Genomic DNA, 113,403 nt, shown 5'->3' with positions numbered 1-113,403 from the left:
GCCACGTGTCCTAGGCCATTACGAGCTCGCGCGGTTCTTGGTCTCGGGAATCAAGGGCCGGCAGAGCGCCAGCCGTCCCTCTACGGGTTTTATTAATCTAGGAACGAGCACAAGGAAGTGGATCGTACGCACGTCCAAGTGGGCTCCAACTGTTTCTTCATCGTCGTGAGTCAATTTTATCAATCAATTTCCATCGAGAAGCAAGGGCCGTGTTTGGCAATTTCAGTTTCTATTCCTTAGAATACAAATTTTTGTTCTTTTGTTTCAGGAAACAAAGAAAAGAATAGAAATGCGTTTGTTTACACTTTTGCTCCCAGGAACAGATTTGGAAAAGAAATAAAAGTAAAAAAAAACTTATTTTTTATTCCCGAGAACAATTATAAGAAACACTTAGGGCGCGTTTATTTATGTTTACGTTCAAAATTGTTTTAAAACAAAAATAGAAAAACTATTTCGTTTCAAGAAACAATTTTTATCGAAAGACGCGTTTGGTAAACTGTTCTAAAATAAAAAATAAATAGAAACACGTTTGGTAAATTTATATTATTTTTTTTCTTTTAATTTTTTAATATTTGTATTTAATTTTTCCTTTTTTTTTTCTTTTTTTTTTTTTCTTCTTTTGGCTGGTCACCGGCCTCGGCCATGGCCCAGGCGACTAGTCGACGAGGGCCGAGGCCTCGCTAGATCCGGCGAGCCCGAGCTCGCCCAAGGTGAGCCCGAGCCTCGCCGTGGCTAGGCGAGGCCGCTGCCCTCGTCGGCGGTCGCCGCCATGGCCGAGGCCTGGCCGACCGACCAAAAGAAGAAAAAAAGAAAAAAAGAAAAAAGAAAGAGAAGAAAAGAGATGAGAGAGAAAATATGTTCTTCAAAAGTGTTTATGGAACAATTTTTTATTTTTTTATTTCTGTTCTAATTTTGTTCCCTAACAAAAAAATAGGTTTTGAACAAAACACAAATAAATGCGTTCCTATTCTTTTTTTTGCTCCCGAGAACAAAAAAAAAAGAAAATTTGTTCATGAACAAAAAAAGAAATACAAACATGCAGGCCCTTATTTTTTTCTCCTTTTTCTTTGGTTAGTCACTAGCCTCGGCCAAGGCCAGCGACCAGCCAAAAGGAATAAAGAAAAAAATTAAAAAAATTAAAAAATTAAAAGAAACAAAAAATTATACAAGTTTACTAAACGCGTGTTTTGTTTTTTTCTATTTAAGAAACATAAATTTTGTGCAATTACCAAACACATTCTTTTGTTTAAAAATTGTTCCTAAGAACAAAAATTTATATTCTTAGGAACAATTTTTGAATAGAAACGTCACCAAACGCGCCCTAGATATAATAAAAACGTTATGAAAATCAATGCCCTATGGATGGTGCTGGGACGCAGGAAAATCTGTACGTCGTAGTGTCGGCACACCCCCTCAAACATGATAGATATTCTTTGCCAGGACAAGAGGTTGGGATCAGGGATGGGCAAAGGTTAGGTGGGGTTAGAATTAGCCTTAGCTCGTTTCGTTTTGTATTATGTTATGGTAAATAAAATTCTATTTCTCTTATTTATTTATTTATTTTGCAATAAAGATATGAAAAAAAAACCTAAAAACCAACAATTTCTTCTGATAAGAAACTAGGTGCAAGTGTAATTCTTACTTTTACAAGAGATGCAAGCTTGAAAAGTTCTCTAGCTAAGCAAGATAAAACAATTGTTTTCGATGTGTTTTATCTGCATATTGTCCCCTGTCAACCCATGGGAGAATATTAAGTTTACTGGAGGCCACTATCACACACACTCCCCTTCCATAAGATCTTTTCGCATGGTATCTCTTGACCGGGGGTATTAGGTGGACAAGTCGGCAATTAAAAAGTTCGTTAGTTAAGCAATATAGAATTATTGTTTTCAATGTGTATTATCTTCAATATTGTTCCTCGTCAACTCATTGGATGAGATTAAGTTTATTTGACTTCATAAACATGAGGCCCCTATTACATACACCCCTTCCATAAGACCTTTTTGCATAGTGTCTCTCGACCAGGGTATTAAGCTGACAAGTCGGCATTTGAACAGTTCTTTGGGTAAGCAATAGAACAATTGTTTCCAATGTATTTTATCTTCATATTGTCGTCCCACGTCAACTCATTGGGGAAGTTGACTCCATGAACATGAGGCCACCATAATTCACACCCCCTCCATAAGACATTTTCTCCTTACACATAATAAAAACACATTGTTATAATAATGTGATGAAATAAATAAATAAATAAAAGAATCGCCAAATAACAATAAGAGAAAGTGGTATCGAAACTTTTTTGGTCAAAAAATTGTGCAAGTAGGAAGGTGGCTCGCGATACATTATTGCCAAGACAAAATCGGCTCATGAAGCGATGGTAGGGTAAATCACATGTTAAGAGCACAAAAATCCAACATTTTTATCAAGGAAAATTATTAAGGGGAAACTCAAATCTGAGCCGATCAACATATCATGTTAATCCCACATTCACTTATAATCATAACCAAACAAATCATGAGCTAATTAAAAAATATTAACATGTTTCACACAATATATTTGACGTGAGACTTTTTAACACAATTTAGATGTAAATCTCATCAATGGCCACTCTTCCAACATGGAAGGGAGAGGTGGGGGTTCGAATCCCTACATTCTCAAGGAGGGTTGGGATGATGATGAATTAGTTTTAAGTGTTAGTTTCGACTCCCATGCCTTATAAGGAGGTAAGGTAAAAGTTTGAGAGCGAGAGTTAGAATATGAGTAGAGTAGTACCGATAAAAAAGAAAAGTGATGTAAATCTCATCAACTCGTTTTGTGCAAGTCATGCCCATTTGTACAAACGTATTCTTCACATGACATGCACGACTAATTGAATCTATCTTTAAAATTAACTTTCAATTTTTCATAAGATTTATAGAACATACCCTTTGCCTCTTAAAAAACTAAAGTATCCAAAATATCTGGAAAAAAGAATTTAATATCGACGTGTAAGAATTCCTATAATTTTCCTACTCAATAATACTATTTTTTAAAAAATTCTGAAGTAGAAAAACCGCAAGATACAGACGTGTAAGATCTTACAATATTTTATGATTATCTTGCGTGTATCGCACTTCTCGGGTACCCAAAACACGTACCGTACAACATAAGATAATACCTTTGTAAAAATCATTCCATGATTAGTAATAATTATAAGTGCTCGTCGCCTTTCCTTTTTTAATTTTTTTTTATTTTCTCTCCACCCTTTGAGTTTTATCGTCGTTGAATTAAATGCGGTCCGTCGTCAAAAGTGGGAGGGCGCCTAAACATGGTACGGCTTGTCGCATCGGGAGCGACGCGCCTGTCCGCGCGCGTGGGCGGGAGTTGCCGTCGTACGAAAGGCAGAGTCAGTGTCATCTTTTTCTTTTCCTTTGACGGAATGCGCGCACGACACGCCGTTTTGTACACGTCCTTTTCTATCCCCTTCTTTTTAATTTTTTTTAATTTTTTTAATTTTATTTCCTGTTATTTTCGTGAGTTTTTCTTTCCCACAATGTGGGCCCAATGGAAAGGACGAAGATTCGGGCCGGGTTCTGGGTTTGGACCGGACCGCCCGTTTTCTTCGACGCGGAACGACGTGGTTACCTTCCTTGACGGGTGCCGTGAGATGGCGACGCTTGGCGCACGGGGATTGGATGGGTAGGCTCCAAAGTCAGCGATGAAAATCTGTCCGTCTTTCTCCATCCATCGCACGTCGCGGAATGCTCGTGTGAAAACTCGTTCTGCATCGTCTGAAAACGCGGGATGCGTTTGGGAATGTCTCGTGAAGTTCCGGCGCTTTTGTTCTGTGAAGATCTTTCCGAGTTCTTACTTTATTATTTTGAGTAGAAGTCTGGATTGATAAAGCCCAAAGGTCGACTTGGGTACCCTTTGTCAATGAAAGATAATTTGTGTCATTGAAGAGTCGTTTTTTTTATATTGAGGCACGTGCCCTCATTTACAATTCGAAAGCAAGCACATGTTGTAATTGCATGTTATGCCATTTATAATTACATCCGTGATCAGGACAAGATGGATAAGAATTTTCCTTATATGAGATCCGCAGATCTTTTATCCGAACCTATACGGAATGAATTTCGAAACGATATATTGACCGAGGAGAAAAACCAAATAAATATATTTATGAAAACCATCACCAATAAAACGGTAAGGGATAATAATATGCCGAAAGTTTCATAAAATTTGTATTTTCAACTTTTGTAATATATTAGTATTATTTCAACTTGTATTTGAGAATTTCCTATGTTGTTATCTAATCAATTTCTATTTATAGAATTAGAAATTTTATTTTGTTATCATACGGATTTCTATTCCATAAATAGAAATTATGAGTCGTTATTAAACGGGTTTCTTTACTCATAAACTTGTCCAGGGAATAAAAATTGAGAAATCAATTTCTGGAACAGAAATTTTGTCATGCGCGCTATTAAGGATTTGATTGTTTTTTGTTTTTTGTTTTTTGGGGGGAGTGGGTCGGCTTCGTCGAGAGGTCAAGCAATGCCAATAAAGCTTTGCCAAGGGTCGACACTGGCGATGTTTTGTTGAGGGCCGCGCGACCGTTCTAGGTGAGGACACCAACGAGTTGCACTTGCAATACCTGAGCAAGGGACTCTTTTGAGTTGAAGAACGCAAACAACCTGCTAGCAATATTTGGCCGTGGGACGACAGATGCGGGGGGAAGGGATAGGAGAGGTAGATCTCCAGGGGGCCATGCGACCCTAGTCTCGCATTCCCATGGTAGCACGGTCGCAACAAGATTTGGCCTCCGACTAGCACTATACTAGGGTCACGTCACCAAAGATCGCATGACCTCAACATCGAGCTGCCCAAAATCGTGCGGCGAGTGCACCATTTGCGCTTCGCCAATCCATCGGCACTTCTCTATCTCTCTTTTATAATTTTATTTTCTATTTCACAGAGCCTAGTTTCTAATGTGTGTTGTGCATTGTGATCATGAAAAGCGCTATTTGGTTTGAGTGGAAATCGTTTGAGTCGGATCCTCTGCCTAAATGTAAGAGTCACTTTAGCTTAAAGAGTTGCCAAACTCAGCCTTAGTCATGATTTCTTGGCCATTTTACAAGGAAGTCGCCTACGGGAAGCCAAAAATCCGAGCTATAATTGGAAAATTTAAGTAGGTAATATCAAAAAAAAAAATCATTACAATTAGAAATTAAATCTTAGATGTTTGGTATTATAGGACAAGTATCCTCACCCTGATACGCTTTTACCGTCACCATATTTGATTGTCCATTTCAACGTCTTCATACAAAACATGAAGTTTTTGAAATAGGGGAAAATTCCAAACATCCCTTTGAATTCAGGCCAGTTTTTCAAGTATACTAGAGGTGACATTGGTTCATATTAATTCCGTAGAGGGCAACTTTGTTCCAAGTGACTCCTGGCCGTTGCGGCCAAAATGTTGATCGAACGGCAAACACGCCACACAGCTACATGTACATTTTGTGTCCATTCCAAGGGCATTTTAGTCCGAAAAATATGAGATTCGACACTGCAATCACGTGCAATTAGCCCAAACTCCCTAGTAAATAATAAGAAAAATTCTAAATTTGAAATGCCATTATTTTCTCAAATAATAGTCTAGAGTAGTTATATTAATTTCAAATAAGAATTTGAAGTAGTCAAGAAAGTTTCAATTTAGGATTTGACTCTCACGGTCGGCTAAGGGCATTTTTATTCAATCTAATTTGTATTTTTAAAATTTTATTTAAATGATATTAAAAATTAATTAATTAGAAAAAGAAACACACACAAAAGGAATCAAGCAAGGGCTAAGCCCTTGCCCTTGCCGCCCCCTTAAAAAATCGCTGAGAAGGGTTGGCGAGGTCACTGACCCTTGCCCACATATGGTTGAGAATTGTCATTCGCGGTTGACTCTTGCCCAATTTGAGTGAGGGCCGCCACCCTTTCTGACCCTTGGCTAGCCATTCCCCACCATCACCGACCCTTCGATGATGGTGGGGTAGTGGTGGCGGGGCTTGCAGAGCCTTCGTTAATTTCCTTGCCTTTCATTTTTCTTAAAACTTATTTTAAAATTAATATAGAAAAAGAAAAAAAATGTAAATGAAGAAAATGCCCTTATTAGTTTGTGAGTTAGACTATTATTTGAGACTCGATATTGCCACTTCAAATATTTATTTGAAAAAAGATTCACTTCAGACCTTATTTGCGAACACGAGAGCATTTCAAGTCTTTATTTGAGATAAAATATATTTTAGGTTATTTTTTTAGAAAATGAATGCACTTTAAACTCTTATTTAGAATTTTTCCTAAATAATACATCAAAAGAGGAAAGAAGCGGAAGAGTTTCTCATTCTAAGATTTCTACCTTTATCCAATGACAATTGATGTATGCATGGAAAGGGATGTGTCGAAAATATGCGACATTGCCCAAAAAGTAATATTACATTTGTGCTAGTATAATTATAAATATTTTAATTGCTAATCGAGTTTAAACATTTTTATATTTTGTTAATTGAGTCAATCCGAATAATTTTTGACTGAAAATTGTAATAATTATTTTACATGACATGATCGGTTTTGATATGAACATTTAAAAATAATATTTTTATAATATTTTGAAATTTTTAATAATTTTTTTCAAGCTTTTCTTTTTCTTTTCACATTTTTTTACCGAGGGCTAGCAAAGGTCACTAACCAACCCTTACCAACCGCAAATGAGGGTTGGGATGTCCTCATTGGATTAAGGCAAGGCCTACAATGCCATTGCTTTACCAAGTGACCTTTGTTGGCCCTTGGTAAAAAAAAGCACATTAAATAAAAAAGAAAAGAAAAAGAAATTATAAAAAGTTCGAAATTAATTTGATCGATTTAGTTCGTGAAATGTAAAAGTATTTATGATTTAATTGGCATAATTAAAAAATTTAAAGCTGAATCGATACATATGCAATACATTTATGACTTTTTTGGTATTGTCCCGTTGAAAAAATCACGAAGCGATGCAAACTTGACACGACCACGCTTTGTTGTGTGATTCACAAGTAATTGGGTCAAATCTCATAATTTCTCGCTCTTAAGAAGCCACGAGAATCCAGTCAAAATGCGCATGCGACTTGCCCTTACTTGCCGTCTCACCAATGTTCTCGTCATTGAATAGGAGGATCACGTGGAACAAAGTGGTGTGCTAAGAAAATTATTTGGAACGAGGTCTAACTCTACTCGATGTCTCGAGAATTTGAAGCCAATTCAAGGGGGATTTTTCGAAATTTCAGCCGATTTCAAATGATGAACTTTCGAATGGTCAAAAAGAGTTACCCCGTTCGGAAAGAAGAGCGAATTAATTTATTCGTCGAGCGGGCGTCATCGTCGACGTGCGCTCATCTACGGGCGTCATCATCGGTGTCACGTTCGATGCGACGTCTTGACCGACCGAGCCGGCAATGCTGAACGGCCTAAAAGGGGGTTTCGTTTTTCGGATGCATTCGCAAATCCGCTGCTGCTTCCTCCGTTCGGTCTCGTTCAACATGTAATGCGCGATCGCCAATCATGATTTGGACAAGACACGAGGTTTAAATGTGACTCACCTTTCGCTGATTTCGACGAAGTTGCTCGACCACGCATTTCCCTCGTAAATTCAATTGTAGGTGCGCGAACATACGGTGCATTTGGAATGACAAGTCCGTTAGTTCGTGATTCTTTTATGAGCTTCTAGAGACATAGGAAAAAGGGCAATCTCTGGTTACTTTACGAAGTAAAATCGCGTGTTGTAGGATTGGAGAAAATTAACTTAAATTCAGTATTTACGGAGATTTATGCAATGACCAAATTATCATAAAGTTTGAAGTTGGAAGTATTTCGGGATATATTTCACAATATAGATAGATAATACGTACAAAAGTAGATTCCATTCTTAATTCGTGCCATTTCAAATGGATATATTCTACCGATTAGCAATGCTCATCAATTTAAGCACCTAAAAAAAATAAAAAATAAAAAAAAAACGCAAGAGGAATCTCACAAGACATTAAACTTTTCGAAGGGGAAACTGCGTGTTAATGTATTATTAATTCATCTAATCAAGTCATTCTGATGCCATATGCTACAAAATTCAACTAATAAGGTTGTGAGACACATTGTAGTGCAATGAGAACGACCTTTTTTCTAACTAGATGTTCTATATTAACTAAATTTTATCCGCATCACGCATCCATATAGTTTATATTGCTCGAACCAATGTCCAAGTGCGCATCCACATATTTTATCCGCATTAGCCTTTGGTCCTATTCAATGGCCACATCGATTGAATATGGACAAATTCGATGTCGGACAAGCTTTGACCAAACACACGAAAAGCGAGGGGGGATACTTTCTTAATAGCATCGTCTTCCCCGTGGTGAGATTCAGACAGATGTCGCTCTTACCTTCGCGATGCGCGGCGAGCGTGTGTACGGGAGACAACGAAGTCAATTGCGGCAAAAAAAAAAAAAAAAAAAGCCTCGTCAAGACCTTGGTAAAAGCTCGCCTCTTTCGCGACCGCAACTGGTCTTTCGATCTTTTCCTCTGTTCCGCAAGCCTTAAATTCTCCCGATTGGACAATTACTTGGACTTTACCAAAAGGATAAAGACGAAACAGAAGTCTCATTATGAGGAGGACACCCGTTTCTTCCCCTCTTTGTTTTATTGTCTTCCGGTGCCAAGAATTTTCGTGTTTGGATCGAAGTGCGAACCCTTTCATTCGCTTTCATTCTTATCCCTAGCGGACATTCACCACGCAAAGGACAAAGCGAGGCACTTCATTTCTATTTTGATTGTGCGATCTGGGGCTAGTCAAAGTTTGAAGTATCTCATTCTCGCTGGAGAGGACTAGTCGAGTTGCGACAGATTACACCGAATCGTCTTTGTTCATTCGGCCCGTTTTGATGCCGAACATTAGAAGTGAGAACAAGATGAGGTTGGCGACAACAGCCATCTGGGGGTCTCCTGTCTCGCATGTCAGATTATTAATGACTGATTATAGAGCGACGAGGATGATTACCGAGCCGAAAGATCGGCATCGCATATACGCCTTATAGGGAGTGTGGTCCTGGAAAATGTTGAAATGGGATCGAGAAAGTGGGAAACCGGATGCTGGGTACGCAGGTTGAGGTGATGTTTCGGTCGGGGGATTGTGGAACGATGCGAGCTTATATCCTGGGCCCATGTACTAACAATCTTTGCGGATTCTCTCTAAATTATTATCCCGTCACGGTACTCCTCCACCGACAGGAGCTTCTCGATTGACTAGACGATGAGGGAATGGTGGAATCAGAACATAGTACAAGAGCGTGGCTGTTTTCCATTGCTTCCACAGTGGCGCCGCACTAAGGACATTTCAAACAGTATCTGGAAGTCTTACCCTAGGAAAAACGTAGGTAAACGATGCCTATAGGGCGTGACAGTCAGCGAAACGTCGATCCCTTAGGGATGTGGTCGAATGTGGACGCCGCGTGGCGTGGGAATCACAGCCTAGACTGTCATATCGCTGCTGAAACATTCAAGCACTAACATGGTTTCCCATGTGTTGCATGTGACCTGCATATTCAGTTGGACCGCGGATGAAGACCGAAACGCGCACAGAACTTTAAGTCGGACATCTACCTGTTTCAACGTTGCCTGGGATAACCTCGCACCATTCTAATATGCAACGACATATAAAGAAGATATCGGGATTTGCATGGGGTAAGAGAAACTCACATTTACCGGATTGCTCTACCTAGGAAAAATCTAAAGCAATTTCTTGCCTAAGATATCGCCATCTCCTCCATCAGCAACTTCGATGACTCAGTGCTCACAATAGCCACAAAGAGAGAACAAACTTTTACTCGGTAGCATGAGTAAAATTGAAAACCTCATCTCGTCATTTCTATACATGAGGCGGTAGATAATAACCTCATACCATCTCGAGATAGATACATGTTTGGACTAATGCTTTATATCCATTTAAGCACCGAGAAAAGATTGTTGTGTAATGGATCTGAGATATGCTCGAGTAAGTTCTGTATGGGGCCTTTACCTGTCAAAGCTGCTTGGACGTAAAACCCTAACCAGGCAACCATAGCCAAGCGCCCGTTCTTTATTTCTTTCACCTTCAGCTCCTCAAAAGTCGCAGGGTCCTTGGACAAATTCAAGGGGTCAAAAAGGGCTCCCCCAGGATAATTAATATCGCCTGGCAAGTAAATTCCAAGAGGCTCCAAAGCTTCAATGCCACAATACCTCGCATATTCTGGTCCAACCTATGAAGACAAGCAGTAGGAGCCTTCAAAATGTAAAAGCTTTGAATTCTTCACATAGTTCGATGAGTCTTAAAATACAAAAAAAATGACTTGAGTTAACGATTCTAACAAAGAAGGTACAAATGCTACCCCACAAACTCATATTAGAATATCTCTAACTGTTTAAGATTATTGTATACACTGATAAATATGCAAAACAGTTGACGTCTAATAGTTATGAGTTCCTTGAAGCCCTACAAATATGGCACAGATTGTTAGATTGTAAGCCGAAGATTGGCAATGAATGCTTATAAGATCAAGTTACATGTTGCTTTACCTCCCCGTTCCAAACCCCCATCTCACACACACACACATGCCCTGAAAGAAAAGAATGCTTTAGGCTGGACAAGGATGCAACAAAGAATCTCCTCAGTTGAGTGAAAGAAATTTATTCTACCATAAAGTAGCAACTTTCCTACAAAGGCATAACCAATCTTTTTTCTTTCCTTTTAACAGAAATGCATGGAAAAGGTATTTTTATATGTCGGATGTACCACAGGAGAGTACATAAAGGCACCAAATAGGATGAGATTCATAGCACGCAGGTAATGGTGATTAGTTGGTTACGCCGTGTCGTCACTTCCATGTAGTATATCCATCACATAAGATACTTCCTCAAAGTGCGTGACAAAATTTGACTCTTCAATTTATCCAACTAAGGCTTGTTATGCCAGATGACTGTATAAAGAATATATGCAGAAGAAATACACATAAGAATTGCAAGATGAGAAGAAAAGTACTAGGGTAAGAGAACAACTTGCAGCTAAAAAAGAAAAGGCTAGATATGGTTCTTACCATTAAAAGGGCCTGGCATATAGCTATCACTATCACCCCCTGGCTTCCAGCTAAATGGAGTCCAGGTATCCCCAAGTAGTCCAGTGTATCGCCCTGTTATAATGAAAATGTGAGGATCTATGTAAGTCATAAGCTGCAAGCAGATATTATTAGAGAGAAATGAAGATAAGCTTATAGGAGAATGACTATGTTCCACTTATTTGCAAGAAAATCTATGACACATTGATTACGGCGATCTATAAATTAGATTGAGACAATATAATAAACCAAAGCATTGTACCATGGACATTACAGCAATAAACATGTACAAAACTACTAAGCTTACTGAAATAAGTGAAAAGGATTCAGAAGTCTTTCCATCTTAAGTTTCTATCATGAGGTTTATATAGGGTACGTTTGATTCAGCTTTTCCAAGGGATTTTTAGCCTCCAAAGTCCCTTGGAGAAATGCTGAAGTGCAAGCATTTTGAAATAGCTTTCAGTCAAATGCTAGCATTGGAAAATGTTGAAAGAATGCTACTCCCAACCAACCTTGCGAAGTAGCATTTGCGAAAGCTGAAACTAGGATCAAATTTTTTTTTCTTGCAAAGCTACTCTTACTAATTTTTTGGTTTTCTGGTTTTGCCCCTCCTAGCAACTGTTCATCTTGTTCGTGCGAGGGCGGTCAGCGAAGTGCCAACAAGGCTAGATCTGGCTGGCAAAGGGTCAGCAAGTGCCTGACAAATGGGTGGTGAGGGTCACGTGACCCATGCAACTCTGCTAGGGGTCGCATGATCTCGGGTGACCACCGCTTGGGTCTCATGACCTCGGGTGAGGGTGGCCCAGGTCTCGCGCGACCCTTGCAACCTAGGTAGCAGTCACCAAGGTGGCGCGTCCCTTGCTGAGGGTCACCTGACCTCTCAAGCAACCTTGGCCGATAGTTGCCAATGCCAATCTAGCTCGCCAATGGCCCTAGCCCTTCCCCAGCTTCAATGAAGGGTTTGGGTCCCTATTTAATAAAAGAAACATAATAAATACCCCAAAGCCATTACATAAGTTTTTTTTTTTTTCCAAAAATTAATTGGACTCAAAGACCATGTGTAAAGAGTTTTTACTAAACACAATTGGCATTTCCCCAAAGAGTTTGGCTTTCGGCATTTGCATTACACCCAAAATCCATTTGCAAAGTTGAACCAAACTCACCCATAGTATGCTTCTAGGGAGACAGAAGATAAGTCTTAGGTAATGCAAGGAAAAGCAGGGAAGATTCTCAAGCTATCAAAGTGGAGCAGCAGTTATTTGCAATAGCATAATGACTTTTACTGACACATTACATCATCTTTTCTGTCAATGCCAGCAAATAAAGATAAATAAAACAAGAACCTAAACACGTAACTAGCCTTTCATATATTATACCATTCTCACTCATAGCCCAAAAAAAAAACCGAGAGGTAGGAATCTCCACAGATTCTAAACAAGGGAAAGTAAATTGTTCCCAATCATATCCCACAGACTAGGGGCTGGGGATTGCAGAACTTCAAACAAAGAAGTAAGAATTCAGCTTAGCTTCATTTGCATTAGAGAAGAGCTGGGGGCAGGTGGGGAGGGTAGTTCATACTTTTATTTATCTTAATGGAAAAAATGGTCAGTGGAGCTCTATCCAGAGTCAGCAGGCCATCAAAATAAGACACTAATTTTTCATTAAGCTTCTACCAAGCAAGAATATAGGTGGGAGCTAAGTCCATGAACTTAGCAGCAAAAATATGGATAGATTATAGACAGGAGAAATATGCCAAGAGAAGATGCAGACCTTCAGCTTTGAGTAGCCAACTCGCCACCAGACAGGTTCTACAAAGTGAAAAGCTCCCACCATATCTAATACTTCAGGAACAAGAGCACCAAGTGCTGCAAGCATAGCCCAGCGTGCATGCAGTATCTCGAAGCTGCATACAAAATAACGCATCACTAGAGGAATAACAAATCCAAATGATATCTTAAAACCATCCATCTCATTTGGGCATGATGGATGACAAGATAGCATGCTTTATCTTGAGCTCTGAAATTGCAGTCATGGGGTGCAAAGAAGCTAACAAAAAAAATCACACTTCATACATTTGAGATAATTGATTGACCTTGCGAAGATACTGTAAGCACTACTCACGAGATAATGGCCTGTGTTTTCCACAGTACAGAGATAGCAAGGTTGCTTTTCAAAAGTGAAGTCTAGATATACTATAAGTACCACCTGACAGACATGAGAAATACTGATGAAGAGGCATCAGAGAAGAAAGACACAGAAATATCACGTAACATACTTGAAGTACTTCTCAAAAGCAGTGGGATCCCTGGCAAGACCTGCGATGTCAAACCCATAATCGCCAGGATATTCACCAGTAAGATATGCTGGATAATCATATGGGATTGGCCCAAGCCACTGAGGACGATCTTCTCCGTACCATGAACTGTTGCATAGAAAAAGAATATACTCTGACTTAGTTTGCACAAACAGAAACTAGTAGAATGTAATCTATTAGTTTGCACAAACAGAAACTAGTAGAGTGTAATCTGTCCATTTTGACTTATAAGCAAGTTCAGGGTAGAGATTCAAAAGTCACAGCTCATATTAATACTCATTTCAATCAACTTTAAGTCAGCAAATGAAATAGAAAAATGTAAGCCCAGAAAAGTTGCCTCAGACTAAGAAGGTTTATTTTATGACAACAATGTACAAAACAACACCACTATTACCCGATGTTTCTGTAAATGCACCTCATTCACAAATTCCAAATAGGCAAGTGGAGAAGGGAAGCTATGAAACGAACCCAAAACTCTTAGATCTGGCCAAGGATAAACCAATTGGAAGATGCATACAAGAATAACCTCAAAGCACCAAGTATGACAAGTGATCTTTCTGAACTGTAATGTAGGTCTTACAGTCATGGAGAAAGAATTGCATGTTTAAACGTAATTAAGAACATAAGGAAGGTTGAGAATTCTTTTCAAGATGTAATTAGCCCTAGCCCGCTCAAATAATCACATAGTTGCACGCTTGCTTTGACTTTCTCTGATTGCCTTCTATAATGAAGTCCTTTTTCACTGGCCGAAATTTAGAAATACAAAGAACACATAAGAAAGCGATGAAGCTCATGCTTACTACATGACCGCCAGCTTGAATAAAGTAAAATGGTATCGCCTTTAGGCAATTAAACGAGTTGCACAGGAAAAGGCTTAATAAAGATACCACATGTGAAACATCCAAAATAACAATCGACAATCTGATAATTCTGTGCTATTACTGATATTTCTCCAATCATTTTACATAGGAAAGCTGGATGAATACAAGCTTTCTCTCACATGCATCAATTATCAACCACAAAAAGCTTAATCCCATAGAAGCAAGTCTTCGAGATGTGTACTAAATCATATTTTGAACTGTGCCAAGAGATGCATTTGTTGTGGGAGGAGCACAGCAGGAGCTATATTACAGTAGGGGGAAGCATTAACTCCTCTATGATTTCAGCAAACTATAATATCGCAGCTTCCTCGTTCTGATGATTTCCTTGGTCTATTTGCCAGGTAATGGGATCCATAAAAGGGAGGAATTGCTCTTAAATTGTTCTAGCGGTTGATTCTAAAGATGTAAGAAAGCAAACAACCCGAGCTCAACATGCCAGCTCCAAAACACGAAAGACAGTTGAACTGTAGAGCCATCGAAATTGCTAAGCACGTGTTTCAAGATGTTTCTCTACTGCTCATGCTTTCCATTTTCATGGAAGGATACTTATCTACGAGCTTGATGCTAACTGGTTCACTTTCTATCGTTGGTGAAGTCCAAAACCGGATGCCAATATTAAATGCAACCATGTAAAGAAATCGACAGCTCGAAAATTTCCATCGACAGTTCCAACATCTCCATAGTCAATCAAATCCGGCCAAAATCGAGGACAAAGATCTCCGCATCTACATGGCAAGCTTCCACGAAAACAACTGAAAACAGGGGAAATCACCGGCTTACCGTGGTGGATTACCTCTCTTTTCTCGCCTTCTCAGCGAGCGCCCGGAACCTCGACGAGTTCTCGACCGCGAACTTCTTCCTCTCCTCCATCCGCCTCTGCAGCGACTCTCCCAACGGACTGTTGGCGATCGCCTTCACCGCCGTGAACGGGATCGCCGAGAACACCAGAACGCCGGCGAGCTTCGACAACCGGCGTCGCCGACGGACAAGAAAAGGTGAGCGATCGACGCCATTTCCGTCCCCTTTCCAAAAAATCACGAGATCAGGTAAATTACCTCTTGCCACGACGCTTTGCAGACGGAAGCGGACTTGGGGAGCCGCCTCCGGCGCCGCCTCGGAGGAGCTAGACGCGCCGGCAGTCGGCGCAGAGGCGATGCGAGGGCGAAGGAGGAAGACGGCGAAGACGGCGAAACAGGGGATGGAAGCATGGCCATGGAGGTTCGTCGGCGATCGATGCTTCGCTTCGATGTTGCGCGAGAAGGATTTTGCTGGTGGTATTTTGTGGTGTGGAAGAGCACGACGCAAACGCGCTAGAGCTCACTGGCTCCCGATTTTGATTTTGCGACAATTTGAAAGTGGTCATCATACTTTTATGTAATGTTCAGTTTAGTCCCCTTTAACTTTTATTTTGCTGAATTTCGTCCTCCCACTTTTTTTTTTTTTTTGATCAAGTCCAATTTGATCCCTAAACTATTGTAGTGCAGTTTTGGTCTCCGTCAGTTTGGTCATTTTGTCAATTTGGTCAGTTGGTCGTGTCAGCACTGGTGTTCCTTTCATGTGGCAATTCCTCTAATTCATGTGGGGATGAGTTCGCTGCGTCAATCCTATGCATTAGTTTTGTATTTTTCTCCCATCAAATCAAGAGGAACAGTTATTATAGCTTATTTTCCAATCGATAAAATAGGGAAAAGTTCTAAATAAGAGTCTAAAGTGTCATTATTTTCTTAAATAAATGCATGAAATAAATCTCATTCAAATAAGAGTTTGAAGTGCTTTCATGTACTCAAATAAGAGCAAAGAATAGCTTGCCTTTCTAGTTAGTCAAGGGCATTTTCGTCTCTTGCCTTTTTAAGTTTTTTCTTCCTTTTTTTTTGGCCACCAATGATTTCTAGAGAGGTCGGGTGAGGGTTGTGTCACCCATGGTTGGTGAGGGCTTGGGCAAGGCGACCCTCGCCAATGCTTGCTGGAAAGAAAAGAGAAAAGAGAAAAAAATTAAATTAAATTAAATTAAATTAAATTAAAATTGTTTTTTGACAAATATGCTCTTGACCAATCGGAATATTTAGTCTACTGGCAATTGATGTGTTCTAGCCCTCATTTAAAATTGTGATGATCATTTCAAGCCTTTATTTTATATAATGTCTATTTCATGCCTTTATTTTAAAAAATGATGACATTTTAGGCTTTCATTTGGAAATTTTTCATAAAATAATTATAAGGTCATTTATTTATGGTTTTGGAGATTTTAGAACACTGATTTTTCCTTGATGGCACAAAATAAAATTTGACGATGAAATCTGTTAAATAGTTATTGTAATTAATCTATTTAAGGATTACTTGTTAAGTAAACAATTAAGAAATTTTCAATAACTATACTTGTTTATATGTAATTAACGTTTCGTTCTATTCCACATTTATCATATGTTAAATATAGCTAAAGTTGGAATTGAGAGAACATTCCTTCGTACGCTCGCCACAAGGCACTTTACTTTTTTTGCTCTCGTTGCATTCTCCTGTCATCTCCAGATTTCTATTTTGTATAAACGATATAATGATGTCTCAAGGGTACTCATTAACATTTTATTTATATATATTTTTTCAATTAAGAAAGATTAATCTAATTTTATCGTCCAAGATGTATATCATTAGCTTTTAATTGTAAATTGATATGGTTGAAGGTTGTGATTTTTTTGTGTGGCTAAAATTGTAACATGATTTACGTAATTAAGAGTGTGTTTGTTTCACTTAAAACTTCAGGATAAAAGAAATGTTTTCCATGAAAATTATTTTCAAGGAAAATGGTTAATTTTTCATTTGTTTGGTGGTTTAAGAAAAATAATTTTCTTCTTGCATCCTTTAAAAATTTGAGTCCATGGAAAATGGTTTCGGTAAATTGATTAGTTTTCATTCATTCAAGTGCCGAAAAGTCAGAAAATAATTTCCCGAATACAATTTTTCTTCAAGCAAACGAATTCTAAGACCCTTGTGATTTACCTGATTAAGCACCCTGACATATATTTTAACCACAGCAAAAAATGAGAAAGACAAGAAGAAAAATAGAAATTTTTCCCATAAAGATGTCTAACATGATTCGTTTAGCAAAAGAATACATATCAAATTCAATAAGAAAAGGTCGGTTCACATGGGCCAGATGATATATATATATATTCTAAAATAAACCTCGAGATTATTTAAACTCAAGAGTTCTTAAACGAGAAGCTTGATGCAGGGACGTCTAGACATAACAAGTCCCGTAGAGACGCTAGAGGACGGGCTAACCAAAAAGATGAAAAGGTATTCAAACGTTGGGCCTCTGTGACCCATTCTGCTACTTGGTTTGCGAAACGACAATAATGGGTCAAGAAAAAGATTTGCCAATGGTCCAAAAGGAGCTGGGCCTCTTCTATGAAGATTTCTAGCTCCCAACGCACGTGTGCCTTCCTTCGCACCGTGTCTAGTAACTCTACACAGTCCACAACTCCATCACCATCTTGCTCTCTCCTCGACTGAAATCACTTCAAAGCTTCGGTCAAAGCCAAAGTCTCCGTCTGAAGCGTCGACAAAACTGGAACTTTCATTAGCAAATTCATCTAGCAGAGCTCCATTTCCTTTCAGGGGACCCTCGAAATAGCTCCTTCAGTTGTGCCTTCGAGAAAAGCTCCATCTATGTTGATTTTGAAGGTGAGGGTTTTCGGTGGATCCGATTCTTTGTTTATTCAGTTGTTTCTTTGCCAAGTTTCAAACATTGATTGTTCCTCTTGTTGAAGTTTCTGAGCATTGTCTAAATGCTTGGCTAATGATTGTTTTGTTTACTTGGTGATCAAGTCCTTTACTTGGTGATCAAGCTGGAATTCTTGTTTTAGCCCAATATAGGCCAAGGTCTTCTTTCAATATCGACTATCCAAAAAATGAAGACTCATTTGTGCGCAAAATATGAAAAATAATTGCAATAAGGAAAGGGAAAACAAATGCGATTTGAGTTAGTTTTAGGAAATGAATTTCCAATGGATATTAGACTTAATCACATACTATACAAAATTATTTAGTTATGTTTAGTAAAAGGGGAGCAGGTAATATGGGAAAGCACAAATATCGTGTTAACAAAGATGTAATTTACTGTTGAGAAAGAGAGTAAAAAACTATTGTTATATTGTTTTTAATCCCAAATTGAAATGACTATACAAATTAAATTAGAGATGGAAACCACTAACATGAATCTTGTGCAATCATTATAATAAAAAAAGAAAGAAAGAAAATAGACTGAAGGCACTTCTTGATTATAAGGACGTGAATGGTAACTACTTTTTTAGATGAGTTTCTAAGCGAAAATGTGTGTTTGATAACGATACAAAATTTTTCTCTTTTGAGCAATAGTGGGGGTAGAAGCTAGTAGCAAAGGCAGGTGGGGTGTGGGTGATTGGCTAATAATAAGGGTGAGCGATAAATAGAGTTTTTATTTATTGTTTTTGTTCAAAATATAAAAAGTAAAAAATATTTATTTCTCATTTCTTTCCAAATATTTTTGAACTAAATTTTTTTTCAAAAAATAGAAAAAGAAATTACATTACCAAATAGATTTATATTCCAGACTTATTCCTCAAAATAGAAAAATAAAAAAAGTAGAGAAATAGAATGGTTATAGAAAGAGAAATTAAAGGAAAAATAGGTAAACGGAAAAAAGAAAGACCGGTCTAATAAAGCTCGAACGCACGGCTCGGTAATAGACCGATCCGGTCCGGTCCACGAAGACAATTAGGCCGGAGCGACGGAAAAAGACCGCCTTGCTTTTAGGCCCTCTTCCGGAGCCCTCGTTCCCCTCTTCAGGTTTCAGTGCAGTGAGCAATGGCGGTGCTGCGTCGTTATTATTTCGCCGGCGCCCGCGTATAAATCCAGCCTCTCTCCACTTTCAGAAACTCATTCCCATCTCGTCGATTTTCCCGTTCTCTCGCCGACGGGGATTCGCCGGAAGAAAGAGCGAGCTCTCCCTCTCGGTCTGCAGCTCGAAATCGACATTCATTTCTGGTGAGTACTTCCTCGTTCCTGCAATCTCCATGGCGTTTCCGTATTGAATCGCGTTCAGTCGAAACCCTAGGGGGTGGCGGGTTTCCGTTGATTGGGGGGAGTTTCGTTTATCGGTCGTTCCTGAGGACCTGAAAGCTCACTCTGTTGTCCGTGGAACTAGGGTTTTTGGAGGGGGCGGCTGATTGTTTTCCCCGAGCCGTTTTGAGCCATGGCGCATCTGGGAGGAGGTGCCGAGGCGCACGCCCGGTTCAAGCAGTACGAGTACAGGGCCAACTCGAGCCTGGTCCTGACGACCGACACGCGGCCCCGCGACACCCACGAGCCCACCGGCGAGCCCGAGTCCCTGTGGGGGAAGATCGACCCGAGGAGCTTCGGCGACCGGGCGTACCGGGGCAGGCCCCAGGAGCTCGACGAGAAGCTCCAGAAGGCGAAGAGGAAGAAGAAGGAGCGGGACTTGGTCGCGGAGACCGCCCCTAGGCAGGCCAAGAGGCGCCGGCTCCGGGAGGAGAGCGTGTTGACGTCCACGGAGGAAGGGGTTTACCAGCCCAAGACGAAGGAGACCAGGGCTGCGTACGAGGCGATGCTCAGTGTTATTCAGCAGCAGTTGGGCGGGCAGCCGTTGAATATAGTTAGCGGCGCGGCGGATGAAATTTTGGCTGTGTTGAAGAACGACACGTTCAAGAATCCTGATAAGAAGAAGGAGATTGAGAAGTTGTTGAACCCTATTCCAAACCCTGTTTTTGATCAGCTTGTTTCAATTGGGAGGCTTATTACTGATTTCCAAGATGCGAGTGATGTGGCTGGGTCTGCTGTGGCTAATGGGGATGAGGCACTTGATGATGATGTGGGTGTTGCAGTTGAGTTTGAAGAGAATGAAGATGACGAGGAGGAGAGTGATCTTGATATGGTCCAGGAGGATGAAGAGGAGGATGAAGATATTGCAGAACCAAACAGCTCTTCAGCTATGCAGATGGGTGCCGGGATAGATGATGATGATATGCGGGAAGCTAGCGAGGGCATGAGCTTGAATGTTCAGGACATTGATGCTTATTGGCTTCAAAGAAAGATCTCTCAGGCTTATGAACAGCAGATTGATGCCCAGCAGTGTCAGAAGCTTGCAGAGGAGGTGCTGAAGATACTTGCTGAAGGGGATGCTAGGGAGGTTGAGACTAAGCTATTGTTGCATCTTCAGTTTGATAAGTTCAGCCTCATTAAGTTCTTATTGCGGAATAGGTTGAAGATCGTCTGGTGCACTCGTTTGGCTAGGGCTGAAGACCAAGATGACCGGAAGAAGATTGAAGAAGAAATGATGGGTTTGGGACCGGAGCTGGCTTCAATAGTGGAACAGTTGCATGCCACAAGAGCGACTGCAAAAGAGAGGCAAAAGAATTTGGAGAAGAGTATTAGGGAAGAGGCTCGTCGTTTGAAGGATGAGAGTGCTGGAGATGAAGATACAGGTCGGAGAGGCGTGGTTGATAGGGATGCGGAAGGTAGTTGGTTAAAGGGACAGCGCCAGTTGCTTGATCTTGAGAGCCTCGCTTTTGAGCAAGGTGGCCTTTTAATGGCAAATAGAAGGACTGATCTTCCTGTTGGCTCCTTCAAGCATCTCAGCAAAGGATATGAGGAAGTTCATGTGCCAGTTTTAAAAACTAAACCAGATCCCAATGAGAAGCTTGTTAAAATATCTTCCTTGCCCGATTGGGCACAACCTGCTTTCAAAGGGATGCAACAGCTGAACCGTGTTCAAAGCAAAGTTTATGAGACTGCTCTTTTTAGTGCAGAGAACATCCTCTTGTGTGCTCCTACTGGAGCTGGGAAAACTAATGTAGCTGTGCTGACCATGCTTCAGCAAATTGCTTTGAACAGGGATGCAGATGGATCATTTAACCACAGCAACTACAAGATTGTATATGTGGCACCTATGAAGGCACTTGTTGCTGAAATTGTTGGTAATCTGTCCAACCGTTTGCAAGAGTACGATGTCAAGGTGAGGGAGTTGAGTGGTGACCAGTCATTGACCCGTCAGCAAATCGAAGAGACTCAAATCATCGTCACAACCCCCGAGAAGTGGGATATTATTACCCGAAAATCAGGAGATCGTACCTACACGCAGCTTGTGAAGCTTCTGATCATTGATGAGATTCATCTCCTCCATGATAATAGAGGACCCGTACTTGAGAGCATTGTTGCTAGAACTGTTAGACAAATTGAAACCACGAAAGAGCACATTCGATTGGTGGGATTGTCAGCTACATTGCCCAATTATGAGGATGTTGCGTTGTTCTTGCACGTAGATGTTAACAAGGGACTATTTTATTTTGATAATAGTTACAGACCTGTCCCTCTTTCGCAGCAGTATATCGGAATAACAGTCAGAAAGCCACTGCAGAGGTTTCAGTTGATGAATGATGTGTGCTACGAAAAGGTAGTAGCTGCGGCAGGAAAGCATCAAGTTCTTATTTTTGTCCACTCTAGGAAGGAAACAGCCAAAACCGCTCGAGCTATAAGAGATTCTGCCCTTGCTAATGATACTCTTGGTAGATTCTTGAAAGAGGATGGTGTGAGCCGTGAAATTCTACAAAGTCACACTGACATTGTCAAGAGCAATGATCTTAAGGACCTCCTGCCTTACGGTTTTGCTATTCATCATGCTGGCATGGCGAGGGCAGATAGGCAACTTGTTGAGGATCTCTTCGCTGATGGTCATGTGCAGGTCTTGGTTTCAACAGCAACTCTTGCTTGGGGTGTCAACTTACCTGCGCACACTGTGATCATCAAGGGAACACAGATATACAATCCAGAAAAGGGAGCATGGACTGAATTGAGTCCCCTGGATGTTATGCAGATGCTGGGTCGAGCAGGACGACCTCAGTACGATACCTGCGGTGAAGGAATAATCATCACTGGCCATAGTGAACTACAATACTATTTGTCTTTGATGAATCAGCAGCTACCTATAGAAAGTCAGTTTGTCTCGAAGTTGGCCGATCAGTTGAATGCTGAAATTGTTCTTGGGACTGTTCAGAATGCTAGAGAAGCATGCAACTGGATTGGCTACACATACTTGTATATCCGTATGCTACGGAATCCTACACTATATGGTCTAGCACCAGATGTTCTCACTAATGATATTACGCTGGAGGAGAGAAGGGCTGATTTGGTAAGTATCATCATGATTTCAATGTTTGAGATTATCTAATATGGATACATTCTCAAATATAGTAGACATCGTGTCTTTTCCACTTCTTATTTCATTGTATAACAAACTTTCGAGTTTTAGATGTTCGTCCTTTCTGGTATTTTTTTTTTCTTTTTATCTTGTGTGAGCTCTTTTCTCATTCAGTTTAATTATGCTAGTGCTTTTTGTGTTGGTTTTGCAATAGTTCACAACAACATAGAATGTGCTGTCAGATGTCTTTAGGACAAAAAACTGTTTGATCTGGTTGTTTTCTTTCAGTTCTCACTCTTTCTTCTGTTAGATGAAAAGTTTATTTGATGAAATACATGTGAATAGAAGGAATAGTGGCTCTAATGGAGAATTGACTATCATGTGAAGAGGAAGATGGAATGATGGGGGAATCTCTCCAGTTTTATCTTTTCTGCTCCACTTTTCTTCAGGAACGAAAAGTTTTTTCAGGGTAGACTATGTGTTTTGAGTGAATGAAGCCAGATCTCATTTTACTGTGAATACTTGATAATATTAATTTAGTGTCACTTCAATGACATGCTATGGAACTGCGTATAAATTTTGGAATACCACTTATCATTCAATCTGCATGGGCTTGCTGGAACTCTGATTCTTTCTGCTTGGATATTGGGGTATCCATAAAGAGGTGATCTGTAGCGTCAAGTGAGGTTAATGGTTCTAAAGTGGCGTATAGTGGGGATTGGTACTCCTGTTTTGCTTACAATGAATCAGGGTGGTACATATGCTTCTATATATCTGTGCATAGATCGAGAACTTGATTTGTTAGAATGTGCCTCTCCTGTGTGGCATCTGATTTTCCATTTTACTGGTTTTTCTGTTCTTTTCTCTCTTTGTTCATTGTAAGCCAGATATGCTGTTTATTTATGTTTTTGGGGAGGTGTGGCGAACATGGACATTTAGTCTCTCGTTTCACTTATACATATTGTATTTTCTGTTTGTTGTGCAGATTCATACTGCTGCTAGCATCCTGGATAAGAATAATTTGGTTAAGTATGACAGGAAAAGCGGATATTTCCAGGTTACTGACTTGGGTCGCATAGCTAGTTACTATTACATAACGCATGGGACAATATCCACATACAATGAACACTTGAAGCCGACAATGGGGGATATCGAGTTATGTCGGTTGTTCTCACTGAGTGAAGAATTTAAGTATGTGACAGTGAGACAAGATGAGAAGATGGAGCTGGCGAAGCTTTTGGATCGAGTTCCCATACCTGTGAAAGAAAGTCTGGAGGAGCCTAGTGCCAAGATCAATGTCTTGCTTCAAGCATATATTTCTCAGCTAAAGCTTGAAGGGCTTTCATTAACTTCAGATATGGTTTTCATAACTCAGGTACATTTTCCTTTAATTTCCATCATCTTGATTATATCTTGCGTACTGTACATCATTTGAATCTTAACTAATTTATTTATTTATTTATTTTTGGTTAGAGTGCTGGACGTCTTATGCGAGCTCTTTTTGAGATTGTCCTTAAAAGGGGATGGGCACAGTTGGCTGAGAAGGCTCTGAACCTCTGCAAAATGGTCAACAGGAGGATGTGGAGTGTCCAAACACCTCTTCGTCAATTTACTGGGATTCCTAATGAAATTCTTTCAAAGTTGGAGAAGAAGGATTTAGCTTGGGAAAGGTACTACGACCTCTCTTCACAGGAGTTAGGAGAGCTAATTCGTGCACCAAAGCAGGGAAGAATGTTGCATAAGTTCATCCACCAATTCCCAAAATTGAACCTTGCAGCACATGTTCTGCCAATTACTCGATCTGTCTTGAGGGTTGAACTCACAATTACACCAGACTTTCAGTGGGAGGACAAAGTTCATGGGTATGTGGAACCATTTTGGGTGATTGTGGAGGACAACGATGGCGAATACATTCTTCATCATGAATACTTTATGCTGAAGAAGCAGTACATTGATGAAGACCACACCCTGAATTTCACTGTTCCAATCTATGAACCATTGCCTCCTCAGTACTTCATTCGTGTTGTGTCAGATAGGTGGCTTGGGTCACAAACTGTTTTGCCTGTTTCCTTCCGGCATCTTATTTTACCAGAAAAGTATCCTCCACCAACAGAGTTACTTGACTTGCAACCACTGCCTGTGACTGCTTTAAGAAACCCGTCGTATGAAGCCTTGTATAAGGACTTCAAGAATTTCAATCCTGTTCAAACTCAGGTCTTCACCGTGCTCTACAACACAGATGACAATGTCCTTGTTGCTGCTCCAACTGGGAGTGGAAAGACCATCTGTGCAGAGTTTGCTATCTTAAGAAATCACCAGAAAGGACCTGATAGTATCATGCGTGTTGTTTATATTGCTCCCATGGAAGCTCTGGCCAAGGAACGCTTCCGAGATTGGAATAGGAAGTTTGGGAGGGAGGGTCTTGGGATGAAAGTGGTTGAACTGTCTGGGGAAACTGCAACAGACTTGAAATTGCTTGAGAAGGGCCAGATTATCATCAGCACTCCGGAGAAGTGGGATGCCTTATCTCGTAGATGGAAGCAGCGGAAGCAGGTTCAACAGGTTAGTCTTTTTATAATTGACGAACTCCACTTGATTGGTGGTCAAGGTGGTCCAGTATTGGAAGTGGTTGTCTCCAGGATGAGATATATAGCAAGTGAGGTGGAGAACAAGATTCGGATTGTGGCTTTGTCTACTTCACTTGCGAATGCAAAGGATCTTGGTGAATGGATTGGTGCCACTTCCCATGGTCTTTTCAACTTCCCGCCCAATGTCCGCCCTGCTCCCTTGGAGATTCACATACAAGGAGTGGACATTGCTAATTTTGAGGCAAGGATGCAAGCAATGACGAAACCGACATACACAGCAATTGTACAGCATGCTAAGAATGGGAAGCCTGCTCTTGTGTTTGTTCCCACGAGAAAGCATGTCCGACTTACTGCAGTGGACTTAATGACTTATTCGGGTGCAGATGGTGGGGAGAATCCTGCATTTTTACTAAGCTCCTTTGAAGATGTGGAGACTTTTATTGACAACGTTAGTGAAGAAACGTTGAGGACCACCTTGCGACATGGAGTTGGCTATTTGCATGAGGGGTTGTCTAGTCTTGACCAACAGGTGGTCACACAGCTCTTTGAAGCTGGTCGTATTCAGGTCTGTGTCATGAGCAGTTCCATGTGTTGGGGGGTGCCCTTGTCAGCATACTTGGTAGTTGTCATGGGAACACAATACTATGATGGGCGGGAGAATGCGCACACAGATTACCCTGTCACAGATCTTTTGCAGATGATGGGTCGTGCTAGCCGGCCATTGATAGATAATTCTGGAAAATGTGTTATCCTTTGCCATGCGCCTCGCAAGGAGTACTACAAGAAATTCTTGTATGAGGCTTTCCCTGTGGAGAGCCATTTGCAGCACTTCCTGCATGATAATCTGAACGCAGAAATTGTTGCTGGAATTATTGAGAACAAGCAGGATGCCGTGGATTACCTGACTTGGACTTTCATGTACAGGAGGCTGACACAAAACCCAAATTACTACAATCTCCAGGGGGTGAGCCATAGGCATCTGTCCGATCACCTCTCCGAGCTTGTGGAGAATACTTTGAGCGACCTGGAAGCTAGTAAATGTGTCCTTGTTGAGGATGATATGGACCTTTCTCCTTTAAATCTTGGTATGATTGCATCATACTACTATATCAGTTATACTACTATAGAGCGGTTCAGTACTTCCTTGACTTCTAAAACAAAGATGAAGGGTCTTCTGGAGATTCTTTCATCTGCTTCAGAATATGCACAGCTTCCCATTCGACCGGGAGAGGAGGATGCTGTTCGGAGGCTTATTAACCACCAGAGGTTTTCCTTTGAAAATCCCAAAGCCACGGACCCGCATGTGAAGGCCAATGCTTTGCTTCAGGCTCACTTCTCGAGGCAGCCCGTGGGTGGCAATTTGGCATTGGATCAACGGGAGGTCCTCCTTTCTGCTAGCAGGTTGCTTCAGGCGATGGTGGATGTTATATCAAGTAGCGGGTGGCTGAGCCTTGCGCTTCTTGCTATGGAAGTAAGCCAGATGGTGACACAGGGCATGTGGGAGCGTGATTCGATGCTTCTACAGCTCCCGCATTTCACCAAGGATCTGGCCAAGAAATGCCTGGAGAACCCTGGGAAGAGTGTAGAGACCGTGTTTGATCTGCTGGAAATGGAGGATGGGGAGAGGCAAGAGCTACTGCAGATGTCGGACTCTCAGCTGCTGGACATTGCAAGGTTTTGCAACCGTTTCCCCAACATTGACCTCACCTATGAGGTACTCAATAACGAGAGCGTCAGCGCCGGGGACGACATGACGCTACAAGTGATGCTCGAAAGGGATATGGAGGGGAGAACTGAGGTGGGCCCGGTTGACGCCCCTAGGTATCCCAAGGCCAAGGAAGAAGGGTGGTGGCTTGTCGTCGGCGACACGAAGACCAACCAGTTGCTTGCCATCAAGAGGGTGTCTCTTCAAAGGAAGTCCAAGGTCAAGCTCGAATTCAGTGCTCCTTCAGAAGCCGGGAAGAAGACGTACAGCCTCTACTTCATGTGCGACTCGTACCTGGGTTGTGACCAAGAGTACAATTTTACCGTCAACGTAGGCGAAGCTATGGCCGATGAAGAGTGAAAAGACCAAATAGAACAGAGTAGAAAGATGATACACTGCACTGATCCATTATTATTTTCCTTTTGGGTCCTTGAACTTTTTTGTTTCAGCGTCATGATTTCCCGCATCTCAGTTAAGATCGTTGGCATGTATTGTATTTTATCGTAGTTGCATCTGTTAACGTATGGATAATTTTGATCAGCCGGTCCTGTACATTCTAAGGTTTCAGCGCGTCGGATTTTCTTTGGGATTAATTGGCTATGGAATTCCCTTACGGGGGAGGAACAATGTTCGAAAGTTGCTATTTATCATTAGGCAATGTTTCTCAGATGCATGAACAACACCTGTTTGGACACAAAAGCTGTCGGAGCTTATTCCTACCGGAATGCATACAATCAAAAGAACTACACATCGCCGGCGCGACGCATCCATGTACAGTTCTCGGAGCAGCGAAGCGATCGTCGAAGAAGCAGGAGACGCCGGTTCGATCTTCCGATCCTTCAGTCGAAGTGGACGCGGCACTCGTCGGTGTCGGGATTCTGCTCGCAGAACGACTCGAGCGGGTCCTGCTGCTTCTCCAGCCGGAGCCTGAGATCGGCCTTCGCCTGGCTCACCTCCTCCACCTCGTCCCACGCCACCTTGCACCCGTCGGACCTCGCGTCCCCTTCGCACACCTCCCTCGCCTCCCTCACCTTCTCCTCTATCATCTCCGCCAGCCGCTTCTCCCTCATGTGCGTGCCCTTGTACTTCGCTTTCGCCGGCGCCATCGCCCTCACCGCGAGCGCCCCGGCCTTCCCGCCGCCGCCGCCCCCCCGCGCGGCGGCGGGAAGCGACACGACGCGCGGGCAAGAGGAGCGGCCGGATCCCAGCGAGCGCGACGGTGGCGGCGGCGGCGGCGACGGGATCGCGTCCCTTGCTGGCCCGCCGACAGCGAACACAGAAGCGAAAGACGCCATTACGACTTGTCTCAGATCGGTCTACCGGTTTGGCCTTCTCGACCAATTTCATTTCAGTCGGGCGCTGCATTATGTCAGATATCAGCAACTCAATCTTAGCCCTCCAAAAGTTGTGGGGCTTACGTATTGAGTGGCTGAGATTAAGTGAGCTCGTGAACATCCGTTGCAGCCAATTATCTCTCCTTCATATGAGAAAAATATTAACTTGTCAAAATACCGGTCCATTCACTAGGCGACACGTATTGTCCGAGCCCACCGCGCCATAATCCTTCTCCTCCCACGCTGTCTTACCTCTCTCTTCCTTCTTTCCTTTCACTCACTCTCCGACCTCAATCTCAAGCATGATCTTAGATCAGCCACTGCCGCCTCCGGCATCTTTGCCTCCATCTTCGCCTGCTCCTTCTTCGACCTCTAGTGCTGCCGTCTTCTGTCCAACTCTTCCTACGCCTGCATCGCCAGGAGGTTAACGCCCCCGCCACCTCCACGTCTGCCTCGTTTGTTGCCTAAGCCAACCCTGGTAAGCTCGAATTAACTCCAAGTCGAGGTCGAGCTGAGCTCTAGATTACAAGTTTGAGGCTCGCTCGACTTTTTAATCCAAAATCGGAGGCCTAAGTTTGCCAGCTGAGCTTCAGCTTGACAACAGAGGATTGAAACAACGGCAAGGTGTTGGACTGAGACAATGATGAGGCGGTGGTGATGGAAGGGGACGAACTTTGTTATTGTCCCGTCGGAGTGAAAGGGAAGAAGAAGAAAAGGTAAAATGGAAGGGGATTTTGACACGTTCGAATTAAAGCTTTTACCCAATATTTTCTCCGTTCGGATAGGTCGTGAATATTTCATTCAGGCTGGTTGGGTGGTTTTCAAGCCCATGATGCTTGGGTTCAAGTTTGCCGGGACTGGCTCGAAAATGTGTAAAACTAAACAATAAAGATCATACTTGAAAATAGAAAAAGAAAATCTTAATTTCAAGGGTGATTCATTTTATTTTAATTAACCTTAATGTATTCATAAGTATATGAAATTAACTATCATACTTCAAATATGTGCCATAGAGAATTATGCCATGTTAAAGTTGAGATGAGCAAAATTTGTTTCTCGTAAAGAAATTCAACTAAATTAATGTTAAAGTTATGAGATATGATAATGAATAATAATCTTTTTTCCAAAAAAAGAAAAAAAAGGAGGCTAAAGCTTGAATCAGTCTAGGCTGAATGGAATAATTTTGATTAAAGCCTTTTCTTTTTTTGGGCCAAGCTTACATCAGTTCTAAAAGATTTTTTTTTTTCTCCTTCTAAAATGTATTTGTTTTACGAAAAATGAATGATTTGGAAAATATTTTTCTAAGATAATTGTTGGTATTGTTTATAAAAATGAATGAACGAAAAATATTTTCATTGTTCGCAAAAATGTTAAAACATAAATTGCTATTGGTAATAAAGACAATTTCAATAATTGATTATTTCAAAAATATAAGCAATCACTTTTAGAAATTTGTTAATTTAAATTATTCATTTTTTGCGAAACAAATGGGGTCTTAGGATTAGTCTTTTGGGCTTGGCAATCTCCTAACCATTGAATTGGCTTATGCTTAAAACTAGGGAAGATGGAGTCAGTTTTCTGCCAGTATGCCTTTCCACAATAGGCAAACTCTTTATGCTAAGGACAACCTTTTAGTAACAAATTACTTAGAATTTTAGTTTAGAGTATAGAAATACTAAGTGGTGTTAAATGGTAACATTTCCAACTATCCGAGTTGTATTTCTCAAAGGATCCAAAAAATGTGTTCTCACTTTATTTGAGGGGACTCTTTCCAACACATTACATCATTTTTGTCTTTTATAGGCATTAAAATGTCACAAATAAATAAAGACCAAGCTCACAGGTCCGAAAACAAACCGAGACTTTGGATAATCCGATCGGGAATTATTCTTGGTGATATGAACAGTGATTGTGAACCATTGATTTCCTTAAACCCATTGCTACATTACTTTGTTACGGTGATTTTGCTACAGTGACCCTGCAAGAAGATATTCTTCGTATTTCTATTCAAGTTCTGCAAGTCTGGGGCTTTGGGCGACTTATGCATTTTACATATATACGTCGCGTGATGAGGATGCTTCTTCATAAGTCTTAGAGGATCCTGGAGTGTCGTAGGCAAATTTGGCCGAGGCCAATTTGATGGTTGAGCATAGTAAGATGTGTCTAGTCCAAGGGATAAAGATAAAGGTCATTGATCATAGGGATTTTGAGAAATACAATAGTGTGGATTTTTGGGTCTAGTCGGACAGTTCTCAATTTTTGTTGTAAGAGGTGCATCTAATAAGTGGGGGATAACCAGTTGAGAACAGTCAGGAGGTTCTTATCATTTTCTTTTTCAATGTTTCGGCCTAGTATGAATATCCAAGAAAATATTCAGTGCTTTTAAATCGACACGTGAGTTGCTAACATAGGGTGCATTTTTTAGTCTTATCCAATAATAAGATGACAGTTGGAATATAAAAATATAAAAGACCAAATTCTCCCTTCTTCCTCCGCCGTTTGTTCTCCTCCATTCTAGCCCGATGATAGAAAAACTCAGGTAGTGCTGATGAGAGATTTGCAATTCCAACGAAGTAAAGAAGCTTCCATTGTTGACATCGTTCGTCCATGGATGAGATTTGGAGTCCGTCTTCAAAACTCACGACCATGGACAATCTGTGATTGCTGGATCTGTGGATGAGGCTCCTCGCGAGCCATGGAAAAGCAAAGCTTTCAGCCATGGATGACGGAGGACCCTTTCCGGCGTTGCTCGCAGTCGGTCCTCTCCTCCCCTCCAACTTCATCTTTTTCTATTTTTTTTTCCAACCTCCAGATTTGGCTCGTGTCCTCGTCCATGGTCATCACCACCTTCGTCGACGTTGGGCAAACACATTTAGATTTGGCCATCCATGGCCAAACACGTTCAGGCATCGTGTCGCTAGTCCGTGGCTGTCGTCGGCATCAAGCAATGCTGGAAAAGGTCGATCTAGAAATTCGGCTAGATCTAGAGCCATGGCTGCGAGTGACGACGGTTCATTTGGCCATGGACAAGGGATGCCGACGAAGGTGACGAGGGTCATGGATGAGGGACGTCCATGCTTGTCAAAGGTTGCCTTCCTATTGCTCGAAAGATGGAGGAAGAAGAATAGAGAATTTGGTCTTGTACTTTTTATTCCAACTTAGTAGACACATGTCTTGAACCTAGACATGTTTTTAAACTGTCTTGTTTATCGGAGTCAACCCTAAATGTAAAATGGGATAATAATAAACCTCTAGGAATCATGGATGAGGATGGTCGTCAAAGGTCGCCTTCCTATTGCTCGAAAGATGGAGGAAGAAAGATGGAGGAAGAAGAATGGAGAATTTGGTCTTGTACTTTTTTATTCCAACTTACCGACTTAGTAGACACATGTCTTGTTATTGGATGTGATATATAAATGCATGCAACGTCAATAATTGATGTGACGGTTTGAAACCTCTAAATAATTTCTCCCCATTTGCACCCTTTTGTAACATAAAGATCCTAATAATATTAAATGCAATAATTTTCCTTGCTAATGTGTAATTTAACATGAGCTAACACGACAAAAGACTACAAATTAGTTTATCTGAGATAAATCTCAAATTAATTTTTTATCATAAAAACCCCAAATTAGTTGATCTATGACACCAAACACTCGAAACCGGTATATTTTTAACAAATTTATCCCGTAGGTTTTCATTCACGAAAAACTACAAATTAGACATGTTATTCAACTCGACAATTTGATAATAAAATTTAACGGAAACTAATATATGATATTTTCACCATAGGTATACTAATTTGAAGTTTTAGAATAAATTTATCACATATTTATCAATTTTGAATTTTTAAGAATATTAATCTTTTAATATTTTAGGTGTAACCTCTTGCCTAACTTGTGGAGCATAACGGCAGGGTACATAAACTTAGTTGCTGCACCTCCAACAAGGGAATATCTTCCAACTTTTTATTTTATATGTATAATTGTATAAATGTATGTGTAAAGATTTTCTTTTAAGTCGATCTTGAGCAGAAATTTTGATACTCATCAAGTTCAAATTCGATTTGAAGTCTTGAATTTGCCCAGTTGAGTTGAGCTTCAACTTGACATTGCATTGCGTTGACTCGGTTAGAATCGATTATACTCTCACCTCCAACTTATTAAGTTGCGATTTACATTGTATTCCACAATTTGGAAGTGTATAAATTGGAGTATAGATTTCGGGACAAGACGGTAGTAATTTCCGATGGGTAGGATAATTAGAAAAAAGAAATTTAATTCATATATACAATATAAAGAGATTTAGAGCGGACCGATTCTCCAAATTATATAAATTAAAAGCGTCAAGTCCCAAAACTTAATGAGGAAGGAAATTGCACACTCCCCAAAAGAGTCCTCGAAAGCAGCAAGGAAATTTCCGCGAAGCGGAAGGGGGCAGAGATTCTCCTGACGTGGCGGGAGCCGAGTCGACGACTTTCCACGCGTCGAGACCTCATTGGTCCGATGATGGCATCGCAGTCCCAAGGGATTCGAATTTCGAAACAGTCGGGTTCCTAAGATATATAAGAACTCTCTCTCCGTCTTTTCTCCTCTGTGGCGTTCGATCGTCTTCCTTCCGATCAATCCAAATTCCGCCTGAAAAACCCTAAATTCCCTCAATTCAGATGCTTTTGTAGAGATCTCCCATCGTCTCCTTCATCTTCTTTTTCCCTTCTTTTTTTTTTTTTGGTTTTTTTGTTGTTCTTTTTTTTTTTTTTTCCCTAGTGTTCTGATGGAGGATCTGGAGTTGCATATGGAGGACGACGACGTGATGGCTCACATCGACCTCGACGGCTTCTTCGGCGACATCCCGGAGGCCGGCGACGTCATCGGCGCTTGCTCCTCGGCGAACGGGTCGTCGTCGTCTCCGGACTCGGGGCTCTCGTGGTTCGACGAGATCGAGAACATCCTGATGAAGGACGACGAGGACGGCGGAGTTGTCGGTGGCGGGATTAGGGCTGATTCGAGCCAGGAGTTCTGCGATAGGTTCCTCGCCGACGTGCTCGTTGACTCCCCCGGAGATGGGTCGGCGGTGATAGCCGGCGACGGGTCCGGCGACAAGGAGGAGCCTGGATCGTCGGATGACGGCGGGGTCGAGGCTGCGAAGGTTGATGGGGCTGACGGTGGCGGTGAAGCCTATGATCCTGCTTCTAAGAAGATCAAGAGGTACGTTGATTGATCGGTGCTGCCGAATTTTTGGATTGGTAGCGTTATGTCGAATTCTGCGGGATCTTTGTTAATTCGTCTTTCTGGAGAAGAAGCAGGTTGAATTTTAGGATTTATGGGTGTGATTTTTGCACATGGAATTAGTCGCGAGAGAGTTTTGCCATCGAAGTCAACATTTGGAATTTCGTGAAATATTGTATTTTATGTTGGTGGTATTGAATCTAAATAGGGATGTTTGCTCACGGAATTGTGGGCATCGAGGCCTTGCCGGGGTGGAGTGCTTCATAATTTCTTTCAATCGATTTAGGCGTATGGTCGCCTCCTGTTCAGTGGAGTGATCGTCGGTATATTGCTTAAACGCTTCCATGTGATTTCCGAATTGTGAATAGGACCGTCGGAGAATTTCTGTGAGGGATGAATATGTAGGGACAGAAATTGCTAATTTGTATATTAGTCAGCATGTATGATATTATCGAAGCCGTCCCAACGGAAGGTCGTTTGATGTATTTCAGGCAGCTGAGGAACAGGGATGCTGCTGTTAGGTCGAGAGAGAGGAAGAAAGCGTTTGTCAAAGATCTGGAGGTGAAGAGCAAATACCTTGAGGGGGAATGTAGGAGACTTGGGAGGTTACTTCAGTGCGTTATGGCTGAAAACCAAGCTCTGCGTTTTAATTCGCAGAATAGTGCGTGTGGTGCTAGTGTGTCCAAGCAGGAGTCTGCCGTGCTTTCGGGTATGTGTCTTGAACCTTGAAATTAGTGACTGAGCTTTTCAATCTCAAGGTTTTGTCAAATATGTTTTTATAAGATGGTTTATTTGATTTCGGCTGAACTAAGTACTGATGATATCTTACTGTGCATCCTTATAGCCCTGTTTTGCAAAGTGAATGAACTGTTTTAAAGAGTAAACTAAAGGTTACTAGCAGTGCATTCTGCTTGTATGGTGTTCTTCGCTTATGTTGACCACATGTCTGTTGTAAGTAGATGATAGATGATTGATGTGTTATAACTTTAGGAGCCTCTCCTTCATGTTATGCACCAACACGTTTGTTTTGAATTAGGAAGATTTTGTGCTGGAGGTCATTAAATCTTTGAAGTCATTTTGAGCAGTTTCGAGATTTTGGTTCTTTCGTTTGTCAAGTAGCATAGTCTTGGTCGGTTATAGATTTTCTGTGAACTCCAAAATAGACGCCTGCTGTTCATCAGTTCCTAGAAATTTCCTCTCCTCCTTCATGGAAGGGAAATTGAAGAGAAATTTATGATAAAAATTAGTATAAGTTTCTGCTGCTGCCTTCTTTTTGCATGTCGGCTGATACCAATTTTAACTGTTGTGTTGCAGAACCCCTGCCGCTGGGTTCCCTGTTTTGGTTCCTATGCATCACATGCCTATTTACCCTGCCCCCGCCGCTCCTGTTGGCACTGGAAGCAGTGTTGCGGGAAAACGCAGGAAGGGGAAATCTGAAACCTCTGGCAGCTCCAAGAGGAGCAAGAAGTGAGATGTTTGGATCCTGTGGGGTACAAACCCTTGACAAGAGCAGGAGATACAAAGCATTAAGGACGAAGATGAAGGCGGGATTTTTGCTGCCCCGAGTTTTGGCATAGGCCGATTTTCTTCTTTGTGACTCTCGGCTGATTTCTCGCATCAGGGTTTGCCTTTGTTTCTCGTTCCGTGGTCTAAAATGGTGTAAGCTACTGGAATAATTAGCTAGGAGATGAGGACTTTTGAGTAGATCCAAGCTTTTTATGTAAATCCCCCAGAACCACACCCGTGATTAGCCCGTATGATTATAGCAGTTGCTTTGCCTAAGCGGGTTCGTGATTTGGTTCAGCACCTTCTTGTGTGTCCTTTAACATTTGCTTGTCATATGGCTGCTCGAGGACATCCGAACTTAGATTTGAGGCTTCTGCAGGTGGGAAGGATCATCATATTTTGTTGCTACAATGATATCTAACTATGACGTTGTTTTAGTTATTGGGTGGCCATCTCTCTCACTCTCTGTCTCTCCATCTCTCGCCTGAACGGTGTGCGGTGGTCGCCTTTGTATCTCTCATGAGTGCGCGTGAGATGGAGAATGAACTACGAAACATATCAATTGGTAGAACCTTTGATAAAAGAAAGAGATGCTGTGTATGAACCGTTCACATATTCTTCTAAATTATATGTATCCGTGAGATTAATTTCGATATTAATTTGGAAATTCAGTAGTAGTTATAAATAGATAGTGCTCTTATAGAAAACAAATAAAACTTTTTTGTCTTTGCCTTCAGATGAATTATTTATAACCAAAAAAAGGAATTCAAACAAAATTAAAAAAAAGTTCATATTTTTTTTTTCTTTTTATTCATCTTAAGTGACCATTGCGATGGAGACGACTGCCTCCATGGGGGTCGTTGTGGTGTTGGTGTTGCCCACCATCGAGGAGGGCGTCCCTGTTGTCTTTGAGTTTCGGGGGCAATCACCTCATGGGTTTGGGTTTTCTTTTTGTTTATTTGATTTCTTTTCTAATCCTAGTATTTTATATTGTAATTTTTCAGTAATTTATACTAGAAAGCATCCATAGTATGATTATATATGAAATGAGTTGATGGATAAGTGATTTGATATAAAGAAGTTTAAGGATTGTAATTTTCAATCCGTCATTTTGTTCCATCTAACTCTATGCCGTCTTCTAGTCAAACACAGGTTGATCCTATTTTAGAATGGAGAGATCTCAATCTCAAATTGCCGACTCTGTTTGGTTCGGACAGAGAAAGGATTAAAAAAGACTTGATGATGACAACGTAAGAAGAAAACAAAAGAAGACCTATTTGATTTTCCTTAGATATTCACCCGAAGAAAAAGAAAGAAAAATTGAAGGGAATCGGTCAGCTTTGTATTTGATTTGAGCAGAGAAAAAGAAAAACAGTTCTGGGCTAAGTTAAAGAAATAGGAAAAACTCAAATGATTTTATGTCCCCTCGGCAGTCCTTCCTATCCAACGGGAGACCAAACCATCGCTGAACTTGGAGGCGTGCCACCGTCGCCGCCCGTGGCGGTGGTAGGTGGCAACCGCTGGTAGAGAGGGGCCGAAATGCGGCGACGTCCCGCGCTTAAAGAGACTTCCGGTTCAGGAGAGGAAGAGTTTGGTGGTGGAGTGTTAGGTGTGCGAGTTTGACTTGGAGACCCACTAGTTGGTTGGTTCTTGTCTATCCGAATATCCAAGTCACCCACCCTTTTTTGCAAGAATATCCCCCGCTCCAGATGCTTTCTTTCCGAAGTTGCACTGTCCCCATCTGAAAAGCAAAACCTACTACCGATATTCACCCGATTGTTTCGTAAATAATAGGGCTCGTCGTCGTGTTAAAGTTTAGGATTAGTATTATAAAAAATTTCAAACTGGTATATTTACGATAAATTTAGTTTAAATTAATTTTTTGGCCAAAAAATCCTAAATTAGTATATATATATATATATATATATATATATATATATATATATAGGTACTAATTTACACTTTATTAATTTTCAATAAATTGAATTAATATCATAAAAAACCACAAACAAACGTAGGCTAATACTCCTAAATTGATGCACCTCAATAATCACATGTCATTCAATTCAATAATTTGACGGTAAAATTCAATGAAAACTAATTTGCGGTAAATTTATTACGGATATATCAGTTTTGTATTTTTTGTCATTAAAAGATCAATTTGAAATATATTTTTCACATGTGTATTAATTTGAAGTTTTTTGTGATATTAATCTTAGAGTTATGTAAAATTACGGACACAAAACTACCGGCTCTTATTTGAGTTAGCCCGTAACTATTTTGTCTGCTTTGAATTTATTGTTCCTATAGCCACTTAGCAACCCATATTCGCTTTACCTTGTTTGGCTTGAAGTTGCCGATTGAATTCTGGCTTTTGTTGTGTTACTACTTTTATTTGGTAGTTTGAAAATGACCATATTTGTTGCACGTTACCGATATAGGGATGGTTAGGAAGGAAAGAGAATAAGAGAAAAGCAGAAGAAAAGGGAAAGGGAGACACCAACTTTTGGCAACTAATTAATCTCAATATCAATTCGCAATATAAAGGTTACCTAAAGAGATGCAATAATACCAGCATCTATCATGTCATCGGGTTTCCTGCTCGATTAAAAATCAAGAGAAATAAGCATTATCCTGATAACATAGTGCCCAAATCTAAAAAGATAAGAAAATTCAATTAAAAATGTAATATAAATCTGCATTTTTCATCACTCGCCAAAATTTTACTTTCGTAACTTATTGAAACTCTTAAATAATCAATTCTTATATCAAATCACCAATCTTGATGAAAAATCGCTAAAGAAATTTTTTCATGTTAGGCTACCATGCCTTTTACTAATGTTTCTTCATTCATTTCTAAATTCTCACCTTTTGCGATAAGTCACCAATTATATGAGAATTGGAGCAATTTCCACGACAATTTGATATTCAAATTTCATCCGAAATTGTATATTGGAAATTTTCAAGACATACAAATACTGACATGTGTTATCAATTGGGAACATTTTTCAACCTTTTTCGAATTTCATTAGGAAAGTAAAGAATCTCCCAAAAAAGATAGGAATATAAAAGACAATAAGAAGATATTTTTCCAGTTGCCGAATAGGAATATAGAAAATAAATCCACGAAAAGAAATAGAGAGAAAAAAACAGAGCCCCCGCCCACAGACGACAGCAGAAGAAGAAGGGAAGTTAGGTTAGGTAGTTGCGTACGGACCGCACCGCGGCCGAAACCCCATTATTACAATCGGATCCCCATTTTTCTTCCTCTTTTTCCATTTTGCCCCCTCGATATCTCCTAATTTCTCTCTCAGTCCCTATTTTTTTTTCTTTTCCGGCCCTCCCCGGCCCCGAAAAGAAAGAAGAAAAAAAGAAAAAGAAAAATATCACGCATGCCGCTTCCGCTCGTTGGTAGTAACGCCCGAAGCCGAAGCTCGGGGTGTCCTAAAATCTGCTCCCCCTCCCTCCGTCCCCACCCTAAAGCAATCACATAAAAACCCGTCACTCCAACGAGCACTTCTCCGCCATCTTCTGCTTCACTTTCTCTCTCAACTACTCCTCCTCTCTCTCTCTCTCTCTCTCTCTAGAGCTTTCTCTCTCGCCGGAGCTCCCCGCCGGATCGGAAATGGAGTCGGACTACGGCATTCCCAGAGAGCTCTCCGACCTCCAGAAGCACCGATCTCTCTACCAGCCCGAGCTCCCTCCTTGCCTCCAGGTCCCTCCCTCCCTCCTCTCGTTCTTGCGTTTCGCGACGCTCGCGCTCGGCTCCTCCTCCTTTTTTTTTGTATCCCTCGTCGTCGGGTTCGAGAGCAGTCGCCGGTTCCGACCGGATCGGAGTTTCGGATTGAGTTGCGTCGCTTCCGAGTGGCTCGCCCCGGTTGCTGTCTGCGATCGCGGGTGGATCAGAGTGGTGGTGGTCGTGCGCCTCGGTTTTATGCGGATCTGATCTGGAGCGGACTGTGCGGAGGTCCTTTGGAAATGATTGCGGGCCGATCGAGTTCTCGTTCGTACTCGTTTCGGTGCAATCCGTCGCCGGCTCTTCGTGTTAGTTGTTAATGTCGTTTGTTGGAGTTCTATCGTTGAATATGTTGTCTCGGGAGTGAATTGCAGTCGTAGATCATGGGGGTTGAGAAGCGGCTTTACTGTTTTCCTCGAACGTATCTTGATTTCGGACGTGCGTTTCTAGCTTTCTCGCGTATTGCCCGCATCCTGCAAAAAAAAAAAAAGAAGAAGAAGGAGAATCATGCTGACGGTGCAAGTACCTAGTTTTTAATTGGCTGATAGGAATTCAGTGAATGCACATCTGATTGCAAAAGCAAGTTTTTGTTACTTTAGACAGCGTGTGGACTCAGTCAAACGCTGGTCATGTTCGGTCGTTGAGCTTTGAAATTATGGCAAGTCTGTATTTTGACGCAAAGCTGTTGTGTAGGGGACGACCGTTCGTGTAGAATTTGGCGATGCTACCACTGCCGCTGATCCTGCTGGTTCTCACACCATCAGTCGAAGCTTTCCACACACCTATGGTCAGCCTTTGGCTCATTTCCTTCGGGCAACTGCCAAGGTTGCTGATGCTCAGATCATCACCGAGCATCCTGCTAAGAGGTACTCAGTTCAATTCTCGTTGACGTCTTATTGTTGCATAAAATGCAAGCGTTGTGATTTCTGGGAAATGTTTTTGTTTACTGTTCTATACATCCAAGTATGATACCCTTGATATTGTTTTTATTTCATTTCATATATGCAATAGTTTGGGTCATGTCATCATGAAGAGATTTGTTATGACATTTAGAAACATTGTTTTATCCTGTGTCATTCCACTAACCAGTTTGACCCTCCTTGTGTATGTTTTTGCTTTGTATTAATTTTGTTCGGTCCTCTTGTGTGGTCCACCTGATCATCCCTCCCTATAGCTATAGTACGATTCGACTGAAAACTACATGGCTGATTTTCTAGCAATCACATAGATTTTGCTTCCTTTACAAAAATTATATGTATATTTGACTGCACATTCTCATGTAATTATTTTCCGTCGGAACAGTGGACTATGTCGGTGCTGTGATGTGTTTTCTTTTCTTTAACTCGATTGGCACATGTTTCAAACTTTGATAGGGTTGGAATAGTCTTCTGTGGGAGACAGTCTCCTGGAGGACATAATGTCGTATGGGGTCTCTACAGTGCTCTCAAAATCCACAACCCCAGTAGCGTCCTACTTGGTTTTTTGGGTAAGTCGCATTTTGCATCTGAGCTTCTATGGATTAGCTAATCCACAGATACATGTTCAAATAGTGTTAAAATTGCCAGCATAACAAGGAAAAATTACCATGTTTGGCTTTTTAACCTAAGTTATTGACATTGTTGAATTGTATGTAGTGTTATCCATAATGCTTACCTGAGAAGATGGAAGTCCTCTGTATTGGCATGTAAAAAGAAGTTCTGGTCAAACTAATGAGTTCAAGAGTGGATGATGGATCTAATCGGGTTTTTTCTTTGGAAGGATTGGGGAGTTCAATCTAATGTAAATGATATCGTAATTTGTAATAGATATTTTATGAATGGATACAATTTTTACGATATGTTCTTGAGGTTTATCAAAATTAATTAAATCATTCTTCTTTGACTAAGGATTGAGAAAAGTTGATGCCATCAACTATCAGAATGAATATAAATAAAAATCTTGTAACTTGGGAGTTATCCAAAGAAAATAGAAATGACTTGTTCTCATCATTTGAGGATCTAATTCAAGTATATATTGAACTATCGCAAATAATTGAAACTGTTTTTGATAAGAGTTATACATATTACCTATTTAGGGAATAACATGTCCAGACATTCTCAGCTCTTAATGATCTAAATCCACTATGCAATGTATGATTGTATGCCATCCTCATGGCCTCTGAGATTTCTTTTCACTTTCACTAAAATTTTTAAAAATGCTTATGTTGTATTTTGTCTGATCTATGCTTTATGAAGTAGTAATCTGATTTCAATGAAGCCTAGCCAGCAAATGCTGCAACTATTGCTTGTTTGATCTGTTGAAATCAGTTACAAGGTAATTGTTTTGTCATATCTGTCAACAGGTGGCTCTGAAGGTTTGTTTGCCCAGAAGACTCTAGAGATCACAGATGAAATTCTCTCGACCTACAAGAATCAAGGTACATTCTAGAGGACATCATCATCTGATGGATATTAAAGTGTCCAGTGTTTCTAACGTTGCTATGCTTGTCAAGGTGGTTATGATTTGTTGGGCCGTACAAAGGACCAAATAAGAACAACCGAGCAAGTCAATGCTGCACTGACAACATGCAAGAACTTGAAATTAGATGGTCTTGTTATTATTGGAGGTAACTGAACATATGGTGCCTTGAATGATTGATTTCTTACCTCTGAAAATCTGAGGTCTAATTATAGATGTTTAATGCTTTTGAAGGGGTCACATCAAACACTGATGCAGCTCAGCTTGCAGAGACATTTGCTGAAGCCAAATGCTCAACAAAGGTACTCTGATTATATTGAATTTGGTGGAAGTTTTAAAGTAACAGCACAATGCAGTAGCCTCTCTCTCTCTCACGTGCGCACACGCACATGCGCGCAGGCGCACACAACGTGTATGCACATGTACGCAGTCACACACACACACACACACACACATGCAGAGGTATGAATACGTGCAGACATATTCGCACGTGTCATGTGCTCATGCTGCCTGTGTGTTTTTGAGCATGGTTTCATCTCTCAACATGTGTTTGTTAGTGTTAGTAGTTCAGTATTGTCCATCTAATCTTGAGTTTCTTGAGGCATCTGTCATACTAATAATCAGTTTGGATGATGCAGGTTGTTGGTGTTCCGGTTACCTTAAATGGAGATCTCAAGAACCCATTTGTGGAGACTGACGTTGGTTTTGATACTATCTGCAAGGTACTAAATGGACCATCTTGATTGTGTGCTTGGGTCTGTTTGAAGGGGCTTTCAGCCTTTTACTTTTAACTTTTTTCATATTCCGTGGCTCTCACAATATGATTTTTATTGTACACAGCACCTGAAACTCTTTAATATTAGCAAATATTGACATGGAGATTCATACATTATATTTTCATAGTTTTTTAGAGCTCAATGTAATATAGTCAATTTTAATTTTTTGGAGGGAAGGTAACAGTAGTTAAAAGTACTTTTTTGGGCCTAAACAAACATGGTAAATTTTCACGTTACTGATATACATTCGAGTTCATATCTTTATTGTCTTAAGGGTTTCAAAGATTATGGAATTATCAGTTAGATGGAAGAAACAACACTTCAATATTCATTGGATTTTATTAGTTAAAGTTTAACTAACATATGTTCCAGTGACTAATTTTGAAGTGATTTGCAACAAGGCTTTGTGTAATATGATGTATTTGATTCATGATACCCCTCCGTTTTCCAATTTTCAGAAAATTTTAATGCGTTTGGTGAAATAAAAATATGAGCATTTCCTGCTTCTAACTCGAGGCATCTTAATATTGTAAATCTGTACTTGGCCCCATTGATAAATTAGTTTGAATTGCGCAATCTTGCGAAGGCAAGTGATGTGCTTGACTCAGTATGAAAGGAAGTGTACAGTTTGCCAATTAAATTCTCCTCAGGAGCAAATTCTGAGAGCACAGATGCCCTTGAAAATACATCTGGATAGTGCCATGGGAGGAATAATTTCCTGGCTTACAATGCTTTCTGAGATTTACTTCACATTTTGTTGTGTCCAGGTGAATTCCCAGCTCATCAGCAATGTCTGCACGGATGCTCTTTCTGCAGAGAAGGTAAGAATTCAGCTTTAAGACTTGCAGTAGATAAGCTACCTTGAAATTCAAATTGTCAAGCTTATAGTATGTTTTGCTCTAATCTATCATTGTTATATCAAAGAAATGCTATGGCATGTCTGTTGTAGCACATCACCGGTCCACAAGCATCTCTAGTCAGTATTCATGCACTTTGTTGTTATATATTTATTCTGGCTATAATCTTGTCTTTAAAAGTTGCAATTGTTTTTCTAAACATCTTGCTATCTCCTTTTAACTTTTTCACTTTTGCTTCTATTCTCAGTACTATTATTTTATTCGGCTCATGGGACGGAAGGCATCACATGTGGCCCTGGAATGCACTTTACAGTCTCACCCTAATATGGTACCTATTTTTGGCTTTCCTAAGTAATCACTGATCTAGCATTGCTGTTGATGAAGGATGTCATAAATCTCTGTGTTTCCTCTCTATCCCGTCATATGTAGGTAATTCTTGGGGAGGAAGTTGCTGCGTCAAAGCTTACTCTTTTTGACCTGGCAAAGCAGTTATGCGATGCTGTTCAAGCTAGGGCAGAACAAGGTTTCTCAGACATCTCTAGAAATGCACTTCTGTTTCTGAATTCACCTACTGACTCAGTTTATGTTTTAATAGATAAGAACCATGGTGTTATCCTAATACCAGAAGGGCTTATTGAAAGTATTCCTGAAGTCTATTCTCTTTTGAAGGTAATGCATCAGCCTTCACAGTTATACTGGAATTTTTTTTTCTTTTTTTAATTGTTTTGTGCATTGGGGAATGCTTTTTTTTTCCTCCTATTTGCTATCATATGGAAGCACTAATTGTTTTTCTTTGCAGGAAATTCATGGATTGCTCAGGCAAGGTGTCTCCGTGGACAAAATTTCCTCTCAACTTTCTCCTTGGGCGTCGGCACTTTTTGAATTTTTACCACCATTTATCAAGAAGCAGGTTGGAATTATGTTTTTCAGGTTCATGCTTTATTATCAGTTTCAAAAACAATCACGCCATTCTAAGTCTTGATCTGTCGTTTTGCCAGCTACTCCTTCATCCTGAATCAGATGACTCCGCACAGTTATCCCAGGTACTGGATAGGTCACCGAATTAAGATTGATATGAAGGTTAAAGCATTATACATTTGAGACTAATGGGAGAAATATTTTTTCTAATTACCTAGATCGAGACAGAGAAACTTTTAGCTCATCTCGTGGAGGTAGAAATGATCAAGCGGCTGGTAAGCCACAGTTACCTTAATATGGTTTGGCATGTTCATAGTCGGTTTCCTATCTTTTGATGAACATGAATTTTTACTCTATTATTGATTTCTTCTAGCAAGGACGAGACTATCCATTTTTTCTCTGTATTTGGCTTAGTTGGGGAGGATCATCCATCTTGGTTGTGGAAAAATGCCGTTCAATAAAAATTATGTGATTAAACCTTTTCTCAAAAGAATGATCCTGCTGGTAAACTATTCTGCTGCTGGTTCTTGTACTTGCTGCTGCATGTTTCACCATGGTTCAACACATGGGTTCACTATTCAGCATCCTTAGAGCATATCAAATGCTGACCTTTTCATGAGCACCGTTTCTTTTTCTCTTCAGCCAATGTAAAAATACTTGCATCTGAACCTCCATTAAGTCCTTGGTTTTATTTATTTATTTATTTTTCTTTTCTTACTTTTAAGTTTCTGTTAAACTTTCTGTTTAATTAAGTGTTAAAATCTTCTGTCATTGTCATTGGTGCTTACAGAAAGAAGGAACATACAAGGGGAAAAAGTTCAATGCAATATGCCACTTTTTTGGTTATCAAGCTAGGGGATCCTTACCGTCGAAGTTCGACTGTGATTATGCCTATGTATGTTCCTTACTATCAGTTGCATCGCTGCATTCGGTAATGCCTTTTCCATGACTAAGATTTTATTTCTATTCAGGTTTTGGGGCACATTTGCTACCATATATTGGCTGCTGGTTTGAATGGATACATGGCCACTGTAACTAATCTAAAGAATCCACAGAATAAGTGGCGCTGTGGTGCTGCTCCCATAACAGTACGACTTTTTCTGTTCTCTGAAATTGCATATTGCCTCTCCGAATCTTGTGCTTGTCAATTTGGACTTCTACTGAGAAGTTTGTATCGTTGACTTCTTCAATTGCTTGTCGTCTTTAGGCAATGATGACTGTCAAGCGCTGGGCCCAAAATCCCAATTCCTCCTTTATTGGTAAACCTGCCATCCATCCAGCCACTGTAGATTTGAAAGGCAAAGCATATGAGTAAGTTCATGGAGTATGATTTCCTGGAATGATCTTTCCCTTTTGTTTTTTTTTACACACACGATAATATTTACCCTCTTTATATGACAATTTTACCTTGTTTGTGAAAGATGTGTATACAACATATTGGCGATAGCATGAATCTGTTCTGGGTTGTGCTGTGTAGGCTGCTGCAACAGAATGCAGTCAAATTCTTGTTGGATGATCTCTACAGAAATCCAGGACCTCTTCAGTTCGATGGTCCTGGTGCTGATGCCAAGCCTGTAACTTTGTGTGTGGAAGACCAGGACTACATGGGCCGCATCAAGTTGCTTCAGGAATATCTTGACAAGGTGCTCATCTTTTGACCATATCCTCCGTTCCTCCTTCTGTAAAGTCTTGTAGCTCAATCTCTATCTTTGCATGGGATTTCGATATTAATAGACTTTTAATTGGAGTATGTTATTAAATGAATGAGTTTGCGATGTTTATTGATTTTCTTTTTTTTTTTTTTTTTTGGGGGGGGGTGGGATGATGAAATGAGTCCTTATGGAGCATCTATCTTAGTGGGTGTAACACAGGCCAAATTAGGAGGGGTGCAAAATTTCATGGTAGTACTTGGAATGACATTTCAATTCCTTTGGATGTGAGTAAAAGATAATTTGGGAACAGGGTGAATCATTGTCATTCTCGTGTTTGGTTTGCCATTTAAGGCCAGAGAGATGCCATTCCTTGACTGAACTAAAGAGTGTACCAATTCTACCTGTTACAAAAATTGCCACTTATGTCCATTTTGATTGTTCTGTTCTCCAGCATGCTGTTCCATTCTTTTCAGGTTTCAATGCTCATGTACGCTTTAGTGTTGCAGGGCGACTTATGTAGCATTTTTGTACTCATGTTATTAAGCAGCGCTCCTTTTCCAGTCTGGTTGATGCACAACTTCTCTTTTCCAGGTCCGCACCATTGTGAAACCAGGGTGTTCGCAGGAAGTTCTTAAAGCAGCTTTGAGTTCCATGGCATCTGTAACCGAAGTCCTCTCTGTCCTGTCCACGCCTTCATCCAACGGCATCAACTCCCTCTGAGCTCACCACACAGTTAGAACTTGTTGAACTTTGCATGTGCCCCCCACTCGTTTTTCTTGACCTATTATCGACTTGCTGGGTGGATACTGTGTGACGAGAAGCAATAAAAAAGGAGAAATTCTCCTTCTCGTGCTACTTTATGCGCATGCGAGGATAAGATTAGTCTTAGAAGGTGAGAGGTTGAAGTTTTGTTTTATCTTCTAATTTATAAGCCAGTCACGTTTTTTTTCTTGTTTTCCGCCTTTGCGGTTTCTTGACTTTTAGGCAGGCTGTGCTGTGTTTTGCTTCCCAATAATCTGTTCGCCGAGAATTGTATTGATTTTGGAGTGTTTGTTGGATGCAAATTGTGCAACCCCAAGATTTCCATAACCAGAATAAGAACATGTATAATTGAGTAGAAAGATTAACGCACATATTTTGGGATCCATCGTTCTTGAAACGGAAGCGGAAACACAATGTTCCACGCGCAAGTCCTCCTTTATTGCCCTCCATATCACTGGCTCAATGAGGCAGTCTCCTCACGTTTAGCGTTAGGTAAACGCTTCTTAGGTATGGATACATGTGAAAATTAGAGTTAGAGGAGAGACTTGAGCACAATAGAGTTTTTAGCCAGAACCCCTCATTACAGGGCGGGCTTAACTCGGTCCATACTAGTTAGTACTAATTAAGAAACTTTCTATCTCACTTAGACCAACCCTACTGTAATCGCTTGTTTTACGGTAATCGTAAAAATAATAAATTATAATATTAATTAATGTAGTTCACATTAGGAAAACTCTTATAATGTTGTATGGGCATCTTAATGCAATATCATTGAATCCTTGCATCTCAATGCATCTGGTATGCAGGAGAGTATTTAACTCAGGTGTAGATGACTAAGTATCTATCGATACCTTTGATTAGTGCATTTGATCCATCTGAAATGGTGAGTGCATTTTAACTAGTTTGTGCTCGGGGTGAAATCAAGTCCAGCTGCTCGTGAATAGTTTGGATTCAGCTCGATGACTACTTGAGATCGACTTGCCTAATTTCAAGTTGAGCTTGAGTTTGGGTTATTTGAGTATCTTGTTCAGTCAAAGATTGAGCCTATAATCGAGCTTTCATTATTGTTTAAAAAAGGTTTAACAACGATAAAAAGTAAACGCAAAATACTTAAAATCTTGTGAACTCAAGTTTATTGAAGTTGAGTTTTTATTTAGCCGTTGGTTGTAAATGAATCAAGTTGAATTGAGCTCGACCAAGGTGACAATTTCGCGCACTTAATATGCGAGTTGAGTGGAGGTCGAGTTTCGACAATGTATCCAGTGATCTCGGTTCAATTACATTCCTTGTTTGTGCTTGGACAAGTGTATATATTATAACAGTGGCAGTTGGCGAAACGAATAGCCTCGTCAGTGGCGTGTGTCGTGATAGCTTATTTACATTTATCTTCCTTCCCGCTTCATTATTTCTAATAAGGATTAGTATTATGAAAAATCTCAAATTAATAAATTTATGATAAATTTATCTTAATTTTTTTGGTAAAGAATTTATCTTAATTTTTTTTACCATTAAAAACTTCAAAATGGTTTATTTGTGAGAAATCTACTCTTCGTTAGTCTCCTTTAAATTGGATTAACATAAAAAAAAAAAAAAAGAAACCGGTATATCTATAACAAAAAAGAAAGTGAAATCTCGTGAAATCCCCAATTGGATTTTTAGGCATATAGAATAGAAAGTTTGAAAATTCGTCATCAACCCTTTCTAACTTCTCTGAAGATACGAACCAATAAAAATACGAAAGCTCTTATTTGTGGTTGTAATGCCAAAATATCAAGTCGGCTCATTCGTCTTTATGTTGATCGTCATAGGTATACTTATCAACTCTACGTGTCATTTAACTCAGCAATTTAACATAAACTAACAAAAAATAAATTCGTCATATGTATTTTAGTTTGAGATTAGTTAAAATTAAACTTATCATAACTGTATCATTTTTGAATTTTTCGTGGTATTACCTGTTCTAACAACATAGACATTAACATCACATCCTAAACTTATGTTTCAAAAACTAGTTAATTTACTAGTCATGATTAGTTTTCAAAACCAGAGGTACAGGAATGGTCCACTCTTGTCCAGTTATTCTGGTTTTAGCAAAGTGGGGAAACTATTTACAAAGGTTTGATCTAATTTTGTCGGACTGTCCAAAAAGACATGAATGATGATGATGATGATAGAACTTATTTTTCACAATTTCCTGATTTTGCAGGATATTTATCATGTCACGAAGAAGACGACGACGTATTACAGTACGGAAGTTCAAGATTGTAGACTTGTACCGTAGCTAAGGGGAACATGAAAGGAGAAAAAGACTATTGCAAAATCTGAAGAGGAACGAATTCATGGCGTACGTCGCTTCTTGTTCTTCCCTCGACCATCTGTCCCCGCGACTTCTTCGCTCTTCATCCAACAAGAAAGGTCATCAGCACCACCCAACTCCACTGTCCAATTTCATCATTTCAGCGTGCTATTATTTCACAGAAACGAGAGATAACCGATTGAAGCTCCCTTTATTGGGTTTTTCTCCAGGCCATCAAGCAGGAAGAAGATCTTGTTTGCAGTGTTGCTTAGGCAATGGGCAACTTCAGGCACCGTAATTTCTGCACTTCTGCTGCTTTGGCAGGCATTTTTATCGATGAACAGTTTCATTTTTCTTATTTGAATCGTTGTTGTCATTGGGTTAGTTCCAGTTTGCTCACGCAAGAGCAGTGTGGAGCTAAGAGGAGAGAGATTGTGTTGCAGCTGGGTTTTGCTGCACTTTCGCTTCAGGGTCTTGCTTCAGATGCATTGGCTGAGACTGGTGCTGTGTTTTTTTCATTTTCGCTTTAGCACATGTTTGGGATGTGTGGTTGGATTTGAGGTTCTTATCTGGACCCAATCGGAGTTGCAGGTGGAAAAGAGGATTTGCAAGTTTATGTGGATGATGTGAACAAGTTCAAGATATCGATTCCTCAAGGTGAAATGAAATGACCCGTTAATTTGAACACCAAATTGCATACTTTCTCATAGCTTTTTCCACAGCAAAAGGAAACCCCGTTTTTTTTTTTCCCAAAATTTCTCATCTAATCCTGTGATCTGTTATGGTTCATTTCACCTTTTTATTGTTTGGTGTATTAGTATCCTGAAAGTTGAAGCCCTTGCTGAAGGGAATGAAATGGATATCAATGGCCGCAAAACCATCAAGTTTTAATTTTCAATGCACGATCTGAGTCATGAATGATACAGTAATAACTTTGCTGATACGGATCATAATAAAGGCATTTTCCTAGTTTCTTCTGTCTCAATATCAAGATGCAATGTGCTGGAGAGTCAGAATTGGACTATCTTCTTGCATAAAATCTTCACCACTAGAGCATTGCCTGCTTTACTTTTCTGCTTGGACTCTTTCTAATGGATGAGATGAATGGTCTCTGAGGTGATGATAGTTTGAAGTACTAAATCCTGTTTTATTTAGATTGGCTGGTGGGTAAAGGTGAGCCTAATGGATTCAAATCTGTTACTGCTTTCTATCCCAAAGAAGATTCAACCTCAAACAGTAATATTTTACTCTGCTTCCCAGTAGATTTCATCTCTCATCATCCTTTGGTTCATATCTTCACTACTTAGAATCCTGATGATTCCTTGAATTGCAACTTCTTTCGCTTAGTCAGTGTAGCTATCACTGGCATCGGCCCGGACTTCACAAAAATGGGATCTTTTGGCAAAGTCGACGCTTTTGCCGAGAGTCTGGTAAACATCTTCTTCCAATTACTGAAAGCTCATTCATTCACTACATTTTTCGCTTAAAATGCTCCTAAATGTCTGCTAGCTGTTGTAGGTAAACGGTTTAGACAGAAGCTGGCAGAGGCCTCCTGGTGTTGCAGCTAAACTCATCGATTGCCAAGATGCCAATGGTAGTCTCTCAACCATAATCTTCCCTGGCTAAACAGAACAACCGTTTCTCGCACAAAAAAAGAAAATCAGAGTCCATCTGCATTCGTATTGTGGCCTTCACTCCTAGACTTCAAGTGACTGCTGTAGTCTGAATTTATCTGTAAGTACATATCGGCTGCCTGAAAGAATGATTTGATCAGGATTCTATTACATTGAGTATTCGCTTCAAAATCCCGGGGAGAGTCAGAGACATATATATTCGGCAATCGGGATGGCATTCAATGGTTGGTACAACAGGCTGTATACAGTGACTGGACAGGTATGCCTGTATTAGATCTCAAAGGAATCAGATTCGCTATCTTTGTGATTCACCCTTTTAATGGAACCCAAGGCGCTAAATTATATGTATGTTTCGTGTTCTTGTAGTTTGTGGAAGACAAGTCCGAAGCGTACAGATCAAAGATAGAACAGGTATTCATTTGACCCAAGAAGTACCTTATAATCCTGACTACATCTCACACCTCGTCATAGATTCATAAACTGATTTCTTATCTGATGCGGCAACTGCAGGCAGTCAATTCCTTCAAATTTACTTGAAATTGAAGGAAGATGAAAGCGGGAACAGTTTGTGCTCAAAGAGCCGCAGTTGATTTTGGATTGTAACGCCATCAAATGTATTGCACACTCCTAACCATTTTAAATCCACTGGATCCACCAATGGCATAATCAGACCCCGTTTCACCCCCTTCTCTCTCTCTCTCTCTCTCTCTCTGCGGTCACCTAGGCTGCAAAAGCTTGTGTATTTTGCCAAAAAGTTCTTGAACAAAAAATATGCAGCAATTGAGAACCGATACAGAAGCATTTTTGCACAAAGGATTAAAGGGCATTCATGAAATAGCAACCATCGCCTTTACAATTAGAGTGCTTCGTAACATTACACAAAGCCCGTCATAGGATGAAGTACGTTATCATCCAGTTTTAAGAATCTCCCTTGCATCCTCTCCATTTTTAGATGCAGCATTTTTATGTAATAACAGGGAAAGCTGGTCGACAAAGAGTGTACTCTTCATTTGCTCCAACTGTTGCCTCTCTTTCTCCATCAGTAGATCCAGCTCCTCAAAGTGAACTATCTTGTCATGAATTTCCTTCAACTGTTGACATCAGTGTACGAAAGTGTAATTGTTAATGAATCAACACCAACCTCGGTCAAAATTTTCATTATGTATTCTATAATAAAGGTGATGGTGAGAGCAGTTGGAAGCAAGCAAACAAAGATGCCTGGCACCTGCTGCAAGAGTGCAGATCAAGGAACGGGTAAAGGTTCAATAGAATGAAGACAAAGTAGCAGATGCCTGCCTTGAAAACACCGTAGTCTTTAAAAGAACAAGACTAGTTTTTATTTGCACCAGCAGATGGACGCCATAATTATATTTCAAGGCAAGACGGATGATGACCAAAGGGGAAAAAATGGGGGATTCAAGCAAACTCCCTGAGACAATTTCTTTTCCGCCATTTTATCTGACAAACCAAGCAGATCATTTCAATCCATAATCCAAGGTAGACATCTAGAGCCTGTTTGATAATTGGCCAAACAGTGCCTAATTCTATTCATTTGTTTCTCCGAACAAAAAAAAAAAATTAGAAATTCATTTGATAACTTTTTTGTTCTAAGAATAAATTTATAACAGAATTAAGAAGTAAAAAAGAGTTGCTTCTTTGTTCCCGATAACAACTTAAAAATCAAGTCCATTTTCTTTTTTCCTTTTTTTCTTCTCCTTCCTTTGGCCGGTTGCTAGCTTGGCCTAGGCTGGCGATCGGCTAGACGAGGCCAACAACCTCGATAGAGTGTTGCTGGCCCCTGTTGAGCCCCGATGATTGGGCGAGACTTGGCCTCACCAAGATTTGGAAAGGCCGAGCTCACCTAGCCGAAGCGAGGCCGAGCCCTGCCCAATTGTCGGGAAGGCTAGGCCTCATGGGGGCCAGAGGCACCCCGATGAGGTCACCGACCAAAGAAAGAAGGGGAAGAAAAAAGGAAAAAAAAAAAAAGAAAAAATATAATCAAAATATTAAAAAAACTAAAAGAAATTATAAATTATGAAAGAATTAGAGGTGTTACCAAATACATTTCTATCATGAAAATAAAAATTTTAAATAGTTATCAAACGCTTTCAAATACTCATAAACTCGTTTCCGGAATAGAACAAAAAAAAAAAAAAAATATATATATATATATATATATATCCGATAACATAATGGTTACCAAATAGACCTATAGCCGCCAAAAAAATTGACAAATTTTATTGATATGAGAGCATGGTGGATCCTTTATATATTTGGATCTATTCCATTTTGTTTCAGATAGACCAAAGATCAAAATAGACACTAGCACAATTATCTCTAGACATTTTATGAATTAGAACAAAAGACACACCTGCACCTCCACAGTGTCTGATACAGCTCTCTCCAGATCAAGCTCTTCCTTCTCAAGCACTGAGTTTGCATCCATAAGAGCTCCTTCTAACGCATTCAGGGTCGTCTCTCCATTGGCAGAAACTTCAGCATCTGAAATACGGTCACGGATTAGAAATCTAACCTAGAAGGTCTAATTCAGAATTTCTAAAAATTGCACACTAGAAATCTAACCTAAAAGGTCCACAACAACCGGTATTATGGAGGACATTTCACTGATCAAAATGACTAAAATGAAGTCACATAGCCTAAGAAGTGTTGTGACAATCTCGAGAATTACAAGTAGATATGAAGAAAACAAAAATGTCTGAGGCATGCAAATACTGTCCTCAAAGATAAATTTCACCCTTCACAAAGTGCAAAATGTGTGTTGCAGCTTTCCTCCAAGATACAACAAACTGTCTAAATGGCGTGCACCTCGCTATATAGTTTATACAGAAACAGTAGAGGTCTTTTGATACCATAAGTGTTTCTCTCTCTCCAGACACTTGAGCTTAATTCTAGAATTTATGAGTTAACACACGGTTTTCCTAATGAATATATAAAAAAACACAACATATCTTTGTAGGACTCCAAGACCAACTACAGATTGCTTCGTTTCCAGTTGCCGTCAAAACCTAATTTCATTGCATTTTATGTTAGATGGCTTCACAAGTTAAAAAACATCTTTGACTTCGTTTTTTCTTGCTCCTGCATGTAAGCTTGCGACCACCTCCATTTGCTTCATAAAGAAGTAGATGTCTTGGACTTCAAGCAGGAGGCCTCACATTCAAACCGCCATAGCCTCAAGAGATTTTCCATCGCCAAAATACATCGATGACATGCAAATTTCAGCTAATAATAGTCCTTTTGAAATATCTATTTAGTCCTTTTGAAATATCTATTATACAACAAGAGGTAACCAAGCAATTTTTCATATGAAAAATGGCATTGTAAAAGGACAAGATTGAGACAATAATCCTGGATTTTTAGCAGAAAACTGTGGACGTGAAATTCACTCATGCTGCCTATGGATCATCGTAAAGACAGCTTAATGTAACTTGATTTATATACATTGCTTAATATTTAAGGATTATCATTGGGAAGTTGTGAATACATCTTGATGTATCACCAGCAAAAAAGATCCAAAATTACCTCTGTTTACTCCATACTCCACCTCAGAGAGGGTTGTCACAGCAGCTTGAGCAGCAGCTTCTGCAACTTCCACACCAGCCAAAGCTGACAAAAAAGCAGCCTACAGAGATGATTTGATTGTCAAAAACAAAATTAGGACGGCAATGACCCCATGCAGTGCGACATCTCATTAAGCAATATGAGGGCATTTTTGATAACCTCATTAAGTGATGAAAATTAAGAGGCTGTTTGATAGCCTCAAATGAGCGGATAAAAACTAATAAGCATTGACCTAGATAATTCGATTCAATTATGTAGAAGATTCTCTTAATTTGATAAGTAAGGAAGAAGTTAATTTATTCACTAGAACCATAACTAATAATAAAAATCTTGCCAATTATATTGTTAAAATCTACTAATAAAGATTATGGTTTTCAAAAAGCCCAGTCTTTCATGCAAAAATGGTGGGAAAAGCCAAAGATACAAAGTGTAGCTCCATGACCTTTACAGCAGTCAAACATGTAAGCATATAGTGTCCTAAGTTCTATCTTAGGAAGTTTAACATCATATATAAGATATGCATCACGCATAGTCTTACGACAATGGAAAACAATATGCAACATTTGCCAAAGACAGACATCCTACAAACTTTCCAAACCACTGCCCTTTTATCTATGCTAATAGAGTGGTCTTCTAAACAGCAAAAACACAAACACACAGGATTGAAAAAAGAACTTTCAACATTAGGGAAAAACAGAATTCGGTACCTGTGCCATAATTGGATTACTTGCATCGGCCAGAGGTGTGAGACGCATTCTTTTACTGGGTGCTGACATTGTAGAACTTTCAATTCCAAATTCAACATCATTATTGTCCTTCACAGTATTATACTTCCCATCAATGTCTCCAGAGTAAGGATCACTAATGAATTCCTCGGCAAAAGGAAGTTTAATAAATTTAGTGACACATTCTTTCTCAGTTCTGCCACCAACATGGTGGGCAACCCTCTTCCAGTCATCACCATAATGCATTAAGGCCTCAAGGAGATGCAAAGTTTCTTTCTCCGTCCAATCTGCCTTCATATCTTCATTGATCTCAACACGCCGAAAATCAGAAGAACTAACGCCAACCCTATAATTTCCTCTAACATAGCACCTTGCACAGAGAGTCAAATCATACTGCACGTAACAAGTAGGTGTAAATGTAATAGTCATCATCAATAATCTTCCAGCTAATCAATCATCTTCTCCTTGATGGCTATATAATCCATATTGTAGAGACAAAGCTGAATGCAAAATAAGTAAATATACTCCTATAACATAGTCAGTCTGAAACCAAACATATAGAATATAAGCTGAAAGCTCCACTATATGAGTAATCATCTTGGAGGTATTTGAAAACTTAATGAGTGAGGTGCAGTGCAGTTCACATCTTTTCCTTCTTTATAATGAAGCCAGAAAGTGCTTGACGTGCATGACAGTAACCTTTGAGCAACAATAAAAAGACTCCTTACTTTCCAAAAGAGAGAATCTATATCACACTAACATCTTAATTTTGTCAAATCAGCAAAATTTCTCATGTTAGCACTAATAAAATGATATCACATAAACATGCTACAAAAGCAAAGAATGGTGATATTGTTCCTCCACTGATCAATAATTTCGATTTTTGGGAAGTATCATGATCATCCAATAATCATGGTTTCCATTTTTTCAAATGAACAATTTGAAGACCTATTGATTCTAACAACTTTGCAGAGTTGATCATTCGGATCTTTCAATTCATAGACGTGGATCTCAGACCTATGAATAGGGGTATTCCCGAAACTCACAAAGAAAACAGAAAGTGAGTTAGACAAAGAAAATAAGAAACTTGGACAAATCTTTTTTGTCGATATCAAATCACGATTTTTCAGCAGTTGTATCTAAAAACAGGAGCCTTCAATGTTCCATTGGGGAACCGATCCCTCGTCACAACTCGGTCATAACCATGCCCATTTTATTGCAACTCCTACACAAAAATCATCACACACAAAAACTCAAAAGATTCATGATGATGGATGAGATTTGCTCTCATAACAATCACCACATCTTTGAGACATCAAAGAAACCCCTAAAAACAAGCAAGAGAGGCAAAAAGAATTCTTCAACGGAAAAAAAAAAAGAAAAAAAAAAAAAGTAGAACATCTTCTACCCCAAAAAAGGAAGTAAAACATCACCTTTTCACAAGCAAAGCAAGCAATAGTGCACACAGACTTGCAGCTATTGCACAACCTCTTCGACGCCTCCCTATTCAACCCAGCAGAGTCAACCGCATTACCTCCACCAGTACCACCGCCTCCGCCGGTGGCAGTCTTACTGCTCTCCTTATCGTCCCATTTCAACGGCTTGCTCGAGGCGGAGCCCGAGTAATTGACCAGCCCCCAGGTCTCCAAGAAATCAAAAACCCTACGAATCGACCCGACGTCGCCGATCAACGTCTTCCTCACATCAGTGAACGTGATCTTCCTCGAAGGATTTCGCCTGTAGAGCCTGACCATGGAGTTCCGGTAGTACATGTAAACCTTAGGGTTCTTCGACGGCGATTTCCCATCGAAGAACTCGGGGAGGAACCGGACCTCGCACTCGTGCACGTCGCTCCACGAGAACCACCCTGACAATTCGCATCGCACGCGCTCAATCGTCGATCTGGAAGATTACTTCAAGGAGGGGAGAGAAAAGCGCGACCATTTTTCGGGTTTTAGGGACTTACTGGAGTAGCTAGGGATGTGGATGACCTCGGCCTCGGCGACGGGCGGCTCCGTCGGAGGAGGCGGAGGAGCCGCGGCGGCGGCGGCGGCGGTTGGTTTGGGGGCTCGGAGGATGGCGGTGGTTCTGGTTTGACGGGAGGAGGAGCGGGGGCGGCGGCGGCGGCGGAGGTGGCGGCGGCGGGGGCGGAGGTGGACGGAGGTTCGGGTACATTTGCGGGCGCCGGCTCGGCGGAGGGACGGGGAGGGTCTTCGGCGGGCGATGCGGTGGCCGTGGTCTCCATAATGAGCGGGAGAGAGGTTTGAGGAGGGAAGAGGTTTACGTAGGAGCGGGTCCGATTTGCCCAAACGGGTCGGGTTCTGATTTGTGCGGGTTCAAACTCAATTACGTCTTTCCTTCCTTATGTCATAATATGTTATGCCTATATATGTCGTTTCGGCTTTTTATAAAAATTGGAAAACGGGATTCTGAAATTAATTAGATATATATCATTAAAAGTGAATTTTGGCCATCGATCGTCACAATTAATGAAATAATATTTCCTTTTTTTAAAATAATGAAGAAAATAGTCTTGTCATGGCCTTTGAATTTTGTTCATCTAATTCAAGCTCTCTATTAGAATAGACTTTCCTTCATCCCATAAAGCACATCACGAATCTTCTAAAAGATGTTTATGTCCTCTTATTCAAGTGGTATAGGCACGTCACTTGTCTTCCACTTCATTGATAGCATAAATTATTTCTATCAAAGCGATTCTTCTAGTATTTTCATAATTCGCTCTGAAATGTTAGTCTTACCAAGTATATTTGTAATTCCAATTCAACTCAATTTTTTCCCCTTTCTTTCATTTTATTTGACTAGTTCACCCTCTACTCAAATCAATCAAGCTTTCAAATACCTTGGCGCCTGATATCTTGTACACCCTTTAACAATGGCAAAGCACTCCTTGTTTTAATGTACTTATTTGGGACATACCTAATCGATTCTTCTTCTTATTTTTCTTACTCTTCTTACTCTCACTTGAGTTATTGGACTTGGTGTCTTCTTCTTCGTATCCTACTTACTCTCAGTAGAGATATTGAATATAGAATCCACACCCCTCATCTGCCACTTCTTTTGGGATTGCAACAGACAGGTGTCGGGAATCTAGCTCAAAGAGGACCATTTCCGATCCAACAGGCCGCAACTCATGTGCATAATATGTAGATCAAAATTCCCCCAAACGGAATGTGGCGCCACTCATCAGCTCTCTTTGCAACAACTAGGGTTTCCCTTGACCCTTCCTCATCGCTGCCCCTGACATCAGTCATCGCCTCCTTAGTCGAAGCATGAACAAAGCAAATCTTCCCTGCATGGGGCCATGGGAAGATTCATCAGTTTTTGAATTAAGGGTGAGTATGGTTTTAGGGTAGAATTTGAAACTGAAGAACCGGATGACCGAACCGATAAGAACTTGTCTAGTTCAAGATTCCAAGATACGTATGATAGATTCTAAACTCAAAAAATTGAGGAACTTATTTCAACACGTAAACTCCATAATTTAGATAAGTAGAACCTAAAACCTAAATCTTAAAACACGTTTTTGTGTTTTTATTGGTCTTTGCATTTGTGTATTCTTGCGATATTTCACTGTAGACAATAATGAGTATCTAATCTGAAACCACTAATCTAAATTTCAATTTTATGATTAAGACTTTATTTTGTTAATGTTTAATATTATTCATGTGTTTAAATATAAGTTGTGGTCAATTAATTGTGACAGGGTCGGATATGCAGTAAATTCTAAATTCTAAAAATTAAGTAACATATTATTGTGGGTAGATTACATGTTTTAGGTGGAATTTATAAGGAACCAGTTTGGATCTCAGGCTTCACAGCATTTGCCTCAGCAAGATTTGCTTTATTCAAGGGACATTTCCCATCCCATTACCAAACACTAGGCATGAAGTACGCCTCCTCGGAATTTTACCATATTCGACAGAAACACAATTATTTAGTACCCGCTAGGAGATGTGAAACTCGATTTCATAATGATCTCCACCACCTCATCTAGCTCCATGTACCTCAAAGGCAAGCCCAAGCCTCGTAAGAGACGCCGTGACAGTGTCCTCAAACAGCGGTCTGTATAAACTGACTTATTATAAAGGCAGTTCCCTGAGGATGATCCAACGCACTAGGTTTGCCGAGCAGTTTAATCCACACCGGCAGTGTCTGTGGGCAGGCTTTTCTTCCACATGGGCCCAAAAGCTTCGGGCAAGCCTTGAACAAGTACTCACGGCCCACAATTATAAGGCCTGGACCGGCCTGGCCCATTGGCCCCTAGGGCTTTGTTTGGAAAGGGCGGAAGAGGAGGGGACTGAAATCGAACGTGCAAAAAGTGAGATTTTGAAATTTCTATGGAAGAAAAATGGAGGGAAATTTTTAAATTTTGGGCATCTTCTCTCTAAATTTCAGTCTGATCTAGTTGGCCTGCCCATTGAACGCACGAGTTATGCACGCTTGATTATGGACCTTTCAATTTTTGATTAATCATTATACATAACATAGGAAACTAGCATTTAGACACTCATTAACAAAATCCAATTTTTTAATTAAAAAAATCCGTGCCATCATGGAAAAACTAATTTGGGGCAAGATAATCCAAACAATGATTAAGCAATTTGTGACCGTTCTTCACATTCTTATTAGAATTTTGGGCAGACTAATCAATGCATCAAATTGGAATTGCTAAAATTAGAGCTAGATAGATATAATTGAAAAAGATTTCTAAAAGTTCAAGAATTTAATGATATATAGAATTCCGGTTTGAGAGTCACATTGAGAAAACGGCGCAAAATGTATTTTTTTCCTATGATACAATAGATTAAAAGGGTGATAATAGCTGTAAGTACTTAAATTTTTTTCCCTGCTCTACAATCGAGCATCCAACTTATTTTTAATTTAATTAAGCACCTCAAATTTTTGAATATGGTTCAATGCCAGAACTCCTTTAATAATCAGATAAAAAAAAATGCCAAATTGGATATTATAGTGAGTAAACAAATCGTTCACTAATTACTTTGACATCCAACATGACCTCTTGATATGATGTCATATTAATAGAATTTTGCTTAACACGCAAGCCATGTTAACAAATGGGCTTAACTTCTGCTAAGCCAACTAGCCACATCAGCAAAATCACACGACAAGATAATTTAATAAATAGGAGCCTTACGTCAAGACAAATTTAAATTGTAGTACTTGACAAAAATTCATATACTTGTAGTGTCATTATTCCTAAAATAAAAAAAGGGGGGGAAATTGTGCATCTTATGTTTCTCAGAGGTTCATCTGATTACAAAAGTTCATATCTCCAATTGGAACTCCTAGTTCTAATATGCACCCTACTCAGAAAAATGTATATACAATGTACCATGTACACACCAAATGCAGTGACCGTCCCAGGACAAAGAACCATATCTTGATTCCAACAAGTAGATTCCATGGCTACCAGAAAACCACCTCCAGTGACCACGGACAACCCACCAAAATGAATATGAATGCTCGCGACAGATACCCAGCACGAGCAAAGAGTTTGGGATCTGCAAAAACGAGGAAGAGCCACTACGGTCTCCCATGCTGCTCCAAAATCAGGAGCAGTTCCGACATTTGACTCCCGCATGAGGACTAAGTATGACGACCTGCAGGTTGCCAAAAATTGGGAGGAAGATTCAATGCAAAGCAGAGCAGGATGCAGAAATATGGGTTCACTTTTTGGACAGATAGATGTCGATAAGGATTCCCTCTAGACGCAATGAACCAATTCGCAGCAAATCACAGAAGATCTAATAGGTGGCCACAGAGAATTGCCAATGGCCTGTGTGATTACACTCCTAGTTGGAACTCCCGCTAACAATAGCCTCATTGGCAAATGCGATGCTTTTGTTAACAAACATCAACACAATAGACAGGATCTGATCGTACCTAGAGAACATGAAATTATAGACTTTGGAAGGCATAAGGCAGAAGCCCGCCACTGATGTAGCAACTTGACTGCTCTTAGTCCCCGCACCCTGAAGAAAACCTGTGGATTGACAGCAACCAAGCATTAGATAGACATTGGATTAAAGTCAGGCTTATGAATAATGTCCTATGTAAGCCTTAACTGGGGGAAAGGAAAAGCACACCCGGGTCTTTTCTTCCTCACCCAGATGTACCGTCGGAACTGCTACTCTGAATAAATTTAGGAGGTGCACTGGGAATGATTATTTGTGGTCGTGCTGCAAGAGCTGTAGCTACGCCTGTCAATGAAAGCAAGTGAAGTGCAGGTTAGAACAGAACCTTCAATCAATCAATTGTTCAGGTGGAGTTCTAAGAGTCCACACAATAATTTGATTCGATGGAAACAAACCAAACCATGCAGGAGATTACACTACTGACTTATTCTGCATTTCACAAGGCCTGTATATACAAGAAAACACAATGAATATATGTCTCCTAAAATCCAAATTACAAGTCTTTACCGCTATGATACAATGTGTGTATTGTGGGTATTTGTGGGGTTGTCATGGCATCAGCAGTGGGGCCACCGAGCTGCATGATCTGATGGCTTGGCACTGAGTACTGCGGGGCAGTAATGAACCCACGACTACTGGAAATGTTCTGACCCACCTGGCTGTAGGGATAAATAGCCGCTTGCACTCCGTACATCTGGAGGTATTGCTGACCCATATATGGACTATAGACACCCTACTAGAATGAATTACGCACATGGATAACATGTCAGTGAAACAATAAACGCAGAGAACCCTCTCCCTTTTGTCAAACCTAATCAAAGTAAAAATGTTATTTACAATCTCTGTAAGGAACGGTTTTGAGTCTGGTACCTGTGTGTAGACATACTCAGGGCCATGTGCTGAATATCTACATAGTAAAACAAAAGGTGAAATATGTTAAAACTCGAAAAATCTTGGAGCAAAAGAGTTCTAGTGAGAAAAGCGAAAGTCAAGCATCATTGTAAATATTGGGAAAGAATATTACACATCAAGGGAAGTACCCTAGGCACGTTTACTACAGTCCAACCTAATAAGTTGTCACGTCACTGGAGTTTGAAAGGTTTCAGTTTGCCAAGACAATCATACTTTGTGTGTATATAAACAGTTATTCTTGTGTGCTGTTGATGAAGAGAGCCTATTCTGTTTGGGTTAAGAGCCAAGGAGACTGAAATCTAGAATATAGATATCCAATCTTGCAAAACACTGATAGGAGCAAACATTATCAGCATTACCCTGTATACCGTACGGGGCCATGACAACTAGTGCTTGTTCTAGGGAATTAAAACATTCATTCCAGATAACTCTAAAAGGTCCTAGAAATCAATGCCAGGTGCTTTCCAGCAGAAAGAGCCGCACCAACATTTCCTTTAGTGGCAGATAAATGCAAGAAGTGCCAGAGTAGATGGAGAAAAGGGTTGTAGAAAGTAAGTGAGTCCTACCCAAATAAAGTGAGAGATCAGATTTTTGGTCTTTTATCAAATACATTAGAATATTCCATGTTTACCTAACAATGCCAACTCAACTTTCAATCACACACAGACTAAATAAAAACAGGCATGAATTGAAGATCGCCATTTTCGTGGAAAAAAAGGGCTTATATATAAAAAAGAGAAAGTAACAACTCCGGTCAATACGATCATTCAGCTTTCACAATAACACTGGAAAGACAGAACGCTATTGATGCCTATTTTGACCTTCTAAAGACTCCTGACAATTCAAGCGCAGGACCCAGATGGAACCCAGGTGAAATTTAAAGTTCGAACAAGTGAATAATCTGTAAAAATAATATACCTATGAGCAGGATAAGTATATCCATGTTGGTAGCTGTAGTAAACGGGTTGCTGGTAGCCAAAATTCTCCGTATAAGCTCCCTGGTAGGTTTGCATGCCTCCTCCATACAGTGGAGCTGATCTCTGGTTTCCTACAAGAGACAGAAACAAATAGCACTACACACAATTGATACATTGACGGACTAGCATAGACATTGTATTAGAATTATAATACAATCTACAGGAAGTTAATAAAAGGAAATAGCACAGCTGTGCCTACTCATAATAACAAAGCAACAAATGGTTTTTTTAAAAGGTTTCCACATAAATATAGAATCTAGAATCTTAGTCATACTTAAAATACATAATCAGTGACTTTGTTTTTTCTGATAAATTAGTGACAAATGTCTGTTCAATGCATTTCAAAGCATCTTGAGGACAGTGAGCAAGGTACAAAGTTTTCAACAGACAAAAACAGAAATTCATACAAATCAAGCATAGAAGTCACACATTGAGGAAAAACAAATCTTCCCTAGTACTTCTAGCCTAGAAAATAACTTCACTACTTATTTTGCCTTCGAATTTTCATTACATCATTGTAACGGAAGAGACTTGCCAAAAGAAAACCAATGAGAATAATCATACATCAGACCATTACAGAAAGCAATATTGCAGACCAGGAAGCCTAGGGAGACGCGTTACCAAAGGAAGGAGGCGGGCGGGCTCGTCCAATTGAAGCCAAATTGCAATTTGCCCGCCTGCCATCAATTATTGGAGTGGGATCTGCACAGGCTCTCCTAGCAGCCTCAGCCTCCTGGAAAGTTACCTACACTCTCCACATGCAGACGTGCAAATTAATTTTCCAGCAAAGAAGAAGAAGAATAGAAACCCCCAAAAACACCCAAAAAGAAAAAAAGAAAAACAACAACAACAACAACAAAACAAGAAGAAGAAGAAGAAGCACTAAGACAAGATCACTAGGCAGCAACCTAACACAACAAAACTCATTGACTGCATGGAGTAGCCCACAATTCTGAAAAGCTATTTAGTCAGAGAAATGTATGACCATCTCATCATCGGATTAACCGCTTATTCCATCAAAAGATGTAACCATCCTATTCGAATATACTAGATTCCATGGTTAAATTACAGCGACAATCTTTTTCCTAGTCAAATTCGAAACCTGTCAAAAAGATAATTGCAAAAGAGACCAAGTCTGAATAAGTATCTTGGATATCAATGCATAAGCATTAAATCATCCCCTGCCAACATAGAAGGAAGAACAACAAATGAACGAAGAACAAGTACTCACAAAACCGTATCCTTTTGATCGTCCTGTGGTCTTATCAGTGATCACAACTGCCTCGAGAATTGGACCGAACTGCTCGAAATGTCGCCTCAGTGTCTCGCTCTGCGTCTCCCAAGCCAAACCCCCAACAAACACCTTGGTGTACGTGGTGTCTCCAAAAGCAGGATTCGCGAATTGAAATCCAGAACTTGAACTCCGTTGATAATCCATGAATTGAAAGAAAAAGAAAGAAAAAGGCGCGCGCGCACACACACACAAAACAACCACCACCCAACGAAGACACAACAAGAAAGATGATAACTTTGACAAAATCAAGTGTTGATATGGCCAAGAGAATGCAGATTACAGAATATTATTGTCATATAATGAGAAAAAAAAGAGGGAATTTGGAGGAATGGGCAAAAGGGTATGCTGATAAAGGGTGAAATAGCAGGGATCAAGAAGCAACGAGGCATGAATCGCAGGAAGAGACAGATGTATGTCCTAAAAAGAGAAGGCAACGATCGGAATAGAAGAAAGAGGAAGAGTGGAAATTAAAAGGAACTTTGTGAAGCAATCATACTGAAAGCAGAGAGACAACTGTAGTAGAACGTTAAGCGATCATAGATGGCGTGAGGAGAGAGAGAGAGAGAGAGCGAGAGAGAGAGAGAGAGATGTAGCTTTTTGTTGATGGTGGTTATGGTTTGTGGGCGGTGAAGAAGATGGATGGCAGAGAAGGGAATGTCTGATGAATTGGTACGAATTACGTGGGAAAAGAGCACACGCACGAACGGAAAAAAGCTGTTGAAGTGAAAGGACATGAACAATGAAGGCGATCGAGAAAACGAAGAAACCGCAAAGCCAACCGAAACACCCTCTCTTGTCTTCTTCTCCTCCTCCTCCTTCTCCTTCCTGTTTCCCACTCCTGTCTTTCGTGGATAATCAACTGAACAGAAAATTCAAAACACACCAACTTACCCCATAATTTATCTGAATTTCCATATTAGTATATACATCATAGACTGCATACTTGACAAGGGCATGTACCACATACTTTTCGCATCCAATTAAATTTAGATAAAATAAAAGGATCTCGTTAACGAATGCTCTCAAGATATTAGTTTAACTTAAGTGTATTTATTTAACGAAAAATAAATAATTTAGAAAATATTCCTAAGAAATGATCATTTGTATCACTCACAAAAATGAACAAATAAAAAAAATGTTCTTTTGTGGCTGTTTTGCAACAAATTCACAGACTAAATTTCTGCAAGAGAAGAGTTCATTTTCTTAGTTAGGAGCATTGTCTATACTCAAATTGATTTACACATTGATATATTAAAAAACGTTTTAAACTAAAAATGGAAATCTAAAGAAACCGGACCTATCTATAGAACTAAGTAAATTAGTATATGTCGAATTAAGATTTTTTGTTGTAAAATTTCCTTAAGATGTGGAAGTTTTAATTATTAATTCATCAATTTTTCATATGATATGTGAGGTTAGGACTTTAAAAATCGAACATCTTTTCACAAAATATCTTAAATGAGTGCTCCGGAGACACCTTTTATCACAACCTATGATTTTCCTATACTTTTAATTAAGCTATCTGATGGCCACTCCAATCCAAACTCTTTCACAAAAGGAAAGTTCCATAAAAGCCCATCTGTTCATAATACACGACGATGCACACGACTATATAAGGACAAATCATAATTTATGACAATTAAGTTAATTGGCAAGCAATCAATTATCTTCCATATATAAATTCAAAACTTTTCCCAAAAAAATTGAATTTTAAGTATGACTAAGATTCCAGATTCCATATTAGCGGTGATAAGAGAAAAAATATACGATTTTGAATTTCGAAAAAAAGAAGCATAGGGGCCCCTTTGGGGAAAAATATAAGGAAACGGACCTAGAAAATTGGAATGCCCCACAAAAATTATTTGTGAAACTCTTCTGGCGGCTGTAGAGTCGAGAGGAGACCGACAGGGATCGTGGCCCGCAATCGAAACGTTGGATTCTTCCCCCGTTGACCTTCTACTGGACATTATTGTTGTCTCCCCAGCTGGATCCAAGATATGATTCTCTTTACTCCAATGAGATCTCTATGTTGCAGAGTCTTAAGTGTGTTTTTAATTGGATCTTATGCGAACTGTTTTGAGTAAGAAATCATCTTTTGGTGATCAATGCACTGATTCTATTCGATCCAACGTTCGTGGGATTCAATTTGCTACTTTGTCTCTTAATCATGTCCAATCGATAATGATCAATTTAACTTTCCCCTTTGATAAAAATTCGTGGATTACAAAAAGTTCATGTTTGCATTGTATCTATTTTCTCTTTGGAAAAGCTATGCAAGTTGCTTTTTACCTATTATATGCTGCATTCAGTTGCTAGAAGAACACATAACAAGAGCTTTTTCATAAATCTAAAGTCTCTTTCATAATGGGAAAAGGAGAAACACATAGATGTAGGTAACGGATCTTGTCTTAAATGTCATGTCTGTACATATCCTTCGTGCAGTACGAATAAGTCATATCAAATCTTTGAAGTGCTAACTCTACTTATTCACTTCAATTTTCCCTTGATTGACTTTAGCATCCGAGGGCCAATTCGAGATCACAAATTCGGACGCCTCAACTAGTTATTTTGGGGTGCAGGTTAGCTCCTTGATTGGAGACCCGATTGACTCCGCTGGATTAGATTGAGCACCAACATCTACATAATTTGAGAGAGAGAGAAAAAATAAGCAACAGTTCGAATCTTGAACTTCAAGACAAGACGACAAAAAGCAATGCTTATGAAATCTATTGGGCAATCGTCTGACTTTAAAGAATAAAAAAGAGTAAAAAAGGGGGTAAGTGCCCAATATGAAAAGAGAAACCACAGCCACAAACCATAGAGAACCCTTCTTACAGATGAAGACATAATATTCTTTTTTTTTTGGAACAAAAACTCAAGATATGACAAAATAAGAGGGTCTTTCCATCAAAAGATAAACCGACCCAATTTATCCTTTCAAAATTATGATACATCATCGGAAACGAAAAAAAAAAAAAATATTGGGTCATATCTTATTAAAGTAAAATATTTTTCCCACTCATTTTGAAGATCTAAATTGAGGAGAAACATCTTACCATCGCTCTTTACTAACAAGTCGATCTCTATGCATTTCACCTAAAACTCACATTTATGCTTTTCTCACTAAGATACATCGAGCAATTATTATAAGTCTTGGGGTTGGATAAGGCCGATTTGACATTTGAGCTATCCACGCATTTGCCCAAGCGCATCGAAAGGGACCCTCCGGGAAACGGCATGATGCAGGTCCGTGACATGGACATTCATTACCATGCATCATCATTATCTGTGTCTGCTAATTAAATAATATTTTTTCCTTCGCTGGCAAGAAAACCCAAATCGGAAGACTTGAGCAATTGCTAGGAACCAGTTAAGGAAGGCGATGCCTGGAAAAGTTCAATGGCCTTCCAAGGAACGAAAAGAGCAGAGGAGAGAGAGAGAGAGAGAGAGACAAGGAAGAGGAGGTCACGTTCCGACTTCCCACCGATCCGATTTTGGACAGGAAGTTTCGGGTCATGCCGGGTCAAGTGGTTGAGGAATCGGGGGTCCGGTGGGGCCCGGCGCGCGCCCACTTGAAGTTGCAATCCGATTAAGGAAACTCTGCGTGCGGGGCCCGCCGCCACTTATTGTTTTCTTCTGCTCTTTCGTCTCGTTTCTGCCCTTCTTCTTCTTGTTGGGATCTTGGATGAAATTGCATTGATTTGGGTTCTGAGCGGCCGCGGATTGGGAATGAGACATGAGGATGAGCAAACGGACGTGATTACAGAAAAAGACAGCGGATGTTTCCTTCTCTTTTGCTGTCTGTTGTAGGTTCAGAGGAATCAACATGGAGCCTACACACGGAGGAGCCGAAAGGAAGGAAGGAAGGACAGTAGATAAGAGGATGTCTATAGTTGGGTTGCTGTGAATGGCCGTGTCCGCTAGCCTTAGAATCCCCATCATTCACACGCATCTCGTAACTCAGTAACGTGATCGATAATTGTATTAATGCGTTATTTATTTGTATTATGAAATCTTCTTTTATTATATTTCTATTTATATATTGATTGTAATTAATCACTCTCACAAACACATATCGCCTGACTTTAACTGGATTGAGCGAACATATATACTTTGTCGTTATTTTTACTCTAACTTTAAAGATTAACATGATATGATAATAGGAAACACGTCAAATTCTTTAACATCTCTAACCCAACTCAGCACTTGTTTTGCTTCAATTGCTATCTCAACAATATCCAATATATCTTCAATTTTCTTTCCTAACGTTTCTTTCCCTATTATCTTCTCTATCAGTTAATCCCAATTTCCCATCATCTCTCAAAATGTAAGACATAAAGTAGCGACGTCTAGAAACTTTGAATTGAGATATTAATAAATACACTTACACTATAGCATTGCGTCCACTTTAACCTCTTTTTCCCTCTTCTCTATTGTTTGAATTTATGTTGCTTCTCAAATTACAGCAATACAATCAATATTATTATGTCTTGTTCTTCCTAACATCACAAGTCTTGTCTCAATTTGAACCTATTTTAATTTGCAATGATGCATTGGGCTGTGGATAGGTCTTTTCAGTGTCTATCGATTCTTTCATTGATTAGAATGTCACTGTGGTTGTCAAATCTCCTAATTTACCTTGGTCAAGACAGATCAATGCGTTTATAATTTGATCAATTTGACAATCAGTCAAGATTTTCCATCAAGTTCACAATCTTCAAACATCTCGGGAGATTTGGCTTGTTGTAAGACGATGCTTTACTGATTGCTCACGGCCAAGGAAATTAAATTAAAACTTGATTTTTTGAAACACCATCAAGAAACCAATCCCATGTCTAATTATCTTTGGCATAAGCCCGCAATCAATTGTTTCATCTTTAATAAGGACCGGGTGATTCAAGCCTTCAATGGGCTATGATCTCACTACGATCCCTTCGTCACCATAATCACTAGTAACTTTAAAATTCTTTCCATAGGTGATTTGTAGTCATGTCTCCTCATCCAAGAAGAATGATTTCTCTGAAAATCGAATGCCTAATCTTCATCTTATATTCATCATGTTTTCATCGGTCATGCCACTTCACCTAGTAGCTGTTTCAAGGGTCTATAGGTGGACTTAATTCTAAGGGCCTAAAATTTGGTCATGTACAAGGGGCATAGTTCTTGTGTAATCAACTGAGTTGGTAATCCTCCTATAATTACTTTAGTTCACAATGCTTATTAGCCTACTATGCGGATTGTTCCTCCACTTTCTTTAGTCGGTCCCATCATGGTTCATGGGCTTGGGTTCCTCCATTCATCCACGGAGGCATTTTGTTGATTTAGGCCTCATCTTACTTATCAGATTTGCTACAGGCTAGGCACACTATGCCACTACGTCGATGACAATTTACCCATGCGTTCATTGTCAATGATTTATTGGACTCCTTCTCAACTCTCTCAAGTGGTGAGACCTCTGATGGTATTTGTATTTTATAGCAAAGTTCAGCACACATAACTAGTGATATTGATAAATCCTAAATCCTAGACTTTTTTTATAATTTGACAAAAGTCTTAATTAGTCATCATTGTTTATAGCCTATTAAGTAAGTTGTTAAAGCCTTTTGACATATTAGCTCTCCATCTTTGTTGTTATCTTCTATGTATAATGTCCCTAATCTTGCTCGCAATCTCCTCTCAATTAATTAATTTTGTTGTAAAAATTATTCTGCTATCGATTTTAATGGTATGTCCTTTTCTTTGGAGGACCGATTAACCAGGAAGATTCTTGTCCAAGTTATTCTTCTCATGGTCTTTATTCGATTCCCAACTCATTGGTATTATCTCACTTGCACTCTATTATGGCTTCCTCTGCTTCGTTCACTCACTAGCATGCTTGTCTTAGCCATTCTAATAAACAAATTTTGAGTAGTGTTTGCAATGTCAATTCTAAGTTGATATTGTGCGAGTCTTGTCTTGTGGGCAAATCTTATCGATTGCCTTTTGAGTTTGTTAGTCATTGTGCATCTTTTTCTTTAGTTGTAATTCATTCTGATGTACAAACAAATCCAATTTTATCTAATTTTGGCTTCAAATATTTTGTGTTGTTGATTGATAACTACCTCTCAGTCCACCTGGGTCATTTCCAAGAACAATAAGTCTAAAGTGCTAACAAACTTTCATCGCTTCCCTTGTTTTATCAAAAATATGTGTGATACTTAAATTAAACTTTTACAAACTAATGGAGGAGGTGAATATACCAGTAATTCATTCTAAACATACTCATTTGATAATGATATTATTCAACATTTTTCCTATTCAGGCATCCCATCTAAAATCTATTAGAATGTAAAATTAGACACTTAGTTGAAATGTCCCAAACTTTGTTAATCCATGCTCATATGTCTCATTCATATTAGATTGATGCTTTTCTCCTTGTTGTTTACACTATTAATCGGCTTCCCACTCTTGGCCTCTCTAATATTTCTCCTTTTCACTGTTTATTTGGGTGTGCTTGTTATTGTTATTATTTTTTTAATTTTCTATCTCCTTTCTCCAATAAATTGACACCTCATCGTGCCATGTGTATTTATTGGGTACACATCAACTCACAAAGATTATTATTGCTTTGATCGGTCAAGTGGTCGTATTTTTACCAGTTGTCAAATTTGGTTTGATGATGAAAAGTTTGCTTTTTCGAAAAAAACTCCTTCAACTCTTAGTCCCATAGCATACTATTTTGGATTAACTCCTTTGCTTTTTGTTTCTTCCAATTAATCTATTCTTCCTTTGCCCCCCCCTCCCGGGAAATTCACTATGTCTTGTGCTGACTCTTTTCCCAATCAAATTCCTCTTATAGTTGACCTACAAATCCTCTCTACATTTCTATCCAACTTATCAACTTTCATTTGTTCTCTTCTCACTTGTATTATGCAAATTTGTGCCAAATCTGAAATTTCTAAACCATAATTTTTTAATTTCTCTCACTCTTTTCACAAAGAGACATCAACTTGCTACTCTAAGGTTATATTTTACCCACGTTGGAAAGTGGCTATTACAGATAAATTTAATGTCTCATTCATGAATCACACATGGGATCTTGTATCACTCTATCCTTCTCAAAATTTAGTTGGGTATAAATGAGTTTTTTTATATCAACCAAAATTTGATGGAATTATGGAACGCTTCAAAACTTGCCTCATTGCACGAGTATTTAATTAACATGCCAAACTGGATTGTGACAAGACCTTTATCTTGGTTGTTAAACCTATTACAATTCAGATTGTTCTCTCTATTGCAATTTCATTAAGACGAGTCATACAACAACTTCTTGTTAAAAAAGCCTTCTTGCATGGCATCCTTTGTGAGGAAGTTTACATGCGCCAACCTAACGATTTCTCATCGCTTCAATAGATTTTTATTATTTTTGGATTTCATGGCAAGTAGCCAATCCTTTATTTGTGTATGCTTCTTCTCAAGGCCATTTGTATCTTTCATTGTGTGTTGATGATATCCATGTCACTAGTGATAGTCCTAATTTATTACAGCTTTTGATTACTCGACTCTCACTGGAATTTGTTATGAAGGATTTTGGACCACTTCACTATTTCTTTAACATTGAGGCCCATCACTGCTTGACATGTTAAGTCAAGTATGTTTATGGTCTTGTACGCAAGTTTGACATCGTTAAGGTCAAGATTGTGTCTACTTTCTTGGTCTCGAAAACTCCGTTGTCTACAATCATATATGACTGGCTCTAATACCAAATGTAGAAAATTTATTCACATAAACAACTAATCGATCATGAAAAACGGATCCATATATGATTGTAAAACATCGAGATCAATAAACACATCAGAATTAAAGCGTACTTGTTTGAACTATTACTTCACTTGAAGAAAAGTAGATCAATATGATAATCAGTGATCTATCGGAATGCCAAATCTTTCCCTCTATGACCTATTTCAGTATAGCAGCTTTCAATGGAATTAAAGCAACTGATAGGTATAACCTACCCTTTTATAGGCTAGAGAAGAAACCTAGCAAACCCTAATCAACAGCGTGTCAACTGGGTCATTCCCATTACAGACTTCAGTTAAACACATTTGCCTACACTTTGCTGCTCAACTAGGCCCATTATCAATAGATGCCAATACCCAATTCAATAAGATCATTGTAGGGTTTATCAAATATTGGAATATCCATTAACCCGATTATTTAAAATTGAAAATCAATTAATTAATGTAAACTCATATTATAGGAAATTTCCAACAAACTATACATGGTAAAATGAAAGAAAAGCTAGCATTGCCGTGTTATATATAGATCAACAGTCACGTTATTCACCATGAAGTTTGTTCCCATGAGTAAATTGCAAACTGACCTCAATCGGAATCATATAGAAAATTAAGTCAACTCAACAAAATTTTCAATATTCATAAAGCAATTGAAGACTGTTGAATGGGGGTCGCAATTTAGACCCAATTCAATTTGGAAGCAACTTGAGATTGGTATTCGAGAACACCCGAAGCAATTGAGATGGTTCAGACTGCATGAACTGTGTGTTCGAACCGATGCTCACAGACCTCCGGGGCATAGGATTGGACGTCCGGTGACGTCCAACCTTGTCTCAGCTAGGCAACGAAAGAGGACTTCAATTATCTGACCAAAAGGCCTAACGTTCGACTTGGCCAATGAGAATTCTGAAAGAAATTGTACGTCCATCGCACTTCAAGAGAACATCTGAACATGCAAGGGATTTATTTTAAAAGTGGGTTTCAACATAATTTTGGATGGACGTCAAGCCTAAATCATGATAAAGCTCACGATGCGATCAAGGAATGTGAGTGCGTAAGATAAACACTTTATATCTCTTTAATTTGAGTTTAAGAGGCTTTTCAAGAATGTTTGAGGTTTGGGAAACACTTGAGTGTGTCACGAGCAATTGTCATCTGCATAGTTGATTATGAGACAACATCCCATCGATCTCTCCCTATGAAGTAGCCACCCCACTAAACCACATAAATTCCCGGCATTGGGTTTATTTTTTACATTTATTTCATAAAAAAATGTCACAAATGGTCCATGAACTTTTATCTAATGTTCAATTTCATCCCTGAGCTTTCGATTTGCTCAATTTGGTCTATAAACTTTCATCTAATGTTCAATTTCATCCATGAGCTTTCGATTTGCTCAATTTGGTCCCTGAACTTTCATCTAATGTTCTATCTAGTCTATAACTATTTGAAAATTAACCAATTTCCCTTCTTTTTTTTAATACCAAACTTTTTTTTTGTCGAAAAAATACCACATTTATGGCAAAGTAATAAATGTCAATATTTTTTTACTTTCTCCATATTAAAAACAAATGAAAAATGGACAGTAATAATAAACAAAAGTGAATCTTGCATTTTGATTTCTTTTTTGTATATGAAAATTACTTGAACAATGTATAAAAGCCCATCAATTGATTTTTCCCTTTTCGGTGAAGTCCATAAAAAAAAATCAATTGATGGGCTTTTGTACATTGTTCAAGTAATTTGCATATACAAAAAAGAAATCAAAATGCAAGATTCACCCTTGTTTATTATTACTGTCCATTTTTCCATTTATTTTTAATATGGAGAAATGAAAGAAATATTGACATTTATTACTTTGCATAAATGTGGTATTTTTTCGACAAAAAAAAACCTAATTTGGTATTTTTTTTTTAAAGTTTAATATTAAAAAAAAAGGAAATTGATCAATTTTCAAATAGTTAGGGACTAGATGGAACATTAGATGAAAGTCCATGAACCAAATTGAGCAAATTGAAAGCTCATGAATGAAATTGAACATTAAATGAAAGTTTAGGGACCATTTGTGACATTTTCCCTTTATTCCATTCCATTGTTTGTGTTTGTTCCACACTTTTGCCATTTGCATAACAATTTGACATCAGAGCTTTAGGTTATTGTTGATACCATTTGGGTAAATCTATCTACAATTTCGCTTTGGATTCTTCGGAATTCGAGTTGGAGGAATTTACTGGTCAAAATAGTTTTAATCTGAGCCACTTTTAAGAAGTGCGTGCAGTTGAAGACACAGTTTAGATTTAGCATTAGAGGATAGAAATAGACGAAGGCCAGCCATGGAGGAAGCCTAGGCAGATGAACAAGGGATGGAGAGTACATTCGCTAAGGCCCACGAAGACAAGTTTCATAAAACTATCATTGTCTTGAGTCGGGTAGATGAGAGGTTACCTAGGAACAGCCATTGGAAATCGAGGTATAATGAAGGAACTGTCGATGGTCGTGAGTTAGGGCATAGAAGAGACTACTTGAAGAAGAAGGGTACGGGAGCTGATGTGGAGTCTATGGAGAGTAGTGTAACGTCTATAGCACATGATAGCTCTATAGATGCCATGTATATGTTAGCGGTCACCACAATTTGATCAGGTGATGAGTGCGTGATGAATCTGGATGTTCTTATCACATGATATCTTATAGTTAATGGTTTACTAGCTATCCGTTTACAAATGGCGGAAAAGTACTTATTGGGGATGGAGCTTTTTTTGGTATGTGGGGATAGGAACAGTTTAGATCAAGATGTATGATGGTGTGTTGAGGATGCTGATTGAGGTAAGGCATGTATTGGAATTGAAGAGAAACCTTATCCCGTTGAGTACCCTTAAATGATATTGGATACCGGTTCTCCACTCCAAGCGTAGTCTCGAAAGTTGTGCCTACCATGGTGAGAGGAAAAAGAGACGAAGGGTCATACTTTCTTCAGGGATCGAGAGTGATGTGATAGTCAGATCTAAGAATCAAGAGGTGACACATTTATGGCACAGGCGATTGGAGCACATACGAAACAGAGGCATGAAAATACCGAGTGAGAGAGGTCTTATGTGTGGCCAGGGGAAGCTGGATTTTTGCGAACATTGCAAGCTCAACAAGTAGCACAGGTGCAATTCAGTACAGCAAATCCCAGAACCTAAGTACAGTACATTCACTGACATTTATGGGGGCCTTCTCAAATGCTGTCGAAGGGAGGTGCCAGGTCTTTGTCCTCTGGATAATTTTTCCACGATTCTAGGCCTAATTTCTCAAGTACGTTAGCGAAATCCTTGGTCAGTTCACCATATGAAGGCAACGATCGACGAACAAACAGGGAGGAAGATCATATGTCTGAGAACTACCAAAGGTTGAAGCTATGTTCAGAGGAGTCAAGCCAGTTTTGCACACAGAAAGGCATGGTAAAGCGCCGCATTGTTACCAACACACCATATCAAATCGAAGTCACAAAATAGATGATCATATGGGAGAAAACTCGCTCTTTACTCTCCAATAGTAGATTTGGAAAATTTTTGGAGTGGGGCGGCATATACCGCTTGTGATTTAGTGAGTAGATCACCATCACCAATAATTGGATATAAAACTCCTAAGAAATGTGGTCAAGTAAGCCCGCTAATTGCGTCGGACAGAGAGTGTTCAATTCCCCTGCTTATGCTCAAGGAAGTGGAAGCAGATTAGAGTCAACGGCAAAGTGATGCATACTCCTCAGCCGTGCACACAGCACAAATGTTTCCTTCCACAAATCTGCTCCGTTTCATAAGAGGTAGGGGTGAGCATGATCTGGATTGGGCCGGTCCACCCCTAACTCTAGGACCAACCCACACAGTGTTGGTCCTCAATTTTTAGGACTGAGAACTGACCCTATTGAGCTTGGAACTGAGGACTGGACCAACCTAGTGGGTTCAGTCCGGTTTCAGAGTTAACTCAGGACCAACCAATAATTTTTTTATTTCATTTTTAATACTCCTCGAAAAAGTGATTAAAGACCGGACCGACCCAATGGGTTCGATCCGGTTCTAGGGTTCGATCCGGGACCAACCAATAATTTTTTATTTTCTTTTTTTGTACTCTTTGAAATGGCAACTGAGGATCGGACCGATCCAATGGGTTCGATGACAAGCGAGGCCCGGTGAGGGTCGACTAGGGTGAGCATCAAGTATCAAGCAAGGAGCAAGCCAAGTGAGCATCGAGCAGCAAGCGGCACGAGTGACCCAAAGCGACCGAGGCGAGTGTTGAGTGGCGAGCGGAGAAATTATTTCTCTCGATTTTGGCAAAATGAAGACTAAGAAGACAAATAAGACAGAAGAGAATGAGTACTAGAGATAGAGAATGATGTCATAATGAGCTGTTTATGCCATTTTGGACGCCGTGCGTGAAGACTCCTCACAAAAATATTTTCCTCATTTGTAAATTATGATTGTTGACGCCGTAAAAGACATAAAAAATCTAAGTTATTAAAGAATAATGTAAAATTACTTGGACTACTCACTAGATAGTTATTTAATGTTGTTGACAATGTTAATTTTAAGGTTTTCTCTATATAAAAAAAAATTATATATAATATATTATATATAGTTAGGGTGGGTCCGGGTTGGACCGACCTTAAATTTCCAGGACTGAGAACCAACCCGCACAGTACTGGTTCAGGAATTTTAAAACCAATGACCGACCCGGTTTCCCTGAGAATTGGACTAGGACCGGTAGGGTTGGGCCGGTCCAGGGTCGATCCAGGGTGAACCCCGGACTGATGCTCACCCCTAATGAGAGGGGTGAGGGACCAATTGTAGAGAGAGATTTGGACAGTGTTCCGAAACAAGTGGAGCTTTGTGAGAGCCTAGAGATAAGGAGGGTGTTAGAGAAATGATGGTTTCTACATTGTTTCCAGATTCCCTAGCAACTGACAGAAGTTCTGAGGTGAGAATTAAGTGGAAGCAGTCAGCGGAGGTGGATGAGCTGGAGCTACGGTTGAATGCAAATGCAAATGTGGAGATGGATGATTTGGGAGAGCTCTGAAGGAAGTTTATGAAGATGCAGAGAGAGACCAAGGTTGAGGTGTTCAAGTGACTTGGGGAAGTTACATCACCAAAGTGTCGAAATGCTTCAAATTTTGAGCTAGTCAGAGCAGCTCCTTTGCTACATGTTATAAACCATGTAAGCTATCACAGAGATTGAGCTCAAGGTGGAGCATTTGTACCACACTTCACATGTTGGTACCACTGATTGTTGGTGTAATATTAAGCCAAAATTTTCACGTCATTGGGAGAATGCGTGCAGCTAATCCATGCAGGAACTGTAGAGCTATGAAGTTCCTCCTCGTTTTATTGGGGACAACAAATGTGAATTTGTGTTTCAGAGAAGATAATTCAGGAAGAGTGACAGTACCTTGGTGTGTAGACCTGGGTCATGTGCGTATCTTGGTGGATGGTCAATTTCTGAGGTGTTTGTCTTTGCTTCTTTGGGTTGTGCTATGAATTTGAGGAAGCCGTTGCAGGACACAATAGTTTCATCAAGGACCGCTGCCAGACATATAACGACAAAGGAAGAAGTAGTAGAGATAGTGTGGTCAAGGGACTCAGTTGGATAATCAATGCTTGGAACAACAAGCTGATAGGGTGTTCAGAAGGAGCCAGAGACATCATGACAAAACCGAGTTTAATGAGGTCCAACATCAATGGATTACAGATAGCATGCCAAGAGCCGATGTGAAGACCAAGTTTTTTCCTTGAGGGAGTCCATGCATAGCTTAGGCTCGATAGACATTTGTGGCGATTGAGCACCCTTCTAAGGGGGCTCAGAGAGACGACAATCAATGAGGTAGAAGTTCAGACTTCTCACTAAGGTGTATGAAGCTTGAAGTGTAGACCCAATTCGATTTAGAATTGAGTCAAGATTGAAGTTCAAGGACATCGAAGCGAGCTACATGATTCAGAGTGGCTGAGAACGTGAGTCAGACATCCTAATTTAAGGAATGGACGTTCGGAATGATGGAGCGAGGAAAGGCAGCTATCCGGCAGATGTCACTGAGGTACAGACGTCCAAGTCTGACTCAAGAATCAGACCAAGAAGTAAAAAAAGCGTAACTCAAGAGAGATCAAGGAGCCATGATGGAATGTGAGTGTGTAAGGTATACCTGGGTCGGGGAAACACTTGCAAACTATGTGTTGCAAGCAATTGCAATCTCCTCTTATTAATTATAGGGGAATATCCCATCGATCTCCTCTCTTGGAGCAGGCATACCTGGCCGAACTACTTGAATTCTCTATGACGGGTTTATTTTGTGCATTCATTTCTCACTTGTTTGTTTGTGTTTGCACCTTGCTTACAGAGTTTGCGGAACAAAGAAAATCTCGAAGTTATAGGAAATCGTGTAAGTTTCCCACCAGTTATGGATCGTAATGTAAAATGAGGATGCAGCATCTGATGGATATGTAATGTCATAATTCTACTTCACTTGAGAAATATAATCAATTAATAAGGTAGTAGCACATTGATTCTGAAATTATAGAACTGGGCAACTTACTTTTGTGGATAACTGTAGTTTGGGTATAAACTCCTTAGCTTGACCACCAAATCGCAAGTCTTGATAGCATGTGCCGTGCATATGTAACGCTCTTCTGCCTCGGGATTTTCATATCCCAGAAATACAGCTGCAGCTACATCACGCACATCCACTATATTCCTGAGCTTGTTTGGCATGGAATCATTTCCATCTGTGGATCATGCCGTCAGGTTGGCCATCATCCTATATAACAGTTTTTCATGCGTATTTGCAAAGTTTTTGTCATGAAAAGCTGCAACATACCTCTAGCAACCTTCACGGAAAATTTCACAGAAGAAAATGTTCATCATCAGCATACACCAAAAAACATCTTTCAGAAACAGAAAGAGACAAGAAAATCAAGAGGCTGAGGCCTTTTTCTGTCATAGCTTTGTTCTTTAAAGTTCTCATTTTCGAAGCAAATCAGATCAGTTCTTCTTGACTGCATGGAATGGGGCCGAATGGCTCTTATAAGTCCACTATAGAAGCATTCGGGCACGAAATGGCAAATGAGAAGTGCATGATGAGTTTCATTAGATTAAACTCTATTTGAAACATGTACAAATAAGAAAAAGCTCATCAATCCACGCTTCCTTGATCTTCATCGCAAGATCGAGATCGGAAATCTTCAAAACCAAATTATGCAAATGAAATGGCATTACCCGGTTTCTATAGAATTTCTAGCCTCAAATTACCCCAACTATGCTCGGCAATGCCACCACCATAGTTATTGCAAAGTGGAATTTTTCTTTGGTCACTTGTCACAAACTACTCATAGGAAACTTATACAAAGGCACCTTGAATGTAATAAAACTGGTGATATAGAATTATCAGATAATTCAAGATAGCTTTATGTATATTACTAATTTTATAGAAAAAACACACATTATGGGTACACATCAGACATATTCATGCTCATACACGCAAATGCCTGCAGGTTCCAAAGATGATTCAACATCATCTCAGCAGTTGTAAGAGCATAGCATATGCTTCACAGAAGTAATTACCATCAACGAGCCTCATATAAGTGCCTTCTATAAGCTTTACGAGGACCAAGCTGCTTGCATTCACCGTGGGCTGTAGGAAAGGCCCAAAAACAAGAGCGGGGCAAATGCTTCAAGTCCATTTTCATTTACAAGCTTGACAGCAGCACTTTCTGCTTCCCTCTTTGACAGGCCATACCAGTTCTATGGCATAAGTAGAATAGCAGTTGATGCAGCTATAAATGCATGTGCCTTAGACTTACACCTCAAACTCGCATGACAACAAGGTAAAACTAGAGGGAAAGCATATTGATGAATAACTCGAACTGAGAATTTCTACAAATAATAAAAGAAAAGGATACCTCATCAGTCCTTGCAAGCGGAAATTATCAAAAGTACCCCTAGTTGTGCTCAAATGTTCATGGCAAACTATGGCAGATATAAAGAAAACTTAAGAAGTCATTTCATTGAAGATATACTCCAAATTGTAATTTTATAGAGGTGATAGATGAAGGAAAGCATGAAACTTAAGGAGAAACAAAGTAAAATGTCCCTAAACAAAGCAAACTACAGGGACAATGCATATTGTTCTCAAGATCTCATGTCTACAAAAGATTTCCCCTGATTATTTACCCATTGCCACCAAAATTTGATTTGTGTCAGATTGCCTCGTGAAGTTTAACCTATCTATTTATTTATTGTATCAGATGAAGCTAAAGCTTGACCACCAATGCAAACATGGTAGTATTTTGATCACGTGACATGCAGCTTTAAGTGTTCTGAGCACAATTTTCCCACCAGATGTCAATTTTGACTCGTTTCTTTCAATTCCACTCCAGGCAAATAGCATGATCCTGAATTGCACATGATGTATCCCTTCACTAAAAGAATTGACAGTTTATGTTGCGAAATTTACCTCAGAGATATCTCGAATGCAAGTCATCTACTCCAACCCGTTAAATTGAGACCATCAGGGGATTTGAGGGGTGATCTTGAGACAATTAAGAGAACTTTGTGGGGGCAGTATGACCCAAATCAAACTTGTGGGAGTGAAATGAAACAAGGTAAAAAATCAGGGGACAATCGGTAATTACCTTTACAGAAAATGCACTTTACCAAGCAAGTGATTTTAACAACATTACAGAATCAACATGATCGTGAAGCAGGAAGAAATACTACTTCTCCAGGAAAATAATGCATGCGAAGCATCCACCTGAATCTGATTACAATTTTAAAATTTTTAAACGAATTATTATACTTGAATATCTTAATATTGTATTCCCACTTATAAAGGAAAACGATTGTTTGAAAAAATAGTGAATTAAGATACCAGGGAAGTCTTTACACAAAATTCACTTGTTGTATTGCCAATAGATCGTGAGATTAAATCCCTTAAGTTCTAGAGTCAGTTACAAGATACCTTGGTAGTAATGCAGTATTCCTTGTCCAACCAACAAGTTTCATACTTCACTCGCTTCTTTGGCCACATCGGATTCATTACAATTGCAGAGATGGATGATACATAAACAACTCGCTTCACTTTTGCTTCGCAACATGCCTTGAGAACATTAAGTGTTCCCGTGACAGCAGGGTCAAGCAGTTCTATCTGTGACAGGTTAATTAGATGTGTGGAAAGGACAAGAAAGATCCTATTCATTGATTTAAGCAGCTCATAATGCTTAAAAGATTTTTAACATGCAGTAAATTCCTTCCTAAGCACTAAGGACAGCAATGAGATCGCAACGCGTGTGGACTACATGCTAAAACCAACTTAGACAAGTGCAGTACTCAGTGAGTGCGGGATTCTGTATAGAGGAGGAAGGAACTGGACTAGCAACATGTAAAACTCCAGTACATCCTTCAATAGCAGCACGGAGAGAATCGTAATCCAGCAAGTCTGCTTCGAAGAGTTTCAAGTTTTCAGATGCATTCTCAAATTTGTTCAAACGGTCGTGCTTCCTGTCTGCGCATACCCAAGAAAAAAAAAATTAAAATGAAGGGTTTTTTTTTTTTTTTTTTTTTGGTAAGAGTAAGAATATATTAAGCTTAGGACAAAAGTACAAAAGAAAGGCGCCAAAACTCACACATTAGAAGCAAAAGCAAGAAGAGTGAGAGGGAGCTGATAAAAGGTACAAGCAACACACTAAAATGAAGGGTCTTTTAAACAACTGACAGGAAGAAAAACCAAATCCCTGTAAAAGACTAGAGAGGCTTATATAACACGCTCCAATGAGACTTTGTATACTCCTAGCAGATTTCCCGAATGCGGTTGAGATAGTTTAACTGTAATGGGTTTTTTATTTGATGGGCCAAGTCAAGCCCATCCGCCCATGTTGGGCCAAACCCAACCCATAAAAGAAGGGTTCATAAGAGGAAAGGGTAGTTATTTTCTAAATGAAAATAACTGCAATATATAAAATAAAAAGTAAAGGGGATAACGTAATCTGTAGCGTTTCAGAGAGAAAATACGCTTCTTAATTTTCTTCCATTTGAAACAGTATACTCTTTCTTGAAGAACGGAACTTCAGGGGTTCAAAGGATTTCTCTGAGATTGCAACGGTACTTAATCTGTGACAAGTAAGGTATGTTCGTCTCTGTGATATGCCTTTGATCTATATTACATGTTTCCCGAGCTTGTTTCTGCATTCGTTTTCGATATTTGATCATTCGAGTATAGGTTCAATATTTTAGAAATCTGTTTCCAACATTGGTATTGAGTAATGCTATTCATGTTTCTTGATCAATGTTGATGTTTATAAATTGCTTTTGGCCGAAATTTTGAGAAACATTGACGTTGGATGCTTGGGGATGGAAATCCCAACATGCTCGTACTGTTCACCCTCCCTTTTTTATTTTTGGTGAATCAAAACTTATTTTTGATAGTGTGGGTCATAGTTTTTGTTGAGATGAGAAAAACGACGGGTGGCCCATTGCCGGGAGATGTTGGACGCATTGCCACACGCGGCCAGAAGAAAAGGCCTCATCAGCGCGTGCAACGCACGTGCCAGCTAACATCATCATGACGTTAGCCGATGGTTGCCCACGCACGAACGGGGCACATGTTGGTGATGTCACGATGACGTCACCTAGTCGGGTCAGTCAGTTTGACTCGACCCAACCCAACCCATGTGGCCTGACTCAATCTCCTTTAACCGTTGACCCAAAAAAATGGAGAATGTGTTTCCTTGTCAATTATGTCACTATGGATTATAAGTAATCCTTTTTTTGTCTTGCATTTGTTGTAGGTACAATGTCCCCCTTCGTATACGTACACCTATTCACACACAATCAGAAAGACAAAAGACAAGACTTGCAAAAATGATAGCTGAGTTGGCTGATTATCAATGGGAAAGTGTTGATTTAATTGAACATGTTCTCAAGATCAATAAAAAGATATAAGAAGTCATTTGGAAGGGTTATCCCATGCCAACTTTTGAGATGGTGCGATTCTTCATTAACACTCTTCCATCTGAATGGCAAGGGGTGTTGAATCACCTATGGGAGGTCAACATGGTTTTTGATTATAAGAAACTTGTAATGGCTTTTCTGAAAGAATATTAGAGGATTGAAGCCACAAAGACTTCGACCCAAGGAATTATTTCAATCCGGCAAGGGATGAATGTGTGAAGGAGAAATCCTAAGGAATTTTCATCTGTTTTTCCATGGTTGGTGAATGTGCCTAAATAATTTTCAAAGGAAATTTCCGAGAAATTAAAAGAATCTTTCCCTATTCATGGGTTGACTTGGCGTTAGCTGTTTCTAGTGGTGTTTACTTAGTATATTTTATGGATATCTTATGTAGATAATTTCTACCATATTGATGTTGTAACAATTGATGTATTGGTTACATTATGTGGAAATATTTTTATTATATCGTTAAAGGATATTCAATGTCAATTGCTTATATTATTATTAATTGTCATGGGTAGTTCATAAAAAAATTTGTAGCTTCAAAGAACTTATTTTGCATAGAAGATTATATTAACGATAATTTCAAGTTAGGATTTTTGGACGATGATTGGAAACATATTGATCTTTTAATTCTGAAACCTTATGTGACATCCTGATTTTTCACTCGATAAAATAACGAGTTCTCTATTGGACTACGCCATTCGCATCCTCACCGCGACATCACCAAGTTGCCATCGCTACCTCGTTGTCAATAAACTTTGCTGATCCAAACATCCCAATCTCAAGAATTTTCAAAGCATTGGTCTTTAAAGAAATAGCTTTAAAAAAAATTACCAAGACTCTTGAAGGTACTTCACGTTTCAGCTGGTCAAGGGATAAGGATCCAGCTGGCATGAATTGAGGTAGCTTAGTCAACAAATTGATGCATGAGAAAGAGACATTGGCGGTAGGGGCAGCATTGATTGGAAAAAAAAAAAAAAAAAAAAAAAAGGAAGAAAAGGGGGCACGCAGGGAGAGACAAAGAGGGAACCAATAGTCCCCTATCTACACGCCCTCTTCAGCTCCTCCAGCTTCTTTCCCCACTTCTATTTTAGCCGAGAATCAGAGAAGACGACAAGCGCCAGCATCAAAGACCCTCTCTCTCTCTCTCCGTTGCAGCTACTTGCGTCACCATCGTTGACTCGTCTTTGTTTCGCCAAGCCACCATCACAAATCACGAGGATTCGAAGCAAGTAGATATCTTTCGTTCTATCCTATATTGATTGTTTATCGTGTGATGAGAATAGTTCGTAGAAACCCAAGAACGTTGTTGAGATTTTCGTTTAATCGAAGTTTCGACTACGTTGTTCATTTAGTCAGAAGTTCCGACTACATTACTTAGCTATGTTGTCGAGTTCGAAATAGTCGAACTTGTAATTAGGTCGTAGAGGCATGGATAGTCAATATTCAGCACGTGTGAAGGCCGGAACGGCAGAAACCTTGAAGGAAATTCGTGACTGGGCTGAGGGTGGGTTCGGATCTAGCCCGACCTAGAAGTTTGCTAATTTTGTACCGAATTATGTAGTGTAAATTTCATAGAGTGTTCTTCACAAGAGTTTTCCCTTATTGACCGTTCTACAACATAATTTAATTTCAGAATTTTTGGGTTTCATATGACAAAAATATATTTGAAAAACTTCAGGATTCAAAATCTGTTTTTGGGTTGCTGGACTGACCTCTTTATGCTTTTCATTTTCTACAGATTTCTCGGTCCAGAATTTTAAAAGATGTTCCTCACAAAATTTGTAGAGCACATTCCAAGATACCACATACTAAATTTTCATAATTTTTTGGTCTCAATAGGTTAGTGAAATATTTATATTTTTACTCAATTTTGTCCTGGAGATTTTGACTGTTTTGAGCCTGGATTGCAAAAATTATTTAGAATTGTATGAACTGAACCGGATTTTGGGTTCTTCACAAAAGATATTCCTTTAGATCTTGTCCACCTTTTACTAAAGTTTCATAATTTTTGGAGATCAATTACCTAGACAATAGCCATTGACTCTAGAGGTGTGCGAGACACCTTATGAGGCTAGTTTAGGCCTAGAATGTGGGATCTTCCCCACGGTTCACTTAATATCTATATGGATAAGTTTGTATTAGACTAAGGGATGGAAATGAATGATGATTCATTAGATGCATGCTTGAATCCCTGAATGGTAGTGGTGATAATGTGCTTTTAATTAAATTATGGAATTGTTCCATCATGGTTTGAATGTGTGATTGAGAATGCTGTTGGTCATTGGGACGACGATGCCCCAGGTTGTAGTAGGGATGCCTGGAGGGATAACTGGGTTCCTCCATATGCTTAGGGGGTGTGACGTGGTTCCCCCAGATGCCTTGCAATGCCAGGTGAGTGCGAGATGCTCAGGGGGTAACGAGGTTCCCCGGAAAATGATGATAGCATGTACTTGTATTGATTATGACTTTGGTTTTCTTGAATCGAACTATTGGTCATTTGTTAAGGAAAGTTATTCCTTATATTGATCAATTATGTATTTTGAAAGGTTATTGGGTAAGCTATTGTGTATGTGATTTACAAAACTTTTCATTGAGACTTTCTTTGTCGGTGACTGATTCGTGTGGTATAGACCGGTGGACTTTCTACTTGCTGGGTTGTGACTCACTGGTTGTTGACTTCATCTTTTCAGATCATTAGAATGTCAATCCCACCTGCCATCCCGATGATTCGCTACAGGGTACCTGTGAACTTCACTTGGGAGGAGGGAATGAGATTTTTTGGAGCTCAAAAGATTTTGAGAACATCAGGGGCCACTGTTAGACGACACTTGTATAACTAAGTGGGGAGGGGTGACAGACCTAGAGTCTAGTATAGTCAGTCTAGTGCTGACCTTTTGTACTTCCCCATGGCACCCTACTTGTCATCTAATGTACATGTATGAATAAATAACAAATGAAGTTGCCCCGTTTATAGAAAATTGCGTGTACCTTAGAATTTTTTGTTGTCCCTTATCCTTTCACATGCTTAAGAAAAATTAAAATGAAGAAGATATTGGCAATAGTAGTTCTACAGTAGCTGTGACGTGCTAGGGTCGTCACAGCTCGGGTAGTATCAGAGCATAGGTTTGACCAGAGTGATAAGTTGTGTTAGCAGTTGAATGAGTTAGGATAACATTTGCGATAAGACACTAAATGCATGTGTTTGAATTGTTTTGAATAACAGGTGATGAACTATCACTCGTAATATTCAGGTAACAATTATAAGTTACCTGTACATTCCAACGATATGCATATGTTGCTAAGGTGATCCCACTAATATTTATGCGATCAGTGACTTAGGTGTCACCAATCGTTTACGTGGGTACATCAATTTGCAGGGAAGTATGTTGAGATCAAGGAGTTGTTCTCCCTCGAGGGTATAAGTCACTACTTCGAGGGCAAAGCCTAGAATGGAGGACATTCTGCAGGTACTTGCCAATATAGGGAATCTAATGGAATGACAAGCTGAACAACAACAACAACAACAACCTTGAGTGGATTGTCAACCCTAGGGATTAGTAGAACAATTTCTAAAGCTGAAGCCATCCTCATTTACTAGCAATAGGAGCCTAGAAGAGGCCAAACGATGGATTGATAGAATGGAGAGAATATTTCGACTACTATAATGCAGCGATAGAGAGAAGATAACTTTGGCAGAGTATCAACTGGAAGGGAACGCTAAACATTAGTGGAGGGCCTATAGGGACATGATCTTCCCGGCTGGTACAGTAGTATCATGGGATGAATTCGTTAGGGCTTTCTATAGTAAGCATTTCTCTAACTGTGCCAAGGACGGAAAGATAACTGAATTTGTTCAATTGGACCAGAAGAGGCTAACTGTTGACCAATATGAAGCAAAATTTTCTGAATTGTGCATGTATGCTCCTCGATTAGTTGAAGATCGAGAGGAGAAAGCCAAAAGGTTCCTAAAGGGCCTAAGGATAAACATTAGAAATCAACTGGTGCCCCTAAACATCAAGGACTACAATGAAATTTATGAGCGAGCCTAGCTCGTGGAACAAGAATTGACAAGGGAATGGGAAGAGAGTGAAAGAAGGACCGAATTTGGACGCCATATGGCACAAACTATGTTCGACAAGACAAGAGGCCCCACCCATCGCAAGGACAAGCTGGCCCTTCACATAAGAAGCAAAATTTTGGAAATTTCGGAGGAGCTAGGAAAGGCCACGCTCTGAATCCAATATAGTACTGAAATGAACCGTGACAAAGGTGTGGTGGATGGCATGGACCATGACCCTATTACGACTCAAGGAGATGTTTTGGATGTGGTCAACAGGGACACATTAAGAGGGACTGCCCCCAGGAAAGGACCCAAGCGAATACTGCCCCTACAAGATCAGCACAACAACATCAGGATGAGGTATCTCAGCAAGGAAGACTGCAACAACCACTAGCACAAGGACAAGTCTATGTAGTCACCCAAGAGGAAGCGGAAGCTTCCAAGAACATTATCTTAGGTACAATTTCTTTAAATGACAAGAAAATGCTGAAGGGGGCGGCTAAGGGCTAAGCCCTTGCTGCCGCCGCCTCCCCGTCGCTATCGAGAAGCGTCGACGACAAAGAGGGAAGGGTCGGCCGAGGTCGCCGGCCACCGCCGATCGGCGACAAGGGCCGCGAGCCCTCACTGGATTGCAGCGAGGGCCATCACCCTCGCCGCCTCCCCGCCTCCCCGTTATCGTCGAGAAAGGCCAATGATGGTGGGGAGCACGGCCAGTGGTCGCGGGGCCCGGCCAGGCCGACGACGCCGGTCGACTAGGCGCGAGGGCTCGCGAGCCCTCACCCAAGATCGGGGCAGGGTCGCGACCCCGGCCGACCCTCCCCCTCCGTCGCCGGCCTTCCCAACCGCAATGGGAGGCGACGGCGGCGAGGACTCGACCTCGCCCGCCGCCCCCTTCGGCTCCCTCCCTCCATTTTTTTTAATTTTAGGTTTTTTATTTTTTAGGTTTTTTAATTTTTAGAATATTTTAAATAAAATTAAGTTTTAATTTAATTTAATTAATTTTTATATTAATTATTTACACATCAGACACAAAACGAAGCCATTTTGCACCCAATTCACTGGAAAATTGCCACATCGGCAATTTGGCCGGATTTTGGTCGGAGTGGCACTTAAGTGTTTTACTTTACTCCGAAACTAGCACTTAAGCGTACATTTACGAAGTTTTGGTATTTAAGTGTCTCTCTGTGCCAAGTTTTGGCACTTGGGCTGTTCTTCTGCCCAAGATATTTATAGGTGGATGAAATCAAGAAGTAAACCTGATAGTGATGACCATGTATGACTTTGACGCCATCATAGGAATGGATTGGCTCTGTAAAACAACATGCTAAGGTGGATTGTTATAGGAAGATGATTCAGTTCAACCCACCTAATGAGCCTAGTTTTGAAATCTACGGAGATTGAACAAACCCCTCGGTGACCCTTATTTCAACAATAGAGGCACATATGCTTCTCAATGAGGGATGTCAAGGGTACCTAACAATAGTAAAGGATCAAACCAAGGAAGAAGCCAAATTCAAAGAAATTCAAGTGGTCCAAGAATTTCCAGATGTATTTCCCGAAGAACTATCAAGATTACCACTAGAACAAGAAATCGAGTTTGCAATTGAATTAGTACTTGGAACTGAACCAATATCGAAAGCCTCATATAGAATGGCCTTAACTGAATTAAAGGAATTGAAAGTACAATTGCAAGAATTACTCGACAGAGGATTCATTAGGCCAAACGCATCCCTATGGGGTGCACTGGTGTTGTTTGTAAAGACGAATGATGGGTTAATGCGCCTTTGCATTGACTATAGGCAACTAAACTAAGTAACAATCAAGAATAAGTATTTGTCGCCTAGAATTAACGATACATTTGACCAACTATGAGGAAGTTCAGTCTTTTCTAAGATAGACCTAAAGTCTGGGCACTATCAATTAAGAATTAAAAAGGAAGACATCCCTAAAACTGCCTTTAGGACTTGTTATGGGCATTATGAGTTCTTGGTTATGCTGTTTGGACTAACAAATGCCCCGGCTGCGTTCATGGACCTAATGAATAGGGTGTTTAAGCCCTACTTGGATCAATTTGTAATAGTCTTTATTGATGATATCCTAATATCTTCAAAAGAGCCAGAAGAACACGAGCGACACCTAAGGGTAATATTGCAAACCCTTAGAGACCATAAATTGTATGCTAAATTTAGTAAATACGAATTTTGGTTGGACTGGGTAATATTTCTAGGCCATGTGGTATCAGGAGAAGGAATCTCAATGGACCTAGCAAAGGTTGAGATTGTAGTAAATTGGCTAAAACCAATGACGCCGACAGAAATACGAAGCTTCTTGGGGCTTGCAGGGTATTATAGGAGGTTTATAGAAGGATTCTCATGACTTGCAGGTCCATTGACCCAATTGACTAGGAAAAATGTGAAGTTTCAATGGAGTGATGAATGTGAAAGGAGCTTCCAAGAACTTAAGAAAAGATTGATCACAGCCCTGATACTAGCTATCCCTTCTGAATTTTGTGGATTCACGGTATATAGCAATGCCTCCCACAAAAGGTCGGGGTGTGCCTTGATGCAACATGGGAAGGTCATAGCTAAGAGAATTAAAACCTTATGAATTGAATTACCCAACTCACAACCTAGAATTAGCGGCAGTAATTTTTGCACTGAAGATATGGAGATATTATCTATATGGGGAGAAATTTGAAATTTATACATATCATAAAAGTCTGAAGTGCATATTCTCCCAGAAGGAATTAAACATGAGGCAAAGAAAGTGGATGGAACTGCTAAAAGATTATAACTGTGAGATATTGTATCATACGGGAAAAAAGAACAAGGTAGCAGATGCTCTCAGTCATAAGTCGGTTGTGGGTATGGCAAGTATAATGACGAGAGAATGGAACTTGTTAGAAATACTTGCCAATTTAGAGTTTAAGTTAGATATGGACCATCTGACCAGTGTACTAGCTACATTGAGAATCAAACTAGAAATCATTCAGAAAATTAGAACGCTACAACAGTCGGACCTGAAAACTTCACCGGATTCCACATTGAGCCTTACTCCCCGAAGTGCGCAATCAAAGTGGATTTCCAAAAGGCTTATGACACAATCGACTAGGACTTCCTTGAGCTTGTCCTCCTTGGATCCGGCTTCCCTGAGCATTTGGTCCGACTTATCCTGGTATGTGTTCGCACCCTTAAATTCTCCATTGCTTTAAATGGGGAGTTACATGATTTCTTTATCGGTGGACGAGGGTTTAGACAGGGCGACCCAATCTCCCCCTACCTTTTCACCTTGGTAATGGAGGTTTTCTCTAAAATCCTCTATACTTGCTCTCTGAGGTCTAGTTTCAAATTCTTTTGGAGGTGCAAAGCGACAAGCTTGTCTCATTTATTCTTCACGGATGACGTATTCCTTTTCTGTCAAATTGATATGCCCTCAGTTTGCATTTTAAAGGAAGGCCTTGACCTTTTCTCTTCTTGGAGTGGTCTACTCCCTAACCCAAGCAAAAGTGAGGTTTTTCTGGCAGGAGGCTCAGTAGCTTCAAGGAATGAAATCTTGCATACACTTGGGTTTTGTGAAGGGAACCTTCCGATTCATTATTTGAGAGTTCCAATCATTACTTCGAGACTTAGCAAAGCATATTGTCATGCTCTCGTCGATTCCATTACGGCAAGGGTACAATCATGGACCCATCGCTTTCTGTCGTTTGCTAGGTGTCTTCAATTAATCAGGTCAGTGCTTCATGCAATTCGAGCGTATTAGGTTAGTGTCTTTATTCTTCCCATAGCTGTCCTGGAACAAATAGAACGTATCCTCAGACAATTTCTCTGGAAAGGCCCGGCCCTAGGTAGGGGAGGAGCAAAAGTTTCTTGGGAGGATGTTTGCCTTCCAAAAGAGGAAGAAGGGCTTGGCATTAGGAGGCTTCTGGAATGTAATAAGGAAGCCATGCTTAAGCATATTTGGATCATATTCTCTGATAAAGAGTCCTTATGGTGCAGGTGAATCCACTCGACATTTTTAAAGTGGAAAAACTTCTGGGTTGCCAATAAGCCAACCTATTGTTCGTGGGTGTAGAAGAAAATACTTCAACTTAGGAGTCACTTCTGTAAATCCTTCATTTGGAGTATAGATGATGGACTATCGGTTTCTCTCTGGTTCAACTACTAGCACCCTAGAGGGCCTTTAAACCTTATCTTTTCAGATGCTCTCATTTACAGCTCCAAGATTCCTAGACAAGCAATTGTCGCGAATCTTTTTTCCCCTTCTAGCTAGGTTTTAAAGGTCGAATTGGATTCTTGGCAGATTCCCCTCCCCATCCTCTCTCAGAGACCGGACCAATTTCGTTGGAATGAATGCCCTTCTAGGCGGTTCACAGTGGCTTCGGCTTGGCAGGCCATTAGGCAGAAGAAGGACCGAGTCTCGTGGCATGCATTTTTATGGAACTCTTCTATCTCTCCTTGGTACCAATTCAATCTATGGCTTATTACCAAGCACAAGCTTCCTACTCAAGATCTATTACTATCGTATGGAAGAATAGATAGTGGATTATGTGCTTTCTACAATCTTACCTCGGATTCCATTGACCATTTGTTTTTTGATTCCGCGTCACTTCCAGTCTCGCTTTCCTATAGGCCGCAAGGTGCAATCTCCTGTGGCGTAATAGGTCGTGGGCGAATAATCTGCAATGGGCTATGACTCTTCTATCAAGTAAGGAATTCTATAAATGCATTGCCCGTTTCTCCCTTGGAGCTCTTTGTCATATCATATGGAAAAATAGGAATGATATAATATTTAGGGAGCAAACGCTTGTGATCCCAGCCATGAAGAATTGCCTCTTTAAAGTTATTAGAAATAAGGCTATCACCTTCAAGAATGTTGAGGAGTCTACAAGGAATAGAAGGCTCCAGTGCTCTTGGGGCATTGACCCGATTATTTTCTCTCAATCTCTGTTGGGCTACTAGGCTGGTTCTCCAAGATTGTGCGGCATTTGTGGATGTGGCTCAACCACCGTACTAAAACTATTAGACCTTGTTACTTTGTTCGTCCACTAGATGGTCCGACGGATGGTGGTTTTTGTTGACTATGGTTCAACCCTCCTTAGATAGGCTGGTTTTCGGAGATTGGGATACAGTTGCATCTCGACTACTTCGTTTATGTCATACCCCGAACCTCGAGCGCGCCGACATCCCACCATGGTCATTCAAATGCGACATTCCCAAGTTAAATCGCTAACCCATTCAGTTCTTTAATGCACATGCGGAAGCGTATTACAAAACCCCTGACAATAAAATACGGGATAGAAACGTATGAAGCAATTTCACAACAATACACTTTCGTAAATCCACAGAGTTACAAATGAAGGCCTACAACCAAAAGTCTACAAAAGACTGGCTCTTAAAAAAGAATTGTCCTACAACCTACAAGTCGAACACGTTCTCGAATTCTCCTGACTTCATCACCTCTACAACTCCTCAAGGCCAACCAAAGCGATCTGGCCGCTCCGTCCACTAGGGACCTGAAAATATTGGCCCACAACGGGGTGAGATATTGTCTTAGCAAGTTCACCCTCCTAAACCCTTATTAGAAATAAAATACACCCCATGATGGCCTAACCACACCATCATAAACAATGAGACTCACATTTGCCTCAGTTCTTTTCTGCAGGTTAGCACAATTCATATTACTCAATCACATGCTCAAATCACTCGATCACATGTTCATATCACTCGATCACATACAGTAATACGAACTTAAACAACCGAAACACAATCACTTTTATATAACCAACAATCACAGGGGTCTTGATTATAAGACCAAACCGTTATGGCAAGTCCCATTCCATGCCAAACAATTCCGTTCCATAATCCGGCGCGTCAATCAACTCCCAACATGTGTTCCAATTGTAATTCACTGCCACTCAAGAGCATAGCCTACTTGCAGTTTGGCTATCTACTGACATTAATGCCAGGTATCGCCTCCCCCCATGAAGTGCGGTTTCTTCATTACGTCAACGGCGTTCCCGAAGGAGTATGGGCCCAGCATCAACTACGACCTAAGTCCGTTGCGTGGGGCCTCCCATATAGGGACAAATTCAGCTCAACAACTTAGGACAATTCCTCTTAATTATCACACAACAATTCATACTCAGCCCAAGGCACTTTGCATTTCACTCAAGGCTTCCATTAAAATAATAATCCTTAAAATCCAATTTCGTTGTCAAACCCGATACCCGGATTTTTCGAATAATTCCATATTTTTTACAATCAACACTCAATTTGCAATATCCAACCATCAAATTAATAATCTGAATGCACAAAGCGATCAAGATGAAATTATGAGAATTTAAGGTCCCGAAATAATTTTCGAAAAATAATAAATAATTAAATTTATTCCGAAAATTAATTAAATAATAATATTTTAATAATTTAGAATAATAATATATTATTAAATTATTAAATAATTTCGAAATATTTATTTAATCCAAAAATACTTCATTTAAGTCAAATCAATGCTTATTCTAAAATAAACCTACTTAGCCTTAATTAAACATACTTTACATTAAGCACCACCTTAATCTAATTTACTCTTAAGTAAATTAAACTAACCACCTAATAACACTTAACATAAACTAAGCATATCTAAAGCATCATTAACCATCTAATCGAGATTTAGTGAGTTAAACTCACCGGAATCGCTTTCCGATGAGTCCCTGGCTCAATTCAAGACTAGTATTTGCATCTCGACTCCTCGATAGCAACATGCAACGCCTATCCATCACTCAGCAGTTGTCTTCCCACCAACTCGACCAAACTCAGCTCCATCGCACTCAATTCTTTAACCATTTGAAGCCCTATCATGACATGCAAAGACTCACAGCTTCGTTTGAGTGCTCATTTAGCCTATTTCAACTCAAAACAGAATCATCAAACCTAATCCTCCACCATTCAGCATGCTCTGCAAGTTCCCTCGACAAACAGCGGATAATTTCTAGTTTGGGAACTCATCATTTCCTTATCGGTTGCTTGGCTTCACTAGTGGCTGGATGCTCTCTAAGAATCTGCTTTCGAACTCACGCACAAAGAAGAAAAAGTCATTGGAGCTGCTAGGCTTCGCTTCTGCTCGAGCCGCGAAAGGAAGGAGAAGAGAGAGAATTTTTGGATCTGTTTTGGGGTGAAGAGAGTGGTGTGAATTATGAGGAAGATGGTTGTGAGTGTGTGCAGAATTTTTATTTTAATTCCCAAAGAAAGAAGTAATCATTAGAAAGATTAATCATTATGTCTCCTTTGAAGCTTCGGGTTGGGGGAAATTGAAGGGAAGAAATGGGTGTTGTGGCTTCCATGCACACCTTATTTTTTCATGGTTGACACCTAGCGCTTGAGAATAGTTGACTTCTAATCCGTGTTGCTAGTTAGTCTATTAGTTTCTAATGTCTTCGACTTAGTTTCGTTTTGAATCCACAAAATTTTCGATCCTCTCGTAACTATACAAATCTATGAGTTCATATGAATCGAATTGACGAGTTAACATCTCGGCACTAATCTACAAACAAGAATTCATCACGAGAAATTATTAAAATTAGTGGTCGACAATAGAATTACAATGACTTATAAGTTTTATATAAAAATTTCTAATCAAACTCCTCATAACGGTAATCTATAACTTATTCGAAAATTAAAGCGCTTGGGCCTAATTACCCATCTCTGGCCCACCAGGCTCATCCCACGACATTTCACGACCACTAGACTTAATTCACAATTTTAATGAACCCGACTCTTGGCCCGCTCCAAGCCAAGCCCAAGTCCAAATCCTATCCTTTGGTCAATCGAGCCCATACTCGATATCTTTGTGTGGCCTGTTAACTACTTAAGCCCATATTTTCCCCACGACCATCAGGCTTGTCATCTGGCCCGCTTAAAAAATAATCCAAGCCCTTAACATTCCAATTTCACTTATGGGGTCGGTAAAAATTCAAGATGTCACATGCTCCTACTTAAAAAACTAACCGTTAAGTATGTCAGGCAATAGCCACAATCAGTGACTACATCTCGTGTCCCAATTGAAAAACTTCACATAGGATCACAAGGGTGATCAAACAGTGGAACACAAAATGATTAAGTGAATGTTTCTCGTTATCTATAGTGGATAAAGGCAAAGCACTAGTTCAAGACCAGGAACACAAAAGGAATAAATAGGAAAGAAATTGAAGAGAAAGAGATAGAGACAGAGACCGAGACTGAGTTGTCAACCGATTCCATGAATGATGTAGTCGTTGGAGAGGAGAAACTTAACGACCCACGAGGCAACGAATCCTCTTGCCCCTGTCACGCACACCCTCTCCTCCATTTTCCACTAACCCCTCCCTTTCTCTATCTCTCCGAGATGTCCAAGTTCGTTCGCTATGAAGCGGGAGAATGAACATGAATAAAATTGGGCCACACGCTGCTCGGTTGAGAACAACCCATGCAAGCAAAAGGATGATGGGAAATGCCAACAGCGTCAGTAACGTTTGGTAGTCGTCAGTGGAGTGCTCGCACAACCCCGACATGGTCTATGCAGTAACGAAGATCTTTCCCGTGATTCCAAAGATTTACCAACGATGGCCATCGAACTAGGGACAACATTGGTCCAGGGCTGATCTTGGACCGGCCAAACCCGAGCAATCCCGATCCACTCATAAGGGAATTGGGCTGGTCCCTGGTCTTAGAGTGGCCAAAATCTGTACTATGCATATTGGTCCCCATTCGTGGGATTTTGAGATTGGTCCGAACTAAACTTGTTTAAAAAAAAGGTCCAAACTTTAAGTATATAACTACAAGTTTGCCCTCCTCTTCTTTTGTCGTTTTCCTCTCTTAGAATCTCACTCTTTCTCTCTTCCTTGATCTCAAATTATTGATGAAATCTTCCAATTTCATATCTTCGAGGGTAGTATCTTTGGGTTCTCTCTACTCATTTGAACTTAGCGATCGATTCTCTTTACTCATTTGAAAAAATTAATCCTTATCAAAGACGCTAAGTGTCCATGCAAATATTTATGTGGGGTCGTTTTCCTTAATGTCTAGACTAATCCAAACTTAGTTTAGAAAAAAGAAAATTTACACTTAAATTATCGAAAAGCGGTGCAGTAATTAAACATCCAATAAATTGAAATGACTTGAAAGAAAATGCAGACAAGAAAAACCCAATATAAGTCGAGCAAATAATTTTACATGGTCTTGTTATCATGCCCGAACCCCCATGAGTGAATTGGGAATTTAAACATGCATGAAATTACTCTGGATGCATTAAATTACTCCATATAATTTTAATTTACGCAAAATGGATTATTTACAAAAATGATTATAAAATGCCAAAATAGCATTCAATTAGGAAAAATGACCTTATAGAATTAGGAAAATTTCATAGATGTCATTTGTGTCCTAATTTGATACCATCCAACATTTTTATTGTTATTTTTATTTTATTTTTTGAAATTTTCATATTTTTTCATTTTTAAAATTTTTTATTTAAAAATAATTTCCTAAATCAATATATGCTTGATTTACACTAATATGGAATAGCCCATTATATAAATTTCATAATATGAGATCTCAAATCAATAGATTGCAACTTAGTTCAGCATTTTATTGAACATTTAGCGTGCATCAAATCACCCTAAAGCAGCTTCTTCGGACCATGTTTGTGGCATTCAATCTTGACCTATAAGCAATCTCGTATGAAATTAAAGTATCAAGTTATACTACTATATGCAAAGAATAATATTATATAGAAATCATAGCCTAAAACATGCAAATACCAAGCTAAAATTAGCCTTAAATGTGCGGGTTTAAGTTGTTTTTGCAAATTGGGGTTTGAACCTAGGTCAAACAAACATGTTACATGCCCAGATTCAAACCCTAACACTCATCACAAGTGGGATCCATAGGAAACATCACTTCATCCAAATAAAAATAGGTAAAATGACTTTTAAATGTAACAAACATCATAGAAAACAATCAACTAGACACATTGAAATGAGCTCTCCAAGAAGCATACATGCATGATTTACACTGACCAACCATGTCACAATGTGAATTGGCTTAGTTTTTGGCTCAAGTTGTAGACGATCTCATAGTTCACATGGAGATTTAAAGACTAAATCGGGTTGACCTAAGCATCATTTGTACTCCCATATTACATTCATCAAACTCATGAAGATAAGTAATGCATGAAAAGGGGCATCGCAAATCCAACATGCAAGAGTTTTCAAGAGATCTCCAACACCCAGAAAAATTCTGGCGTCAGAAATCAATTTTTTGTACCGGTTTTCCTCTTGATTTTTCATTGTTAAAACATGTGCAAAATTGACCAAAACTACATCTAGGATTCTTATCTTACTTTGTAGTTTTTTTTGCAAGCGACTCAATCGAGGAAATCAAGAAATTATCCTCTAGAAACATGGGGAAATTGGCTCTTTCAAACTAGAAGTGCAGGCTCTACCAATGGTTGGCTCGGATCATAGCCCTCTTCTCCTTGTGTTACATCTTGAAAGTAAGAAAAAGAAGAGAGAATTCAAGTTTGAAGCATACTGGTTGGAAGATCAAGAGTGTGGGGAGATTATAAAGAGAATATGGAACGAAAGGCCATCAAGCTACACAAGTTTCATAGTGAAAGTCAATGAAGTCTCTAAGGAGCTAGCTAACTGAAGTAAAGATAAGTTCTCCAACACACCAAGTCGTATCAGGGAGCTAAAGAGGAAATTAACAGAGATCACTAATAGAAATTCGGGAAATTTCGGCAGAAATGACACTTAGAACATTGTCGACCAAATCGACAAGCTTTGGAAACAAAAGGAAAAATATTGGGGGTTGAGATCTCGCATCAATTGGCTACAATGGGGAGATAGAAACACAGTTTTTCCACGCAAACACAATACAGAGAAACATGATTACAATGCTGCAAACTAAGGAAGAAAGTTGGTGCAAGGAACCATCCATGCGCAAACAATACATAGGGTCCCTTTATTATACACTTTACAAATTGGTGAGTCCGAGGAACTTTCAGCTAGTTATAAATCAGTGCCCAAGCCCAATAAACGGAGAAATAAACAAATAGTTGATGGCAAACATTACCCTTGAAGAAGTGAAAGATGCGGTTTTCCAATTAGGTCTATTAAAGGCCTTAGGACCCGATGGACTAAATGGACAATTTTATCAGCATTTTTGGGAGGACATCAAGACGGATTTGCTTCAGCTTATGCAGAACTTCTTTGACACGGGTAACCTCAACCCTCTCCTCAACAAAACGCACATATCCTTTATACCAAAAGTCAAAAACCCATAAAGAATAAGCCAATTTAGACCCATCAGCCTGTACAATTTCAGCTACAAAATCATTTCAAAAGTCATGGCTAATAGACTAAAAATGTGGCTTCCAGAGAATATAGCTACTGAAGAGAGCGCCTTCATACAAGGTCGGCAAATCTAGGATAATATTCTTATAGTTCAGGAAGTCCCACATCAAATGAAAATAACAAAAAGGAAGATAAAATTTTAGGCGATCTCGAAATTGGATATACAGAAAGCCTATGACATAATTGAGTGGGATTTCTTGAGGGATTGCATGCTGAAAATGGGTTTCTGTGAGAATTGGGTATCTTTTATCATACAATGTGTCTCAACGGTGTCCTTAAGTGTGAAGGTAAATGGGGAGCCAACTCAATATTTCACTCATTCAAGGGGAATTAGACATGGCGATCCTATTTCCCCTTACCTATTCATTTTAACAGCAAATGTCTTGTCATGGATGATGCACGAAGCCATTAAAGATGAAAGCCTTGAAGGCATAACTTTAAATAGGTTATGCCCTACCCTGTCCCATATACTTTTTACTGCTAATGATGCCATATTTTTTTTGGACAGGACTATTGGAGAATGCCAAAACTTAGCAACCATTCTAAACCAATATTGCTTTGCGACGGGCCAAGCAATAAATTTGAACAAATCAGGTGTATGTTTTAGCAACAATGTCCTTTATCTTTGAAAAGAAACACAGCTTGAGAGCTTAGAGTTCCAATAATAGACAAGATAAGGAAATATCTTGGAATTCTAACTAATTGGGGCCACTCAAAGAAAGAGATATTTGCTTGGATCTTAGCAAGAGTTAGTACGAAGCTAGAGGGATGGAAAGAAAAGTTACTATCCAAAGCAGGTAAAGAAATTTTGATAAGGAGTGTAGTACAAGCTCTTCCTCATTATGCGATGTCAATTTTTAAAATACCTATCTTTATTTGCAAGCCATAGAAAAAAGAATTGTTTCGTTTTGGTGGAAGCAAAGTGACTTAAGGAGAGGTTTGCATTGGAAAAAATGGGAAGTATTGAAAACCAGAAAGGATGAGGGAGGCTTGGGTTTCAAAGACTTGATTAAATTCAACAAAACAATGCTCGGCCAGCAAGTTTGGCAGTTATCTAATTCCCCTTCAGCGCTGTGGAGCAGAATTTTGAAATGCATCTATTTTCCAAATGGAGACTTGTGGAAGGCTAGAAAAGGGCAACGCTTGTCATGGGGATGGCAAAGCATTTTAACAAGAAAAGAAGCCATAGAATTGGAGGTTAAATGGTTGGTGGGGGATGGAAAATCTATTTGGATACAAGAAGACAAATGGCTCACGTCAGGAGTGCTCAGAGGTCCGGCCAACAAAAATGAACTAGTGATGATGGCTGAGCTTATCGACGAAGAATTGTAGAAAGTGAATGAAAGTGTAATCCATAATCTTTTCGACGAACGCGTAGCAAATGAGATTCTTGCAATCACCATTAGCCCGAGCCCAAAGAATGATTGTCTAGTATGGATAGGTAATAAATCAAGGACGTACACTGTGAAGAGTGGTTACAATATGGCTTGTTCTCACACCACAAAAATAGAACCTAACAGAGCATCATGTTCCTTTAAGCCTCAAAGAACCCTATGGACTAAAATCTAGAGTTTATCAATCCCCCCGAAAATGAGAACATTTCTCTGTAGTCTATGTCAAGACATCATACCAACAAGAGAGAATTGTATAAAAGGAAAATGCTACCAAATCCCATTTGCCCACTCTGTTCCACCCACCCAGAAACAATAGAACACTTAATTCTGCTATGTAATTGGACGAAACACATATGGGCAAACTTAAGAATCGACCTCAGCGGGAATTCATGCAACATAACAAGGTTCGACAAGTGACTAACGGAAGTTTTTGAAGGAATGGCAGATTTACCCGAGAATGAACTGGTTGCAGTTGTGCTGTGGAACATTTGGAAGTCGTGTAACAACTTCATCTTCCAAGCCAAGCTTCTAGAACCGGATTCCCTTATAGATCTCACACAAGCACAAAAGAAGAACTTTAGGGATGGCAAAATCAGAAATGGGCATAAAAATGCACAAATCGACACTTTCCAGTTAGGTGGACGCCACCGAAGAGAAGAGAGCTAAAGCTAAACATCAATTGTCCATGGGTGCTGGGCGATTTCCTTTGCTCAATTGCTGGTATTCTACGAGATCCGTTTAGATTCATCATCAGGGGTTATGCGAAAGAGTTCGAGTGTCCTCTTCCCAGCAAGTAGAAGCCCTATCACTATTGCACAGGCTACCGTAATTGAGAAGGAAAAATGAGCTGCACGTGGGAACAGAGCATGGTCAAAGAGAGAAGTGGGTTTGTGAAAGCAACAACTTGATTTTGGTAGAAAGTGTCTTGGGATGGGCTGAAGAACCATGGGATGTGAGGGAAATAGTAGATCTATGTAAAGAAACCTTAGCCCAATTGGAACCAGTGAGGTTAGTACATTGTCAAAGAGATGCAAACTGAGCGGCGGATTGGCTAACCAAAGCCCACCGAACCAAAACCCTCCCTCTAAATTGGGTGGCATCCCCTCTCCATTCCCTTTCGGAAATTTTATGTTCGGAAACTTATCCATCATTTTCTTGTAATTCTCGTTATCTTTATGAATGAATCCAACTACTATCTTCGACCAAAAAAAAAAAAAAACTGTAAAATGAGATCTACGAAAAAAGAATTGACAATGAAGGTTTTTGTTGGTCTCCAAAATTAGACTTCAAGACCTCTTTTGTTGGCCAAAATTAACACCAAACCAAATTATATGTATTCTAGTTTGGATTACAAGTCAAGGTTTTCTTCATTTGTCTCTCACTTTTCTCAAAAACACCCGCTTTCCTTCACCCGTGACCAACTAGGCTTGACACCTTAAAAAAATTTCAAAATTTCTTGCGTATTTTTTGGCGTGCTTTAGGAGACCTACCCAATATCCATTTGGGACATGTGACCTATGATTGGAAAGATCTTTGAGTGAAGTTTTAATCTCTAGTTAGAGATTTTGGCTAATTTTGAATGGAAGTATGTAAAAATTTCATTCTTCTCTCCAAAGGTTAGTTTGAAATTTTCTAGGTTTTTCCTTTTCTTGAGTTGTTTGTGGGGGTGTATTTTGAGAACAACCGCGAATTCCCTCTCCTCCCTCTTGTCTTCTACCTTACATCCCATAAAAGAGTCTGCTCTATAGGTCTTACCCACTGAATTAAGCCATCTTTTGGTCAATCTTTGCCCTACCTACCAAGCTTGCCTACTGAACTAATTACATCACTTTCTAACTTAGCCAAATTTTAAAACTTTTGTAACTATTGAGTATGGGGATTTTGTTGCAATTTTCACATGCCTTCCGCAACTTATCCCTATCCAATTTTCGTTCACTTGCATTCTTAATTATGGTCTTCCATCACGTACAGAGATCAGGCTAATCAGGCAACTAAGAAGGACATGGTGGAGCCACAAATTTACTTATTCAGTAGCTTTGGGGTTTACACTTCAACTACCGGCTGAGGCGGTTCCTTCAGCACAAAAAAAAAAATTACTTATTCAGTAGCTCCGAATTGATACCGAATTATGGGCTAGGTTTTGGTAGCTGGTTTGAGTACTCTAATTCATTAATTTGGCTACAATTTTTTATCAATTAACAAGCTCATGTATAGTAATTTAAGATCTTGACTAGTCTTCACAATTGTCCCTGCCCAATTTTGCGAGAAAGTTCCTCAAAATTGGTCATTTTCTTGCCCAAAAATGTCCAGTTCAATGCAATTTGGTCCCTTTGGCCCAAGTTAATTAATTTGACTTGACCCAAGTTCAATTTCAACTTAATTGGGAGCTAGGATGATGACTTAAGAGCTTGGGCAAAATTTTGCAAAATTTGCGAATTGGTCCCTCAACTTTTGGACGTTGCATTTTGGCCCCAATTTGTTGTTTTAATTTCAATTTGACTCCCAGGGCTTGACTAACTAATCACATTCAGATCATCAACTCCAACTTTTTTTCTCTTTTTCCTATAATATTTTTTTTATTTAAGGAAAATAAACGCACTTAAAAACTATAGTAAATGCCTAGGTAATCCATATGCAAGAATTTGATAAGAAATATTTTTGAGGCAAAACAAGTTCTCATTTTTCGAAAATGATTTTTAAGCAAAAATTTAGGTGTTAATAGGGAGGTAAAGTTTGTGAAGTTGCTTAGCACCATTAACAAGTCTTAATAGGTATTAAGGAGATTCGGTCAGTCATACCTTATCGCCAATTACTATTTTTATCATTTTCTCAAATTATAATTTTCTAGTTACAACAAATAGTATTACATATTCATCCCCCAATACATTTATTGTTCTTCTTCTACTCCTCTCTATTTTCCAACATTAGGCTTATATGTTTGTCTTTAAAGGTTCATTGGATTTGATAAGTGGGGATTTCTGTTGACGTCTTATCTTACATTTTTGTTTGATTTGTATCGATATTCACTATTTAATTGCTCAATAACTCATTATCATTTGGATACGTAATTTTAGAGAATATATTGTTCCTTTCAAAAAAAATAAAAAAAAGAATCGTTTGGTTTCGCGTTGATCCTAAAACAAGAGCGGACTCACATGTCGATCTAATCCATGGTCCCAGGCCCAACGAGATTGGCTCTCGATTCCTAAAATTCAAGACCGTTATTATGTAGCAATTCGGATCTTATTTGTCATTATATCAAATCGATACGCACAGTATTCCCAAACCATCATATTGGTAGGGAAGGGAAGAGTATTTTTTTTGGCACAAATCCGTGCCCCACTCCATTTTCTTGGCGTTCAACACACCTCGGCCACACCGGATGGCGGCCCCCCCCCGTGCGGTCGCTGGTCTCGAGGCCTCGTCAGTCGTCATAAGCCATGAGTAGCTTAAAAGAGGCTGAGAAAGAGTAGCTTGGAAGAAGCACGAAAGGGTGATCTTTATGGAAGATTTAGAAGGGAAAAAAGGACTGATTTTTACGACTCGCAATTCGCACGACATCACGCGCGGCCACTACGTACAGCGTCGCATGTGGGCCGTACGTGGTCCCCCCGACTCGTTCCCGACGGAAAGTTTGACTTCGCAGTCGGCCGCTTTGGTCCTTTCATGCGAGAGACAGCAATTGAAGGACGGCACGTCTCTTCTCTTATAAGTCAAAAATGAAATTTTACATAAGTAGGAAAAATCGGATGCAAGAGAGCTAATATTCTATCATTTATTTTGATATTCTTAAAACTCGAAACTTAAATTACCGCTCTTTTTCACTCTTACTGTTTACGTGAAGCTAATGATTTATCACAAAAATAATTCAAATTATTACTTTTCATCAAAAATGAAACTTACGGGCAATTTACTCATCATAACATCGTATTAATTATATTTTACATTTGGTGTGGCTATAAGTGGTATATTTTTTGAAGAAAAGTGACCAAATAATCACAAATGACCTTATATTTATTATCTACAATACGACCATTTTGGCATCCTACTATAATTAACCGTTGTTTTAAAAAAATTACTAAAATAAAATGAGGTATGCACATCACCCCGGGCATTTGCAAAGCTGTTTCCTACGAAAGGGAAGAAATGTGGTCCAAAATCAACGATGCCCAAAGGCCACCTGCTGTTGCACTCGCTGGGGTCAGAAAGGAAATAACTGCGATCCCTCTCATGCGATATTACCATATTGCCCTTCCCTCGTCTTTTCTTAAGTTGGGCAACATATCGAGGAAAATAGACTGTCATCCATCCTTAATTTAAGGATTTTTTTTTTCTATGTTTTGGACTAACTTTCAACTTACTCTTAATTTTTCTACACCCTAAACTAAACATCTCTATCCTCAGTCCCCTAAGAACATGGGGAATCGAACCTCCGGCTAACCAATGGGGCAACCCTAGTGGTTAGTTAATTTGAGGATGTTAAGTACCCACTCTTTTATCAACCATTATATTAATGATGGATGAAGCTGTTTGGGAAGATCGAATAGGAAGACGACACAAATAATTTATAAAACTTGACTCAATATGCAATGTGATCCATTAATTTTTAATTTGTTTAATATAGTTCATAAACATTAACTCGATGTGCGATATCGTTCTTAAACTTTTAAATTATTCAATACGTTTCCCGATTTTTTATATAAAAATATTTAATATTGTCTTTCTAGTCATTCAAGTTCAATGACAAGATTGTACATTTTCATATAGTTGAATATGTGCTAAAAATTGAGGAATTGCATATTTGGGAAAAGTTTATGGATTATATTGAACAAAATTAAAAAATTTGAAATCATATTGTACATTGAACAAAAATTCATAAATCATTTATCTCTTTAGTTCCTAAAACTTGGCAATATGTTTAGTTTGATGTGGTTCTTAAATTATTCCTAAATATTTAATTCAATCCCTTAACTTTCCATATCAAGGAGATATATTTACCAAAATCAAAACGCAATTAAATGTCAGGAGATCCACATAATATTAGGCAATTAATATTCTATTGGGTAAATGGACAGAGAGTATGCTGGAGTTGCCGCGTTGGCTCTTGTCTGTAATCTCGTCATGTGAAGACGGGGCCCAAGTGCATTTCCCGCGATGATGATTGGTGGACTATATTAATAAAAATAATAATCACAGGATCAACGGCAGAACAGATGCCATCAAGCTAATCACACGTCAATCACGCGAAGGCAAAAAAAAAAACATGGTGGGGAACTCATTGTCTCTTTAAAAGAATAAAAAATTCATTAAATAGAATTTAGAAAAACAATCTAAGCAAGCAAAATCTTCCAACGCAACTTGACGGAAAGCTGATTTACTGGGCAAGATGCAAGAAATCTTTTTTAAAAGATTAAAACTAAAAGTAAAAAAGACAAAAAAGAACTGACAAATGCCTTTATTGTTTCCTTACTCATGCAGTAAAGTTCTTTTAGAAAGATTAAAACTAAAAGTAAAAAGGACAAAAAAGAACTGACAAATGCCTTTATTTTTTCCTTAGTAATGCGGTAAAGTTCTTTTAGCTGATCTTAACGAAGCAGCCATCTATGCGGCGAAGTAAGGAGTACAATGACATTAGGTTCTCAATGATCCGAAGAAATTGACGGGCGTAATTACGTTTCAAATCTTGTCATCAATTATCTTCAGATCATGTGTTAATGAATGTCCTAGACACCCATCAATTAATAAGGATTTTTTTTTTCATTTTCGTAGAAGCTTATTTTCTAACAAAATGTTATTGCATAGTCACCATGCGGTGATGATGTAATGTCTAGAAACTCTGGTCATGCACAACATGAATAATTTGTTTAAAATTATGTAGTTCTGACTAAAGTGCATCGATCACAAAAATAAAATAAATAAAAATCAATGCATTTGGGTAATTAAGATTGAAGTCAAGTCGCACTATAGTGAAGTCCATTGTAAATCAACTACAGTAGTTGAAATTGAATTAGATAGAAGAGAACAACCAATTATATTCACTCACTTTGGGTGCAGTATTCTCACAATCTGATCAATATAAATCTCTCATAAACAAACATGGCAAGCAACAAGATCTCGAAGTTTGAATTTTTACTTTATAAAAGAGTAAAAAGATTCTCCGCAGATAAAAATTTAAAAAAATCGATCCATGAATGAAATAGGAAAGTCGAATTTATTGAGAAGCTGGTTCTTGATTGCGCCAAATGCATCAAAAGTGCGAAGAGTCTGAGACGAATCGAATTGCTCAAGTCAGCAAAGACAAAAAGATGATTAGTTGAATCAAGTTCTGGGATTAATGCTTCCTCCCCATCTCGCGGAAATTAACGATAAATTCGATGCTCACTTCATCGCTTCCCTTCTCTTCCCCCCCCCCAAAAAAAAAAAAAAACGAGGCGGGGCGCAGGGGCAAGAACGGAATTACACGCGCGGCACGTGCGCACGAACGAGGGGGAGACAGCCCGACGGTGCGTCGCACGTGTCGTCGTCTCCAACTTCCCTGTCGCTCGAAAAAGACCTTCTGAAACCTTCCACCCCTGTCGCTCGCTCGCTCGCTCCAGCTCATATTCATTTGTATACGCAGCCCTTCTCTCTCTCTCTCTCTCTCTACGCGAGAGTTTTCGAAGGAAGGTCATTCGGAAGGCCGATCGCCTCCCCCTCTCGCCGGCGACAGCGCGATGGACGTCCGCCGGCGGCAGCCGAAGCCCCCGCGCCCCGCGGCCGGCGACCCCCGCCGCCACCAGAAGAGCCTCCGGCTGCCGGCCCCGGGCGTCGACCGCCGCGAGCCCTCGCCGTCGTCGCCCAAGGCGTCGGACGCGCTCCCGCTGCCGCTGTACCTCACGAACGCCGTCTTCTTCACGCTCTTCTTCTCCGTCGCGTACTACCTCCTCCACCGGTGGCGCGACAAGATCCGCAGCTCCGTCCCGCTCCACGTCGTCACCTTCCCCGAGATCGCCGCCATCGTCTCCCTCATCGCCTCCTTCATCTACCTCCTCGGCTTCTTCGGCATCGGCTTCGTCCAGTCCTTCATCTCCCGCGCCTCCCACGACGCGTGGGACGTGCTCGACGACGAGGTCGCCGTGGGCGGCGACGGCTTCCTCCCGGAGGACGACGGCCCTCCCTGCGCCGCCATTGCGTGCGCTCCTCCGAAGCTGGCCGAGCGCGAACCTATCGACTCCGCCCTGTCGTCCGCCGAGGACGAGGAGGTCGTGAAGTCCGTCACGGACGGTAAAATCCCGTCGTACTCGCTCGAGTCCATGCTCGGGGACTGCAAGAGAGCCACTTCCATCCGGCGCGAGGCGCTGCAGCGGATGACCGGGAGGTCGCTGAAGGGCTTGCCCCTCGAAGGGTTCGACTACGAGTCGATCCTGGGTCAGTGCTGCGAAATGCCGGTCGGGTACGTGCAGATTCCGGTGGGGATCGCCGGTCCGCTGTTGCTCGACGGGTTGGAGTATTCCGTGCCCATGGCGACCACCGAGGGTTGCTTGGTGGCGAGCACGAACAGGGGTTGCAAGGCGATCTACGCATCCGGCGGGGCCACGAGCGTCTTGTTAAAGGACGGCATGACGAGAGCGCCGGTCGTGCGGTTCGGTTCCGCGAAGCGGGCGGCGGAGCTGAAGTTCTTCTTGGAGGATCCGGACAATTTCGAGACCTTGGCTATGGTGTTCAACAGGTCAGTGCTCCGTGGAGTTTCTTGTTTTTTTCTAGATAGCTTTTTATTTTTTATTTATTAATTTTATCTTGGGTTTAACGTTTTGTCTCGTGCTTTATTTTGTTGCGTGGAGTTATGCGGATATTGTGTTTGTTACCTTTTTCCCCTTGATTTTCTGCGTGTTCTCCAATTATTATTGAGTCTGACCGGTTCCTATGTTGTGATTTTTCTGATGTTGATGGATTTATTTGATGATGATTGCTCGCCCTTTTGAGTGATGAGGACGGAGGGTTTGAAACATTCAAAATGTCAAGTGATATAATTCCAAATCGAGCCAGGAACTCTTTGTCAGCATTTGTATAGTTTGATAACCCAGAATAGCTGGGAAAAAAAAAGGAGAGGCTTTAGATCAACATGAGCTATCATTTTACCCGGAAAAAGGACTTTTAGCCTTTTCTCCCCTGAAATTGCTCTTCCAGAAAAAGGGTGGTCACCTCCACCCTTTCTGAGGATTACCTTTTAACAATGATGATACCGTTTCTTGGTTTTGCAGATCGAGTAGATTCGCCAGGCTCCAGAGTATAAAATGCTCGATCGCTGGAAAGAATCTTTACATGAGATTCACCTGCGGTACAGGTGATGCTATGGGGATGAACATGGTGTCGAAAGGGGTGCAAAATGTGCTGGATTTCCTTCAAAGCGATTTCCCAGACATGGATATAATTGGCATTTCTGGTAAAGTTTCACTTGGTTCCTACTATGTTAGTTAAATAGAATCTTGCCCTTGAGTTTGTCATTGGCTGTTGGACATAGTAAATTGGATTGGTTAGTCACACGCACGCGCGCGCGCGCACAATATATATGATTAGCTCCGCTGATCCGGAGACGTCAGCTTCTTGTGTGCAGCTGGTGGAAAGCTCACAACATCCAACACGTCTGTCTATTTCCCATGCGACATTATAATGTGCGCCCATGGAATACAGATGATCGAGCAAATTTCAGTTTCCATTATGTATGTATATATATATATATATTAATATCTATCTATCTATCTAGGACACACTAATATACCGTGAGAAGTGGTGAACTATTTTCATTATGGCATTTACCAAGTAGATAATTTTTTGAACATTCTGCATCTGTAAGGGCCATTTCTACTTTTCTCTTGAAACTCTTTCTAGATGTCTCCATGCAGCCAAATTCAAGATTTCTTGATGAACATGTAAACGAGTTCATCTCAATGTTTTAGACTGAAAGGAAATACTTTTGTACGATGAATACCAAAGACTTGGGTCCTTGCAAGGATTATGGAGTTATTATTTACTTCTTGATCTATGGAAAGGTGGGCATATATATTAATAAATATCACACCTACTTCTCAGATCGTTTTGACAGCTAACAGATCTGTTACTTATCACCGGTGTTCATCTTCCCTTTCAGATTTCCAAGTGTTTGTCTGCAAGAAGCCAGTTCATATAGTCGTTTGATAACTGCTTTAGATTTTTCCTAATTATTTCTCTGGGGAAAGGTCGATAGTTCTAGGAAATGTTAACTACTGAAAATCAAGTATCACTTTTAGATCAGCTTTCTTCATAGCCATTAACTTCATTATTTTGCATCAGGAAACTTTTGCTCCGATAAAAAGCCTGCTGCTGTGAATTGGATTGAAGGACGGGGAAAATCAGTTGTTTGTGAGGCAATTATTAAGGAAGAGGTGGTGAAGAAGGTTTTGAAAACCAGTGTACACTCACTAGTCGAGCTCAACATGCTGAAGAATCTTACGGGATCTGCTGTTGCTGGTTCTCTTGGTGGATTCAATGCCCATGCGAGCAACATCGTGTCTGCTATATTTATAGCAACTGGCCAGGATCCAGCACAGAATGTTGAGAGTTCTCATTGCATTACCATGATGGAAGCTGTCAATGAAGGAAAGGATCTTCATATGTCTGTTACCATGCCTTCTATTGAGGTAAATGACTTCTCCTTTTCCTTTCAAACTACTTCAGTCATGTTTTTTTCCCCATAACTAAAAAGAATGAGGTCATTGTGAATTGGGAAAGGGAATGGAATGAGAGAATATAGAGGTAGTTACAAATGCAGAAAAGGAAAGCAATCAGTGTCAAAATGTTAAACTTCAAGAGACAATAATGCACATTTTATCAGTGTTAATGTGTTTGTTGGAGACTAGAAATGGTGTCAAATCAAAAATGGTTAACCCCATGGACTATAATTGATGCAATCAGAGTGTTATGGTCTCATTCCATGATTTGTGGATCTTCCCTTAAACTGAATTTCTCTTCATAAGGTGGGCACGGTTGGAGGCGGAACTCAGCTGGCTTCACAGTCTGCCTGCCTGAATCTGCTTAGTGTCAGGGGTGCAAGTAGAGAGTCGCCGGGAGCTAACGCGAGGCGCCTGGCCACCATTGTCGCTGGTGCAGTTCTCGCAGGAGAGCTCTCCCTAATGTCTGCCATTTCTGCTGGGCAGCTTGTAAAGAGTCACATGAAGTATAACAGATCCAGCAGAGACGTCACAAAAGTCGGATCTTAGATGGAGACAACATGGCCCAAGTGTTCGAATATGGGAATAAGCGCGTGCAACCGAGAGGAAACGGTTAGCTGCAAATTCAGTAATAGAAAAGGACTTTGGATTATTAAACCCCACACGGGACTGTTTCTTGTGATATATGTTGAAGCATGGAAATTGACCGGTTGGGCGAGCCAGCTCACTACCTTCCTGCCTGAATTGCACGCACTAAAATCTTTTCTTGGGTTAACCCCATGAACATGCGGTGCCCACCCAGATTTTCGATCCTTGGCCGTGTCCTACACAGAACGCTGTCTCATGTGTTATTGTTATTCTTCCAGTCTCTGTCATGTAGTAGTTTGTAGCGGGGCAGGGGGATCGTCTTTTGATTTGCTCCAAGTGATCAGATCTTTACTTGGGGGACCAGATGATGGCATTCTCAGATTTTCTTTTAAGAGCAGATCTGTCGTTTTCCTTTTGTTCGTTTGTTTGTACACATGTAATGGGACCTCCAAATTGGTTACTTTTGAATGTCACGTGTCACCATGTGAATGAAATTGCTCTGTTCTGATGGCCACCGAAAAAGGCCGAGGATCATCGCTGTTATAGGACCTATCATCTGAATTCTGATGAGAGAATTTCAGAAAATTGCGCAGTGAAGTTATATTCTTGCTACATATATGGATAGCGATCAAATTGCAGCCTGCGGTTCAAAATTGACGTAACATTCACGGATTCAAAGCAGAAGATCATAGGCAAACCAAAGCTTGAAGGCTCAGGCCAAAAGAAAAGGGTAGCCAAACTAAACCATCGATCTATGGTCTTGACTCAAAGGGATCAAAGGGATCAAAGGGATCGTGTCCATTGTTAGCTGACGACGATCGCCAGTACCCAAAATGGAGAAGAACACCAATCATATGTTACATTCTTCAGTGAAGTTACACATTTTATTAGGTAATAGCCTATTTTATTACTTGATATACGAAGTGTTGGCCTGGCACATGGCCGACCTTCGAATGGATTTTTGCCCATTTGTAAGTGCAATGTACTTGGCGTGAGGGTCCTCTGTCCACCTTCATTAAACAAACTACTTTAATTGTTGCTGTTCTCAGCCAAAAGTTCGTAGTTAAAGGGACGATGTTGATGGCACGATGGATCCCATCGAGCACCATTTCTAAACTAATTTTAAGTCGTCAACAAATCCTAAAGATTTGTCGTCTTCTGGGTGAATTTTCAATTTTTCTAGCTAGAGCAGTTTGGGGCACATGTCATGCGAAGCTCATGAGTATGGTGTTTTGTTTCATATAAATCACGGGACTTCACTTCCTTCGTATCATTACCAAGTGGAGCGAGTAATTTACAGCCTAGGGAGGAGCATATCTCTAGGTAGAATCAGGAACTTACTATAAGAAACGGTACAATTCTAGATTTCTACGGTTAAAAAAAGAAGAAGTGGGATCAGTACTATGCAGTTTAATTCCTGATTTCTAGATAAAAAATCAAATCAGGAATCGGAAGCCAAAGAACTAGATCGAGAACCAATGAACTCAACTTGAGTTACTCGTGAATTCTCTTTTTACTCTTGCTAACAATGACAAACATACCTTTCAAGTCTCATCCGCCTCTCCTCTGCTGATAATGCGACATATTGATAACAAACCAATACCCACCAAAACATTTTATATTGTTTTCTTTTTCTTTATATCCAATGTCTCATGATTTCATTCACCTGCTCCCTTTTTATAGTTAATGAAGATCACCATCTGTAGTCGAATGCTTTAGAAGTTGCTCCCTTTTTATAGTTAATGAAGATCACCATCTGTAGTCGAATGCTTTAGAAGTTGGCGTATAGGGTATGAATTGTACAAAATAGATAGGTTGTTTGAGAATAATATGAGGACCATTGTTAGTATATACTTTAACAAATATAAATTTCTGAAATACGTACCAAGCACAATGATATATTCATCATCCAGCTCAAGGAAAGGGAAGCTCGACCTTCACTTGGTTGGATGACTATTGCATCATGAATGTAGCTCTCATCCAATTATTGTGAGGATGCCATCAAGGAGTTTCTTCCGTGTCGGTATTGATTTATTTCATTTTTATGTTATCTATTTTGAACTTTCTATTATTTTTTATTTTATGTATATTTCTTTTATTGATTGTTGCTTTTGACCAACTATGATTTTTGTCATTGCGTTTACTTTCATTTACTTAGTTAAAGATGAAACAAAAAGAGGAGGAAAAAAAGAAATTATTTGGTTTTCGAATTGATCCTAAAATTGACTCTAATACTTATTGATAGGATTTTCAAATTGGAGGATATGTAAGGTGGTTTCGAGTTCCAAAAATTACAGAACCAATTCAGATAGAATATATTCCAAATTTTGGACAGAATTTAAATTGATTTTGAAACCACTCACTTTTGACATACATTGAAGTCCTAATAAGTTCGGATGCTTGGTAATAGCTAGATTAGCTTTGGCCTGCAAGAATCGTTCCCGATTGGGACACTTAATAAAGGCAGATCGATTTGACCTACGTGGGTTACCCTATTCGATCGTGGCCATGTGCTGCAGGTTGTACTTGCGTCCAGATCCAATCTGATTTGTAGGATTTCATTGTGAACATATACCAAAAGATGACATCACGAGGGAAGTCCAGAAGCCAGCTAAACCACGATCAGTGACCCTGACTAGCTTCATCGATGGTCAGATCCCCATTTGGATTTGAGATCACGCCGAAAGAGACCTCGACACGTCATCATGTACATTAATTACGGGGGCACATGGATTAGAGAGGCTTCCACGTGAAGGACAAAAGGAGCAAAGGTCAAACATGCCCGAGGGTACTTCTCATGCTACTCGCACGATGAGGTAAGTCTCTTCGAGTTCTTCCGATCACGTTCATCGGTGGGCCACTAGACTTGCCGGCCGAGGCCGTGAAATAATCAATTTATCGTCTGCCAATCCCCAAGTCAACTTCAATTTCCTGGAGTTGGGCATGGAGGTACTTGATTGAATTCGAAAACCTGATTGCACACATCACCATTTTGATGACCGAATCAAGAAAAAGAAACACAAATTTAGGGGCCGAATATGCACATTTTTCCGGTCACGCAAGAGGCACTTGTCGAGCAACTGAATACAGACATAATAAATTTTCCAGTTCACAAAAATTTTGCTATGAAATCGAATATTTTCTTATTAGATATGCTATAACATATGCCGCGAGATTTCTCCTTAACAAGTCACAGAAATCATTCCAAACACCAGATGCGGATCTCGAGAGGACTTACAAGCCCTAAGCGGTGGAGCATAACCAGTTCAGGAACCCTCAATTAGTTCGTGGCATCTTACCAGCTGCAGGACGTGAAATTCAAATAGACATAGCTTGCACGTAACACGTGGTACATTTTCAGATCATTAACAGGATCCTCATTTTTCTTCCCTTCTGAAGACTGAGGAGAGTCAAATGTGATTGCAAAACTGACATTCATACTCAATGTGCTCTGAGACAGCCATGTCAACAATCTGTAACTCTCCGTACATGAGCCAGCAATTCTCAAGAGCACAAATTTTGCCGGGTTTCTCCACACGACATCATCCAAAGCTGGGATATGATGGAAAACAGACAAGAACGAGCACAAACAACAGCCTGAGGTAAATGCATCGGTCTTGAAGCAATCGACATATTTTTGCCCCTCTTTTCATACATTTCTACAAAAGTAAATAGTACCAATGCGCGGTGCTAGAAATGTATTATGAGTCACTTCTACAGAATACGGTGATAAAAAGCCGTCGTATTTGCTTAGTTTTTCGAAATGCAAGTCCCGGAATCAACACTCACCCAATTTTGATAATTAGATTAATATTTAGCATACATCCCTCTTTTAGTTGGCTTTCATGATTACTATAGTAATCGGCATTATCAGATGGGGTACAATTGTGCTAGACACGTGAGATGTCTAATATCGGGAAAAATGAAGGGAAAATATCACAAATGGTCCTTGAAGTTTTATGTAATGTTCAATTTCGTCCCTGTATTTTTTATTGACTCAATTTGGTCCCTGAATTATCAATAAATGTCCGATCTAGTCCCTGACTATTTGAAAATTGATCAATTTCGTCATTCCGTTAACTTTCTATTAGTTAAAGTTAACGGAATGGGGGCATTT

The 113,403-nt window shown here is 39.8% G+C and overlaps 9 protein-coding genes and 1 pseudogene across 15 annotated transcripts; 5 read left to right on the top strand and 5 right to left on the bottom strand.

The window, feature by feature from the left end:
- Positions 1–9,861: 9,861 nt before the first annotated feature.
- On the bottom strand, positions 9,862–15,649 carry LOC104448970 (chlorophyll a-b binding protein 7, chloroplastic). Of its 2 annotated transcripts, none has more exons than XM_010062943.3 (6): positions 15,392–15,647; positions 15,130–15,296; positions 13,417–13,563; positions 12,912–13,044; positions 11,124–11,216; positions 9,862–10,289 (listed from the first exon to the last, which is right to left on the bottom strand). In XM_010062943.3, the coding sequence occupies exons 1-6, from the start codon at positions 15,548–15,550 to the stop codon at positions 9,987–9,989; spliced, it is 1,002 nt and encodes a 333-aa protein (XP_010061245.2). In that variant the 5' UTR covers positions 15,551–15,647; the 3' UTR covers positions 9,862–9,986. The 2 variants fall into 2 exon arrangements, with proteins under 2 accessions (XP_010061245.2, XP_039171203.1); XM_039315269.1 differs by having other exon boundaries at positions 10,036–10,312; positions 15,392–15,649.
- Positions 15,650–19,154: 3,505 nt separating this feature from the next.
- Positions 19,155–27,413, top strand: LOC104448968 (DExH-box ATP-dependent RNA helicase DExH12). Its single transcript, XM_010062940.3, has 4 exons — positions 19,155–19,358; positions 19,519–22,518; positions 23,513–23,902; positions 24,001–27,413. Exons 2-4 carry the CDS (start codon positions 19,567–19,569, stop codon positions 27,178–27,180), a joined length of 6,522 nt encoding a protein of 2,173 aa, XP_010061242.1. The 5' UTR covers positions 19,155–19,358; positions 19,519–19,566; the 3' UTR covers positions 27,181–27,413.
- A 36-nt stretch (positions 27,414–27,449) lies between these two features.
- On the bottom strand, positions 27,450–28,173 carry LOC104448969 (calvin cycle protein CP12-3, chloroplastic). The gene has a single exon (XM_010062942.3). It carries the CDS (start codon positions 28,113–28,115, stop codon positions 27,660–27,662), a length of 456 nt encoding a protein of 151 aa, XP_010061244.2. The 5' UTR covers positions 28,116–28,173; the 3' UTR covers positions 27,450–27,659.
- A 4,567-nt stretch (positions 28,174–32,740) lies between these two features.
- On the top strand, positions 32,741–35,329 carry LOC104448967 (bZIP transcription factor 50). The gene is made up of 3 exons (XM_039315942.1): positions 32,741–33,361; positions 33,874–34,091; positions 34,697–35,329. The coding sequence occupies exons 1-3, from the start codon at positions 32,928–32,930 to the stop codon at positions 34,957–34,959; spliced, it is 915 nt and encodes a 304-aa protein (XP_039171876.1). The 5' UTR covers positions 32,741–32,927; the 3' UTR covers positions 34,960–35,329.
- Positions 35,330–38,396: 3,067 nt separating this feature from the next.
- Positions 38,397–46,401, top strand: LOC104448966 (pyrophosphate--fructose 6-phosphate 1-phosphotransferase subunit alpha). The gene is made up of 19 exons (XM_010062938.3): positions 38,397–38,603; positions 39,318–39,490; positions 39,998–40,110; positions 40,966–41,040; positions 41,116–41,229; positions 41,316–41,383; positions 41,720–41,803; positions 42,625–42,678; positions 42,962–43,042; positions 43,144–43,237; positions 43,310–43,383; positions 43,514–43,624; positions 43,713–43,757; positions 43,851–43,907; positions 44,423–44,527; positions 44,604–44,720; positions 44,840–44,943; positions 45,110–45,275; positions 45,876–46,401. Exons 1-19 carry the CDS (start codon positions 38,514–38,516, stop codon positions 46,002–46,004), a joined length of 1,854 nt encoding a protein of 617 aa, XP_010061240.2. The 5' UTR covers positions 38,397–38,513; the 3' UTR covers positions 46,005–46,401.
- A 1,902-nt stretch (positions 46,402–48,303) lies between these two features.
- On the top strand, positions 48,304–50,661 carry LOC104448965 (psbP domain-containing protein 3, chloroplastic). Of its 3 annotated transcripts, none has more exons than XM_010062936.3 (10): positions 48,304–48,461; positions 48,573–48,636; positions 48,734–48,843; positions 48,934–48,999; positions 49,498–49,578; positions 49,690–49,772; positions 49,861–49,936; positions 50,117–50,235; positions 50,343–50,387; positions 50,487–50,661. In XM_010062936.3, exons 1-10 carry the CDS (start codon positions 48,386–48,388, stop codon positions 50,511–50,513), a joined length of 747 nt encoding a protein of 248 aa, XP_010061238.2. In that variant the 5' UTR covers positions 48,304–48,385; the 3' UTR covers positions 50,514–50,661. The 3 variants fall into 3 exon arrangements, with proteins under 3 accessions (XP_010061238.2, XP_010061239.2, XP_010061237.2); XM_010062935.3 differs by having other exon boundaries at positions 48,308–48,461; positions 48,728–48,843; XM_010062937.3 differs by lacking the exon at positions 49,498–49,578 and having other exon boundaries at positions 48,728–48,843.
- A 95-nt stretch (positions 50,662–50,756) lies between these two features.
- LOC104448964 (SWI/SNF complex subunit SWI3B) lies at positions 50,757–56,551 on the bottom strand. Its single transcript, XM_010062929.3, is given in 7 exon segments — positions 50,757–51,067; positions 52,348–52,478; positions 53,520–53,619; positions 54,266–54,676; positions 55,717–56,150; positions 56,250–56,333; positions 56,336–56,551. Coding segments are annotated over 7 exon segments (1,536 nt in total). The 5' UTR covers positions 56,529–56,551; the 3' UTR covers positions 50,757–50,884.
- A 2,887-nt stretch (positions 56,552–59,438) lies between these two features.
- On the bottom strand, positions 59,439–64,274 carry LOC104448962 (RNA-binding protein 24-A). 4 transcript variants are annotated; one of them, XR_726464.3, is made up of 8 exons: positions 63,361–64,274; positions 62,751–62,874; positions 62,071–62,200; positions 61,111–61,147; positions 60,748–60,973; positions 60,432–60,525; positions 60,209–60,308; positions 59,439–59,925 (listed from the first exon to the last, which is right to left on the bottom strand). XR_726464.3 is itself a non-coding variant. In XM_039315953.1 (7 exons), the coding sequence occupies exons 1-6, from the start codon at positions 63,565–63,567 to the stop codon at positions 60,428–60,430; spliced, it is 822 nt and encodes a 273-aa protein (XP_039171887.1). In that variant the 5' UTR covers positions 63,568–64,273; the 3' UTR covers positions 60,209–60,308; positions 60,390–60,427. The 4 variants fall into 4 exon arrangements, 1 of the variants encoding a protein (XP_039171887.1); XR_005552282.1 differs by having other exon boundaries at positions 60,391–60,525; positions 63,361–64,273; XR_005552281.1 differs by having other exon boundaries at positions 60,412–60,525; positions 63,361–64,273.
- A 13,479-nt stretch (positions 64,275–77,753) lies between these two features.
- Positions 77,754–94,572, bottom strand: LOC104451713 (annotated as a pseudogene).
- An 11,037-nt stretch (positions 94,573–105,609) lies between these two features.
- On the top strand, positions 105,610–109,817 carry LOC104448961 (3-hydroxy-3-methylglutaryl-coenzyme A reductase 1). The gene is made up of 4 exons (XM_010062927.3): positions 105,610–106,720; positions 107,253–107,434; positions 108,322–108,668; positions 109,005–109,817. Exons 1-4 carry the CDS (start codon positions 105,726–105,728, stop codon positions 109,245–109,247), a joined length of 1,767 nt encoding a protein of 588 aa, XP_010061229.2. The 5' UTR covers positions 105,610–105,725; the 3' UTR covers positions 109,248–109,817.
- Positions 109,818–113,403: the final 3,586 nt, after the last annotated feature.

The sequence above is a fragment of the Eucalyptus grandis genome, chromosome 6 (assembly GCF_016545825.1).
Source record: "Eucalyptus grandis isolate ANBG69807.140 chromosome 6, ASM1654582v1, whole genome shotgun sequence".
NCBI lineage: Eukaryota > Viridiplantae > Streptophyta > Magnoliopsida > Myrtales > Myrtaceae > Eucalyptus > Eucalyptus grandis.
Note: the sequence above shows the minus strand (reverse complement) of the source record. Positions and strands in the feature narration are given on the sequence as shown.

What these genes read in the sequence shown, in the direction of transcription:
- LOC104448970 (XM_010062943.3), bottom strand. Translation starts at nt 15,550, where the DNA reads ATGGCCATGCTTCCATCCCCTGTTTCGCCGTCTTCGCCGTCTTCCTCC. An exon ending in GAGAAGGCGAGAAAAGAGAG is followed by an intron (nt 13,564 to 15,129) that starts GTAATCCACCAC and finishes TCTATGCAACAG; the next exon opens with TTCATGGTACGGAGAAGATC. An exon ending in TATGCCAGGCCCTTTTAATG is followed by an intron (nt 10,290 to 11,123) that starts GTAAGAACCATA and finishes TTGTCTTCATAG; the next exon opens with GTTGGACCAGAATATGCGAG.
- LOC104448968 (XM_010062940.3), top strand. Translation starts at nt 19,567, where the DNA reads ATGGCGCATCTGGGAGGAGGTGCCGAGGCGCACGCCCGGTTCAAGCAG. An exon ending in AGGAGAGAAGGGCTGATTTG is followed by an intron (nt 22,519 to 23,512) that starts GTAAGTATCATC and finishes TTTGTTGTGCAG; the next exon opens with ATTCATACTGCTGCTAGCAT. An exon ending in ATATGGTTTTCATAACTCAG is followed by an intron (nt 23,903 to 24,000) that starts GTACATTTTCCT and finishes ATTTTTGGTTAG; the next exon opens with AGTGCTGGACGTCTTATGCG.
- LOC104448969 (XM_010062942.3), bottom strand. Translation starts at nt 28,115, where the DNA reads ATGGCGTCTTTCGCTTCTGTGTTCGCTGTCGGCGGGCCAGCAAGGGAC.
- LOC104448967 (XM_039315942.1), top strand. Translation starts at nt 32,928, where the DNA reads ATGGAGGATCTGGAGTTGCATATGGAGGACGACGACGTGATGGCTCAC. An exon ending in GCTTCTAAGAAGATCAAGAG is followed by an intron (nt 33,362 to 33,873) that starts GTACGTTGATTG and finishes GATGTATTTCAG; the next exon opens with GCAGCTGAGGAACAGGGATG. An exon ending in GGAGTCTGCCGTGCTTTCGG is followed by an intron (nt 34,092 to 34,696) that starts GTATGTGTCTTG and finishes GTTGTGTTGCAG; the next exon opens with AACCCCTGCCGCTGGGTTCC.
- LOC104448966 (XM_010062938.3), top strand. Translation starts at nt 38,514, where the DNA reads ATGGAGTCGGACTACGGCATTCCCAGAGAGCTCTCCGACCTCCAGAAG. An exon ending in AAGTCTATTCTCTTTTGAAG is followed by an intron (nt 43,384 to 43,513) that starts GTAATGCATCAG and finishes TTTTCTTTGCAG; the next exon opens with GAAATTCATGGATTGCTCAG. An exon ending in TTCAGGAATATCTTGACAAG is followed by an intron (nt 45,276 to 45,875) that starts GTGCTCATCTTT and finishes TCTCTTTTCCAG; the next exon opens with GTCCGCACCATTGTGAAACC.
- LOC104448965 (XM_010062935.3), top strand. Translation starts at nt 48,386, where the DNA reads ATGGCGTACGTCGCTTCTTGTTCTTCCCTCGACCATCTGTCCCCGCGA. An exon ending in CAAGATATCGATTCCTCAAG is followed by an intron (nt 49,000 to 49,497) that starts GTGAAATGAAAT and finishes TGTTTTATTTAG; the next exon opens with ATTGGCTGGTGGGTAAAGGT. An exon ending in ACAGATCAAAGATAGAACAG is followed by an intron (nt 50,388 to 50,486) that starts GTATTCATTTGA and finishes CGGCAACTGCAG; the next exon opens with GCAGTCAATTCCTTCAAATT.
- LOC104448962 (XM_039315953.1), bottom strand. Translation starts at nt 63,567, where the DNA reads ATGGATTATCAACGGAGTTCAAGTTCTGGATTTCAATTCGCGAATCCT. An exon ending in TATACTTATCCTGCTCATAG is followed by an intron (nt 61,148 to 62,070) that starts GTATATTATTTT and finishes TTTACTATGTAG; the next exon opens with ATATTCAGCACATGGCCCTG. An exon ending in ACACACATTGTATCATAGCG is followed by an intron (nt 60,526 to 60,747) that starts GTAAAGACTTGT and finishes TTTCATTGACAG; the next exon opens with GCGTAGCTACAGCTCTTGCA.
- LOC104448961 (XM_010062927.3), top strand. Translation starts at nt 105,726, where the DNA reads ATGGACGTCCGCCGGCGGCAGCCGAAGCCCCCGCGCCCCGCGGCCGGC. An exon ending in TTGGCTATGGTGTTCAACAG is followed by an intron (nt 106,721 to 107,252) that starts GTCAGTGCTCCG and finishes TTGGTTTTGCAG; the next exon opens with ATCGAGTAGATTCGCCAGGC. An exon ending in TTACCATGCCTTCTATTGAG is followed by an intron (nt 108,669 to 109,004) that starts GTAAATGACTTC and finishes TCTCTTCATAAG; the next exon opens with GTGGGCACGGTTGGAGGCGG.